Source organism: Thamnophis sirtalis, unplaced genomic scaffold, assembly GCF_051295495.1.
Source record: "Thamnophis sirtalis isolate CommonGarterSnake01/CBP01778 unplaced genomic scaffold, rThaSir2_p1.2 scaffold_6, whole genome shotgun sequence".
In the NCBI taxonomy this organism is placed as follows: domain Eukaryota; kingdom Metazoa; phylum Chordata; class Lepidosauria; order Squamata; family Natricidae; genus Thamnophis; species Thamnophis sirtalis.
Genome location: NW_028261386.1, coordinates 57,540,233 through 57,684,411, shown reverse-complemented (window position 1 = coordinate 57,684,411; position 144,179 = coordinate 57,540,233).

Genomic DNA, 144,179 nt, shown 5'->3' with positions numbered 1-144,179 from the left:
TACAATCAAGGCCATAAATACCTGGGCAATACCAGTTATAAGATACACAGCTGGCATAGTTAACTGGACACAAGCTGATTTGGACCTTTTGGACCGAAAAACCAGGAAACTAATGACAATGCACTACAGTTTACATCCACGTGGTGATACTGATAGACTGTATCTGCCCCGAAAATCAGGTGGCAGAGGATTATTACAAGTGAAGCAAACAGTTGAAGAAGAAAAACATGCACTGGCTGATTATTTAAAAGACACTCAAGAACATCTATTAATCGAAGTAAAGAACAAAAATCTACTGAAGGCCCAACAGACAAAACAAGAATACAGAAAAGATGTGATAAAATCAAGAATGGAGAGTTGGCAGAACAAAGCACTGCATGGTCAATTTCTGGAAAAAATAAAAGATAAAGTGGACAGTGAACAAACTTGGTTATGGTTAAAAACAGGTACATTAAAGAAAGAAACAGAGTCACTAATCCTGGCTGCGCAAGAACAAGCTATCCGCACAAATGCCATTAAGGCCAAAATCGAAAAATCCTCTGATGATGCCAAATGCAGACTTTGCAAAGAAGTTGATGAAACTGTTGATCACATACTCAGCTGCTGTAAAAAATATGCGCAGACTGATTATAAAATGCGGCACAATTCAGTAGCACAAATGATCCATTGGAATTTGTGCAAAAATTATAATATTAAAACAGCAACAAACTGGTGGGAACATCAGCCTGAAAAAGTCACCGAAAATCAGATGGTCAAGATCTTGTGGGATTTCCGTATACAAACCGACAAAATACTGGCGCATAATACACCAGACATCACACTGGTTGAGAAAAACAAGGTCACAATCATAGACATCGCAATACCAGGTGATAGCAGGGTCGCCGAGAAGGAACATGAAAAAATCGCAAGATACCAGGACTTAAAAATTGAAATTCAACGACTATGGCACAAACCAGCAGTGGTAATTCCAGTGGTAATTGGCACACTGGGTGCTATTCCAAAAGCACTGGAATTACATTTAAAACAGTTAAAAATTGACAAAATCACCATCAGTCAAATGCAAAAAGCCGCACTGCTTGGATCTGCACGCATATTACGAAAATACGTTACGACGTCCTAGGCCCCTGGGTGGGGCCCGACTAGTAACCAATGCCAAATCCGGCGAAACAACTGGCCGCTGTGATACAATTGCATAATAATAATAATAATAATAATAATAATAATAATAATAATAATAATAATAATAATAATAGCAGCAGCAGCAGCAACTAATTTGGACCTTTTGGACCAAAAAACCAGGAAACTAATGACAATGCACTACAGTTTACATCCACGTGGTGATACTGATAGACTATATCTGCCCCAAAAATTAGGTGGCAGAGGATTATTACAAGTGAAGCAAACAGTTGAAGAAGAAAAACATGCACTGGCTGATTATTTAAAAGAAAGTCAAGAACATCTATTAATCGAAGTAAAGAACAAAAATCTACTGAAGCCCCAACAGACGAAACAAGAATACAGAAAATAAGTGATAAAATCAAGAATGGAGAGTTGGCAGAACAAAGCACTGCATGGCCAATTTCTGGAAAAAATAAAAGATAAAGTGGACAGTGAAGAAACTTGGTTATGGTTAACAACAGGTACATTAAAGAAAGAAACAGGGTCACTAATCCTGGCTGCGCAAGAACAAGCTATCCGCACAAATGCCATTAAGGCCAAAATCGAAAAATCCTCTGATGATGCCAAATGCAGACTTTGCAAAGAAGCTGATGAAACTGTTGATCACATACTCAGCTGCTGTAAAAAAATCGCGCAGACTGATTATAAATTGCGGCACAATTCAGTAGCACAAATGATCCATTGGAATTTGTGCAAAAATTATAATATTAAAACAGCAACAAACTGGTGGGAACATCAGCCTGAAAAAGTCACCGAAAATCAGATGGTCAAGATCTTGTGGGATTTCCGTATACAAACGGACAAAATACTGGCGCATAATACACCAGACATCACACTGGTTGAGAAAAATAAGGTCACAATCATAGACATCGCAATACCAGGTGATAGCAGGGTCGCCGAGAAGGAACATGAAAAAAATCGCAAAATACCAGGACTTAAAAATCGAAATTCAACGACTATGGCACAAACCAGCAATGGTAATTCCAGTGATAATTGGCACACTGGGTGCTATACCAAAAGCACTGGAATTACATTTAAAACAGTTAAAAATTGACAAAATCACAACTGGCCGCTTTGATACAATTGAATAATAATAATAATAATAATAATAATAATAATAATAATAATAATAATAATAATAATAATGCAAAGGCTTTCAAATACTGTAGAAGTAGAATGTCTGTAGCAAAAGAAAACAAAGATAGTACCAATAATAATAGGTATCTGGGATCTAATCCCAAAACATTTGAAGCAGCACTTGAGCACTATTGGCATTGATAAAATCACCATCAATCAATTGCCAAAGGCAGCTTTATTGGGACAGCTTATTGTACATCCTGTGATGATACCTTTAACATCATCAAATGATATCTGCTTATTCCAGGTCCTTGGGACGGACAATCGGTAAACAAAATGCCAAATGCAGTCTAAAATCTGGCTGACTATGCAATCAGCCACAATAATACTATTTATACTCCTCCATGGATACCCCCCTGTGGTGCTCCGATGGCATTAAGAGCTATGTTGGCAGTAGTGTATACTATCAGAACGCTCACTGACTCGACTTAGCAGAAGAGATAGAATAAATGTATCTGTCAACCTATTTACTATGCTGAAAAAACAGAAAAATAATTCTATACTGGATTGATGGTAACCCAGGTCATGTTAGAGTTCCTTGTCAACAAGTGGGCAACTAGAATACAGCTGTGTATTATTGGAAAAACAACAACCACAGACAAGGGCAAAAGTATATTATGTTTGAAATTTGTGCCATTATGGCATAATAAATCAGAACCAACAAAGCAGGATTACATAAAGCAAATGTTTGAATTGCAAAAAGGAATTTTTTCAGAATTATTTTTTTTTTATTTTGATTTTATTAGTATTTATAGGCCGCCCTTTTCCCTGAGGGGACTCAGGGCAGCTTACATAAAATAAGGGAGGGAGGGTACAGACAATAGACACAAACAATACATAGAAGTAAAATAGTAAGCAACATTCATTCATCATTCGGGTGGGGACAAATTAGCTTTATCCCCAGGCCTGACGGGCTAGCCAGGTCTTAAGGGCTGTGCGGAAGGTCTGGACGGTGGTGAGGGTACGAATCTCCATGGGGAGATCGTTCCAAAGGGTCGGAGCTACTACTGAAAAGGCTCTCCTCCGTGTAGTTGCCAGTCAGCACTGACTGGCAGATGGAACTCGGAGGAGGCCTAATCTATGCGATCTAATTGGTCGCAGGGAGGTAATTGGCAGGAGGCGGTCTCTCAAGTACGCAGATCCACTACCATGGAGGGCTTTATGAGTGACAAGTAGCACCTTGAAGCGCACCCGGAGATCAACAGGTAGCCAGCGCAGCTCGCGGAGGATAGGTGTTATGTGGGCGAACCGAGGTGCACCCACAATCACTCGCGCGGCCGCGTTCTGGACTAGCTGAAGTCGCCGGATGCTCTTCAAGGGCAGCCCCATGTAGAGCACATTGCAGTATTCCAGCCTAGAGGTCACAAGGGCCCGAGTGACTGTTGTGAGGGCCTCCCGGTTCAGGTAGGGTCGCAACTGGCGCACCAGGCGAACCTGGGCGAATGCCCCCCTGGTCACAGCCGTCAAATGGTGGTCGAAAGTCAGCTGTGGATCCAGGAGGACTCCCAAGTTGCGAACCCTCTCTGAGGGGTATAAAATTTGACCCCCCAGCCTGAGCGATGGAACACTGATAGAATTATTGGGAGGAAAACACAACAGCCACTCGGTCTTCTCCGGGTTGAGTACAAGCTTGTTAGCCCTCATCCAGTCCATAACGGCCTCAAGACCCCGGTTCATCACGTCCACCGCTTCATTGAGTTGGCACGGGGCGGACAGATACAACTGAGTATCGTCCGCGTATTGATGGTATCTTATCCCGTGCCTCCGAATGATCTCACCCAGCGGTTTCATGTAGATGTTAAATAGTAGGGGGGATAAGACCGAACCCTGCGGCACCCCATATGTTAGGGGCCTAGGGGTCGATCTCTGCCCCCCCACTAACACCAACTGCGACCTGTCCGAGAGGTAGGAGGAGAACCACTGTAAAACAGTGCCTCCCACCCCCACCTCCCGCAGTCGTCGCAAAAGGATACCATGGTCGATGGTATCGAAAGCCGCCGAGAGGTCGAGGAGAACCAGGATGGAGGCATGGCCTCCGTCTCTGGCTCTCCAGAGATCATCGGTCGATGCGACCAAAGCGGTTTCTGTGCTGTAACCGGGTCTGAAGCCCGACTGGAAGGGGTCGAGATAACTTGAATCAGATATCACTGAACAATTAGCAAATCAAAGGAGATTTATCATCAAATTAAAATATTCAGGGAGGCAGAACTGGAAGAGATTTAGAAAAATTGTGAAAATGGAAGACTTAAAAACAATAGTAGAATAGTAGAAGAAAGTCTTCTAATAGCTAACAGTTGGAAATTTCAAAGAAACAACTAATGTGAAATACATAAACAATAACTTAAAGGAAATAATAACAATGGAACCAGTATAAGGCAGCATTGAAACAACTTATCAATTGACACTCTAACAAGGAGATGTAATAGACAAAATTATGGTGTATGTTGAATTACCAGTAGTAAGGTAAAGATTGCCAGCACTGAAAGTAATATCCCCCAAAAGATCTGGCATCTGTAATGAAAGATATGATTAAGATGCTGCAAGGATTAAAATAATATCTATCAAAAAGACTAATCAGCTTGACCAATCAGCTATAGTGCAGCAGTGGTGGTCACAGAAGAACTGAATATCCAAATTAAAAAACCAAATGCAAAATCATATTCAATCTCAAAGTGGATGATCAGACTGGAAGACCAGGTAAAGAAATTAAGATCAGATGCAAGTAATTTAAAAACATGACAGAGCAAACATTGAGGATTGTAAGGATCAAGACAAGCCTAATAAAAAATTATTGGTTTAGCACCAGAGCAAGTGAAGAAGCGACGGAAATCATAAAGCAACGAATAACAGCAATAGCTGCGAAAATTGAATTATTTGAGGCACGAATCACCCAATTTAAGAAAAACCATCTATTTTAATCAGACAAGAAGTGATTCCACCAAAATATAAAAGACAATAGAAATTTTGCAAATGAAAAACCAAATCAAAAGGAAATAATCCAGTTTGGAAAGATCAATGGGAAACTTTTTTTTAAAAGACTATAATAAAAATTCTGGATGGATAAAAGAATCTGAAGATGAAATGAGTAAAAATCATTTGGAGGAACAAACAGTAGCTGAGTCAAAACAATTAAAAACTGGACATCTCCTGGAAATAATCAATTTCATGCCTTTCGGCTCAAATATCTGACTAGCTTACATCCAATTATAGTTAAACAGCTTAATAAAGCATTGCATACTACTGGTAATTTAACATCAGCAACTTGTTAATAACCAGTTTATAACCAATTTGATTCAAAAAAGACTCAATGAAAGGAACATCAGGAAACTGTAAGCCAATAACATGTTTTCCTACAATGTTTAAATTATTCGTTAGTAAAATAGCGGACAACCTCCAAGATTATTTAGAAAAAATATATATCCTTCCCGTGGAACAGAAAGGAAATAAAATGAAAAAGCAAAGTACAAGAGTTCAACCTGGTCACCTTTGTCTCTATGCTAATTAAACCTTGAATAGATTATTATAATTTATTCTAATATGGGGATGTCCTTGAAGTAAACCTGGAAACCACATCAGCTCCAGAATGCCAGTGCCAGGTTTCTCTTAGTTCTTTCCCGACTGAGATATATATCTCCAACTTTGGCAATGCTGCACTGGCTTTCATAATTTTCTGGATTAAAGTCAAAGTGCCTATCTTGATATATTCCTTTCTAAATGGTCTGGGATTTATTGTTTGAAGGAATTGTTTGCCCTGTATTTTGCGAGCCAGGAGTTCCAGTTGTTGTTTAAGAATTTAATGCAAGTGCTGGTCCAAAAATGAGGATGGTTCAGAAATGGCTCAGAGAAAATTTCTCTTGGAGGTGGCCCTAGCTTTATGGAATTCCCTCCCATTTGATGCCTGATCTGGTTCTTCTATGGGGAATTTTAAAGAAGTCATTAACATTTTATTTTTATAATCAAGCTTTTCCCAGTAACAATTTGAGCTAATATTGCCATCTTACTATTTTATGACTTGAATAACATTTTTCTCATTGTTCTTTTGATTTGTAACAATGCCTTAGAGCATTTTAGGATGGTTAAGATTTTGCTTATGGTATTGGTCTATAACAAGTAGTATTGTTGCTGTTGTGATCTGGTCTGACCAGAAGTGAGAGGATTCAATCAATCAATCAATCAATCAATCAATCAATCAATCAATCAATCTGAGTTGGGATTTCCCCCCGTATACCAGAAATGAAGCACTTGGTTTAACTGGACAAATTAAGAAAAAATATTCTCAACCACCAAAAGTTCAACACTTTCCATTTTAAAGTTGTGCCAATAGCACTTTTCATGGTTGATGGATCCTTTAAAATAGGGAAGAAGGAAGTGACTTGAATATGCAATTTTTGCACCATATATTTTCTTCCCATATTTGGCTTTATTTATTTTCTTTAAAAAGAAAAATGTCATTAAAATATTTCCTGTATGCATGATTGCACAGTTGCACAGCTGTCTCTTCTGTTTCACAACTGGCATAAAGGTTTATTAAATTTTGGATTTCTGAGCCTTGGGCAGGAAGATATAAAGCACCGTCCTTTCTATCTTTTTTAGAGTCAGGCTAAAGGGAAAAATCCTTGGCAGAGGAATTAAGAACTCATAGCTAAATAGAAAGGAAGTGTTGGTTCAGCCTGACTGGTGGCAGCCTACCATAAATAATTTTTACTAAGAACCCTTAGAAAGAATCAACTGATGAGATTTTAAATTATCTAGGCATATAATACATGGACTGCAAGAGTTTGGAAAACCACAAGACCACAAAGATGACACAAAATTTTCTAGTTGTCTAGATTTTTACTGTTCAGGTAGGATATACCTAAAAGGACCTCCCCCTCCTCATTTTTGATACCACATATTAGTCAATATCTTCTGCTATGTACAGCGTGCATTCAAAAGCTCTTCCAAACAGATGACATTTTTAAAGAATGGGACAGGGAAATTGCCATGGGCATCTGCAGGAGGCCAAAAAAAAAAAAAAAGGCAAATGACAACAAATGGAATATCATCGCACAAATGCATACATTACTGTCAGGTGTTGGGATGCAAACATGTAAATGTGCCTCCATGAACTATCATTTTGATTGGCACTGCTGGTAACTTTGGCAAACAGTCTGTAGTCAAGAGAGGATTCATCTATGCTTCAGTAGTAGTGCTAAAACTGTCATATTAAGAAGAATTCTCCCAGTATGGAATTCCGTGCATCTGAATGTTTCTGGCATCTGCTAAAGAACAGACTTCCATATTTTCACTGGAAATATAATGTGGAGATTTGATTGAGTGCATACAAAATCTAACTTTTATTCCTGCCACTTCCAGTTTAAAATGGAGATCAAGAAACAATTTTGACTGTGATCTTTTGTGATGACCAATTGATAATATCAGGCTACCTAGCTAGCTCATTGATAATAGTATTATGTAACAACATAAAACTGGCTTCTTACATGCATCTATATTCCTGTGATAATTTTCTATCTTTCTGGCTTTTCAGGGTAAGTATTTATGTGACTGTAGGGTTATTTTTCCCCATAAATTCTGTATGATTATCAATCTCAGTAACCTTAAGAGCTATTATCTGTGGGATATGCACACAACCTTGCATACAAATCTAGATAATTATTACTATTATGTTTTCAGCCAACGTAGGTAGGACCCTAAAACAGTTTATTGCATTATTGTATTATGTTTAAGAATCTTGAAAATGGCTATCATTAACCATGAGGATTGCTTAAATATCTGAGTCCAACAATCATCTGAGTTCTCGTATGGAGATTAAATCAAATTTGAAGTGCTGCAGTTCAGAGAGTGAGAAAAACACGCAGGAACAGATAACTAGATTTCATTTAGAGCCTCCCCCAAAAGATCCCACTTTAAGGGGAAAATGGTCAGAATAGGTTCTGAGGGACAATAGGGCAGAGGGAAGTGACAGAAATTATAGTTGCTGATACTGATCACTGAAAAGTAATCTGTTTGGAGAAATTCCCATTATAGGGACCTGGACTGGCGCCCTGAGAAGATTGAACCAAGGAACTTTGTCACAGTACTTATGAAGCCACAAAAATATTTCTGTGATCCTACATTTGTACAAATCTTATTTTTGTGGCTTGTGAATATAGGTAAAGTGAATTGGATAGAAGCAAGCAATTTCATGTTGTAGGAAGACTCCATTTGTTTCATTATTTGTGTTTGTTTTGATTTTGGTTTGGTTTGCCAAACCCTTATTATATAGTGGGTATGATGTTTATGTGGTTCTTTTGATTCATTGTTTTGTTGTTGTTGTGCACTTCTCAGAGTCAAACTATTTGAGTTGGGTGATCCTATAACCCATTGAATACACACATTTTATGGAAAGTCTATGGAAAGTTGGCCTCTTTCAAATTGAGGATGGTGGTATTAAAAGTATTCTGCAAGACTGACCAGCATCTGGGTTTCTTTACTAGTTATTCTAGTATCTCCCTGGTGTTGCTTTTAAGGACATTCTGCTGCCTCCTTAGCTATGTGGCGCAGAACGTAGCAAACTTTTCTCTTGCCTCTTACAATGTAAGTAGGCTTTCATTCTTCCTAACAATCTGTTTATTTAACAATCTTTGCTCTCCTGGTGTCATTACCATCTCCAGAATCTTTCCTGTAGTGGCTACAGCCCATGACACATTGATATTAATTTTCTTTTTCTACTTATCTATTTGGCATTAGAATTTATATGGGCACCTGATTATTCATAAAGTAACAAAATAAGTTTAAGCCCAACAAAAACTAAATGTCTGTAATAAAAAAAAGTATGAATTGAATCCACTCATTCTCCAAATGCTTTCTGGAACAACTCAGTTTTTATGAACTTATGGAAGACCATCAGGGCTGATCTTAAGGGGGAAGCTCTTCCACAAGATATGGACCACAATTGTCTGCCATTGCTTCACCTCTTGCTAAGAGTCACAAATGAGTTTTGTTAGGGAACACCTTCCATATGGGACTTCAAACCAGGTTGAACTTAGAACCATGGTAATAAATGCAGGGTCCACAGAGAGGTGTAACATGACAATGGCAATCTCCACATTTGGACAAAGAATGAAGCATGTGCATAGAAGCATTGGTGGGTTCCTGCCGGTTTAACAACTGGTTCGGTGATCGTGAACTTTGCGTGCATGCACAGTTTTAAGAAAGCTTACTTTGCATGTTACTGCTGGGGAGTAACACAGCTGAGGTGTGGCAATCCACTCTGCCACACAAATCAGCTGAGAAGATATAGATCAGTAAAGGGCAGGGGTGGGCAGGGGTGGGCGGGGTGCCCCCCCAATCATCAGAGCCAACCGGTTCACCTGAACTGGTCCAAACTGGTAGAATCCGACTCCTGCACAGAAGCATCACTTGAATTTACTTTCATCAGCAATATTGTTACCTTCTCAAATTTTTCTAAATTTGTTTCAAATTATGTGATCCATGTTTCCATATTCAGTAACATTGTACCCCAGATAAAACAGAGAAACCTTTTCGGGTTTGGAAGCAGCATTCCTCTCTCCATACTGAAAACATGCCAGCAAAATTAGCATAATTGCTTTTGTCAGTTAATGTATCCTCAGCATTCAACAGTTATTGAATTGGCTTGGTACTTAATATATGCAAGCAAAGGAGGCAGGTAAAGATGATGAGAAGTTCTTGATTGCAGAGTCAAAAGGATTTAAAAAGAGACTATAAAAGTGTATGTGTGATGTCATGTACAAGTCAACTGAGTAACTCAGATACCTTTTGTGTCTTCTTAACTACAATTAAACTTTAGGGTTACAGCTGCTAAATGCTTGATTATAGCCTACTTCAACCACATTAAAACTAAGCCAGTGCAAATCATTCCTCATCTGATTGAGATAGGAGGTTTGAGAGAGGTATCAGATGCAATTCAGTTTTGCACTTCAAGATTGAGAGAGACAAAATGTGTTACCTGAAGGTTTATGTTTTTACCGGAAAAGAAACAAAAATCAATCATAGGCTATGATGGGAAATGTTGAAACACCCGCAGCTGCTTTCTCAATATGTGATGAAAATAGCAGGGATGGTAGGACTTTTAGTGGACATTAACTCAGCCATGTTACAGCTGGATACCTTCAGGGTTTTACTATGTTAAATTTTGATCTTTCTCCCTCCCTCCCTCCCTCTCTTTCCCTCCCAAGGTGGCGCAGTGGTTAAATGCAGCACTGCAGGCTACTGCTAGATCAGCAGGTCAGCGGTTCAAATCTCACCGGCTCAGGGTTGACTCAGCCTTCCATCCTTCCGAGGTGGGTAAAATGAGGACCCAGATTGTTGGGGGCAATATGCTGACTCTCTGTAAACCGCTTAGAGAGGCCTGAAAGGCCTATGAAGCGGTATATAAGTCTACTGCTATTGCTATTGCTATTGCTATTGCTCCCCCCTTCCCCATCTCTCTCCAGAGATATTTGGAATTAGACCCACATATCTGGACTCCAAAAATCCAGATGTCCAGTTTTGACCCTAGATGGCCTTAGAACTGTATAGCTCAAAACAACTTATATAGAAATTGTACTGAAAAAGTATCTAAATTCAATATAACACCCCTCACCCTTGTACATTTAAAAAATAGTTACTTTTCTTTCCATGCTTTTCCAGGTTGCTGAAGAAACACTAAAGAATTTCTTCTGAGTTTCTTTTGTAGTGTGACTTATTTTTAAACCCTATGAGCCTTAGCTTTTGTGGGAATTCCAGATAGGTTGGCCAGTAGCTTCAAGTATTGGAATATTAGCTTTTGCTTGACAAATAGCAAATTGTTGCTGCCTTAAGTTTTTTTTTTTATTTATTTATTTATTTATTTATTTATTTATTTATTTATTTATTTATTATTTATTTATTTATTTATTTATTTATTTGATTTATTTGATTTATATACTATAGCTGCTCATCTCATACAAATGATTCTGGGTGGCTAGCAAACACAGAAACCCACAACATATAGAATACTTTTCTTTTTATTGGACAAGTGTGATTGGACACACAAGGAATTTGTCTCCAATGCATAAGCACTCAGTGTACATGCAAGCACCAAGTAATAAATCATGATCAAAATCATAAAATACAATCATCATAAATCATAAGACACAACACTCAGTGATAGTCATGGGATACTAAATAATCAACATAAATCAATAGTAGTATACTAAATAAAAGCAAATGAATCGTGAAATACAAACAAGAAAGTCATATAGTCATAAGAAGCTAAGGAAATAGGTAATAAGAAAGATGAGAAAAATAAAACTGTCATAGCAATACAGCCCTACTAGGTGGTTTGACATCCCAGGGCATAAGACAGTGTTGTGTGAATTAGTTGTTTAGCAGAATGAGAAGCATGGGTGGTGGGAAACTGTCTTTGTGTCTGGTTGTGGGTTAGTCTTAGTGTAGATTGATAATTGAAGGTTGATAATTGACATTGACAATTAACTTACTGTTGTATAATACTGTAATGGTATCCTCTGTGAAAGCTACAATTTTGTGGATACTAGACAGATTGATAGGATTGGAAAGCTCTGTCTCTCCTGGGAATATACCTCAGTTCCTGGATGCCCAATGACAAGTGTCTTAGGACTGTGGTTTGCCAGCCAAGTTTGATTTAAGACATACACACCATAGAGAGTTTAATTACACTGCCAGTTGTGTTGGCAACAAAACACAACTAATTTCATTTTTAATATGACTTTGGGATTAAGTTCAAACTAAGAAAAGAAATGGCATTTTGGTCAACAATAAAAACTGAAAAGACATTAAGGCCTTTTTTTTTTTTTTTTTTACTAACTATCATGAAAAGAAAAATATTCACTTGTTGGCAACTCTCATTCATAACCTGCTCCATAATTTCCTCCAATGTGAGAGGAAAAGCCTATTGTTAGATTTGTGCACCCAAGCACTCAATGTTCAATTTAAAAGGTGCACCAAGCCAATGTGATACGTTTCAGGGACTGTGTGGTAATTGATTTATTGGTTTCCATTAACAATATTATTTTTTAAAAAAAATATTACTTCGTTCTTTGTTTCTAAGGCCACTTGTTTTCTTAGCTATCAAACTTACTTTTTTCCCTAAATGACCCCAAAAGTTAACTACTGAGAAATCTTTGTTTTATATAAAACATTTCAGGTTATGGCTGATTGATTATATTACATGCTAGTAATTTGAAGGATGCCTCATTAACCTTATTTTAAATATTTGTATCTTAGAGATGCTTGCTGGCAAGGTTTCCAATGGATTCCATTCAATTCAATGCAGAGATGTAAAGTGTCGTTCATTTGGAGTTGAGAGATTATGCCAGGCAGAGCAGGTGGGTAGGCAGGCCATGGAGCTGACAGAAGATAGAAAATTCCAATCAATCAGTTGAAAGACAGTATCCAGAAAGCATGTGGTTAGGAAGGCAGTGATAGGCAACAGAACTAGCAAAAGTCAGGACTTGGTACAAGTGCCAATTGGTATCACAAAAAGGTGCCAGGTGATGGAACTGGCAAGCATGTGGTGGCAGAAGAGGCAAGCTGGCATAGTGAACAAGAGTTAAAAGATTAAACAAAGTGAAGAATAAACAGAGGCTAGAAGGCTTGGCCAGGCAGTGGTGGAGCAAGACATGATGTCAGGCCTGCAGCCGGTTCCTTTTAGGATCTTTGGCCTGCCACACACTCTATTATTTTATCTTTATTACTGTGATTTTTCATTAGTGGGGAATTGGGAAGGGGAATAGCAAGGAGTAAAGTATGTTGTTGTCAAAATTAAAAAAAATCTTTTCTAGAAGTCCAAAGTCATCCTTTGTCTCTACACCTCTGAGCCTGACCGGAACTGGATGGGTGGAACTGCTAGCATGGCCGTGGAAGATTGGACCATGTGATGGACTTGTGGGTGTGGGGGCAAGATCATGAACTTTCAACTGGGTGGGGAAACCCAGGAAGCTTTCAGATTCGGATTTTCCACAGATGTGCCAACATGTCTCTCTTAATACATTGGAAGTTTGAGGAAAGTTCTGCTTTGGACTCTGATTTAATTTTGGGTGATATTTGGAATGTTGACACATGATTTATTTAATTTATATCCCACTTTATTTTTTAATAAATTACTTAAAGAACAAATCTAATACTTCTTCCTCCTCCTGAGAAAATAAATGAAACCTGGGGCAATTTTAGCCTGCCCACTTCACTACTACTTTCCCCACAACAACAACCTTGTCAGGTGAGTTGGGCTGAGAGAGAATGATTGGCCCAAAGTCACCCAGTTGGTTTTAATGGCTACAGTGGGATTAGAACTCACCATCTCTCCTGTTTCCTAGCCTGATGCCTTAAGATGACTCAAGCACACATATACTGGACTCTTGTGGTCAAAAGATCAGTAAGCTTGTCTTATTACTGGGAATATATAAAGATTGAGTAGCGGAGTCAGGCAGAGATAAATGTGGGCTATAGATGAAACTGATTGACTGAAGCAGGCCACATAGAATCAAGCTGGCACAAAGAAAGTAACATCTATAACCTATATCCCTCTAAATGTAAAAGAAATAAATGTTTGGGCCCACTCTTATAGATGATAGCTGGGCTATAGGTAATTCATTTATTCATGGCTGACAGATTGAAAACTTCCCAAAGCAAAGAACGTAAATTGGACTAATTAGCCTTGAACCCACATTCAGAGAGCTGAGAGCTGGGTTGAATTATAAAGCAGAACAGCACAGAAAATATAATGTTCCATTTTCATACAAAAGAAAGAAGTTAAACTTTGTTGTCAGATTAAAGAGGTTGACAACTGAGAAAATAAATGAAACCTGGGGCAATGTTAGCTTGCCCGCTTCACTTTTAGAGAGACATGATTCTGTTATGTAATTATGAAACAAAACTTTAGCAGTTTATTTGCAAATAATATTCATTAATAGGCCTGTACTCTAATCATAAAGGCCACATACTCACACATTTGTAAAGAGATCATTCATGTTAGCCTTCTGCCCTGTCACTCAGTATGCTGAGACTTAACTTAGCCTGATGGGGGTGCAATTTTTTTTAAAAAAGTTTTAACCTAACAAGAATATATTATAAATATATTGAATACATGTCTAGGTCAAGCACAATGTCAGCCTTCATTTATATTCCAGGAGAAGTACACTAGCAATTTATATCTTGTATAGATAAGTGCAGTATATGTGAAGGCATATGGTGTATTATGGAGCAATTGGCTCCATTAGACAACAAAACCATTTATGTTTCACCAGACTGAAGGGATGGTTTATAATATCAATATCCCCTGCATCTTCTGAGTCACTCCTTGTGTCTTGAAGCTTTTCCTAAGCAGCTCTCCAGTTCTGCAAAGCAGTTTGCCTCATCTTAGTAGTTTGTTCAGGAATGAGAGATGGAGGCTCTTGGTCTTTTTTTTTTTTTAGTGTAAATCATCAAATAAATTGAATATTATCAAATAAATCAAATTATGCCAGTAGCAATATTAGATCATTATGCCCCCATGCTAGAAAGAATGCTCTTGTATTCACAAAAGGATCTTTGCTTAAGCCCTCTTATCTCCAGATAGAAGTAGAAGGAATCATTTCTGAATCCCTGCAGAGTTTTTGTCAATCGGTGTAGATAATGGTGACTTAAACAGACGAAAAGTATATTTCAGTAGAAGGCATTTTTTTCTGCCTTTTTCACATCACTTCGTCCCTATGACTGTCTCCTTAAATGTGAAAGCAATTATCTGGTTGCCAAATGCCTCACAATTTTGACTTGGCTGATCCTATCCATGCAGTGATTACATATTCCTCAGAATCTGGATCATTTTCAGCTTGCTCAGAGTGATTTAATGCTTCGAGGTTCCTGTCTCCTTCTCGATACCTTCAGCTCCATTGTAAACAGAGAAAACACAAAGAAAAATGAATGATGCTGTTGCCTGCTGATGAAGGAGAACTCAAAGGGGAATAGGTGATAAGATAACTCAGTTTTGACAAAGGGATTCTTTATCCCTGGGGTGGTGAACCTATGGCATGCATGAGGGCAAAGCTATGGCTGCCCCCCTGCTTTTGGTCCCAGGAGGCTTCAGGGAGGCCTGCTAGGCCCAAAACAGGGCACAGGGGGTTGTGCACACATGTGGGGGGAGGGGAGCATGGGGGGGTCGTTTGTGCATGCACAGTGGGGCATGGCGGGCGGGGATTGTCATGCATGCATTGTATTATGGGTGTGGGCTCATGCGTGCATGTTGTCGCATGCATGCACTTGCTCTTGGCATGCAAGGACAAAAAGGTTAGCCATCACTGCTTTAAGTCCAACTGTCCTTCTGTAGAGAAAGCTCCTTGATTCTTCTGAATGTTGCAGGAGAGTAGACAAATTGTTGGCTGGTTCCTCTTCCTTATCTCCTCCACATCTGTGGCTGCTTTAAGTGCTGCCTTGTCTCACAGCCGGGGCCGCTCCGGGCCGCCGGCTGCTGGCACGCGCTCCTGCAAGAGCCTCTGCGTAGTGCCAGGAGGCCACGGAGAAGCTTCGCTCCGCTTCTCACCCAGCCTTCCCCCAGAGGCGATCCGGGACTTCCAGCGGCGGAGCTTGGAGAAGCAGCAGCCACAGGCCGGGGCAGTGGGTGGGCGGCGGCATCGGGGGCGGCAGGGCACTTTGCATCGCGGGAGCCGCCAAGCGCCTTTGCTGCAGACCTGGGCGCTTGGCTGCTCCCGCGATGCAAATCCCCCCCCCGCCGAGGCCGACCACTGCCCTGCTGAGCTGCTTCACAAAAGGATGCCCAGCTGAGCCTCACCAGGTATAAACCTCACCGCACGTCACTGATTAAAGTTCATTAAACTTAATATACTATCGAAAGTTCATGCATACTGAACAGGACACGTGATCACATAGAATAACAAATTGCTGAACATGATGAAACAAAAAGGATTACATAGATAGTTCCTTTTTCTCGGTCCTGCTCCAAATATACTGTTACCTGAAGAAGTGAATTTGAACAGAAAACAAAGAAAAAAAATACAAAGCAGAAACAAACAAAAGAAGTCAAGGCACATCCTCCTGCCAAAGAGCCTGATAGGCATTGATTTGAAAGAAGTGATAAAACTCACTGGCCAACTGGATATGTATTATCAGAGACCTCATCACACCATCTAACCAGCCCACATGGAAGGAAGAGCTCCTACATATTGTTACCCGTGTCTTCCCAAATGCTATCAAATCATCCAATTGATTCAAATCACACCAAATGGATTTGGAGGCAGACAGTTTGATATGACAATTCAATTTGGAACGTTATTTCAATTGGGGAATCACTGAATCAAATCTTTGCACAGATCCAATTAAAATATCCCCATAAATTACATCAAAACAGTCTTGCCTTCTGGTCAGGAAATGGATCCCTGCTTTCACAGCTTTTTGCCTCTAGTTTGGATTTTAAAATTGTTTGCACTCATCTCAATACACTTGAATTCCCTATTTAGCCCAGCCTGAGGATGGATGTCCCTTGCTGCACCCCAGGGCTTGCAAATGCCCCAATTTTATCTCCTGAATCAAGGACTTTGGCTCATATTTGTCATTTCACAAGCTCCTTCCCAGCCACCCTGATTTGTAACTTCTTCTTCAGGACCTCCACAAAGCACTGGTGCTGATTAATCCTCCCAACAACCTCCATCCTCAAGGAATTAAAAGTAGCTGTCATCCTCTGGTGTAAGACGATGAGGGAAGGAACCTTGAGCATCAGAGTCAGTATTAATTCTGGCATGGAAATTGCACTTACACTGCCTGTAGAATTACTTAATTTGTTTTCTAATGGATGTAAGGCTTTGCTGATAAAAGCTCTAAAGCACATTTAAAAATAAAAATAAAATAAAAATAGATTGTTCTTTCATTACCCATCAGAGAATTCTTTTATAATCTTATGCGTCTGTCTAGTTCTCTTTGAAGAGAAAGGTTGGCCAGGTAAATGGGGAAAAATGTGATTAAGCAATGTTTGCACAACTTGGCCAAATTGTTAAGTTGCGTGTATTTATTCATAGCTTATTTCTTTTTGCAGGAACTCAGCCTAATGCTTTCATTTCACAACAATATTAGAGAAGAGGTGTGCAATGATTTGTATGCTGAGGACTGCATTTTGGTCTTGGAATGGCTGCCATTCAAAAGAGAGTGGTCTAGGGCTACAAAGCAATTAGGGGCAAGATAAAAACAAATTGATTGTTTTTTAATAAAATTCAACACAGCTGAATATGTTAATATGGTTGCAGGTAGTCTTCGATTGCAACCATAATGGACATGCCCATCACAGTTGTAAGTCATGATGGTCTAAATTTGATCAACCATGTGACTGACCAACCTTCACAACCTTTTTGTAGCATTCATTAAGCAAATGCAATGGTCATTAAGCAGGCCAATGGTAAATAATGGTTTTCAACAAAACCATCATAAAATGCCGTCACATGGCTGCTTGACATTGAAAGTGGCCATACATGTAGACCAGCTGCTAATTACTCAAAGTATGGTCATGTGACTTAGTGGGAAATTGTCGGAATTTTGAAATGTTCATAAATATCCCCAGGGATATTTTGTAATTTTGTAATTTTTCCACTGTAATTTTGAATGGTCCTATGTCAAGCATTACCTGTGCATCCCATTTTTCTCAGATATTGTATCAAAATATAAAGTTTAGTGTGATGTTTCTCAAAGTTGGCAACCTTAAGATGTGAAGACTTCAACTTCTAAAATTCTGGGAATTGTATTCCAGACATCTTAAAGTTGTCAAGTTTGAGAAACAGTGGTTTAGTGCAACTCTTAAGTTTGGATCTGCAAATCTTCCAAAATGATTTGAAAGGGGTGATCTAATCATGACTGCTGCAGGCTTCCAAATGCAGGGAAAACATGAGCCAATCAGTGTTCTCCCTCCAACTAATAATGCAAAACAGTTATCCAATCACTTTTTGCCCTGCCTACTACAAGTCTTGGAGCAATAACAATGTCCTCATCCCTCATTTTATGCAAAAGGGAATAAAATTAATTTACTCTCTTCTTCCCTTTCAGAAATATACTGCAGATGTTTTGTGAGAGCTGGTTCTTAGATTGATAAAAAGTCTAGTAGCCACAGTCAGTATGTGTAATCTACTCCACTATATCATCCTATCTCCTGTGTATATCAAAAAGAGCTTGGAAAAAAGCCATAACCTTCCTTCTCTATTTGCCAATATAAATATTTATTTGAAAGTATGCTACACGCTGAACTTCATTTGTTGTTCTTTTAACCTCCGTCTTAATACATTTTACTAACTAGAGCTCTGAGAAATTTATTCTTGGGATTAATTGTCTCCAACCCAGGCTGTTACTAGAAGCTTGACACATTTGTCTGTCGATTTGCTAAAGTATCTGAGTGTTGTAAGGAAGTATTATAAGAAAGTACCTACAAAGCCACCAAGTCACCTTTCTCCTGTTAAAAACCTATCACCAGCTGTGATGATGAAAAGCTAATGTGCCAGTAATTTTACATTCAGGTACTTTGCTATAATTGCATATTGTTGCAGGGATTGGAATGGGAATGAGGGGAGACACATTGTAAAGAGTGGGAGACAGATAGACACCAAAGCTATCCTGAAGCAGCAAACATCCCTTTACCACAGTGAAAAGGAAAGATATCAAATTGCTAGCATCCTTTCCCCAACAACCATGCAAAAGAATCAGAGTGGTAGCTGTGTAGGAGAATGTGTCAAGCTTCCAAGTCACTTTTCCTTCAAGGATCTGTGAATGGGACTCTGTGTCATCTCTCTCTCTTTCTCTCTCTCCCTCTCTCTCTTTCTCTCCCTCCCTCCCTTCCCCTCCCTCCCTCTCATTTCCTTGAAATGACAAAACCAGTCTTTTCCAGACACAAGATCCTGGATTAAACAAAACACTTTCTTGGATAGAAGATGACAAATCTCCTAGAGGTCAAAGACCCTAAGCCCATGATGGCAAACCTCTGGCACGCATGCCACAGGTGGCGCGTGGAGCCATATTAGCTGGCATGCCAGCTGTCAGCTCCAGCGTGCATGCGTGCACCAGCCAGCTGATTTTTCACCCTTCCAGAGGGCCGAGGGAGGCCTTTTTCGCCCTCCCCAGGCTTCAGGGAAACCTCCGGAGGCTGGGGAGGGTGAGAAATGACCCCAATGGACCAACCGGAAGTTCAGAAACAATCCGTTTCCAGCTTCCAGGGGGCCGGAGGAGGCTGTTTTCGTCCTCCCCAGGCTTCAGGAAAGCCTCCGGAGTCTGAGGAGGGGTTGTGCATGCATGCAGGGGGGATCATGTGTGCATGCGCAGGTGGGTGGGGAGGATTCAATTGGTGTGGGTATGTGTGTGTGTGCACACACACACATACCCACACCTGGGTACTTGAGAGACCGCCTGCTGCCAATTACCTCCTCTAGACCGATTAGATCCCACAGACTAGGCCTCCTCCGAATTCCATCCGCCGGCCAGTGTCGACTGGCGACTACCCGGAGGAGAGCCTTTCTCTGTGGCCGCTCCGACCCTCTGGAACGAACTCCCCGTGGAGATTCGAACCCTCACCACCCTCCAGGCCTTCCGCAAAGCCCTTAAAACCTGGCTATTCCGACAGGCCTGGGGCTAAAAAGCTTCTACCCCCTTCTCAAATGGTATGACTCTTGTGTGTTTTAAATTATGTATTGTTGCATGTTGTTTAATTTTTGTCTGCATCCCTCTTCCTTGGTTGAGTTGTGAGCTGCCCTGAGTCCCCTTTGGGGGAAAAGGGCAGCATATAAATAAAATCAACATTCAACATTCAACATTCACAATAACATGCGCATGTGCAATTTTGGCATGCCATAAGAAAAAGGTTCGCCATCCCTGCCCTAAGTCAATACTACTTTCCTGGGGACAAGATTGCTGCTGTCTGGACTGTGGGCCATCCATGAACCTGAAAGAATTACTCCCCAAACATAGAACCACAAGTTCTATTAGATTAAATGTTCTGGGTAGCAGTCAATTTGGGTGTTGTATCTCTATGTCTACAACACATTTTGAATATGCATTTTTCAAGTGATGAATTTCTGAAGTTTTGTGCTCATCCCTAAATATTCCTCTCTAAGGTTTACAGAGCATTTTGTCTGCCTCTCCATGTTTCAAAATGCACAATTTGTTTCTTTTTTCCATCCTTTGCTTGAGTTTCAATTTATCTTGATCCTTGTAGTATAACAAAATGTGATTGAAGGTACATCTCCTTCTCAGTGGAATCATCTGCATGCTGCATAGGGAGAGCATGAGAGACAAAGGAAAATACAGGGAGAAACAAATGAGAAATGATAGTAACAAGCCCTAAGAACAGATGCAATCTTAGACCACATTAATAGATACATGGAGTTCGGATCTCTGTTCTGTACAGCTGGAGGAATTCAACTTATTCTATACTCATATTTTAAAATAAACATTGACAAACTACAACATGCTAAGAGGAGAAGAGCTATGACAGAGGGGAATTTAGAAACCAGGGCCTCTAAAGAAATATTGCTTTATATCTATTAAATGCAAGAGAAAGGGGGGAAATACAATAGCTCTAAAAGAGGTGTTCTGATTTTATTTATCAAATCTATTGGCCGCCCATCTTACCACAGGGTAACTCTGGGCAGCTTACAATATTTTGTGGAGTGATGATGAATAAATACATGTAGGGAAGTGAAAGTGTAGATTTCATTAGGAATGAAAATGCTAAAAATTATGTAAGCATACATTAGTTTTATCTCTTCTAGATTGTTAATGGTGTATATATGAATGAAGGAATGTTGATGTTGCATGCTACGGTTATAAATGGTGAAAATGAAAGAATCTGTCTGGGAAAACTTGTGCCAGATTCTGAATGAGCACAATTCAAAAGAGAAAAAATTCTGCCCGGTAGTATGAATGGATGTGTGGGAATGAGAGGGGCGAGTACAGAAATAATCACCGGGCCTTTCAAAGAGCCAAGGATGAAAGCAAAGTGGTGACTCTTATGATAAGTATGGCTTTTGAAAAAGGGCTGTTTGCTTCAAATACATGAGCTAAGCATAAGTCTATTAATACATACACATGCACAAAATGGACATAAATTTAAAAGCCTATGACTTGATGTAACAGTTTACGATCAAAGACTAAAAATTAGTGAGGAAGAAATGGGCAATGAGAGATTTTGAATGTAGGATTGTAAGTAAATCTTATGGGAAAATGAACATAGAAGAAAATGAAGAAATTGGAGTAAAAGGAGAATGCCTACAGAAAGAGAAAGTATTACTTCTGTTTGAAAAAGTATTAGAAGACACTTGAATCACCCAAAAGAATGAATGTGTAATGGGACATAATAAAAGACGATGCAAAAGTGACAAAAATTAATGTTCCCGAGTGCCACAGAAGTATTTGAAGTTATGCTAACAGGAAATATGGAAAAGGATGCTTAATGGAATAATGAAGTGAAAGAGGCTGTGGATGAGACAAATGCATATAACAGAATAATTGCTTCCAAAACTGAGGCTAAGAGAAATATATTGAATAATTAAGATAAAAAGATCCTGGCAAGATTGTAAAAAAAGAAAAAGGAAAGGAGCAAGGACAGTTAAGTTTCAAAGAGGCAAAAGAAAAGTAAAGTGATTTTGAAAAAATATAACAAATTATTCAGGAAGTGAGTATAGAGGGCTAAACCTCCAGCAGAGTGAATGCAATTAAGAATGAACGTGATGAAGTGATTGGGAATTGAACTGAAATGCAGGAATGCCGGAAGGAGCATTTTAGAGATTTGTAAGGGAATAATAATAATATGTTAAAGAGTTGAACTGAAATGAATGCAGTGAATTTTATACTCCAAAAAGGGAAATGATGAAAAGAAAATCATGGGTGATGTGAGAATAGTATGATGAGGACAGAGGTGTACTAAGAGTAAAACTGGAGAAATGAGCAAAGTTTGAGGAGTCTGACTCTATGCCAAGCGTGTTCAAATCATGATTTCACTTTATTGTAGGTCACTGAGAAATGTATGAATGTGTGAACAAACATTATTATATTACTGTTGATTTATAGGTTGCAGTAGGACAAAATGAATAGGCTTTAATAATAGTATATTTTGCATGAATATGTAGGTGAAGGTTGGTTGCTGAATGTAATGAGGGAAGTTAAGCATGCATGAGAATAAAATAAACCTTGAGGACATGGTTCAACATTGAGCAGTGGAAATGAGATGCTTAAAATTGTATGGTCTAAAAGAAGAATCAGTTGGATCAAGAGTGAAAGGGTATTGAATAAAAGTGACCTGAATACAAAAAGTGAGTGCCTAGCATGAAAAAAGAACATTGAGGTGGTCCGGTCATGAAGAAATACCATATCTGAACATTATTATAATTATTGAATATCATCATCTCTATCCAGAATCATGGTGATATATAAAAATGTCCTCAGTATAACATGATGCTTTGTAATCTCACTGAATGACAGATGATGAGGGATGGTTGATTTTGTGTTTGTGTGGTTTCCCAAAGTATCATTTAATTTTTGAGTCATCTGCATTTCTATTGTTCATTTTGCTAAGTTTGTAATGTAAACCACCTGGAACCTTTCTGATTTCAGTGTCATGAATCATATTAGTAGCATTAGCACTATAAACAACATTTATCTATGATACATCTAAACAATAATATATGTATAACAATATTACAATCACCATGGTACACTTACAAAATCTATGAACTTGTCTAAATAGTATAATCAGCTTAAATCTATGACAATTTCCAAATATACTGTATGAATATGTATGTAGGTAGATGATTGGATAGATGGATGGATGATAGATAGATACAGACAGATGCACACACAAACGCACACACACACACATACACACATACACAAATGCACACACACACACACACACACACATAGTATATATTCAAATTATTTGGAAACAGATATATGTCTGTGTCTATATGTGTAAACCACCCAGAATCAAATAGGTGAGATGTAGATGTAGAAATATAATAAATAAATAGATCATGATTATTTATAGGGAACACTAAATAACCTCACATCCTTCAAAACAATCCAGTCACTTCATTCCATCTTAATAGATGCAAGTCTGAAGGAAGAGTGAATCAATTAAGAGGAAAGGAATGATAGAAGCATTTGTGGTTGCCTGGAGCTGATGAGATCCCCAAAAAGAAAAATGGGGAAATTTCAAGAACAAAAGGCAACATATGAAGTTGTGGTTGGACCTGGTGGAAGCAAGAGAGGTCCACTACTGTTAAAAGACATGGAGTGGTGTTGGTGTAAACTTAATTTTTGACTGTGTTAAGTTTTTTTTCTTATGCCTCTATAACAACAGATCTATCTAATCAGTAAAACTCAAAATCAAAGTTTCATTTTTCCCCACCTCAAGCACAAAGTCCAGAACCAGTTTCCAAGTAGAAACAAAAGTACTTGTGTTTTTTTCCTTTTATCAAAGAGTTAATTTAGACATCTCTGCTAATTCCATCAGATTTTGCAACCATTCATCCATTTTTGGTGCTGGGTGAATCAGTTGTTACATTATGTGACGCCCACCTCTGATTAAACCCATTAGTAAAGTTTCTGGTTTTATCTTTATATTCACTTTGAGAATCTTCTGTATTAGGATATGAATCCTACTCCAATATTTCTTTGCTTTATCACACGTCCACCATAAATGATAAAAAGTCCCTTCTTTACATTTGTATTTTCAACATTCATTTGAAATACCTTTATGCATTCTTGATAACTTATTTGGTGTAAAATATCAGTGATACATCATCTTATATTTTTTTTCTTTTAAATTAGAATTTAATGTAAATTTTAAACCTTTTGTCCACATATTCTCCAATTGTTCAAGCTTTACATCATATCCAAAGTTCCTTGTCCACTGAATCATACAATGCTTTATATATTCACTTTCCAGATTCAAACTCAATAACATTTTATAGCAATAAAAAGTCCAATGGGGTTCCCAATTCATTTTTAACAGAGTAAAACCCATAGTAATTCTTTTAACACATTCCTTTCCTAAGCACTGCATAACAATCCTTTTTACTTCCTCTTTTACTCTTTCGGGTGTCCAGGGAGATACAAAGTTCTAGTTCTTGCTCTTGTGGTGGCCTCGACCATTGTTAATTGATGTTGTTGTAATGTGTCTTTAATGTTGCTTCTCCCTCTTCTTTTGGGTCTGCCTCATATTCTTTGACCTTCTCCTCTTTTTGTTTATACATAAATGTGCTTGCCTAAAAAGGAAATGATCGGATATGCCTACGTTCATATCCCTCTTTGGTTGTACTGTCCCACAAACACTACTTTGACCTGAATGTGTTGCAAAACATCAGGAGAATTTTTATATTTCCAAACCTTAGAGATTAAGGTTAAATGAGCCATATCTTTCCTTGTGTTTTATTGAGAAGATAACGGTATATCCCACTTTAAGAAGAAAAGTGCTGTATGTGAAAGAGTCATTTCTTTGAAGGCATCCTCTTTTTGAAAGAACGTCTAGAACGTCTAGGCTGTTGAAGATAACAGTCTTCCAGATGGACAGCAGGAGTGGCCTTGAAGGGGGCCATCAATAGTAGGCTATAAGTAAGTGGAAGGCACTAAATCACAGGCTCACATTGGGACAATCTGTATTATATTTTGATGTAAATGCTATAGAGATGTCTAAATCAATAGAGTAAATATGTGCCTCCCCCACACCTCTTTTGTGATGATGCATGTGCATAACCTCCTTTTCTAATGGGATTGCATAAATGGTTATGTGTTTGTGACCTTTCTACTCTCAGCCTTGCTTAGAAAGAACAGTATTTAAAAGTATTTGCCATTGCCTTTTCTTCAGATTTTTATTTTGGGGGGAGTGAGTGGTACTTTCCAGTCTGATGCATAGATCTAAAATTTACTAGTGATTTCCCATTCTGCCAAAAACCAAGTTTAGCTTTTCTACATTTAGTGGTTGTTTGTTGAGGCCAGGACAATTGTGACAACTCAAAAACCCTCATATGTTTCCTACTTCGCCCCTATGTTAGCATCAAGGCAGAGTAAAGTTCACTAGTATCAGCTGTTCTGAATCCTATAATTTTCCTATAATTAGGCAACACATGAAATTTCCTCCCCTCATCTCCCCACCCAGGATTTTGTAACACCATTTGCTAATTATTGGTAGTTTACATTGCTCTTTATCTTGATCTGATCTTTTGAGACCTATCAAAATATTCCTTTGTGTCTTCACCCTTATAGGAATTTCACTAATCAACATTGTTGATTAGATCCAGCTCAAAAAGATCATGTTCTATAATCTCGAAACCTTTCTCACAAAGCACCTTCTTTCTCAAGAACAAAACTTTCTGAAGCTAGCCTGTATCTCCCCATACATGGAAACTGGCTGAGAGGATAAACTGAAGACAGTAGCAATATACTGAATTGCATTAAACACACATGAGATCTATCTAGTTGAACTGACAGAGGTGCAGTGTTTAATGACAGAAAATTAGACCTATTAATATACTAATGAACAAGCGCACTTGCTTTCTCTGCCTTTGACATTTCATATTATTATCCCACCAGTTAATTGCCACTTCTTCTTTCTGGGTGGCTGTTAATGTACTTTTACCAGCTCACCCAACGAGGAGATTCTCCCATCATTGGCTATTAATGGCTACTAATATATTCTAACTATTAATGATCCACTAAGACAGAACAGCTCAGTAATAATCTTCCTCCTCTGGAGATATTTTTATACCTGGATTTGTACACTTTTTAATGTGTTACCTCCATGACTGCAATTGATTTATTAAGAAATGATACAAATTTATTTATTACATTTATTTATAAAAAGTCATCTATCACACAATTTCAACTCTGGGTAGCAAACATAGGAGGAATAGAACAATGTAGAACTTTCTTTGTTGAAGTTGAGCATCTGTTTTTAAAATGGCTGTGCATTTGAATAGCAGAAGAGACCTTGGAGATCTTCTAGTTCAACCACCTGCTCAAGCAGGAAACCTTATGCCATTTCAGACAAATGGTTGTCCAATCTTTTCTTAAAAGCCTCTGATGCTGAAGCAAACACAACTTCTGGAGGTAAGTCGTTCCACTGATTAATTGTTCTAACTGTCAGGAAATTTCTCCTTATTTCTGTCTGGCAATATTCATTTATTTATATACATCCTGCAGAAGAAAATCTTATACTTATGGCAGGCACTTATGTTGGCTATTAATTTCCTCCAGTGTGGCCACATCTCTCTAATAAGCATAACCTATATTTGTTTTCAGTTATTTGCGCCCCCCCCCTCTTTTCATCCTATTTGTTGGCCAGAAACCTGATAGTAGATAGTTCATGGTATTCTTAGTCCTCACATTAAAATCTTGTGAGGCAGGTCAAACTTAAGAGTAGCAATTGTTCCATGTGCATTTACTGAAAGAATGGCTGACTAAGGGATCTGAATTCAGATCTCTCTTATTTAGTTCACAATCAAATAATTGGTCATAGCATCATATTGATACTTATGTTTACATTAAAAGATAAACTGATATAGATATGCATGTATTTAGCCATATTTCTGTCCCATATTTTTTCTAGACAATTTTGACAGGTACCAAGTGGATCTACAATTATCTTCATGGTAACAATGCCATGGCCCAAAGTCATGTCAAATGACCCAGTGCTCTCCCAATCCAATCCAAATCTTTAACCACTTCACCAGCAATTGTATATGCCTATCTAGTCTAATATTGTCTGCTTATTTCCTTAGTAACAATCTTAGGACTCAGGTGAATATTTCCCCCATAATTTGTACATATTTTATGGTAGATGTGCCAAACATCAGAAATCACATATGAGATAGTGCTGAAGAAAATGTCTGGGTACTAAGCTATATCCTCTTTATCCACCTTTTTCCTATCACAGCCACTATATAAGTAACATATTGAGCATAAATGCTTCTTTTCCTGGAGAATTCTAGACTGTTGAAAGTGATCAGAAGGAATGCACAGGAATAATGTGGAGAATTAAGCAAAACTGATGAAACGTACAACTCATCTTTATGGCTGAAATAGTTTAGGATAAGATTTTATTAATTTAAGTGGGGGAAATTTATGATGGCAATTGATGGTGGGAGACCTCTGAATAACAAGCATTTAAACCTCAAAGGTAACCAAAGAAAAGGGTTGTTGGGAGCAGGAATGAAAGGCAGGCAAAAATGAAGAGTGTAAATTGGGAAAATGATAAATGAGGAAGCAGCTCTTTTGATGGTGAAAAGTGAAGGAGGGAGGAGTGAATGTTGAAGTCCTGTGATAGCAAAAAATTTCCAATGAAACTGCAACTAAGAATATGTACAGGAAGCTTCCTCCTCAGTCACGAGTCAAAAGGATATTTTTCAAACAAAGTTTAAAGTAAAAATAAGTATAGATATCCTTGAGTCCAGTACACCAACTATTTCAAAAGGAAAAACCATCACTTATATACAGCATTAAAGACATTCTCACATGTGTTATTTTTCCCATATCTAGGCTTTTTAATTATTAAAAGTTAAATATTCATTTTATGTTCTTGAATAGGTGTGTCTAACACTGACAACTTTAAGACTTGTGGATTTCAATTCCCAGTCACGCTGGCTGGGGAATTCTGACAGTTGAAGTCCACAAGTCTAAATTTGCCAAGGCTGGACACCTCTGTTCTAGAATAAATTAAATAACTGTCCCCCTTCAAATTTAGTGTTCAAACACTGAATGAAGATATGAACTGTTTTGCAAGTTAGCTGTATTCAGGAAATGACTACAGGAATCTGTAGCAAGTAATGGTGATGTCACACACATCATCACATCATGCAAATGATGAGTTATATAATTTCCATAATGACAACATGACACATGCAACATTTTTTAAACCTCTGCATATGTAAGGACTTTGATTACAAGTCAACATTTGATCCTGCAAAGATCATGACAATATCAGGCTTACCAATATTAGTGTTTTGGCTAGCAGGAGCACCTTCAGTATATTTATGCATTCAGTGTATGCTGCAGCACTTCATCAGAAAAAGCTTATGATAATAGAGATATACAGAAGCCTATTTTACACTGAACAGATCAGCCCCTGGAATACCCAAAATTTCAGCCAATTTCTTGACTGTGACATTTGTTATCCTGGAATATGAATGAAATTCATAAATACTCCTGCTACAAGATAGTTCTTCTTTAAAAAATAATTTTCTCTTTATCAGAATTTCTTTATGGATTTTCATATTCTGAATTACTGTGATGCATTTTCCAGTTTTATTCATTTGATCTTTATCTGATCTTTCCTCCAGGAACACAAGCTATCATACAGAGCACCCTTTCTTCCCTTTCCCCCACAAACTACTACTGTATATGAGGTACTTAGAATGAGAGATGGTGACTGGTTCCAAATCACTCAATGAGCTTTCACTCTTACACTTTAGACTTAAAACTGGCTCTCCCAACCTCATTCTAACACATAGAATCCTTCAAAATTCAGCTGGCCAAGGGTCCAAGCCAATTTGTGGAACAATAAAAATAAAGAATTATTTGTCCTGCCTTTCCATCCTTATTTTTAATCTGTTATATAATGGATGCAGGCCCAGGAACATGGCAATGGCATTGTGTGAGGTAGGGCTCTATTCAAATAGCTTCATGTTGAATTGGGACCTATTGAAGATTCTACTGCATAGGTGTTTGTAATACAGATTATCTGTAATCTAATGCTGCAGCTCAACAGGTGGCAAGAGCTAGCTTACTTGAGCTAAGTGGGGTCAGGCTTAGTTGTGAATGAGAGACTACAATGTAAATGTAGATACAGTTGCATATCGTCCGCATATTGATGGTATTTTATCCCGTGCCTCCGAATGATCTCGCCCAGCGGTTTCATGTATATGTTAAATAGTAGGGGGGATAAGACCGAACCCTGCGGCACCCCATATTTTAGGGGCCTCAGGGACGATCTCTGCCCCCCGACCAACACCGACTGCGACCTGTCCGAGAGGTAGGAGGAGAACCACTGCAAAACAGTGCCTCCCACCCCCACCTCCCGCAGTCGTCGCAGAAGGATACCATGGTCGATGGTATCGAAAGCCGCCGAGAGGTCAAGGAGAACCAGGATGGACGCATGGCCTCCATCTCTGGCCCTCCAGAGATCATCGGTCAATGCGACCAAAGCGGTTTCTGTGCTGTAACCGGGTCTGAAGCTGGACTGGAAGGGGTCAAGGTAGCTAGCTTCCTCCAAGGCCCGTTGAAGCTGGAAGGCCACCACCTTCTCAACAACCTTCCCAACAAAGGGAAGGTTGGAGACAGGACAGTAGTTATTTAAAATGGCTGGATCCAAGGATGGTTTCTTCAGGAGGGGTCTCACCACCGCCATTTTAAGTGCGGCGGGGAAGTGCCCCTCCCGAAGGGAGGCGGTTACGACCACCTGGATCCAGCCACGTGTCACCTCACTGCTGTTGGCAACCAGCCAGGAGGGACACGGGTCCAGAATACAGGTGGAGGCACTCACAGCTCGAATGGCCTTGTCCACTTCCCCAGAGGCAACATCCTGAAACTCAACCCAGAGATGGTTTGCCAAGTGATCCTCTTGTGTCCCGGCTGGATCTGCAGCAGTGGAGTCCAAGTCCGACCGAAACCGAGCAACTTTGTCCGCTAAGAATTGGGCATAATCCTCAGCTCTACCCTGCAAGGGTTCCCCCGTATCCCTCCTATTTAGGAGGGAACGGGTTATCCTAAACAGGGCGGCTGGGCGGGACTCAGCGGACGCAACCAAGGTGGCAATATGAGATCTTTTTGCTGCCCTAAGTGCCCTGATGTACTCCTTGGTGCAAGTTGTTAGGAGTGCTCGGTTCGACTTGGACTTATCGGACCTCCACAAGTGCTCTAGGCGTCTCCTCCGGCGCTTCTTCTCCCGGAGCTCCTCGGTGAACCAAGGAGGTCTCCTGGATCCGCTGACCTGGAGGGGCCGTAGTGGCACAATCCGGTCAAGAGACTCCGATGCCGCCGAGTACCAGGCAGCAGCCAGAGTCTCCGCCGAACTGTGGGCGAGGGTATCAGGAATAACCCCAAGCTCCGTCTGGAACCTCAAAGGGCCCATCAGTCGCCTGGGGTGGAACCACCTGGTCGGTTCCTCCTCCCTACGGTGGGGGTTTGGCTTCCGGAAGTCAAGCCTCAGTAGGCAGTGGTCTGACCACGACAGGGGTATGGTCTCATTACCCCTTAGACCAAGATCACACATCCACTGCTCCGAGAGAAATACGAGGTCGAGCATGTGACCCGCTGAGTGGGTTGGGCCCCGAATTACCTGGGTCAAGCCCATGGCTGTCATGGAAGCCATGAACTCCTGCGCCCCATCAGAGTGTTCACCGAGCGATGGCAAATTGAAGTCCCCCAGAACCATAAGCCTGGGGAACTCAATTGCCAGCTCGGCTACTGACTCGAGGAGCGAGGGGAGGGCTTCTGCAACGCAGTTGGGAGGCAGGTACGTTAGCAGCAGACCCACTTGACCCTTGAGGTCCAACTTCACCAGCAGAGTCTCACACCCGACAAGCTCTGGAGCAGGGACCCTACGAGGTACTAGAGACTCCCGGATAACAATAGCCACACCGCCACCCCTTCTCTGGGCTCTCGGCTGATGAAGCACCTGAAATCCTTCTGGGCACATCTCTACAAGGGGGACTCCTCCTTCTGTGCCCAGCCAGATTTCAGTAATACATGCCAGGTCTGCCCTCTCATCAGAAATTAAGTCCCAGACGAGGGGAGCCTTGTGAACCACAGACCTGGCATTTAGCAACAGTAGCCTGAGACCAGGGTCCTGATTACTCGCGCCATCTGGCCTTGGAGTGGGACTCATAGGGCCGGAAGGAGGGATCTCTGTAATATAGCGAACCCTCCTTCCCCGGTAATGGCCAGCCCTAAAGTCCCCGCCGTATCTGCCTCTCCCTGTAGTGACCATAATGCAGTGAGGTACCTCAAGTTTCAGCCCAGTGCTCTTCAGCATCTTCATAAATTATCTAGATGAGGGATAGAAGGGGAACTCATGAAATCTGCAGATGACAACAAACTGAGAGAAATTGTCAACACCCTGAAGTATAGAGTTCAACAACTTGACATTGGGCACTATTCAGCAAGATGCAGTTCAGCAGTGAGAAAAGCAAGGCCCTGCACTTAAATCAAATGGATAGCTATAGAATAGGTGCTACCTGGTTCAACAATAGTAACTGTGGGAGGGATCTTGGTGTCCTAGTAAACCATCACTTAAGTATGGGCTGGCAATGTACTACAGATGCCAAAAAAAACTAATCAACAGGGATAGCATCAAGATCATGAGAAGTGACGGTACTACTCTATACAGCACTAGTGAGGCCACACATGGAACACTGTGTCTAGTTCTGGTCAGCATGATATAGAAAAAGAGACAGAAACCCCAGAAAGAATGCAGAGAAGAGCAACAAAAAGGATAAGGCATCTAGAGGCTAACCTTTATGGTGAATGATTAAGGGAACTAGATATGTCTAGCCTAACCAAAGTAGGATTCGTGATGACATGATAACTGTCTCCGGATACTTTCAGGGCAGTCACAGGGAAGAGGAGGTCAACTTATTGTCTAAAGCACCTGAGGGCAGGACAAGAAGCTTGTTAATGAGTGACCCAATCTAGAACTAAGAAAAAATTTCCTGACAATAAGAACAATTAACCAATGGAAGAGAATTGTGAGTACTATATCACTGGAGGTCTTCAAGAAAAGATTGGACAGCTATTTATCTGGGATGCAATAAAGTCTGCTGTCTTGGGTAGGGAGTTGGACTAGACAATCTCCAAGGTCCCTTCCAGCTCTATGATTCCAATTTTCTTCCCTTGTTTCCTGCTCTTATACCTGTGACTTCTTTCTTTCTAAACTCATGCATATCACACCTACTGACTTGGTTTTTTACTCCAGTCCTAGAGACCATGCAAAGATTTTGGGAGGTTTTTTTTCCAAAGGAGAATGATACTAAGAATGGTGGTTTTCCTGTCCTCTCAAGGATGGAGATATAGAATTCACTATTGTCACAAGGCCACGTCCTTGCTGCTTTTCTTCTGTGCAAGCCATTGATATTGCTCTATCTTTGTCTAACATGTCGGTATCTAATGTGTCTTATTTTGGGAACAGTAGAATATATGTACACAGACATATGCAAAGGCAAGGGATATATTTAATATGGATATCCATTCATTCTCAATACTTAAACATGGTTCATTGAATAAGTCACAACTGAATAAGCTTTCTGCTGTTCCCAGAACAAGATACTTTAGATCAGTGTTTCTCAACCTTGGCAACTTGAAGATGTCCGGACTTCAACTCCCAGAATTCCCCAGCCAGCAAATGCTGGCTGGGAAATTCTGGGAGTTGAAGTCCGGACATCTTCAAGTTGCCAAGGTTGAGAAACACTGCTTTAGATATACTAGACAAAGAGTAAGACAATACCAATTTATACTACATATTACACAAGAGTTAGGATATTGGCAGTAACATAAAATCCAAGCTACCCAGCCTTGAAAGCCATAGCAATTGAGCTTCTCTGTCACATATTTTAGATGTCTTGGACATTTTCATCCAGTCTTATTGTAACAGTTAATGTTGTTACTTCATTCTCTTACATTTTTTGTAATAAACTATCCTCAATAATCTATCTTGATGAAAGGATAGTAATTTTTTTTAAAAAAAATAGATGAATAAGTGGGACTGTAGACAAAATAAAAAAATTGTTTGCCTGCAGAAGTGAAAGAATTAAAATGGCTATTGTCCCAAATGGATTACAAAGCAGCAAACAGATAATTCAGAGCCACAGAACTCTGTGAAATAATTGAATCGGGGTATTCTTGTGAAATAAGAATGTAAACATATATATATAAAGCCACGGATTTAGCAATTCCCTTTCACTTTGTCAGAAGTGGTATAGAAATCCAATGGATTACTGATAATTTAGTATCCTTCCTGCATGAGATAATCAATTTGGTGAACAGTGCAGGCAAATACAATATGTCAAGCAATTTTTTGGTTCACTCAGCTGTAACTGTTAAGATTTAAGTATTAATGGTGTTGGACCAAATGTTGATTCAATTTGGATAATTTGGGAAACTGGAAGGAGAGAAATATTTATTTTCAGGAAGAGCCAGCAATGCAAAATAGTACAGATTGAGCAGTCTTATGCTTCTGCCTGTTTGTTTTTCAGTTTTCAGTATAAACATCTTATCCATTGAGAGGATCAATTTTATGCTTATAGAATTGTAGGGAAAGTGCACACTGAAGTGACATTTGGGGAACAATGCAATGAAAGTATACAATTACCCATGGAAATATATTGGGTGATCTTGGGCTAAGCACTTTCTGTCATAATCTACCTCACAGCTACCTCAAGAAAGATACCATTTAAGCCACCTTGAGTTTTGGGGAGAAAGGTAGAATATAAATTGGAAGAAAGACAAGATTTTGTGTGTGTGTGTGTGTGTGTCTATACACATGTATGTATATATACACACACACACACGCCAGTCCTTCTCTCTCAGCCCAACCTATTTCTTGCTGAGAAGAAAATAGGAGGAGGGACAAGTATTAGGTATGTTTGCTACCTTGAGTTATTGTGGTATATATGAAAGTAAATAAAGGTAAGTAGAAATAAAAATTATGGAATTGGAATAATTTAGTATTAAAATGAAAACTATTCAAATTAGTTTTTTTAAGTACAATACAACTTACCCAAACATTCAAGAATATTGTTCCATTGATCAAAAAGTCTAAGTTTTCAAATCAAAACAGACTGCAAAAGCAATAGGATTTTATATTTGAAAAAAAAAGTGGCAGCTAAATCATTGTTTATTTAGCCATCCAAGCCTGTCAGATCATGCTAGGTCAAAACTACTCAGCATCTTATAAAGTCTAAGCAGACAACCTGTGCTCTCCAGGCGTCTTGTTTTTAACTCCTCTTGCATGGCTTAATGGCAAGGAATTGCCTTCCATTGTGATTCAATTAGCCTTACTGGGAATGATATCCATCTCTCACATTTGACCTTAAAATGCAGTTATGACTTGAACATCATCTACTTCACCTCCATCCCATCTTTTCCTTTATGATGTCTGTTGTCAAGTTTCATTAAGAATTTTGGAGAACTTAGATCCTTGAACACTATTTTGACACCTTGAATATAGATTTTAAAACACAGGTGTTGCACTGATCTGATAAAAGAGAAATGGGGAGGGGAGGGTTGGTCTTCTCTGGTTATGAAATAAATGGAAAGTAGAAGTAGTGTGCATTGGAGGCGAAAATATTGAAGACAATATAGATGGAGTTTAAAAAGAACTCCTAAGACTAAATTGTTCCATAAAGTTGATAGAAATGAAAATATCCACCTTTTCCCTCAATAATGGGAACTGTGAGAGATTTTAGGGAAAGATTTCCCTGAAATGAAGAAAGTATGAGGAGGAAAACTATAATGGGAAACTTAATCAGAGAGCAAGTATAGGTGTTTGTGTTAATCAGGATTTCAATTACTCTCATACTGATGCACCAACCAACATTCAAGTCACATTCAAACAAAATTGCAGCATCTTACAACAGCTGGTTATGAAGCTACTCAGAGGAAGTACAGATAGTCCTTGACTTACAACAGTTCACTTAGTCACCATTCAAAGTTACGATGGCATTGAAAAATGTGACTTATGACCATTTTTCACAGTTACAACCTTTGCAGCATTCCTATGATCACCTGATCAAAATTCAGATGCTTGGCACCTGACTCATATTTAAGACCCTTGCTGTGTCCCAATGTCATGTGATCACCTTTTGCGTCCTTCTGAGAAGCAAAGTCAATAGGAAAGTCAGATTCACTTAACAACTGGGTTATTAACTTATCAGCTGTTGGGATTCACTTAACAACCATGACAGGAAAGGTCGCAAAATGGCGCAAAACTCACCTAGCAAATGTCTTGCTTAACAACAGAAAATTTGAACTCAATTCTGGTTGTAAGTTGAGGACTACCTGTACTTCACACAAAAAAGTAGATAGTGCTCAGGGTGTGAGAGACAAATGGAAGAGGCAAAGAAAGCTTTTTTTACAGGGAAACTTTCAACTGTTTCTCACCTATGCATAAACTCAGTCAGAATAAAGCTGATTGAAGAAATAATTTTGAAATATCAAATCCTCCTTCAGCTCTGGCCAATGTATTTAAGATGGACTCCAGTAGCTAAAGTCCCCTGTTCTTTTCCACTCAGCCTAGACTAGGAAAATAAGTGTTTCCTCTACTGTGGACACAGTTTCTAAGGACTACAGAGAAAAGCGGAAGCCCTCAAACTATTGCTAGAAGAGGAAGTTTGGGAAATACTCGGCAATTTCACCCACTTAAAAGGGAAAAAAAGGTTACCTTCATGTACCTGTTAAAATAGAGGAAAATAGCCAATGTTATATCATTCCTCTATTGATCCCTGTTGTTGCTGATGAGGAAGAGGGTGGAATATTTTCACCATTCTGTTTCACAATCTGTTAAATTTTTGCTTCTTTGTTTTAAGTTCCACTTTTCATGAAAAGCAGCTTAGGACAAACTGGCCCTCAAGAGCAGAGAACAAGGACAAAAATTCATATGAAACACACACCACAGCTTGAGACTTCCTCGTGGTTGAACCAGGGGTGGCTCGTTGCCGGCATTACTGCTGGTTGCCAACCTGCGCGCAACATGCACGTGCACATACGCTCTTTGATGTAAATTGTTCTGTGCGCATGTGCAGAACAATTTACAGAGAACTGCGCATCCGCAGTCACAAAAACGGTGGTGGCCAAACAGCAGCGAGAGAACCAGTTCGGGGGTGTGATAGGTCTGGGTTGCTGCTGGTTCTTTGACCCAGGCCTGAATTCCACTACCAGTTTGGCTGAACCAGGCCAAACCGGCAGCAACCAACCTCTGGGTTGAACAGTAGAGTCAGAAGCTATCAAAGAAAAGAATGTTTCCTCTCAAAATGGAAATCTTGCCCACAAATCAAATGAAAAGATTCCCCCAACTTTTCTGCTAGAAAAAAAAAATGTTATTAGAATGGTAAACAAAGGGAAGAAAGCAAAAAGGTAAATTAAAATTGTAGTAGCAATAAACAAACAAATAAATACAAGTTGAAAATTACACTATCAGGATGGATAAAAACCCAAATGAAATGTGAATAGCTTCAATAAGAGATCTTCACCTGAGAGAACTGGTAACAACAATACAAATGTAACTGAATGTAGAAGAAATCAGTGCAAATTAATATAATCAGATTTATGCATGTGACAGTCATCCATAATTACTCTGGTGTGCCTTTCAGCCTTGTTCTGAAAGTTCAGTTATATCTTCAAACATTTACATTCTTTGCATGCAGAATTTCACATGGACCTGACTAGTTCTCTTGTTTTGACCCTCCGGTTTTTCCATCTGCCCCATGTCCTGTCCTGGCATATAAAACTAGGTCTGAAATCCTAAAAATACTTGTTGAGATATCCTTCAATTAGGCCTTACTTCAGAGGAAGTATGCCCAGGAGTAGGCTATTAAACAATAAAAGCTAGATAATAAATTGTAGAAATAACTTTATCTACACAAATATCTTCTGTGGTATGGATGCATTTTCTGGCAAAAGTGGAACTGATGAATTTTCTAAAATGTCTCCAAAGAAGTGACCTACTTCCATTCTCATTTAACCATTTGATATTAATTAAGTACTCTGCTGCTTATTGTCATTGCTGATTTAATGGTAGTCATTAAAAATTGGTTAATAGTAATGGTTTAGAATTCATTTGTGCTGCATTGTGCTTTGTTGTTTTATACTTCGGGGCCTCTTAGAAAGGTACAAATTCTACTTGTCCTTTAGTAAATGGAATCTGAGTAAAGAGGGAAGATTTTTCTTCATTTTTACTATATGCCAACAAAAAGAGATGTAAACAGAAAATCTTTGACATTTTCTTTTCTTTGTCTAGAAAGCAAACAAAACTGAGATTTACAAGGAGTGTGAAAAAGGAAGGTGAAATGTTCACAGTATGCTTTCATACAAAGGACAGGCAATATGGACCTGAGGATTGATTGATCATATGCCATCAAGTCATTTCTGACTCCTAGCAACCACATAGATAGATATGTGTGACATTTTTGGCAACATGTGACTTCCATATATTACAGCCTTCAAACTCCCAGCAGACCCAGTTAGCATGATCAATGATGGAGGGTAATGGGTGTGATCTAAAAGCACCCAAAGGACTGAAAATTCCCAGCCATATTTTGCTTTATAGGGTTTTGTACAAAACTCTATTAAAAAATATTTCAAATGTTGGCCAGAAAAATTGTGGGATAGTTGAGAATATTTATTCTTGGCTTACACTTCACTAGGGGTTTTGAGAGTGACAGTCAGTGGAATATGATATGATACATGAAAACGACGGGATGACAGAGTAGCAACATTTGAAAGAATATCTGAAGGACAGTGAAGAAGATGTACTGAAACTAGTTTAGCATGAAGGATTACTGAATACCAAAGAGACTAAAGTGGCTTCCAAGGAAGGCCAAATGAAGAATAGAAAAGAGACATGATCAATGATGGAAGGTAATGGGTGTGATCTAATGGCACCCATGGGCAGTAGCAGAAGCCAGAACCCACCTCTGATCCTTCCCCTGCCATGCCCACCAAGTCACGGCCATCAAGCCATGCCACGTCCACCAAGCCACTCTCACAGAAGTGATAATAAAACAATTTGAAAACCACCACTGAGCGACACTATAACAATATCTAATTGTTAGATTGTAATTATTGGATAACTAAGTATAATTTTCAATTAAAAAGTAGAACGATGGCTACAAGGACATTATTTTGTTTGCTTGACTATCCAGACTTAGCCATGCAGTGGCTGCTTCTTTCTGTCAGAAGTAGAGGAATGAACATATAAGGTGTAAAGATCCTTGGCAATTTGATGAACATTCCAAAATCTGTCCTTGAATGGAAATAAAAAGGAAGATGCTCATGATACCTTGCTCATTATCTTCTTCCCTCTCCAATTTAGTGAACATCTTCACAGACTCCATCAGCCTGGACTGTTTCCCAAATCATATTTGACTAGTGCCTAGTTTTAGCTCCCAGAACAATAAATTACCACGACAGCTTCTGGGGAAAAAAATAGCTTTTTTGTTCGCTGATCATTTCCTTTCTTTTCCTTGCCACTGATAAAAATTGCAGTTGTAGGCTTCTCAGAAAAAGGAACAAAGAGAATACCTAACCTTGTCTAATTGAGATGTGAATAACATTTGGAGGTATTTTCCATGTTTAAATCCACTATAATTAAATCTAAATCCTGATATTACAGAACATTTTGCTGCTTCCTCCTCCTCCTCTTCCTCAACATTATGATTAATGCCTGTGGTGATTTGATGCCATTTCAGCTTTGCAATACTTGAGAGCCCCCCCCCCCTCACTCTAAAACTTCAGGTTTACGTTTCTGCTTGCAAGAAGCAAGAAGGCCACAAGCTGGACGACTAATCAATGTGTAATTCAGTCAGCCTTTGGGGAGATATCAAAGACTGGCTCTCTCTAAAAATGATATCCCCATGGAATGTAATAAATATTTTTATTGCATGTGTTTTGTTGCTGAGAGCAGGGAATTTGAGCTGGAAGGAATGGGAGCTCTAAAATGATTGCTGTATTGCCTGAAGGTCATTAAGTACATTGGGTGAGGAAGAAAAAGCCAGAGTAAGCCAATGCTTTTCCAATGTTTGGATGGAGGACTCTAACAAATACTAAAAAGCTGATGCTGAAGAGAGAAAGAGTCAAGTTTCTATGCATTAAGCCCTCATCTGACTAACAATGTCAAAGAGGAGATAGATCAGGTATTGACTAGCAACTGAGATCCTTAAAGTGAACTCACTAAACTCTTTAGGTAAGCTTTAAAGACAGAAGTTCAAAGTTTTTCTCCAAAATATTAAAAACAGACTTACACTGGTTAGATATTGGCAATACCGCCACAAATTAGCAAAGGAAAACACAATGTTAAGAACTAAACAGCAGTTTCACGTCCATGCAAATGTAAAAATAAAAAACAATTGAGACCCACCAATCTGACATTATGCTCCTGTGGATCACTTCAAGCTATAGTAGCATGAGCAGTGTTTGTGTGACTTAAGTAGAAGCAGCTTCTTTCATTTATATGACCTAGCCAATAGTACAGAAAAATATATATCTTATGTTCAATTTTTGTGATATAGATACTTTGATTGCTTTCGCACAACTTTATCAGAAGAGCATGATGGGATTTTTATTTTTTTTATTTTTTGCCTGACTTAACATCAATGAAAAATAAAATACATTTTTTGCAGAAACAGTGCAGGCCCAACATACGGTACCTTAGAGCAGTTGAAGCAGAGGAGAGAGAGGGGTAGGGAGGGAGAGAGGGGGAGGGAGAGAGAGAGAGAGAGAGAGAGAGAAAGAAAATTCTTTACATATTCATTAAAAAATACAGTCCAATCCTATAATCCTATAAGGTGTTATGTATTACATAAAGAAATGTCAAATAATTACAAAAGTGAAAGGTGACTAAAACAAATTCAGAACAGAACACGATAACAATCTCAGGCACATGTAAAAAATAATAATGAAAAACAGATTTATTATTGAACCTGTTTCATTATTAAAAACATTTAGAGTAGTGCCAGTCATTTAACTATGGTAGATCTCACTTTCAATTAAACATTTAAAAGAACAATGGTTTGTTAAAAGCTTGGAAAGAGAGCAAAGGGAGCAAGTGTCCTGGCTCACACTTTCAAACTATTCGTTATTGTTTGAAATGCTACAATACTTTGTCCAATGAATATTCTGCCTCAGTTTCTGGGAAAAATGCCTATTCGAGGCACCTCTAGATCTCATGAGGCCTTTGCTCTCGAAATTTGGGGAAATGCTCTTGCACTTTCTAAAAAAAGAAGGAAAGCATGCTTCATTCTCTCATGATTTTTGGAGGTTCCAGAGGACATGAGAACCAGGGCCCTCTCAAGTGAATTTTAGAAGGTCTGGAGGTCATATGAGAACATGCTACATTCTTGTGCAACCTCTGCAGCCTCAGAAAACTGAGCAAATGCACAGAGACACAGCTGCCATTATTCTAATGCTATTCTGTGATACAATAAATACAGTCTTTCAGATATGGCCAATCAATGGCTTTATAGGTATTATTCACTGACGTTTGCATAGGTCACAACTGGTACATACAATGGGTAAACTCCTGATTCCAATTTAGCAAAACAAAACAATTATTTTGAATTCATAAACTAGAAGATATGCCCTGATTCTCTCTCTGGATACCCTACCTTTTAGGCACCAGCATATGGAAAGTAGATATTTATACCCACAGCAATTAAAATTTAGCAAGGCAAGAAGCATTCATTCATTATCATGCTTCCTCCATTTACGATACTTAAATCATTCCTTTCCAATTTTATACACTACATCCTGCCTTCCTTTTCCAGAGGTGTCAGTCAGAAAATTCAACACATATATTTACCATCAAAATAGCTCTGCTCTAATTTATTTCTGCTATGCAGCAGAGAAAAACAAGTTTGGGATCTACTGGTAAGATCCAGTAATACTGGTAAGATAATAATATACCATGATTATTATGATGTAATAACCATGGCTACTGGTAATACAATAATACACCGTGGTCAGCAAACACCACTTTCCTCCACCATGTTTATTCCTTCTAGTATAATGAGGTTGTTCACAAAATGGCTGCTCTGAGAAGCAAAATGGCAATTTTATGATTCAAATACAAAATACTTTCACTCACAGATGGATATGTTTTATGTCCCAAGCCTCTAATATATACTGACATGGACTTGGCTGTCTGCCACAACTAAGGAGGGAGATAAGCAATCCCTTGGCTAGGAGCCCAGAAAATTATCTCTATGAAAACAAGGCTTGAACTCACAAAATTCTTTCACTGCACCTGGATTAGTAAATTGTTGTTTCCTGCAAAATTCCCCTCCTGTCGCCTCACCTATAAACTCTCCGGGAGGGGCCAATCAGTAGCCACCTGTTTCTATTTCCTTCTGTGAGCCTTTTTCCAAAGCTGCTCCCTCCTCATCTCAGCCCTACGCATATGTACATCAGGGACAGCCTCCCTTTGTTTTTCCTCACTGCTCCCTGACTCAGACGCCATTTGGTGGCCAACAGGCCTCTCTAGTGCCTGCTCTGGCTCCGAACACCGCCCCCCCCCGCAAGTCTTCCTCAGCCTCCAGGGCAGTCTGATAGTGTTCATTGCTGTCAGATTCCAGCAACAGCTCAGCTGGCCACTGTTCGGCCACAACAGGAATGGTAGGTAGGCTTCCCCATCAGTATTAAATGTACAGATAGTCCTTGACTTATGACCACAATTGAGCCCAAAATGTATGTTGTTAAGTGAGACATTTGTTAAGTGAGTTTTGCCCCATTTAACAACTTTTCTTGCTGCAATTGTGAAGCAAAACATTGCAGTTGTTAAGTTAGTAGCATGGTTGTTAAGTGAATCTGGCTTCCCCATTGACATTGCTTTTGTAAAAGGTGATCACATGATCTCAACACTGCAAAGGTCATAAATATGAGTCAGTTGACAAGTGTCTTAATTTTGATCACATGACCATGGGGATACGGCAATGGTCATAAATGTGAAAAATGGTCAGATCACTTTTTTAAGTGATGTGTTCTGACTCAGGCTTCCTTAGAAAGCAAGAAGGAAAGTCTTGGTTCCTGCAAAATCTCTTTTATTTACATGAATGTGAATTTATTTCATTCACAGTCAGCAAAGCTTTAGCAAATAGTCTTTCAGAGGAATGTTTATCCACATGCACCTTATCTCATTTGGAGCGCAGCCAGATAGCTAGTTTCCAAAATACAGGGCAAAGCAAAACTTGACACAGAGTCTCTTATATCGCAAACAGAACTTTCTGGACCTAATGAACAAATTGTTTCCTGCAAAAGCGCACTCCCCGTTGGTTCCTATTTTGTTGCCAATTACCTCCAAGGTGTGGCTTTACTCTTAAGTCAACCCTGCTTTTTTAGTTGTTCTTGACTTCTGACAGCTCTATGCATGCGCACACTGGGAACAGGCTCCAGCTGTTCCTCTGCCTCGCTGCTGTCTAGCTCCCTCTCTACCTTTGACACAGAGCCCTCGTCTGAGCTTTCGTCAGCCCTCAGGACTGGCCCAACCTCCTCACTGTCTGACTGCTTCCAGCTCCACTGGCTGCCAGCAGGCCACAACATGATGCTGTAACTTTGAATGGTCACTAAATGAACTGTTGTAAGTGGAGGACTAACTCTACTGTGATGTACTAAGTTCAGACCAGAAGGCTGATTACCAATTATGGTGCCCACCACAGGTGCCAAAGTCCAAACCTAAGGCCTTTAAAAACTCAATACTGTTTTAACTGGCCTTTGGAGAATCTTTTGTGAGTTTCCATTGCATTGTATTTTGCGGTTCTGCAAGACATTGTGTTTTTTCTGATATGTGAGAAACACAAATTAATCTTTTTTTTTTTCATTTTTGGCACAATGTGAGTAGTCCCTGGACATCCTGCTGAGATCAAGTCTGAAATCTTGTCTACAAGACTGTTTGTTTCGATTTAAGTTTAAATTGCTTTTTTAAAGTTAAAAACAACAGGAAATCCATAAGTATTTTAAGACTATCAAACTAATTATGGCATGAGTTTTCAAACTTTAAATGCCATTTTAGTCAAGTATAGGATTCTAAGGCATCTTAATGAATTGACTTCTGTCAGCATTTGGGAAATCTAAACCAGCCACCACCTTTATGAAATGACTTCCTGTAGTTGTCCATCTGCCACATATCTAAGTACCAACAGGAGGTGGGGAGAGGTGTTGTTTTTAAATTAATATTGGTACCTCGGATTTTGGAGTTCTTTTCAACTCTCACAGCCTTTCTTCTATATGCCAAGCTGATTTCTTTTAAATCAAGGAAAACTGTGAGGCATAAAATTAATGGCCTTCATTGTTTATATACTAATGTTGAAAATGTGGGAAATAAAGAAGATGAGGTTGAGTTCTTATTACAGAAAGTCAAATAAGATATGAGACCAGGTTGGATTAATCTCCCGAATGAAATGCAGCAACTGAAGGATATAGTTAGTTCAATAGGAAAAGAAGTGAAAGGAAGGAAGAGCTTCATTTACAACATTCATATCTCCGTAGAAATCCAGCAGAATGAATTTGTGATGTTGAAAACATGTTTGGAGTTTTAAAAAAAATGGAAGAAGGAGTACAAGTAATATAATTGCTGTCTATATCGATTATCCAGCTGTGGAGAGGATGGGAATGAAGTTTCTTAAAATGGTAAAACTTTCAAAACAGGAATAAAATATCTGTAATGATGAAAGTCTTTAATTACTAAAAAAAAGTATTTCTAAGAAATTCTTCACCATCAGAGGTGAAAGATGGTGTATGGAAATTAGTTAACATGGCTTGCTCCTAACCAGGTTGACTAAGCTAAGTTCACTAACCATGCTGGTAATTACTTTTGTCTTCTTAATATTCAGCATGAGCATAATGAGCTCTGCTATATCCTTTTCAACTTTGGTTGACAAAGTCATATCATTGGCATGCCTAAAACTGATAGCATTTTATCTTCCTATTTTAATTCCAGCTAACACCTCTTCTACCATTGTTATACTGCATATTCTCTTGAGGCTTTAAACAATTCAATGGGTATTTCATCTACACCTGGTGCTTTTCTATCTGAGAGCTTTTACTGTCACTCACATTTTACTTTCCAGTGAAGTCAGTTGTTGAATATATGCTCTCTTTCTACAAATGTCTTTGCCATTCCATACTTCCATTTCTAAAGCTTTAGGGGATAGTCTCCCCATTTTGTAAAAATTTAGTCCCCTATTAACTAAAGAAATACCTTTTGACATGGTGATCCAAAACCTCTCTAAATGATTCAGCCATGGGCAGCTATCTTTCAAACAATACAGAAATGATTTGCTATTACTTTGGGTGATGGGAGTTCCTTCCATTAAGATTAGGGAAAATAGGGATGCCCTATATTTAACCTTGATTTTATTTTACTTTTTTTGACTCATGCTCCCACTGAAATTGCTAGTGTGCCTTCCCTCACATTGGCAGTCATCTGGCAATAGTTTCCAAATGACTGAGTATCTATTTTTCATTGGTTAGACCATACTTTGAATAGTGTATTCAGTTTTGGCATTGCATTTTAAAATTCTGAAGAGCTGGAATAAGCTACAGAGAAGGGGAGTAAGAATAGTCAGGAGATTGGAAATTAAATTTCATAAGCAGAGTATGAGTAGGTTAAGAATTTAGGAAGATAATTAAGGAGAAGATTCTTCAACATCTGCAAAGTGTCGCATAGGAGAAGATCAAAATTGTTTCTATTTTCAAACTATTTTTATCGCCCCAAAGTACAGAACACGGATGTAAAAGTTGGTGGAACAATGTACGGGCATAGGAATGTATAGTTAACATATACACAGCAAAAACAATAGCATCAACTGCTATATCCACCTCCTACATACCCAATTCAAAGAGGGAAGAATATAAGCAGAAATAGTTCAGAATAACCTGACTAAAAACAAATGAAATGAAATTGTGCTTATGTATTGACCCTTGATGAATTTATAAATTGCTACAATCCTAGTAAGATTTTCAATTCATATGTTGAGATTTCAATCTACTAAATAAACTGTTTTCAGCCTTTACCTATAGGTACAAGCCTTTCCATAACCCTGGGTTTGGACATAGACCTTGAGCCTGTAGAACACTCCAGAACCTGACCTCTTTCCTCCATTGATCAGCACCATCAAATGATGGACAGCATCACACATAATTTCTAACTGCCTGCTAAATTATTTGGATAGTGTTGTTTCATTGCTGCTCCTTTGGGAGAAGGATGGAAAAGGATTATAGATCTTTCAAGATAGTAATTTTGGAACTGTCTACAACCAACCACCTGTCTGTAGACACCTGTCTACAACCAACCAAAATGATGTTCTGGTGCGTCTTATTTTGGAAGCACACACTAATATTTCTTACTATTGAGTATGTACTTTATTGCATATGCACACTGATGTAAGATTAAACAAAGGGTTCCACCTGATGAGTTGCATAACAAAGAAAATGCTATGACACAACACATCAGCATGCAAGTAAAGTACTAGGAGATAGAAAGAAATACCTGCCTTTTGCAGAAAACAAGCTGTGGAGACTAAAGAGAGGCTGGTGCTTTGTTTGCTGGCACTTAGTACTTTTTCTTTGCCCTTTAAATTCCCTTTTTAGAAGACCAAACACTCCTTCTGGCTGGCTCCCATCCAGTGCCAGGACAGTCATGCTGTGTTGACACAGCCTGGATAAAAGCCCTGAGATCTATAATACACTTTTTCCATGACATTTACTAAATCTTTTTGAAGTTTCTGAACTAAATATCAGTTGCTTAAGATAATCTGTGAACCTGCAGCCCAGCCATTAAGCACTCCCTTGTGACAGGCTAATTCATGGCAAATTGCAGTCAATGCCAAAGAGAGTGTGGAAACAGTGGACAGCCAAGCACTGTAACATTTACGCAAAAGGGGAGAAAGAAAAATGGAACAATAATCAGGTTTTCTCTCTCAAAGGGAGAACAAAGGGCCCAGACATCCCAGGGTGACCAGAATGCGGCTATTATCAGGTTTCTGGATGTTGGATCAGCTTTTTGTGTTCATGATTGATGAGCCAGGTGTTACTGTAGCAAGAGAAAGGAAAGAGAAGCTAGAGAGATGTTTCCTGAAGAGGGGCTCCAGCACGAGTCTGAAAGCTTGAAAGACAAAACCTCAGGTCCAGGGATGGGATTCTACCGGTTCAGGCAAACCAGTAGTTCCGAAGATCAGCTTGGAGCAAACTGGTTCTCTCCCACTAGCAAGTGGGCCTGCCCGCCCGCCCCTGAGCTCTACCTACCTTTATCTTCTCAGCTGAGCCGTGCAGCAGAGTTGATTGCTGCACCTCAGCTGGTTTCCTTCCCAAGCAGCAATTTGGAAGGTAAACTGCACACATGCACAAAGTGCGGGCTCAGCAAACTGGTTGTTAAACCAGTAGGATCCCACCCCTGCTCTTGTCCCAGTGACTGACCCAGATTAGATCCCGCAACATTATCCTGGGACACCTATTATTCACCTTCATTCATAAGAGACAGCAAAGGCCTCTGCCCATTCCAACCTGAAGCCCACTTCGGAGTCTTATACTTTTCCATTCTTCTTAGGCTTTTGTTATCTTTTTTTTAATGGAGGAGCCTTAGCTGGTTCATATTTTAAGCACATCATTTGGATGGAGAATGCCTCAGGCTAGGGATCTCAACAAAACAGTGGACCAGATTCCCAGTTAATACAGGGATATTGCCAATTGGGTAGACATTATTGAAATAGCAAGGCCACTGGTCTTATTGGCAAGTGGTTACTTAGGTTGTTTCTTCTAATTGATGCTTGGAATGTTCCCAAGTCTTCTCAATACTTAACGTGGAGGAGGTCAGCAAGAAGAGAATCGCTTGTAGTTAAAAATCAGGAGAATGAATCTCGCCTCTTTTTTTTTTTGCAACTGATTGCCAAATATCAGTGGTCAATTTACAAGGGATTTCAGAAGTGGCATAATAGTATTTGGGGGCTACTTGTGGCTTGTGATTCATAGGTACTATATTTTAGGTGATAGAGAATCTGCTCTGAAATGAAGGAAGGACATAGAGCAGGATTTTTAAAGGGATAAATATTTTATTTTGCAGTCCTTCAGTCTTAACTTCTACCTATTACAAGCCTTTGGAGCTTTTAAATATACTGTGTGTGTGTGTGTGTGTGTGTGTGTGTTTGTTTGTATATAAATATAAATATAAATATAAATATAAATATAAATATAAATATAAATATAAATATAAATAATAATATAAATATAAATATAAATATAAATATAAATATAAATATAAATAATAATATAAATATAAATATAAATATAAATATAAATATAAATATAAATATAAATATAAATATAAATATAAATATAAATATAAATATAAATATAAATATAAATATAAATATAAATATAAATATAAATATAAATAAATATAAATATAAATATAAATATAAATATAAATATAAATATAAATAATATAAATATAAATATAAATATAAATATAAATATAAATATAAATATAAATATAAATATAAATATAAATATAAATATAAATATAAATATAAATATAAATATAAATATAAATATAAATATAAATATAAATATAAATATAAATATAAATATAAATATAAATATAAATATAAATAATATAAATATAAATATAAATATAAATATATATATATATATAGTGTCACAACCCCTGGTAAGCCCCAATTATGGGAGGAAGCTAACTGCTTCCATCATCTGTCAATCGGCTCGTCACAAGAGTCCATCATGACAGAAACCCAATATTTTTACTGTTGCCTTTGTTATATTTGTGTTTTATTTGTGCTGATAAATAAATAAAGGGAGACTAGTATAGATCTATTTCAAGCTATTTAGCTCTCATCAGCTAGCCATACCCTTACTGGGATTCGAACCTGTGCTGTATTGCATCTTAGGCAAACATCTTAGCCATTATGCCACAGGTCTCCTCCTTATCAGCTGAAGCCAGGGAAGAAGGTATATATTTAGTGTCACAACCCCTGGTAAGCCCCAATTATGGGAGGAAGCTAACTGCTTCCATATATATATTCCATATATATATTTTCCATTGTCCCTTGTTTATTAGAGATTTTAGAACTTGGGGTTAAAATACATTTTCCTAACATAATCTAAAATATACAAGTGCCGCAACATTAAGCTGTATAATTGGGCAAATATATGCATGTCAGTTTAACATTATTCTCCAAGGTAGGCTAAAAAGTATTGCATTTGTGTGCACGCTTGGTTTAATTGAGAATGAACATGTATTCATCATGGCTGTATTAACTGGAGAGTACGTTCTTGCCTTTGAAAAATAATTCAGGACCAAATAGAAAAGTTGATTTAAATTGATGATTTAAATCGCAGCTTCACTTAGTGATTTAAGTCACTAATTTTAAATCAATCTACTGTGATTGGGACATAAGGTATTTCAGCTGGTACGACTAATAAGTCCCTTTGTGGTGATTAAGAGGTATCTAATATGCATAAAGTCACATCTCATCCGCTCGAGATGAGAAAAACCTACGATCAAGCAACAATTTTTGCAGACAGCTTTTCACAAAAATAAATACTAAGTGGTAGAATCCACTGGGCCACTGAATATAAAAGTGTATTAATGTGAACTTTGTACAGCTCCTAAAATTTAAGCTGAAGCAAACACATATGCCTAATTTGTGTATCCTGTCTTTTTCCTGGAAATAGATTAACCTGTTGGAACATTCTTCTTTTCTGACAGGCAGTATCAACAGTCAGTCAGAATCTGTCAACATAGCAATCATATAATTTTGAGCTGTGTTAGCAAGGCAGTTGCCATGGGAATCCAAAAAGTAACTGTAGTCTTGCTGCCTTAACTACAAAACCTACTCACCCCCTGCCAAGAAAACCCACTGATACTGAAGTTGTGGCAGTAAACATCTATTCACTTTTTTTTCCTTATGAAACTAAAGGGGGGAAAAAGCTTGAGTGGTGAGATGGTAGGGTCTGAATCTAGCAAGTTCTAATCTCGCTATGCCTAGAGGGAGAAAGGAAGTAAAGTTTTTAATGCATTGAATTTGCATGTTTCTTAAATAACACATGAAAGTTATGGATGCTCATAATGTGCCGTGCACACCAAAGTTCTTTCTGCTTTCCTGCCTGATTGATGCATTTAAATGCTGTAGGACATTTCAAGCCATAAGGCAAGGAAGGAAAACCACCTTAGAATTTGGATATCACATTACCTTTGGTCAATAATATAGAAATACTTCAGATGATACAAATTCCCAAATAACTTCAAATCAGATCATAGAAAAGAGAAAAATAATCAATGTTTGCTTTATTCTCGGAACAAATGCTCCCCCCCAATAATATACTACTGCTATGATTAGGATTAGTAACAACAAAACACAACATTTGCAGATGATGTAACTGTGTCAGTGAAGAAAAAATGTCAAATCATGTTATTGACAGCAATTAACAAGAATTCTAGTTTATATTCAAAAGGTAGAACTTTGGAAAGAAATATTGACTTATAATGCATGTGAGCATTTGAACAAGTCACTTTCATTTTCCAAATCAGGAAGTTTAAGTAGTAGGGAACATTTTTAGGAAAGCTAAATTCTACATTTTCTTTGGTGAGGTTTTTTAATAAACACAATTCTCTGACTATTCAAATAAATCACACACAAACACACACACCCAACTAAAAAATAAAATATAAAAAAGAAAGGAAAACCAATAAAGAAAAAGAAAGGAAATATATTAAAAAATAACTTCCTACTTTATCACATCAAGTATAAACAATTTTAGTAACTTATTACCTTCTCTCAATATATAGCAAATTATCTCTTCTTTCCATATATCACATTTATCTATAAAATAATTATTGCAGCTTCATTGTTCAATCCTAATTAGCAAAAGTCCATTAAGGGTTACCAGAGACAACATCTATTTTAACCTTGATAAAATAAGCCAACATTACATTCCTTCCATTGCTGCCTCCTATTGTTTTGCATATCTCCAATTCTTTCCTTTAGTTGAGCTGGCATGGATAAATTCTTAAGTCTTTCTGCCTTCTCATTCCAGATGCAGTTTATATCAGGGTTCTAACTCTATCAAATCATCCAGCACAAACAATGGTAAATTTATTATTACTTTATTTATTTATTAAACTCACTATAAGGCTACTCTACTTGACTCTGATTATGGCAGGGATGATGGAATATACAGTATCATCCATTACTCTCTACTTGAAGGCACCATTTTAATGAAAGATGCTATGCCCTTGGAGAGGTTAAGGTGCATTTGGGGATTTATACTAATTCTGTGAGGAAGGTTATATTGACTGAAAGTCATCCAATGAACACTATGATAATTGTAGAATTGAAAGTAGGTCTCCCAAATAAAATCCAACAACGTAATTACTATATCATCCCAACTTTTTATTTTTCTTAAGGCATGTGCTGTTCAAAGTTCCTCTCTCTCATAATTAAAAATTGTTGAATTCAGTTATGAGTGGATAGTTTATAAAGATCCTCTTATAGAGATGAAGTAATTGAGACAATTTGTCTATGACTAGAGCTAGTAGATTGGAATCAGCTGCCTCCTCTTATGGATTGCTGTTGCAGATAAAGGCCACAAAATATGTTCTTCATTGGCCTTACTTCTGCCTGGCCTTCATTCCAAGAGGCTTTGATAGCAGTGATAAGTTACTGCAAAAGATTTCAAGCAGACTATTTTCTTGAAATTTTAACTTTCTCAGTTGGATGTAAACTAATAATCACTAGAATGCCTTCGTACAATACTATGCGGCATGGGTCATGGAATGCAGCTACACTTACCAAGAATCTAAAAGAAGAGATGCTTGCTGTGTTGCAGATGGAATTGAGAAAGGAGCAGAAGACTCTCACCAAACTACTTCCTTTACTCTCTATATCCTTCCATCCTGGGGAGTTCCAATATAGCAATCTGCTAGGTTTTTAGATTTATTTCACTGGCACCTAATTCAGATATGAAACAACATAAAAACAGTTTGCCTTGATTGTGGGTGATTTGTTTTTGTTTAAAATGCCTAAAGATTTCTTGTTTGAACCAAACCTACCACTTGTAAAGGAAAGGGGGAATGTTTTTTTTTTAACTCCCATGATTAATTGTGGTGGGAGTTAGATTCCCATGATTTTAGGAAAGCCCAGCTTCTCCACTTTCTGTTAAGATACCACCTTGTGATAAATCTAAAAAAGAAAAAAAAATAGACTAGTCCTAAACATAGCAGGAGTAAAACCCCAAAATGGGAATACTCAATATATGTGTTATGGACCAGCAGCAGCCAGCAGAGCTGGTGGCAGACTCAGACAGTGAGGAGGTTGGGGAGGAACATGGGGAAGGCTCTGATGAGTACTCTGTGTCAGAGGCAGAGAGGGGGCCAGGGCCATCTGACAGTTATCAGCTGCCTTCGGAGTCAAAGAGCAGTGGGGCAGAAGAACAGCTGGAGCCTGTTCCCAATGTACGCATGGACACAGCTGCCTGGAGAAAAGAACAGTTAAGGAACAAGGGCTGACTTGCAAGTAAAGGCACAGGTGGATGGTGAATGTCCCCTCCCAAAGAGGAGCAAAAGGGGAGTGGATTTTGCAGGATAAAATTAGTTCATTTAATTAGCATGAAGACTTGTTTGTGACTCTCAGAGACTCCTTGCCAAGTATTTTCTTGTACAGTGTTGTGTTTGGAAGATATCGGCCTGGCAGCTCTCCAAGCCTGATAAGGTCTGTGGTTGTAAATTCATCCTTGAAAGACTGTTTGCCAGGACTTTGCTGGACATGACTGAGAGGAATTTACATTAGCTTAATGAAAAGGGTTTATTGGGACAAGGAGTCTACTTCATGATTTTGTGAAGCCTAGGTCAGAACAATATGCTTTTGAGTAAAAATATGTAGGGGAGCTTTGTTTTCCTTTGCTGCTTTGTAATATCTTCATGTTCTAATTAACCATAATTCATTTTTTAAAACTTTGCTTATTTCTAAAATTGAAAAGATGAATGAAACTATTTCAAGACATACAGTAAGTCATATGAGAATTCTAAGAAATGATCTAGAGAAACAGAAGCCTTTTTACAAATTCAAGATTTGAGGCATTTTTTACAGTTAAATATCAGAAGATTGGGTAATTTGGCCACCTTGTGTCATCAACAACCCTCAAAAATCTTCAAATTTTTCTATATATTTGTAAAATAAAATATCATTTTTTAAAAAATTGAGTAGAGGTATATTTCAGAAGTAGGTAGATAAACCGAAGGAATAATTTTAATATAAATCTGACACCATTTTTAAATTATTGTTATAGCAATTGGCAAAAATAAAAATGGTGATAATGTTGAAGATCATTTAATTTTTAAGTCAACTGGTTTCCTGATGGACACATTGGCAGAAGACCTGGAAGACCAGGATAGGAACAGATCATCATAGAGAAAAATCTATCTACGTATATGATTGATAAGAGTTAACATCAACTAGATTGCACATACAAGACCGTTCAGTCAGTTAATCAACTTTCCTGAACTATTAACAAGTCATACTGTTTTATTAATGGCTTTGAACTGATTTTTTTTAATGACTTAGGTATGATTATATACATTTTATTTTGTGTTTTTCTCCCTTGAATGTTATGTTATGAAGGAAAATTACATGTAAATTTAATAAATAATATAAATTGTAAAAGTGTAGGAAAAAGTGTGCCTTTTTACTTTAAAATATACGAAGCTGAAATTTTGAAATCTCATGTTGTACCATCTGCGTGCTGTCATGCTATCCACAAGAAGACATTTCCAAAATCTTAGTTTCTTAAGGTTGGCAGGAAGAAGCTGCTTTAAGCGCCTTAATTGCTCAGAATTGTTGCTGGAAGATTTACCGTTTCAATATTATTTCCCAAGGGCCACCAGCAAAGTGGTATGGAGATACTGATTCAGATATCGTAAAAGCCTTAATGTTGTTTCAAAGCCTCCAAATAAATCTGTTTTTTAAAAAAGAGAAAAAAGACCTGTGTGAGCTGCATACTAGGTGGATTTCCTCAACTACACCGTGTGAATAATATGCATGAAAAAGCCTTCAATGCTTTTTAACATAAAGACAAAGCACAACAAAATGGAAAGGCACCAAATGCAGGAGCTAAACAGCTTCTGAAATCAGTTTATTCTACCTAAAATATTTTGAAAATCTTTTTCAGGAAGACTTACATTATAAGAATAATCAAGTTCCAGTATTGATTATGTTATAAATTATATACATCACACTAACGCTAAAGTAGCCAGATTATTATAACATAAGCAATATTAACATTTCTAAGTTTATAAAGAGATCTTAAGCAGCGATTGATAAGAAAATAATTCCAGTTTTGCTATGCTAACTGATGAGAAGAAAAGTTACGATTCATAACTACATAAATAGAAACCAACTTTTTACTATTTGTAATTTAGGTATTTAATGTTAGAGAATGCCAAATCTTAGGCTAGCATTTGAAGCTATAAATCTGATCTGTGATGGGTATTATCTTAGTTTTTTTATGTAAATATGCAATTTTTTAAAGCAAGGTGTCGATATGGACAAGGGTTTGAGTCATACAAGCATCTGCCTTTGTGATATCCCTAAATTTTGTAACCTAATTTCAAATTGTGGTTTAAGAGGCAGAAAGAAAAAGGCAAAGGGATCTGTCTCTTAACTCACTAAACAGGAGCGGCTATGACAGGTTTAAAGAATAGCCTGCAGCACAGAGCTATCAAGAAATCAATGGGCCAGGTAAAAATAGATTGGAGAAGAAATGAAGATGTAAGAAATCAGTATGTTTGGTCACACTGATTGTTCCACCCAGCCCTCCCCACAAAAGAAGGAAACCAGGTGGGTCAGTTGCAGAAGACCCAGGAAATCATAGAGCAGATGGGAGTTTCTGGTGCATCTAAGCATATGGGAAGCCAGCATATTGGCTGTGGAAGTTGTGTTAGCCAAAAGTGCAGAGTTTAGGTCAGGAAAAGCAAACTGCATTAGGAAGTGAGAACAAGTATATGAATATATGAACATGCAAAAGAATAAAAGACTGGGGAATCATTAGCAGTTGTGGTGCACAGTAGATAGTCTGCAGCTGATGAGGCTCTTGCAACCTGGAGACCCGCATCCAATCTATCCTGTTGCCTAAGTGCTCAAAATGTAGCTCACCAGAAGGAGCCAATACGGGTGACATCCAGATTTCTAGGAGAAAGTTAAATCTCCCCCCTTCAATGCTCTGACAGGGGGGAAATGGTTTTCCCAGCCATTAAAAGCATAGAAACAGTAAACTCGTCATCTGTATATGGATAACTAGAGGGAGGGAACTGTTCAGGACACTTCACTAATGATTCTGATGCAGCTGACATGACTGTTAGTAGCAGCAGAAAAATAATCATCTTAATCAGGGTTGCTGCAGGGGAAGGGGAGACACTTTTACCTCCCACTGAATGATTATGATGTCACTGTAGCCATATGTAAGTTAGTGTCAGTGAAGAGATCTGAATGTTTGGGATATGTCTCTTATTCAGCCAAATCTTGTATCAGAAGGAAACTCAGTTGTTTCAAGGCAATTCTATTTGCACCTCTTAGCTGAACTTAGATTCTCTTCAAAGTGCCACAACCTGGCCTTCCTTAATAAAGATTCAAAACACAGTTTTGTGCAACATAATAGGCCTTAGAGCCATGATAGTGAATCTATGGCACGTGTGCCACAGGTGGCGCACAGAACCCTCTCTGTGGGCATGCGAGCCATCGCCCTAGTTCAGCTCCACCGCACATGTATGCATGCCTCCTGCAGGCCAGCTGACCATCAGCGCTCTGCCGTGCATATGTGGGGGTAGGGTGCATGTGGGTGGAGCATACATGCGCTGGGATGGGGTGTGTGCATGCACAGGGGCAGGGCATGTGCAGGGGCACACACATGCATGGTGGGCAGGACGCATGTCTGTGGGCCATGTGCACATTGCATTTTGGGAGTTTGGGCTAGCCATCAGTGCCTTCCTTCCAAAAGGAAAAAGTTTATGCAATTGGACAACTTAACCTGAAGTTTTATTATTTCAGAAGAGGAAAATTTCTTCAAGAAGCAATTCAAAACCTTTTAGAGATAACTTTGATTAGCAGATGATCAACCCTTGTGGTGGAACAACAAATACATTCTTTGAATTTTTTTTAAAAAGTAAAAGTTAGGCAGGAATAAAAAGAATAGGGGAAAAAAGGAAGAGTGAAACAGGAAGTAAGATGAAAGTGCAAAAAGAAAGAGAAAATCAAAAGTAAAGAAGAAAAGATTACTTCCCATGGCACTCCCACCCAGAACCCCAGAATTACTCCTGTATTTTATTTTCCAGTGACTCAAACTGGAAAATAAGGAAGGAATATAAATCAAGGAGGAGAGAAGACAATTTTGTCTTCTCTCCTCCTTGGTTTGACAATTCAGCCTCATAATCTGAATCCAGGTGAGAAAAAAATAAGAATAGCAAAAATGCAAGGACAAAAGACTATTGAAAATTGTCAAAAGCTTTCTCTGCATTGAGAAAAATCATAGTCATGTCCTTGTTGTTTGATTTATCTTACCAATAACTTTCAAAGTAAGAGAGTTGAATGAAAAGTTATGCTTCCAGTGGTGTAAGTCACCAATTTGGCATATCTGGCACGCTGGAAACTCTTCAGCAGCTGTTCTTTTACTTCAGATGGTAAGAACTTGCTGTGAGAAAACATTGCTATTGTTATTGTCAATGGAAAAATTGTCTTCCATGACACCAGTCCCTGGTGCCAAAAAGGTTGGGTGTGGGTGGGTTGCACTACAGTTATTACACCAGTTATTAAGTTACAATAAATTCTATACAATTTGATAGTTTGTTGATTGATATGATCACATTTCTCACTGTAAGAATTGAAATTGTTCTATTTCAATGGAAGCCTATAATATATGTATACTCAGTTAAAAAAATCTGCATATGCAGGAGCTCTTAATTCTATAACTATAAGATGAGATAGCAATGAATTAGAAATCCAAAATATCTATTCTTGGGTATGTTTTATGAAATAGTATGGTAAGTGTACTATTATAAATGTATGTGTCTATTTATGTGCATCTGTATATTTGTATTTCTATCATCTCTATCTTTAGTTTTGGTATCTTCAAGTCAGCCTTGATTTTTTTTTGTGCCTGCCTAGACATGTTTCCCATGGTTTTCTTGGCAAGATTTGAAAGTGGTTTGCCATTGCTTCATTTCTAGGGCTCAGAGACAATGAGCAACAGGACTAGACCTCCCAGTCTCCCAGTTTCTAACCTGAAGCCTTAACCACTATATAAGGCTGGCTCTATGTTTACATATATGTCTACATCTCTCATGGATAAAAAGGGGTATTTTAGAGCAACATTATTGATAATCAAACTTTTAAACCATGTGAATGATTGGAAGAGGAATTTGAATTGCATAAAATTGCAAAAGAGTGGTATATTCAGAAGAATAACAGAATAACAGAGTTGGAAGGAACCTTGGAGGTCTTCTAGTGCACCCTCCTACTCAGGCAGGAAGCCCTATACCATTTCAGATAAATGGTTAACCAATCTTTTCTTAAAAACTTCCAGTGTTGGAGCATTCATAACTTCTGGAGGCAAGTTGTTCCACAGATTCATTGTTGTAATTGTCAGGATATTTCTCCTTAGTTCTACCTGGTTTCTTTCCTTGATTAGTTTCCATCCATTGCCTCTCAACTAAGGGTCAACACTAAATTGCTGCTAGATAAAATTTAACAAAATTCAAGGGGGACTGAACTTGGATTGCTTGTGGAAACATAATTACTCCAGGCTGAGTCCTCTCTTGACTCTAGCCCCAGGCTCTGCCTCTTCTACAATTTAATATTAACAAATCAAGTGCTTAAATGTCTTAAAGAAAATTAAGGGAAAATTAAAGGATGCTACTTTTGATATTAAAATAGCATTAATTCAACAAAATATTCTTGTTTGTATTTACTAGACATCCCAGAAAAGATTTAGAAAGCATTGACTATCAGACTCATTATGTAAAAAAAATAACATAAATGAGACAATGATATTTTATATTATCCCAGTATTGATACATTTTGCTTTAATATTTGTAACTCTGTTGATACAGTATTAGCAATAGCAAAAACAGTTAGACTTATATACCGCTTCATAGGGCTTTCAGCCCTCTCTAAGCGGTTTACAGAGTCAGCATATTGCCCCCAAAAGTCTTTACCCGCCTCAGAAGGATGGAAGGCTGAGTCAACCTTGAGCTGGTGAGATTTGAACCGCCGAACTGCAGATAACAGTCAGCTGAAGTAGCCTGCAGTATTGCACTCTACCCACTGCGCCACCTCGGCTCAACAAGTATTGTTGTGTAGTTATGTAATTCCACTGGCATAATTTATCTAAAACTAACAATTACTGTTTTTTTAGTTCTTGTAAACTCATGTTTATGTTATCAATGATATCAAAGCCACCTTTGTTCTGCTGCCCATTTTTCTATTGGTTTTGATTTTTTCCAAGCATCAAAGTCTTCTCCAATAACTCTTGCAATCCACAGGATGTGTCCAAACTATTGACACTTTAGCTTCATTATTATCCAGTGACTAAGTCTGATTTTACTGCATCCTGTACTGAATGATTTGTTTTTGCGGTAAGATATTCTCAACAATTTTCTCCAGCATCACAATTCAAAGGCATGTAGTTTTCTGTGCTCAGCCTTTCTGAGATCTCTTTATTTCATGGCTTCATTTACCATCCCAATGAACTTATGAGCCTTGGAAGATAAAGTCCACAACAGTATTGCTATAACTTTTTTTCCAGCTAGTTGCCTTGGGTTTGCATTGTTTGTTGACATAATGTTAGTTGTGGTGTTGGTGGTTTTTATATTGAGCAGCAGATAGCAGTTTCTTTTTTCCCTTTCAACAAGAAATTCTGAAAATGTATTTGCTTCCAGCCATCAAAGTGATAGCATTAGCATATCTGAAGTTGTTGATATTTCTCCCAGCAGTTTTAATTCCAATTTCTATTTCCCCTACCCCAGCATTTCTCATAATATATTCTGTAGATGGGTGTGTAACTTAAGAGTACTCCTTTCCCATTTTTGAAATATTTAGCTGCTTCATATTTTGTTCTGTTGCTTCCTGGCTATCATACTGTATATATTCCTCAATAGGTGATGTGGTGGTTCACCTATGTTTTTAAGGGGAATCTGTGCATTGTTGTGATCTACATAGTCAAAGGAAGAAGCAACAAAGCAGAAACAGAAAGAATTTTCTGTACTCCATTGTCTTTTCCATTATCTATTCACTTATCCGTTTTCCACATTAGCAATGTGATCTCAGATCCTTTTTCTGAATCCAATTTATTCTTCTGGCACTTCTCATTCCATGTACTATTGAAAGCATAAATTCCAAAACTTTAAATATTATTTTACTAGTACCTAAAAAAATGCAAGTATTCACTCATCTGAACATCTTTAGCCCTACTTTTTTGATATTGGAGTATAAACTGACTACAGATGTCCCTTCACTATAGCTGTGTTTTCCATACTTGCTTACCAACTGTCAGTAACACTTCGACTGCATCATCTTTGCAAGGTTTAAATAGTCTGGGTGTTATGCCATAGAATTACAGGATTATGAGTCAAGGGAGTCAAGGATCATCTAGTTCAATTCTCTGCAAAGTGCAGGGAAACTAGTGAAACTGTCCATGAGAGGCAGCTGTCCAGTGTTTTCTTAAAGACCTTCAGAGATGGAAAACCCATCAATACTTGCAGCTTTGCTAATAGCAATATTTTAGGCCCTGTGCTATTTACCTTCCAGAATGCCTGGCTCTAATTCAGTGAAAGGTTTGTATATTTCATTCATTTGGGTTTATTTTTTCTATACTTTCTCTGTATATTTGTGCCATCTCTATTTTATCCCCCCACCCCCTGGGGGACTTTTGCCATTCTTTTGTTTTTGCTAGGCCCATCATTGCAAAAAAGATCTTTTAATAATCTCCTTTCCACTTATTTTTAATCTTCTTTGCATATTAACTGCTTGTCTTCTGTGTCTTCTTTGGAGCTCAACATTTAGTTAGACAAATTTTCTTCTTTCTTTGCTGCTTTTTCCTTTCTACTTACCTTGGACTCATTTCTGAATATCAGCAGACAAGCCATTTTACCTTCTGTTGTGTTTTGTATGTCTCGATATTTTTGTTTGCTACATCTTTGATAATGTCACACATTTCAATCCAGAGGCACTATGATCTGACAAAGATCAATACAGTGAAGACATTTTTTTTCAACTATACAGTATCTTCCAAATTTGAAACTTTCCCCTATAGGAAAGATTATGGATTGAGCAAGCCTTGAAAGAGCAAGAGGGGAGGAGGGCAGCAAAAAAGATTATCTGTTCAACATAGAAAGACAAGGCAATCCCAGATTCACAATATTGGTTCACCAAGACTATGAATCTGGTTAGGAATTGGCTCTCCATCTATGGATACAATGGAAAGATTAATCAATATTATCCCGTGTAGTCAAGGTTCAATGATAAATTTAAAAATTAGTAACAATGAATTCCTATGTGTAGCATAATGCTTTTGTTGTTTCTTTTTTCTTTTTTTGTTTCCAACTTCCCCCTCTCACTCCCTCTCTCCAAATTTTCTCCTATCCTTTCTTTTTCATAAAATAAAGCTATAACATAAAAAACATGCAAGGAATATAATGGAAGAGTGTATGTAAGAAAGGCACATGACAGATACTTCAGGCCTCTGATTATTTTCCCACAGTGGAAAGTGGCACTTACCTCCACCTGAGTTGAGGAGTGCAATCACTCAAATCATATCCCAAACAAACCGAAGACAGGAAAATCACATACAGTGGACTGATTGTAAGCACTAAGTTAATACAGGGTCAACTTATTGTGGATGTAAGAGATCTTGAAAATGAGGCTGATGCTAAGCTACTTTTCATCATGTGAGAGTCACATCTGAAAAAAAAAATATGCTGTTATTAGCATCATCTGCGTTTGATTTGAAACTTTGTGCAAATTCAGCATAACCTAATACTTTATCTTTCAGTATGCAATGACCTTATTGGAGCTTCATCTCTTCTTCAGTTTCATCCTTCCCTCCATTCTTTGCTAACAGGACTGCTGTTCCTGTGTTTATCTTGCAGCCCACCACGCTCTAGGCCTCAAGCAGTCATAAGAGAGGAGTGTTTAAAGAGAGTCATGGAATAATAGAATTGGAAGAGGTTGTGCCAGCCTTCTGTCCCAATCCTTGTTCACACTGATTTGATGTTCAGTGTGACCAATTCACTACATGTTTTCTCAGAATAAACTCCCAATGAATTTCAAGAAGCTTATTCTCAGAAAAGTATGTTCAGTAATGCTGTATTTCTCTGTTTACTTTGAGATTTTTATCTAAATAAATTCAAAGGTCGCCCCTAATTCAAATTGAAAAGATGACTTTCAATTTCGTAATAATTAATCTAAGATGCATACATGATGAAAAAAATCCAAATGGGTACAGTTATTTGCCATTCACTATGTTATTAATTTCAGCCTTAATCCCCCCCTTTTTTTTGGTAATTCTGAATTATAACAAAAACTCTGGCATATTTATTGACAAATAAAGGAGTTGATAACATAGTCTTTGGACTAAGAACTAAATGTAAAATGAATTGTACTAGTAAATTGTGAATGCTAATATATCCTTTTTGAATCCTGTGTTTTCAAGAAAGTTATTCTGGTCAGTATAATGAAACAAGTGGTGACAAATCTAAGATTTTCTTGATTAGCTGCCCAAGGAGTTTATGAGGCCTGGAACAAGTGCAATGCTGCAAGATTTCTTTTTTTATATTTGTGTAGAAACCTGGAAACAGATGGACAATATCAATTCTACAGTGATATTCAAATTACATGTTGGAATTCTATGTCAGCCTCTACTTTTTTATCCTATTTTTCGTTTCAAAAAATGAAAATATCAAAGAAAATGCCAGGATTTGTGACATTCAATATGGCAGGGCACATCCAACAAATGCACATTGAACAAAGCTAGGAATTCCTGCTTTCCAGAGCACAGGGACAAATTTCTTCTGTTACTCTAATTCATTGTTTCTCAATTTGTGCAATTTGAATATGTGGACTTCAACTCCCAGAATTCCCCAGCCAGTATGAGAATTGAAATCTACACATTGTACAGTAACCAAGACTGAGAAAATTGCTTTAACATCATAGAATATTAAATCTGCTGAGAGACCAAGCCTATCTTCTAGTATTGTAGCTGGCTGTTTTTCTCTTTGGGTAAACATATGTATAACACATACAGATGATTTCATTATGTTGAAATCATTTTATATATCTGCGCTAGGAAAGCAATTTACTCCAAAAGTGCCTCTGAAGAGTTATGTTTCTGATGTCCATGTCTCCAGTTAAAAATAAGGAAACACCCTAGCAGATTTATCATTTCCTTTTCTATATCTTTTTCCCCTTGAGAAGTTGCCAGACCTGTTATAAGTTGCTGATTTTAATTATTCTTGGCCCTGGAGCCAATAATAATTTAAGTCTTTCTAATATAATATAGTTAAAAGTTAATTGGAAATTTCATTTGAAGCGCAACACTGCCACCCATTTTCTTAATAATTTTTTTATTAATAATTTTTTGAATTTTTTTTTGAAAGCCAATCAGTTATTATAAACATCAGTAGGAAATAAGGGCTAAGATTTGGAAATGTATTATTCCACTCCATATTTTTTTTTTTGCTGAAATTGCTAAGATCATACATAATGTTTTGACCTTCTTAGACTTCTATTCATCTTTACTGATGCGGCAATTCTTCACAAGGACTTAATTCATTTTCTATTAATGGCAGCAAAATTGTGATTGTCGGACAGGGGAAATCAGTAGAGAAACCATCCATAACTAACCAGTTTATCAAAAATTGGAACATTATAGTAGGGGGGAAAGTGACTTGACAACACCCAGCCATGTGATGCTGATCTGGATGGTTTTACAACCATTTTTTTTTTCTTTTATTCAGCGTAACAAAAATAATTGGCACTATCACTGTCAACACTTTTACATATCTCTTTTTGGAAAGATGTACTGAAAAGATTACAATATAAAGTACTTTTAATACTTGCAAAATTGTGTGATGACTCTAAAATCTGTTACTTATTATTATCAGAATAGCAGAATTGGAAGGGACTTTGGAGGTCTTCTATTCTATACCATTTCAGATAAATGGCTTCCAGTCTCTTCTTAAAAACCTCCAGTGTTGGAGTACTCACAACTTCTCGAGGCAAGTCGTTTCACTGCTTAATTGTTCTAACTGTCAGGAATTGTTTCCTTAGTTCTAGATTGCTTCTCTCCTTGATTAGTTTTCATCCATTTCTTCTTCTCCTGCCCTTAGGTTATGTTGCTCAATTTATCCTTATGTTCAGGATATTAACCTTTCCCCTGAATGGGAAGAAATCCTTGGAGCTTGGATACAAAGAAATCTCTGTATCATTCAGTTCAAGATTATATTCAATTAAATGAATCTTTACTCATAAGCGCTAAGAAGATCTTTTGCACATTTTTCTAAACTTTTTTCTGCAAAGATTATATTATTGCATAATATTGCCAAGGAAGAAGATTTGATAACTGTAGCTGAAGTGAACTTTTTTATTCTTGTTTTTATAAGTATTTGTAGTCAATTGCAAAAGGGTGGGCCAAAGTTGTTTTGTTACTATGGCATAACTCATGTCCTTTCTCTCCTACATCCCCCTTAAGACCAATCAATAAATAATCTGACATCAGATGACTTAGCACAGTCCGAAATTGCAGTTCTGCTGATGTTCAGATGAATCCCAGCATGTCAATGAAGGCCAGTTTGATGCAGTGGTTCAAGGTAGAAACTTGGAGATTGTGAGTTCTAGTCCTGCCTTAGGCATAACCCCAGTTTGGTGACCTTGAGCCAGTCACGTTTTCAGCCATAGAGACATGGCAAATCACTTCCAAAACACTTTGTCAAGAAAACTTCAGGGACTTGCCTAGGCAGTTGCCAGGAGTAAAACTGACATGAACGAACACACACACACACACACACACACACACACACACACACACACAGAGAGAGAGAGAACTGGAGAGAGAGGGAGGGAGAGAGAGTGTGTGTGTTGTGCAAGGAAATTTTAAGTTGACTCTGAACATCACTCACTGCTGATTCTTTCAGACTATCTAGCTTTCTGTATTCACACTCATTCTGCTTTCTGATTGGCTTAAGGTAAAACCCGAAAAATTAAAATATCATGCAAAAGTTCATTTATTTCAGTAATGCAACTTAAAAGGTGAAACTAATATATGAGATAGACTCATTACATGCAAAGCAAGATAGTTCAAGCCGTGATTTGTCATAATTGTGATGATTATGGCTACAGCTCATGAAAACCCCAAATCCACAATCTCAGAAAATTAGAATATTGTGAAAAGGTGCAATATTCTAGGCTCAAAGTGTCCCACTCTAATCAGCTAATTAAGCCATAACACCTGCAAAGGGTTCCTGAGCCTTTAAATGGCCTCTCAGTCTGGTTCAGTAGGAATCACAATCATGGGAAAGACTGCTGACCTGACAGTTGTGCAGAAAACCATCATTGACACACTCTATAAGGAGGGAAAGCCTCAAAAGGTAATTGCAAAAGAATGTTCCCAAAGTGCTGTATCAAAGCACATTAATAGAAAGTTATGTGGAAGGGAAAAGTATGGAAGAAAAAGGTGCACAAGCAGCAGGGATGACCACAGCCTGGAGAGGATTGTCAGGAAAAGGCCATTAAAAAGTGTTGGGGACTTTCACAAGGAGTGGACTGAGGCTGGAGTCAGTGCATCAAGAGCCACCACCAGGGGTGGGTTCCTGCCAGTTCTAACCTCTTCTATAGAAGAGGTTCCACAAATGTACAGTGCCGTTTAGAACCGGTTCCAGCTCCCTCCCCCCGCCCGTCTGCACGTCATCAAGATAAAGAGCGAGAGGAGGAATTCTGGGAGTTGAAGTTCACAAGTCTTAAAGATGTCAAGTTTGAACACCCCTGGGCTTTTTTTTCTAAAGGGTTAGGGGTGCAACCGTCTTGTAACATGACAGCTTTAAGACTTGCGTGCTTCAAATGCCAGAGTTTCTGAGCCAACACTTTGGTTGCTAAGCAGGAGCGTTGTTAAGTGAGTTTCACCACATTTTACAAGTTGGCCACGCCCACCCAGTCACATGACTGCCAAACCACTCCCCCTCAGTCACATGGCTGGCAAGCCACTCCCACCCAGGCACATGGCTGGCAAGCCACTCCCATAAAGCAGGCCACACCTACAGAAGAGGTTCTAAAAAATTTTGAAGCCCACCACTGGCCACCACACACAGACGGATCCTGGACATGGGCTTCAAATGTCATATTCTTCTTGTCAAGCCGCTCCTGAACAACAAACAGTGTCAGAAGCATCTTACCTGGGCTAAAAAAAAACAGACCTGGTCTGTGTTCAATGGTCCAAAGTCCTCTTTTCTGATGAGAGCAACTTTTGCATCTCATTTGGAAACCAAGGACCCAGAGTATGGAGGAAGAATGGAGAGGCACACACTGCAAGATGCTTGAAGATGCTTGTGTGAGAGGCCTGTTAGACCTACAAAGGTTGCAAGCAGTGGTGGGATTCAAATAGTTTAACAACTGGTTCTCTGCCCTAATGATTTCTTCCAACAACCAGTTCACCAAACTGCTCAGAAAGTTAACAACTGGTTCTCCTGAACCAAACTGGCTGAATCCCACCACTGTTGCAAGAATGTTTAAGAAGCGAAAGTGGGGAATGGGGAATGGAAAAATAGGAGGCAGAATTACTTTAGAAGCAGTCAAGTTAAAAAGAACAACAACAGTTAGCTATGACACTGCCATTCTTCAATTACCAATCCTTTCCTCATACATTCCCCTTCTCTTTCCCAGCTACAATATGCTACCAAAATTGTAATATTAACACATTGTACCTTTGGAAACAAATACCGTTCAGGGGGAAATGTCCACTGAGAAAAATCATGGGATGTAAAGGATTAACAGCTATGCCTTGGGTCATAGACTCAGTTTGGATTTAAACCCACATCTCTGCTACAAACGGACACATCTTGGTAAGGAGGCAGGAGCTTTGATCACATGATCAAGGTTGCCTTATTGACTTTTTTCAGACACACTCTTATCCCATGATTATATAGCAGAAGAGGGAATACAATGGAGGAAAATAATCATATTTTAGTGCTACTTGAGAATTTCACTATGGGGTCCCGTATATTTCCCTTATGAAAAAAGTTAAACATTTTCCTCATACTGTTAATGAGCTCAGTGTTGTTACACCAAGCTGCATTTTTCAAGGTTGACATATAATTACACCCCTATTCCCCTAGCCTTTCTACTGTCCCATTTTTACATCTAGTAATTTTAAAGATACAATCTGAAATAGAAATTACTTGTAGGAAAACATGCCTAAACGAATACGACTAAGGGCATTTCCACACAGTTTATGATTTCTTTCTTCAAATTCTCTTGAGTTGTCTTTGGATTATCCAATGAACGTTCTCCTCTCTGAGACCAAGATGACCAGTGCTTCTTCCACTGGTCAATGAAAATCCCAGAATTGGTGCCCTCCTTCCTACCTTTGCTGTTAGCTTGCAGTATTTGTTTTTGTGCATTGGAAAAGCAAAGTCATTCCTTGACAAGAAGATGATGGCAAAATATGATCATGCCTGACCTTCAGGAGGAAAAGAAGAAATAGGTAAAGGTAAAGGTTCCCCTTGCACATACATGTTAGTCGTTCCCAACTCAAGGGGGCAGTGCTCATCTCTATTTCAAAGCCAAAGAGCCAGTGCTGTCCAAAGATGTCTCTATGGTCATGTGGCTGGCATGACTAAATCATAGGTGAGTTGCAAATCCCAGCACTATTGGTTTGCTCATGCTCACACAATGCTTCTGTACATGCACAGAGGCATCCGGATAGGTGGATGGAGCCTCCCGCCACCGCCACTACCAGTTTGCCCGATCTGGGCCGAACTAGGACAACCCACCTCTGGACTAAATGTTGAAGGCGCACAGAACGCTGTTACCTTCCCGCGAAAGATGGTCCCTATTTTTCTACTTGCATTTTTACATGCTTTTGAACTGCTAGATTGGCAGAAGCTGGGACAAGTGATGGGAGCTCACTCCATTACGTGGTGCTAGGGATTCAAACTGCCAAACTGCCACCTTTCTGATCAACAAGCTCAGTGTCTTAGCCACTGAGGCCCCAAGTCCCTAAGAAGAAGAACCAAAACATAGAATGTAGTGAGAAGTCTCACAAATGGAGAACTATTTGAACCCCCGTTCTAGAATTTTCTATCAAAGATTTCACCAAGCATTTCCATGCAGCTGGTGGGATTCCAGTGATTTGGGGCAAAGTTTAGATTATTTTCCAAATATGTGGGAAAGAATCTAATTTGTGTCTAATTATATTTGAGATAAAATATTAATTATCAAGTTGCTCCTAGTTTATAGCACACTCCTGGAATCATGCTGCATTCATTTTATTCCTATATTTTATTTACAAAAATTTAACTCACTTTTTTATTGCTGAAAACTATCCTATACCAAGTAACATTCAGCAATGGGTCATTAGCGTGTTGTGCTTTCAGGAAGTTACAGCTAAGGCTGTTACTGATACCTGAACTTAAATGAACATTTTTTTTATTGCCAGAAGCCTATTTGATCTTTTGTAAAGCTCATTCTAATGATAACTATACAAAGTGAAATTGGAATCCAATACTCGGAAGCACCCAACTGTGCAGGCAACTATACTTGGGCATCTTTAGATGAGATTTGTGAGTGTTTGCCAGAAATTTTAAAACTCGTCAAAGGAAGAGCTGATCTTACCTGCAAATTTCTTGTGCAGACAGCATAGGATAAACTGTACAAGCCAGGTGTATCAAGTCCAGGTGAGATACAGCAGGTGTGCCCCAGTTACTTATATTCTGCATATCTAGCAATTGTTTAAGTAGAGCAGGTGTACCTATAGCATTAGGTATTTTTTTTCATATGTAAGCGCACAGATATATGAAGTGGGGAATGAAATGAGATGGCTACCAAGATTTTCAGCACTTCTGAACAAGACTAACTTAACAAATATTTATTAATATTATTTAATTTCTTTCATTATTCCCAGAGGGAATGCTAGGAGGGGGCTGGATTTTTTTTCACTGGATAGAGAGTTGGATTAAACATTCTCCAAGATCTTTACCAAATGATTTCATGAAAAAATGCTAAAATCACCTGTTAATTTAAACTGAAAAGACATATCTAGAAAGAAAGGCTCCATTTCTCAAAACAGGAGTAGAGGGTAAATTGGGATAGAAGGTTCACATCTGTAACTATCCAGCAACAGAGAAGACCTGCTTCTGAGTTTCCAAATGTGATCTGAATTTTTTATACCTGTCACATTGGAATAATTTGGCTGCTTGTATAGAACTATATCAGTAGATTTAGGAAACAGTATGGTGGATGGAAGCATTGACCTGGCAGGCTTTATACTTATAATTTTGGTTTCAGAATGCTATGAAAAATATCTATATGAAGAAGAGATGCTTCTCAGAGCTGTGATCTGATCCACATTCAGGCTGTGTCTATTTATTTCTAATATTTTTAACATGTTTTCAAGGAGCACAGGATTCCTTCAACCTTCGTGTGATTTTCAAAATAAGCTTAGGAAGTAAGTTTAATTGAAAATTTTACTAATTAAGGTCACCCAACTGAACTTGTTCAGTTATTCCACATGTGAGCTATCCAAGCTTCCAATGTACATTAATGTACTTAAATATAAAAAACATGTAACAAAATCCAAATCTTAAGAGTAAATTGAGTGATCAACTGCAGAATTAGCCGAAAACAAGAACAAGCAGATTAATTTAATGCACTTCGATAGAATGCTTATTAAAATGGGAAACATGGATACAACTATTATACAATGTGCAAATGTTGATAGAAATATAGTGTTTGTGATGTGATCTGCTGCAGAGAATGTTTGCTGAAGGAAGTGAAAATTACTGCATATAAGTGTGTGCTTCTGCTGACTTTGTTATACAGAAGTGAGAGCCGGGGAAAGAGTAAAATGATATGGAGAGGTGTAGTGAATGGTGTTGGTGTGAATTAGATTTATCTATATTGGCTTTTCTGTTATTTCATACCTCTAATTTATTCTGCTTACTGTTTCTCCATACTTTGTTCATCATTGCTTACCTTAAAAGGGAATAGCTTAATAAAATTGTATGTGTACAGTATATGTAAAAACAACCTCTAGCAAAAATGTAAACAGTGAAGAATTGCTATATCCAAGAAAAAAACCCTCACCCCACACATGATAAAAAGACAAGAGAAACTCCATACAGATAAAATAATTTGAAGATGTTATTTAATCTGCATAACAAGTTAAAAGATGTGGACAATAAAAAGGTGTTTTCTAATACTGTTTTTTTTTAATGGTGATATGCATATTTCTTTGAGAGGTTCCCCTGAAAAGGATTCATATTCAGGAATGGCCAACTTTCAGATATTTCCATGTAGGAACACTTGAAAAAAGGAGTAACAGCATGGGTAACATCAGTCATTAAGCATGCAGAACTCATTTAATTCCCTAGTCTAAATTGACTAGATTCTCCTTTCCTACAGGTATCCGTATATATTTCTCTAACCTTTTAATTTGTAAAAAAGAAGAAATAGTGCACTCTGCTTAATGTGACCAATTGTTCTAGACCAGTGATGGCTAACCTTTTTGTTTTTGTGTGTCCACACACCCCTGCGCCCTGCCCCCTACACATGGACGCATAACTGCCCTCCCCCCATCAGGGGTGGGTTCCTGCCAGTTCTAACCTCTTTTATAGAAGAGCTTCCACAAATCTACAGTGCCGTTTAGAACTGATTCCAGCTCCCTCCCGCCGCCCGTCCACACGTGATCTAGATGAAAAGCGAGAGGAGGAATTCTGGGAGTTGAAGTCCACAAGTCTTAAAGCTGTCAAGTTTGAACACTCCTGGGTTTTTTTTTCCTAAACGGTTAGGGGTGCAAGGGTCTTGTAACTTGTCAGCTTTAAGACTTGCACACTTCAATGCCAGAGTTCCTGAGGCAACATGACTGGAGGAGGAACTCTGGAAGTTGAAGTCCACAAGTCTTAAAGTTGTCAAGTTTGAACACCTCTGGAGGTTTTTTTCCTAAAGGGTTAGAGGTGCAAGGGTCTTGTAATTGACAGCTTTAAGACTTGCATGTTTCAAATGCCAGTTTCTGAGCCAACATTTTGGTTGCTAAGCAAGAGCATTGTTAAGTGAGTTTCACCACATTTTACAAGTTGGCCACTCCCATCTGGTCACATGACCAGAAAGCCACTCCCACAAAGCAGGCTACACCTACAGAAGAGGTTCTAAAAATTTTTGAAACCCACCACTGCCCCACATGTTCACGCGACCCTCCCCCTGCACCCTGTTTTGGGCCTAGCATGCCTCCCTAAGCTCCTGGGACCAAATTGGGGGGTGGGGGAGTGCAGGGAAGGGCAGCACCCATGCCCCATGCATTTGTGTGTGTCCTGCATGTCCCCTGCCCCCCATGCATTCACGGGAGAGACCCTAAAATCAGCTAGCCAGCAGAAGGTGTGCGCACATGCATGGTGGAGTGATGGCTCATGTACCTGCAGAGAGGGCTCTGCATGCCATCAGTGGCACGTGTGCCATAGATCTGCCATCACAGTTTTAGACCACTCTACTTTTGAATCTTCTCTCACTGTGATTTCTGAAGACCATAACTCTTTGGAGAAACAGATAAGCAACTCAATGAACTCTTTACTGACTTCTGAGACCTAAAACCTCAGTCCATGATGTGTTGTTTTGAGAATTCTGACCTAATTCTGGAATGAAAGCTGCATGGCTATGGGCAAGGGTTTTTACAGGGTATAATGCCCACAACTATACAATCAAAAGCCTACCATATTTTTATGTGTGTTGTGTGCCATGGCGGAGCTTTGAAAGTATGGTCATGACTGTCATCTTCCCCTTTTTGACCCGCGCTGCAGATAATCCTGGGTGTGGGGTGGGGAAGCACATTACTTTGCTCAGTATCAAGGAAAAGTGTTATATTTCTCTGTCATAATTCTAGAATAACTATGGGGGATTTTCCTGACACTTCCTAATACATGATATTTGTTAAGGACTTCTTTTACCAAAGCAGTAATCAGTCATCATTGGCCAATTCTTGAAGGAGGAAAGAACTGACTATAAAATCGACTGTACATTTTCTGAAATTCTCCTGTGCTCCTGCTTCACCCGTGGCCTTTTCTTTTGTCTTCCAATAAAGAATATGCCATGTGCACAAATATTAACTGATCCACATTCTTCATATTGACTCCTTCATCACCAGCTGAGGATCCTTGTTAATAGTTCGGTATGATCTCATCCAAGACTCTAACTCTGCTGGTTTCCCTAGCTTCTGCTGCTTAGAGGCATCTAAATTCTCTCCCGTGTCCAATATTTTATTATCAGAAGGGTGATGGGAATATGAGTCCTTTCCTCGCATCATTTCCAAGAATATGCTCCTTTCTTTAGGTGCACCTGTATCAGCCTGTTGGCTCCAGACAGCTTCTGCAATTCACGGCAACCTTTCAACATGCCTCTTGACAGAAAAATTACCAACTTTAATGCACTTGTGACTTAGCCAGTTAATTTGCACCTGTATCTAATTTCAGGCTTGCTGGAATAGCAGGGCAATTCTGCAATCAAAATATTGGGAACAATTGTCAGAGCTGCCAGTCACCAACAGCTGCAAAAAAGCAGCAGAAGAAGAAAAGCTTCTGTTTGAATTGGGGAGGGGGTTGGAGAAGCTGGAAAAAGAGTTGATTCTGCAGAGTGATAACAGAAGGCAGCAATTTATTAAAGGTGGCTGCATGGAATGCCCTGAATTGCCCCTCCTATGAGCACTTCTATTAAAAGCAATGCTCATTAAAGCACAGAAGGAATTGTGCCATCCCTGCTAGACTGCACTTTTCCAGTGAGACAAAACAGGATGGAGTGGGGGTCAGTTTTGGCTTATTGTAGAGTCCCTTGGGGTCACAAAAAATAGAAATACATTTTGTATATTTTTCATCCACATTTTGTATGTTACAAGAAAGTAGATGAAACTTCCAAAGCATATCCTTTTCATTTTTGCCAACGGAATGCTGAAAATAAATTATACAAAGGAGTTTAGGACTCTGTCAATCTACCTGTCTGTCAACAGGATAACTGTGCAAGAACTGAATAGAATGGGAACAAATTGTGAGTTGAGAGAAGCTGTCAAAAAAAAAAATCAGGTTCAAAAATGAGATCGATCTGGCAGGGTATGAAGAAAAATATTCCCAATTCAACCCTATGGGAATAGCAATAGCAGTTAGACTTATACGTACATGCGCAGAGGAGGTGGGGGGGTGCATGCATTCACATTGCATTATTGGTGTGGGCACACAACAACAAAAAGGTTAGCCAACATTGCTATATAGCCTGCTTTATTCTTCTCGGTGCACACAAGCACAAAAATGCAGTACATTACTTTGCTACATAGAAGAAAACACAGGGCCCTACAGTGGGCAATGCTTGCAAGTGGAACGCAAGGAATTCCAGAACCCATATTCTGCATGCTTTCCATACCTTGGCTTGAGAGAGACCTAAGAAATCTTTCAACCAGTCCAAAAGTATCCCTTCAAGGGAACAACAAAGCATTGTAGAGTCCCTTGAGGTTATTTTACTCTAACCCCCAAAATAAAAATAAAATTTTGTTTCTAAGATTGTATCAGGTGTAAAGGACCTGTGAAACCTTCCATTCATAGCTGAACTACAATCTCAAGCCACCTTAGTTAGACTAATTAATTGGGAAAGATACTGGGATTTGTGTTTGAGCAATGGAGGGTCTCCATTTACCTACCACACTTGAGAACCCTTTGGCAACTTAGGTGTCTAAGTTAATGTCTAATAAAATCTCTACACTCAGGAACAGCATGAGCAGCTGGTGTGGGCCTGAGCCTTCTAAAAGGGCCCATTGTTACAGCATCACCTTGTCATTGCTTTTCACCTTTCCTTCTATTTCCTTATGAAAATGGAACTGTCATCGTCACCATCACCTCCAGCAGAACTACATAAGTGGTCCATTCTTCAAGTGTTGCTGGACTCATAATTTTTCATTCTCTTAAAATATCTCAGTGCGCTGAACGGTAGCTGCAACAGCAAATTTTCAGCTGACATGTAAAGCAGCTATTTGTAGAAAGCATTCAAGAAATGACAAAAGCACTGGGGAGAATTTTTGTTTCTGGAAGTTTAAGAGAAAGAGAAGGGAGAAGGAGGTTCTGTTAATTAGGAGGCTCTCCTTAGTAATACCTCTTAGATTGATGGACAATATAATGAGGGATTCTAATTCTGGTATTAGGACTTGGTAATGGACCAATTGAATGAGTGTGGGCTCCTTGCTCTTGGTTACCTGTTAGACTTGAGTGAAGAAGGAAGGGGGTGTTACTGTATAGGTATATGTATAAGAGTTAAAAACAATGTGTTTGATATACATGGGAGTTGCTATTGTGGGGTAGGTTCTTCGATTCACAGAAATAGGAACACAGAAGCATTACTTTCTTGATATGTTAGCCAGCTCTTTTAATGAAATGGAGACTGGGCTGAGAGTAGTGAGTCTCTGCTGCTTTTCTGATCTGCTTGTAGACTTTGGAGGATTCATAGGACAAGTTTGTTTTGAAAATAGGATAGCAAACTAGCAGGTCAAGAAAGAATATTACAATCACAACTAGGATAAGTATAATCTTGGTCTGCCCTTCAAATTCCTTCATAGCATTTGAACATGCATAAAGATGTTTTAGGACCTTCAATGCTGCACAACTGCAGTTCGTTACAATGCTTTTGGGAATCTAGCTTTCCAAGATGATCATCTTTAAAGAAATTAGAAAAACAACCAGCATCCAACCTCATCAGGATCAGAAGGAATTTTATTAGTGTGAGTAGAATACGGCCTCACTCTTTCTCCCTTGGCTTGCAAAGCTTTCCTTTGGGTTCATTGTGGAAAAAGTCATTGCTATCTGGTGTACAGTGATATGATTATATCTGTATAATACTTAATATTAATACTAAAAGAATACTTAAATGCAAAAAGAATAATAGGTGCATTCATATTTTATAATACATATAATGGATATATTTTGATTCTAGCTGCTAAATTATTCCATGTGTGATTGTATATATCAGAGGCACATAAAGGGGCTCTTAACAGAATGTATTATGAGCTAATAATCTTTTTCCAGAAAAACGATTGATTTTTCCCCACCAAATGTGGTCAGAAAGACTTGCAAGGTTCCTCTGTATATAACCCACAAAGGAATCAGGTTCTTGCTTCTTCAGCTGGAGAGGGGGGAAGCAAATCATTTTGTTAATGTTATGTTGAATATTATTTCAAAGTTCTTTTGTTAAATTGGTCAGTTGAAAACTCTTAAAACAAGGTTTGCAAAGCATGAAGAGCATGGCTGTCGGAATTTTTTAAACTCCTTTAACAGCAGCAGCTATAAGCATTGTCTGGGTGTTCATTGTCGATATAATTAAACAATATATACCTGTGATAGTGAACCTGGCATGGAGAAACCTCTCTGTGGGCATCCGAGCCGCTGCCCCAGCACAGCTCCACCATGTGCAGTTCCCGCTAACCAGCTGATTTTCGGGTCTCTGCCATGCATGCATGGGGGTGGGGGCATGCGGGAAATGCACATGCCGTGAGCATACACATGTGCAGGGGGAAAGGGTGTGTGTGATACCCCTCCCTGCAGCCCATTTTTCCTCGCAGGAGGCTGCAGGGAGGCACGTTTACTAGTCCAAAACAGGGCGCGGGGAAGTCACACAGACATGCATGGGGGAAAAGGGAATGTGGGGAGGTGCATGTGCAGAGGGGGCATGGAGGGGTCAAAAGAACATTGCATTATGGGTGCAGGGGCACCCCCCATGTCACATCCGTGTGCAGGCGCTTTCGGCACGTGGTGACAAAAAAGGTAGCCATCACTGATATATACTGTACATCTCTGTATGTTTCAATTCTCCTCTTGTATTGTAACTGTTTTCTATGTATAAGCACACCAGAAAGAACAGAATGCAGATTATACCTCATTCTTGGGGTCATATCACCATGATCGAGAAAGGATGAGACTTAGAATGGATCAATCAACAACATCTTTTCAGTATCTGCCCAATTGTATCATTCATAGAATGGCACTGAATAATGAATATTATTCTGACCCATTTGAAAACTTCATCCTCCTGCATTCCTTTATATAATTTTATCCTGAAAAACTTCATTGGATAGGGAAGAATAAAAATGGCAACATAATGCGGTCACACAGTACCTGTAAAGTTTATAGTTCTGGAAAGAACTTTAAAAGTGCTGATCTTTTGCATGAAGTACTGGCTGGTTTAAAAGCTATTTTTGATTTAGGCAGAGTTGCTTCTTGTCAGCTCTACTATTAGGCAGAATCTAATAACTCAGATAGGGTAATACATGATACACGAGACAGCAAATTCTTTAATGTATTATTGTAGAATGTTTACTACCAGCAATGATGCCTCTAGACAAGATGGGCCACACAAATCGAATGAATAAATAAATAAAATAAAGAAGACATAATGGTGGGATGTTTTGCCTCAAGTGCCCAAAATAATGTAGCCAGTAGGGGTACTCTGCACTTCAACTAAGAGAAGGAAAGTGTCATTGAATACATCACCTCAAAGCAAGAAAATGGTTAGGTACAGCCTTATTAGATTCCATAACTGGAAGGATTTCAGAAGTTTATTGCCTGAGAACAAGTTCCTGCCTTCTTCTTCCTTGTTTTTCCAGATGATAGTCTTATATAGTGTCATATTCATTTGTAAGAAGTAGCTTTTTCCAAACATTCAGTGCTGGCTCCAATGAGAAATGATCACCCTGCTGGATTCCTATGAATAGAATGGAATTCAGAGAAGTGGTTTGATTCACTTATCTTCCACACTACTGTTTTTTTTTTTCAATTGTGCTCAATGGGAAATATTTATTTTAGTGTAGCTCTAAAGTTGATTTGCATTTCCTCCTGGGTGAAAAGCATGGCTGAAGATGACAACTATTTTAGGTTCCTTTAAACTTTCCCTACAATGCAGACCAGATGTTGGACACATGCTAATAATGGAAGGTACTACGGAGTCAGGGATAGGAGATCCATAATCAGATCTGCTCCAAAATTGGATCTCACCAGCTCTAACTTTTCAGAATAGAATAGAATAGAATAGAATAGCCAAATACACACAAACAATTTGTCTCTGGTGCAGAAGCTCTCACTGCACAGGCAAGACAACAGAATAATAATAATCATTATCATAACACCAATAAGAAAGGGTAGTAAATAAAATAATAATAAGAATGCTACAGCCATACAACATGGGTAAATGTACATAGATATTAGACAGAACTGTGAGAATTAGGCATTTAGCAGAGTGCTAGGATGAGAGAAGAGAGTGTACCTGGTTTAGTTGTTTTGGCATGCAATGCCCTATATCAGCATCCTGAGGGGAGGAGTTTAAACAGTTTATGTCTAGGGTATCAGGGGTATGTAGATATTTTCTCATCCCTCCTTCTGGCCCACACAAAATACAGCTCTTCTTTGCAAGAGGTTGCAATTGTTCTTTCTGCAGTCCTAACCGTCCATCGGTTCCTGTACCAAACCAGACATTTATAGAAGTAAAAATGACAGACTCAATAATTCCTCTGTAAAATGGGTCCTGGGGTAGTCAGAACTTCCTGAGTTGACGCAGGAAGAAGATTCTTTGTTGTGCTTTTAAAATGCTGGTTCTACTGTTAGGTGCCCATTTCAAATCCTGGGAGGTTATAGAACCCCAAAACCTGAAGGTTTCTATTGCTGATACTGTGCTGTCAAATATACGTAGTAAGAGGTGGTAGAATAGAAGGGCTCCTCCTAAAATTCACTCTCATCTCTATAGTTTTAAGCATGTTCAGCTCCATATTGTTCCAATTGGACCATAGAGCTAGTTGTTCAACTTCCTGTCTATATGAAAACTCATCACTGCCTTAAAAGAAGACCAATGAATGTTTTGTCATCTGCAAACTTCACTACTTTAACAGAAGGATCCCTAAAGATGCAATATTAGTATAGAGAGGAGCAATGGAGAAGGCACACAGCCCTGAGCGGCACCTGTGCTGATTGCTGGGTATTAGATGTAATTTCCCCTAGTTTCACCTGTTGCTTCTTATCTGTCAAAAAGCTAATGATCCACCTACAAGTATTGACAGGCACCTGTTCTCCCGTTTATTATTACACGTAACTAATTAAATTATTTCTGATTTGTTTTTGTTTTGTTTTTTTCAAAAAAAAAATAACATACAATTTTTTTTATTTTAAAAAAATCATGTAAAGAAACATACCAAAATCAAGAGCACAACATAGTAGATGGTGGCCCAAAATTTAAGGTATATTGAAAACAAATGGAACATAAATCTTTAATCACCTGATTTATAAGCTACACCTTCTCAGAAGGTTATATGTTATATAATGCTATATAAAGTTATATGGTGCATAAGTGTACCAGCATGCCTAACGTCCCTATCCCCATTTATTTGTACCCATTTCCTGCGTACCTATTCATATTTATTCTTATTCCTGTTATCTTGTATATATATGAGTGACAAACTAAATAAATAAATTAAATAAATAAATAAATAAATTCAGTTCACAGATCTGGGATAAGCTACAGTTTGATTAGAGTAGGGTTTGTTTTGTTTTATTTTTTAATGACTAATTCACACAAATAGAACTATCAAGTCCACCTTATTGAACTCTTTTCACAGAAATATATGGAATCCGAGCTTTGCTGCAATACTATAAACAAGTTAAAACTTTTTTTATTCCAATATGCTTCTGGCACTGGTTGATTGATTATGAAAGCCTGTCTTGGATTTTATCATGGATTTCCCTTTCTAGTTAACTTATTTCATTATTACAATTTTTTTTAATCTAATATACCCTCCAGACTTCTATTGGCCTGGGGTGGGTTATAACTACTGTAAAATGAATAGTGGTTTACAAACTCCAATAACTGGTCTTAAAAATTGAGCTAAGCTGTAAAAGCAATAGAAGACAATATAACATATGCCATAAAAGCACAACCTACATTAAGGCTTAGCATGATGTGCAACCAGTCATAGACCCAACACAACACAGAAGATCTTAATGTGTTCTAATTTCCTGGTTCATCAAGGTCACCCTTATGAACAAGAGCAGGTATTACTTTAATCCTTAGCTCATGTCACCTGCCAGGATGAAGGTGGATATGTCTGTTCAAATTTTTTATTTAAATCCCCTATGCTAGTAGCTTTGTTAATGTAGCAAATAAAACCTGCCAGATATTGATTTAGCCTGAGATTTGGATCATATTTAAAGTTGTCACAGATCTCTCTCTCTCTCTCTCTCTCTCTCTCTCTCTCTCTCTCTCTCTCTCTCTCTCTCTCTCTCTCTCTCTCTCTCTCTCTCTCTCTCCCCCTCTCTCTTCTTTCCGCCCCTTATCCAGTGTGCCAGATAACAAATGCTGCACAGCTGCACATTTTAGATGTCACCACGTGCACTTTTTAATTTAAAAATATATTGGCTTTGCCATTAGAACATTGGTATATCTGCAGTAAGTGAGCCCAGTGCTGAAGAGATAGGGCACCATTTGTTTAGTTATCTTGCAATAGATGATTTCTGTTATCGTTAGTATGTTGATTATTGTAATTATTAAAAGAGAGATGGCTGAGAGAAAAGTAGCGCAAGAGAGAAATGTGGGAATTAAGAGATAATAGAAAAAGATAATAATAGACTCCTTTGTTCCTCTTTTTCTCACTTGACAACCTTCCGTACATACTAAATTTCAGCTTAATTCTAGAGTCAATCTCATCATTTTCTAACCCCCCCACCACCAACTGAAACAATTATTTATTCCCTGTATGCTTGCAATTATGCCATACAAACATAAGCCAAAATTGTTAACAATCTATGTATTTTGTTTCTTTGCTGTAATCCCTAGACTTTTTTTCCAAATACATTTTTTTTTAAATTATGTTGCAGTTATTCACACAAGAAGCATTCTGCACAGATGAATTGAGAGTCATATCTCTTATTTTCCTGATCTCAAAAACTTAGATGCCACTCTTGTTATCCACGGATTCTCAATTCCCATAACTGGATCAGTGATGGAGTTAAAGGCATTGTGGAAAGATATAAAACTGGATTAATTGATCCAGCAAACTAAACATCAAATCCAAATCAAAAGGACTCCAGGAATGCATAGGAGTCAACTAACTCCTCTCAGTTGCCAAACTCAGTCTGTTTATTTGTTTTTTATGTAAAGTTATAAGGCTGTCATCCTATTCACAGTCATTCTGGGTGCAGGGTGATTTAATTTGCATGCCTAGTTTGGCAATAAGCAAAAAACACAGAGGAAAAGCAATGGCAAAGTAACATTTATGGTATTCACTGCCAAGACTAGGCAGCACAGAATGTAATTGCCGAAAGGGATAAACTGCAATAACAAAACTATGTCCTTTGCTGCCCGTCTGGCCAACTGGAAAAGACTATAATGTAGCAATATTTGCCAGTTTATGGGGGGAAATAAATGTTGTTAAAATGAATGTTATGCTAAGGTTGATGTATGTTATTCAAGACATAATACCTATAAAGTCAACAGATGGATAAAATATTGAGAAAGTTGTTTTATCAAATGGGCACACCCCTAAGTTTTTCTAATTAAAGTTATGATCATATAAGGATGGAGAGGGATTAATTCCCCCAGTTTTCAATTATCCCACTGAACCTATTTGTTGATCTCTATTGCTTCCTGGAATTCAAGGGCTTTATTTCAAAAATTATAATGGGTTTGACTAGAAAGCTATTATTCTGTCTCTTCAATATCATGGCAGAGTCACAGCTTCAGCTTTCATCATGATTCAGTTGTTTTTTCCCCAAATTACAAGCTGCAAAACATATTTGGAATATGGTGAACAGAAGAACTAAACATTATATGAGCTCCTATTTAAGGATGGGATTATGAGATAACCCAGTGTTTAAGACTGCTGGCAAATCATTATTCTGGAGTTCATGGATCCCCCAAAAAGGCATTAATATTAGCAATAAGACTAGCTTATTGCTAATATTTTTCCTAAATATGTGAAACAGTTTGGACTAGCAATGGCAAGGATGATGTTGATCATGTTATCCATCCCATCATGTCTTGTTAGGAATATAATCTAACAGTTGGGTTGGCAATATATAAATCATGTAAGAATGCTATACCTGTTTCTTTAAATCATACTATAAAATGTGATTGGTTGCTGTTTTCCTCAATCAGCCATAAGAGGGAGCCAGAATGACTGTTAGCTCTCTGTTCATTAGATGCTGGGCTGATCTGATCTGAGTGTTTTTGGAAACTGGCTGTAAGAAAGTGCCATGAGCTATTGTAAGTTTTGCAACTGCTAGCAAACTTTGAGTACTGAACTGATTATATGACACTGGACTATGTTATTTGGATTATCCCTTAACTGAAAGACATTGATGACTGACTGTCTTATCCATGTATGACTTGGACTGTTTGATGGACTCTGATACCTCTATTTCCACGAAAGTAAAAGCCTACTTAAACTGCACTGTCTCTGTATGCTGGTTTGTGTGTTCTCCAACACCAATTCACAATGCTTCTCTGAACGTACTTGCTCTCCCAACAGGGAGCTTACCTCACATGTCTGACTTTCTCCACATCTTCCAATCTTGCACTTTTCTTGAGTTTTTCTATGCTCTGGTTGGTGTCAGCTTTGGTGGTATCCAGTCATCTTGTTTTTTGGTGGCCTGGTTTCCTTTTACCGCTAACTCTTCCAAGCATAATTGCTTTCTCCAATGAATTCCCCTGCATGACATGGCAAAACAAGTGAGACAGTTTTGTGATTTTGCCTTCCAGTGATAAGTCAGGTGTTATGCACTCCAGTATTTGCTTGTCAGTCACCTTTGCTGTCCAAGGAATACGCAGGAGCCTTCTCCAGTACCAGAGCTCAAATGAGTCAATTTTCTTCCTGTCTTGCTTTTTTAACATCCAACTTTCACACCAATAGATAGCTATAGGGAACCCAATTGAGTAGACTAGCCTATATTTGGTTGCCAGGCCAGTGTAATCACACAATTAAAAAAAAACTTTACTTGGCCTTGATGAAATAGCCACGTCTAAAGTTCCTAAACTAGTATTAACTATTAGAAACTAATGCAATTTTGAAAAGATATGTGTATTTACAATTCAAAAAACTGAATGGATAAAGTAGTAAGTTGCGGGTAATTTGCAATAATGAAATTGAATACGTATGTTTTAAATAATCACTCAGTTAAAAAGAACTTTCATTTCTTTTTGCAACAGGAAAACATGAGACTAGATATGTGGTTTGCATTTGAGTATTTAAGATATACAAATGAGTGTTTTCCATCTCTGTGGGCTCTATATAATTTATGTAATTAATATGCAGAAGGAAAAGTACATGTTTTTGTATTTGAGATTTCTGGAAAAAGCAAAATAGTTTTAGCAAAGAAAAAAAACATGTTGAGTGAGATGTTTATATGCATGGAGCTAATGCTGTAACTAGCTAGTACTAATCTAAATGTCCCTGGGGAGATCTGACAAGTTCCTTGACAATTGTTTTATGATGGTTTTAATGTTGCTGTATTTTTCTTTCTACTATTTAAAAAAAACATTAATTGAAAGTCAAAAAGTTGTTTTGATGCCTGGCTTTGTAGAAGAATGTGAACACACTGGTTCTCTGTGCATGTAGCCTTTTTCTTAGCATCACTCTGACAGTTTAGATAAAGGAACAGCTGCTGTTCTGGAAAAGTAATTAGAGAGTGAAATTTGAATGCAGTTAGGAAGACCCTCCTGGCTGCCAAGGGGTCAAAATCCAATGGATTATACACATTTTACACAGATGAAATTAAACAAAGTTGTTCCTTAAATGGAGAGAAGTGAGGGTACCAATTAATGCCTCATTAGCTTCCATCCTAATCCACTAAGTCAGAGCATTATCTATAAATTAGCCAGTGCAGGAGTTTGGAGGAAAATATGCCATAATCATGGAGAGCGCCAACTCTATTACTTGGGTATCTTGCCTGTAGTTTTTGTTTGTTTAATGTACCTCTTTTCAAAGTTTTTCCACAGCGCTGTTAGTTTTACAGTGCCAAGGCAAGTATGTTTTAATCCAATCATACAACCAAGAAGTTTCCCAAGTTTCATCAGAGTCAGACTATTGATTCTCTTACTCTAAATGCAGTTTTAGAGCTATTGATTCCTTTGCAGCCTTTGATCTAAAGTTTGCACTTGCCCTTGAGCTTGGCCACCCAGTGTCCTTTATTTGGGAGTTCACACAGGCAGACTTGCTGTCTCACAGTGCTGAGATCAGTCCAGGTTTTGCTTGGCTTCTGCATCCATTTCATTTGAACCTTTTAAAATCCATATTTCCAGGGTCAGAATCATAATTTCCTTTATCTTTTGCCTTGTTGACTTTGAGAGGTTTGTGGCCCTTGGCCAAAGGTTCTAACTACAGGTGGCCAATATTTTACTGATAATGGTTTATACCTAATATTTTTGGGGAGCCTAATTACATAGTAGGTGAGTTGTATTTGTCCTGGGTATTTGGGTGGATTTATTTAACCTGGATTTCATTTCAGGTTAAATATTCAAAAGATTTACACTTCAGGTTTATTTTATTTCATCAGTTATTATATTCACATATCACCTCCTGTCTAAGCACTCAAGATTATTCTTCCTCCTCCTCCTCCTCCTCCTCCTCCTCCTCCTCCTCCTCCTCCTCCTCCTCCTCCTCCTCCTCCTCCTCTTCCTCCTCCTCCTTCTTTCCCCCTTCAAGTCAAGGTTCACTTTTGATGATTGCCTGGAATAGCCCCTGCAGTTTTCCTAGCAAGATATAATTTTGGGGGGTTATTACTTGCTTCCTAGGGCTGAGCGAAAGTGATTGGCCCAAGGTTACCCACCTGGCTTGGTGTTTAAGGCAGGACTAGAACTCCTAGTTTCTAGCCTACTGCCTTAACTTCTAGAACAAACTGGCTCTTCAAGGTGGCTTACAACAGTTAAAGTGAATATACAGTCTATATCAAGATGAAAGAAATGTTCTTAAATATTAAACAGCTAAAAGATTTGAAAAAGAGGCATGTTTTTCCATTTCCTAAATACTGGGATAGTAGAAATTAAATGCTTATTACTTTGGAGAGTATTATATATTCTGGGAGCCCTACAGGACAAAAAACTATCCAGTACACCAGATAGTTAAGTTTCTGGCAGTAGGAATACTATCACCAAGTCCTCTCCTGCTGACTTAATAACTGGGAACATTCATAACAGGAAAGGAGGTCCTCCAGATGATCAGGCCTTTAGCTACTTACAGCTTTAGCTGTCACTACCAACATCTTAAATCATGTAACAGGTTTCCAGGACAGATTCTTCAAGAAAGACATCCACCCAGTGATCCCTGCACCTCACACCGATTAGCAAAATTGCAATTGAAACCTCCAGATACTTTTCAGAGGTGGCTTTCATGAAAAGCACCTTGTAATTATCAAGATGGATTATAGTTATGATTGTCATCCCCGCCAGCTAGACCAAAATCAGAAAATCAAGTCTACAAAAAAATCTAGACTATACAGTATATTTTACTAGAAATATACTGTATTGAAATTGGCTATAATGACAGGAATTTGAAAGTCCGTGTTTCACTCTCCTCTTCTTCTATCCAAGCGAATTGGGGATGTGTTTTTCCTAAATCTCTTTCAAATATTATCTTGCTTCCTAGAACACAAAAAATGTTTGAGTCTTCTGTGTCTAAATACAAGTTCCTGACTATTTCTGTCAAGATCATTTCCACCACTGTTTACATGATGTGAATTTTTTGTTAAGTCTGACTGCAAAAGTTAGGCAGATTTATAGTTAGCCTCCTACCAATAATTATGCAAACATGATTTTCTTCACAACTGCCACTTATGAATCTAACAACAACTGGGAGATCAAGAAGAATGATCAAACTATATATGGGGCTGCTCTTCCTAGGGACTGCAAACCTGTCTAAAATAGGCTTCAGTTCCCAAGCATACTTTGCTTCTTACCAACTTTGCCTTTATTTTATCTGGAATTAATTTCAATGTTTTAGTCCTCATCCAACAAATTATTAAGATTAGGCAATTTTCAGTAGTACTGATTACTTCCTTGAAGTTAGTTGGCAGAGAGCAGTGAAGAGTCATTAACATATTAATATTACTTCACTCTAAAGCTCTGAATTATTTTATCCAGCAATGGTTAGATAATAATCAGCATAGGGAACAAAATAGGATCCATGGGATATCATAGGTAGATTACCTACAGGTTAAACAGTAGTCCTCTAACTAAGTTTTCTACACATGACTCAATAGAACTATTGCATAACATTGCCTCAATGTTCAATGGCTCAAAAAGATACCATAATCAATGGCATCAAAAACCATTAGTTCAAGAGAACAAGAAAAGTTGCATCTAGTTTCCAACACTGATCATCCACCGAGGTAACCCTCTCAGTACCATGCTCCAGATAAGATCCCACTTAAAGTTCTATGTAATGAGTTTCATCCAAAGGTATTCAAAACTACAAGGTTACTGATTTCTTCATTGCTGGTCTGATTGTGTTCTACCTCCTCTCCTAATACCCATGTGAATTAGAAGGTTTCTGGGCCACTTCCCTATATTTTCTGCTTGTTCTGTATTTAAGATATGCTTTACTTCTTGCTTTGGGGGTCAGATCTTATATATCTCCACCAACTTGATCTTTCTTACACTCTACATCATACTACATTTTAAAAAGGCATAGATCTCTCCTCTTAATGAATCCCAACCTTAACTAGTCAAGAGAAGCAAACTCATCACTCCTCAAAGCCATCTATAGGTTCAAGATCTATGACCTGGAAGGAGCCTGTATGTGTGGATAAGCAATTACTAAAATTCTTTCCCTATAACCTGTCTCCAAAGCAAAGACTCCAAGTCTAGGCAAATCAAATCAATGTTGCCTGCAGAGAATAATGAAAGCTGTCCACAAGGAATCACTGCTTATTCTAACTCTTGATGGAGGTAACACCAAGTACACAAGAAGATCCTTTAAAAATGAGCCCCTGGGTTTGCTCAGTGGAGTTCCAGCCTTCTGCCTGTTTGCTTCATTTTTACTACAGCTTGGTAATCCAAACGGCTGTTTTAAGTATGCTTAAAGTGATTGTGTCTAATATCTGGATCATCAATAGTATCATCAGTAGATGAAACAAGAAATTCCCCAAATGTCCCTATGAAATTTGTAGTTAAAACGGAGCAGAGAATTATATGTTGGTGTACATAATTAGTGGTTGCCCACTGTCTACATGTTGAGAATGCCACTGGCAAGGGAAACTGCAGATAATTGTTTCTGAGCAAGGAAATAGGGTATGCGTATGGAAGGGATTACAGTTTAAGAAAAAGGCACATTTGAAAGTTTTCAATTTTATTTACACTTTTGCAACCAAACTGTCTTGGGCAATGGTGAAATTCATTTTTTTTTACTACCGATTTTGTGGGTGTGGCTTGGTGGGCATGGCAGGGGAAGGATACTGCAAAATCTCCATTCCCACCTGACTCCAGGGGAAGGATACTGCAAAATCTCCATTCCCACCTGACTCCAGGGGAAGGATACTGCAAAATCTCCATTCCCACCTGATTCCAGGGGAAGGATACTGCAAAATCTGCATTCCCAACCCACTCCAGGGGAAGGATACTGCAATATCTCCATTCTCACCCGACTCTGGGGCCAGCCAGAAGTGGCATTTGCCAGTTCTCCAAACTACTCAAAATTTCTGCTACCAGTTCTCCAGAACCTGACAGAACCTGCTGGTCTTGGGACTAGGATATTCTAATGATGAGTAACCCTCAATCTATCCAGAATCTGAACTTTGGATATATCATCTTGTTTTGGTTTTTGTTTGTTTTCTTCTGGAATCATAATGTTGTAGAGGACAGGTGTTAAACTCGTGGCATCACATGACATATTGCAATGTTTTCCCGCTTCGCAGAAGTGGGGTAGGCGTGGCCTGCACATGACACAGGCCACCAGTTTGACACCCCTGAAGAGCATTTGCACTGCTTTGAATTTACAACTCCAAAGCTAGAGATCAGAGAATAGTCTGATAGCCCAGTTTTTATCATCTTTCATCAACTAAGAATGGAGGTGATTTGCATTCTTCTCAATCAATGCAATCAAACTTGTAACACTTTCTATCCTTTTCTTTGCCATGATATCCATTCTATATAGTACACTTGGAAAATTTCCTTCTGTTCCTATATTTGACTTACCATACATTTGAGTTTGAGTATGCATGTAAAAATTATGATATGTGAAAATATTCAACTTAAAAGAGGGATATAAATACTTGGAAATTAATCCATAAATTCATATCATGCTGTCATATATTTTATTACTTTCAGTTTACCATCATAAAACACAATCAGTAGGAAGGTAGTAACAGCCAAATGAATAAAAATCTTTGGGAATTTTTCTTGTATGGTTCCAGTAGTATCTCTCTGGAGAAAACTCAAATAAGGATCTATACCCATGATGGCGAACCTATGGCATGCCTGCCAAAGGTGGCATGCAGAACCCTCTCTGTGGGCACACACACCATTACCAGCTGCTCTTCTGGTTTCCAGTGTGCACACGTGCACTGGTCAGCTGGTTTTTGCAGGCACTGAAGCACCAGAACACCAAACAACGGCCTGAAAAAAGCATGAAAACAGTCTGAAAACTGGTCAAAAACAGGCCGGTTTGGGGGCCATTTTCATGCTGTTTTTAGATTGAAAAACAGCCTGAAAATGGCCTGGAAAATGACCAAAAAACAGGCATGCACACAACAGCCAGTTGGATTTTGGATTTCCGGTTCTTTGGCACATGTGAAGATCAGCTGGCCAGTGCTCTGGCACATGCAAGTGCACGCATGAATGTGCATGCATGTGCATTCCAGTTTGGGCACTTGGTGCCGAAAAGGTTCGCCATCACTATTCTATACGGTTCCATGGATACAAAAGGTAAAGTCAACACATAAACGCACATTTCTACTCCTGCTCATTGTAATGCTATTCAAATATAAAGTCTTGAAATAATGTCTGCGGATGGCAAACTTTAAACACATACACATTTTTCTTTAAATATACACAAAACACATAGACATTTTTCTCTAAAAGACAATGATGCATACATTGTTACAGGGCTTTTAAAATAAATAACGTGTGCCAATTTCTATTATAGAAATGTAAAACATGTACACAGAGCTTTCTACAGTTTCTTAATTGTCTCTGTCCCTTCATCCCTGATTCACCTTATCTCTACTTTGCTTTGCTCACTCTGTTAGCAATTACTTTAAGTACTTTCATTTCCCGGCTTGGATGAGGAAAGCGGGAGAAATTTCCTTTCCTAGGATTCTTAGAAGTCCAGCACTTTGGCCAAGCTTTTTTTGTTTTGCTAACTCCCAGTCTGTCCTTTTCAAATGTTTCCATCTGTGTACTTTTCCTTTTAAGGGACACGGTGGCTCAGTGGCTAAGACGCTGAGCTTGTCGATCAGAAAGGTCAGCAGTTCACCAGTTCAAATCACTAGTGCCATGTAACGGAGTGAGCTCCCATTACTTGTCCCAGCTTCTGCCAACCTAGCAGTTCGAAAGCATGTAAAAATGCAAGTAGAAAAATAGGAACCACCTTTGGTGGGAAGGTAACAGCGTTCTGTGTGCCTTTGGTGTTTGGTCATACTGGTCACATGACCACAGAGATGTCTTCAGACAGCACTGGCTCTTCGGCTTAGAAACGGAGATGAGCACCGCTCCTAGCACATGACTAGCACATATGTATGAAGGGAACCTGCATGCTCCTGTTGGGTCTTGAGTTGAACATTCCTGCTGCCTCCTAGAATCCTATCTCTAACTGCTCCTTGATCCACATAGCTGTGGATAGTTACACAGCATAAACACAACAGTACCCTTTGTTGTTGCCTAACAGATCTACCCCATTTATACTTTCACTGGGAGACAGATATCTTAATTACCCGGGAGGTTTCTCAGTATCTGCTAAATTGGAAACAGACCAAATTCCCTAACCTTGAGATTTGCAACACCTGTGTCCATCAGAGCATCTCTTTCTGCCACATCACCTTCCCTAATTTGCTCTCTTCCAAATGGATAACTGGGAATTATTGCTGAAAGCCATGTATCTATCTATACAGCACCAAGTTGGAAGAAGACTGTCAGAGGCACAGTTAGCTTTCTACCCAAAACCTTGAAATCTCTGCTGGAAATGAGTAAAGGCGGGAAAATGTTCCACAAACATTCATGTGATGTGTTCAGAAGTTAAATTGTGAAACAGTGGGACGCTTTTAAATCCTAAAACAAAACTAGGGACCAAAAATAAAATATGTATTTTAACCCATTTGCAGAACACTATCAAAATCAGTAGAGCTTATTCAACCTCATTTTTAATTAAATAACTTGATGGTCCTTGGCTCTTCAAAGATGTGCTATTTTATAACTTTGCTACACACTATATTTCCTTCCTATGCAGAGACACAGACAAGGGAATTTGGTGGGCTGGGGAGGAGAAGCTAATCTATCCCTGCAGGAGCTAAAACAAATCTAACCAACAGTCAGTTTTTATTTTTCTGTTCTGATTTGTTTATAGTTGCCTTTGCCATTTTAATATTCGGACTGTGATGGGTTTGGAAAAAGAAAACAAATAGGAATACAATGTAGAAAGTTTTAGATTCACTGCAGGAAACTCATATGCCATTTGTTAAGATCTCCTTCCTCTGCATGGCAGCATGGCCACTACGGGTTAAATTTGAGTCACCGCTTGACAGTTTTATTCTTGCGATTTATAGTGGTATAATTTTAATATAGCACAGTATTATGGCAGGTATTTTTAATTAATATTTTGTACCCCAAAGAATGCCACACCACCATATGGTAGAAGCAAAAAAGATAATTTATAACACACTTAGTTACTAGTCTAGCAAATGAGTTTTCAGGATGCATACCTGAAATGATTAGATGGGAATACAATGTTTCTCTTCTGTGCTGATCATTTTCTTGCGAAGCTGAGTACAATGCAAAGAAGAATAAGCTGTTACAGGTAATACAAGGAAAATGAACATTTGAGCTGACACGTTCTCAAAAAACAAAAGGAAGCAATTGGAGTTGAGTCATTTTACACAGATTTTAAGGCTCTGATTGAGCAAGATGGAAAAAAAGGCATTGTTGAATAGCAATAGTATTGCCTGTGAATTGATCATTCAAGCAGACCCTTTTTCTAAAACTGCCCAGACCAACCTAGCCCTAAGTAATTCGAGCCATTTGACATCTTTCTTTCTTTCTTTCTTTCTTTCTTTCTTTCTTTCTTCCTTCCTTCCTCCCTCCCTCCCTCCCTCTCTCTCTCTCTCTCTCTCTCTCTCTTTCTTTCTTTGCTTCATTGTATTCTTACATAAATTCCATGTGTTGCGAAGAGAATAAGGACATATCACAACAATATAAGTAGAAGCATGGAAATGTTCCCAGTTCTCTTTCTCCTCCCATTTTCTGCCAGTGGGCGAGAAATAGGTACAGTGATGCTTGTAATTTGGTCTGCTTGGGGATTTTCTGCATCCTGTTTAACCTCATAGGTTAAGCCTCCTGAATTGGAACATTAACTCAGAGGATGACATCTTTTCAGAAAATGTGATATGGGCAAATATTGACCTGAGAATGTTCCCATACAATGCCTTTTAGATTTGTAAACAGCAGATAAAAGACATGCACTTACACTCTGCCCTTCGTGAGCGCAGCACATTAAAGAAAATGCCGGGAACATGTTGCATTATGTATATAGTTGAAGGAGCCTGTAGCTAGTTGCAAGCCTAGAGGGAACACAAATCTTATTAGGAAAAAAATTGATATGGAAAATCCGTATATAGTACATTAACCTTAAATATCAAATTTATACTGGCAGCAGCAAGTTATCCTGCTCGTAATTCTTTTGAGCTGGCTGATCACAGAGGGAGCTTCTAGGTCTCCACAGTGCCTAAGTACAGAAGGGTGGCCTTTCCCGATATGTCAACTGGCTTATGAGTCTATGCAGCACTGCCCTCTGCTGGCTGTGGCCCATCAACCTGGTTCACATGTGCATTGGATGAACTTCTAACACTTGCACCTAGACTGGGTGGCAAGATTTCCCAAAGACTTGGTGGCAAAGACTTCAATAGCTCTTTCATCCTCTCACTTTCTCTTGCAATAATGAGGTTGGATGTCACTATATGGATGGTTCTGAGTAAGATCTGAATCCATAAATCAGCTGCTGTCCCCATCATTTTGGAGGCATTGAGTTATACTCCAACTTATAATGGCCTGCTAGGATCATCATGTGTTCCATGTAACCTTTCAGACTGACGTGACACTTTAAAAATGATCAAGCTTGTACTGATACAAACAAGGTCAGAATGAAGCTACATGCAAAGAGAAACCACGGAGAAAGCTTTCCATACAGTTTAAGAACTGCATGGAAGACCCAAAGGTGCTTTTTCAGGAGGCAACTGGAATTTCTTGTTTTTCTTTTGAAGATCCTACAGGCTTTTAACTGTACAGACTAATCTCTGCAGACTTTTAACTGTAGGAAGAAGCACTTACTGAACTAGTCAGGCATGGGACCAGACATGCTCCTCCTTCCTTAACAAGTAGGGGATAGTCTGTTACTGATTGAGACCCATCAGGCAATGCTGCTTGAAGCTTCCTACTCAGCTTCATTTTGAACTGCTGGATAAAAGTATATAAAATGTGCTGCCAATAAAAGAATCTCACCTTCCAGGTACTATTATATACTTTGATGATGATGAATGCCACTAGCAATGAAATTCAGTAATCTGAAACTTGTTCAGTGACAACTAAGAGAAGGATGAAAATGAAACCCACTATTTAATGTACCCAAATGTCTCCTTGTTTTGTTTGAATCGGTGCAGTTGGATTTTTTAAATATTATTTCAGATATTTGTGTTCCACACCCATCTGCCATGTCCATAAAGGACGGTTATATATATAGTCCAAGGTTATCTTGGCATTTTAATGGCCATGTGATTCATTCATTCTTGTTTCATCTATTTGTCACGGTGTGTTCTGTTGTGCTCCAACAGTGTTATAATTTGAATTCAAAGCTTTGTAAAACTTTCCGACATAAGTACTGCTTGAACAGAACATACAGGCACAAAAACTAAAACTGTTGTGTGTAACTTTCTGGGTTTTTTTCCCCTTCACATTTCTTGCCTGACACCAGTATGCGGTAGGCGATTTTCATATAAATCACCCAAAATGAGCAAGCAAACAAAGGGCTGTTGGAAGGGAATCTGAATTGCCTTTCACTCTGAAGACTCCTTTTCTACAAAAACCATCACATCTCTCTTTCTGAATTGTTTCAAGCATCTTATCTGAGAGTACCTGCATCCTATTTGTCATTTTTCTAATAGTGGCTCACAAGGGGAGGGGGGATAAATGGGGGAATAAGTGTTTTCATTCTGCAAACCGAAAAGTGGAAAAGCTGCTCTTGCATAAGACCTACTGATACACATCATGGTGGGCAGGATTCCTTCAGAAACATCAATAATATCTGAAAACTTAACCCAGTTATAAGAAATGTCTTTCCTTTTTTTGGGGAAAAAAAGACAATAATAAATATATCCAGTGCAAAACTGTAGGTCCCTATTGATCTATAATATACACTTTAACCTCCCCCAAATATACAATATTGATGTATTGATTTCCCATGTCAGCCAGTGGGAGACATAGACGTCCTGATGGCTAAATTGAGATTGTGAACTAGGCCTAGGATCAAATAGAGGATTACATATGTGATCTAAATCAATCTGAGGTGAACTGAGTCTTTTCCCCCTTGAAATGTCAGTTGGGATTAGAAGCCACTCTTGCTCTTAAAATTATATTGTCAGTGCTTATTCTGAACAAACAATAATAAAATGCTTCTGAGCAGGAGAGGATTAGATGATGCAAGAACATTTGCAAGGCTTAGGTGCACTTTTGAACTTCTCCATAATTCATTGTTTATGCCACATGTGAACCTTAGGAAGGGAGATTGCAATGAATAAGAAAAATGAAATTGCCTCATAACTAAAAAAAAAAGAAGAAGAAAAACCTTTATATTCAAGTCAGTCTGACCAAAACTCACATGTGCGTATTTCCATATGGGTATTTAGAGACAACAGTTTTCCTTTAATATCTGAAACTGTTCCAATCCCATACTGAGTTTTGTTTTGCATTTCTTTTCACTGCTTTCAATCAGAATTGAGCTGGAAGGACCTTGGAGGTCTTCTAGTCCAAACCCCTAATCAAGCAGGAGACCCTAAACCTTTTCAGATTGGTGGTTGTTCAATCTCTTCTTTAAAACCTGCAGTGATGAAGCACACACAACTTCTGATGGCAAGCTGTTCCACTGGTTAATTGTCCTCACTGTTAGGAAGTTTCTCCTTAATTCCAAGTTGCTTCTCTCCTTGATTAGTTTCCATCCATTGCCTTCTGGTGCTTTGGAAAATAAGTTGACCTCTTATATAGGAAACCCCTCAAATACTGGAATACTGCTATCATGTCATCCCTATTCCTTCTTTTTTGTAGACTGGCCACACCCAATTCCTACAACCATTCTTTGTATGTTTTTATCTCCAGGCCCTTAATCATCTTAGTTGCTCTTCTTTGCACTTTTTCCAAAGTCTCAAAGTCTTTTTTTTTTCTAATATGGTGTCCAAAACTGGATGCAGCATTCTAGGTATGGTCTTACTAAGTATTTATAAAGTGGTACTAATACTTCATGTGATTTTGATTCTATACCTCTGTTTATATGACTAAGGATTGTATTCACCTTTTTGACTGATTCAATAATACAATAATACAATAGCAGGCTTGGAAGAGACCTTGGAGGTCTTCTAGTCCAACCCCCTGCCTAGGCAGGAAACCCTATATCGTTTCAGGCAAATGGCTATCCAACATCTTCTTAAAGACTTGCAGTGTTGGGGCATTCACAACTTCTGGAGGCAAGCTGTTCCACAGATTAATTGTTCTGTCAGGAAATTTCTCCTCAGTTCTAAAGTTGCTTCTTTCCTTGATTAGTTTCCACCCATTGCTTCTTGTCCTACCCTCGGGTGCTTTGGAGAATAGCTTGACTCCCTCTTCTTTGTGGCAACCCCTGAGATATTGGAACACTGCTATCATGTCTCCCCTAGTCCTTTTTCTATTAAACTAGGCATACCCAATTCCTGCAACCGTTCTTCATATGTTTTAGTCTCCAGTCCTCTAATCATCTTTGTTGCTCTTCTCTGCACTCTTTCCATATTCTGCACATTGCTCATGTTTAAGTGATGGCCCACTAGGACTCCAAGGTCCCTCTCGCAGTTACTGTTTTTGAGCCAGGTTTAACCTAATGTGTACTTGTATCTTTGATTTTTCCTGCCTAAGTGTAAAACCTTGCTTTTATCCACATTTAATTTCATGTTGTTAGATGGGGACCAATTGGCATCACAGGTCCAAATTTAATGACAGTGATTCTTCAGCACCTCATGATCAACTGATTACAAGGGGGCAAAGAGATGTCCACAAAAAGTGAAGGACTTATTCTAGGTCCTATTTTTGTTTATTACTATATTGGCTCTTTGTACTAAAAGATTGCTAATTTGAGATCACTAATTTTCTGCCTTTTTTCTCAGGCACACACTTGCACAACAAAAATGTGAGTACCATTCTCTAGCTTGGATATAACTAAGCAGCTATAAGGCTTTGCCTGTATCTATAATGCATTTCCTTTTAATATTCTCCTGTTATAGTTATAAAAACAACTACTTCACTAATATTTTGCTCACATCAGATTCCTGCTCTCAGGTACATTCATATTTATGTAAGGAATCCCACAGCCACTAAAAATGTCAATTATACTATTCTTTCCCTGCAATTACTGGAATGTTTAATGCAAAATTTATGTTATTGCATTCATACACATATTCACCTCCTATCCCCAAATTGGTACCAATAGACTGAAGATCCCATAATTCTAAGAGACCGTACACCATGGAGGTTGTCCAGAGTGGAAGTTGTTTAAACAACTACAGAAGACATCAAGTTGGGGAACACTAATCTACTAAATTGTTTCGTGAGAAAATAACTTTACGGGAATTATTTCCCAACTATAGTTTGCTTCTCTTCATCTGCAAACTCATCCAGTTTCTGTCTCAAAAGGTACATAGTCACATGAACCTCAGTATTGACTTATTAGAAAGGGGAAATCCTTTTCCAAGAGCTCTTCTATAGGGAATGCTCATGGATTAAATGAAATGCAGCATGAATTTGGGTCCAGATTCATGCTGAAGAGAGCAATTTCTATATTTGGATAGCCATGTCAATAGCACTGCGGGCACAAAAGTCTGGATCCCTATTCTCCAAGCTTTCCATCACAAGCCTGTCTCAAATGCATCATCCCATTAGCCTTGTAAAATTCATTTGAGAAAACCAGCTTTCTGCCTTTGATAAAAATAGCCAGATCGCCATTCCCTCTTTACACAAAATTGTCCGTTGAAACCTTTTAAGAAACCATCTTGCTGTGAAATGCGCTTTTATTATTTGAAATAAAGGACCCAGGCAAACTTCAGAGCTGATAATACAAAGTGCCCATTCAATTCTATATCAACAGAGATCATTTTTACACTATAATAATAGACAACAGAGTGTGTTGGAAGCAGAAGGATTAGGAAGGTCTAAAACCTGGAAATAGCTGTTGACGAGCATCATGAATCTTGGAGACTGAAACATTAGAGAGAAGGATCTTTTCCTCTTTCTTCCCCTACCTTGTTCCTTTCCCTCTTTAGCTGCTCAATTTATAAAAAGCCCAGGGCTAGTACTGCTGAAAAACCAATATATTTTCCTTCATAGTACAGTACCAACTGGATAGTAAAAAGCTCACTTTGAACAGAGGGATCTGCTTAAGGAGAGTTGTATGTTGGAAAGCAAAGAGACTGTAAACACAATAAATTAGAATAGTATATACAATCTAAAATCCAACGTTCTCAAGAGATGGATTTTTATGTTTTGTTATAATTTTCAACACAAACCATTTATTGGATGTAACCACATGATGTTAAGGCAATGTTAAATGAAATTAAATGTTAAAGAACATGTAATATGAAAATATTCTCTCTAAACATTAATTAAACATCCCATGCTTAGTGCAGCTGCCCTTCACAGTAGCTTCTTCTAAAATGTGCACAAGAGAACCAACCGAAAACAAAGTGAAGATCATACATTGTTTGGTTAAGGAGGTAAGAGAAATTTGCCACTGATTTCAGTGCAAGACAAATATCAAGATCAGCCATAATGGAGTCCATTATGCAGTGAGGAGTAGAGTCCACTACACATTGTCCCATGGTTAAAAATGCATACAAAGAATAGATTTGGGGGGAGGGGAAAGTCTTCATAAAAAGAATCTTTGGTAGTTTTAATTCTCACCTCCTCCCAATAGCAATAGCACTTAGGCTTATATACATCTTCACAGTGCTTCCCAGCCTTTTTTAATTAGTTTACAGAGTCAACATATTTCCTCCAACAATCTAGGTCCTCATTTTACTGACCTGGGAAGGATGGAAGGCTGAGTCAACCTTGAACTGATGAGGATGGAACTTCTGGCAGTAAGCCAAATTAGATGGCAATACTGCATTTTAAGCACTGTGCCACCATGGTTCCTAATACCCTGACAGTCCAGGAAAGTTTCCTTTGATTTTCGCCAGTGCAACTTTCACAGTGTTAGGAAAACATCACAATTTGTTATAGCAGTTTGGGGGCGGAAGTGATTATAAAGCAAGAACAGAATTCCTATCAAGAGCAAACCAGAAGTTGGCTCTTGTTCTAACAGGAGACTATATTTGGCAGCTTTGATCTGCCCCAGAGAAGCACTTTGTGTAATGAAGACAACAAAATTTGCCTTGTTGGAGCAAAGAAGGAACACAATTTTGCCTGGCTTGGCTTATCTGGCATTTGCAACACTTGGAAAGAGACTGGAAGGGGAAGCAAAGTGTTGCAGAATCCCGAATTGCTGCAAGTAAAGCAGCTGAGCAGGTAAAAAAAAGTCAGTGTAGTTTTTTTCAGTAGAAATAAGGAGGCTGCATTGCTTCCTACAGGTGCTTCTTTGGAGCCTTGGTCAAAATAAAATTGGCTATTAAAGTGATACAGTTTGGCTATTTTGCATATGTATTTCAGATTCAGACTTAAAAAGATGGGATATACTTCCACAGATTGCTTAAAGTCATTTATATCAATCTACCATGATCTATTTTGCAAAAAATAGAAAAAGCTTAAAATATTTGCCTAATATCCCAAGCATTCAAGAGACTTACCAATCAAGTAAAAGAAAGTCACCTTTGAAAATGGAAATGTTTTTCTTGCCTGGCTACTCCATTCTATTGTTTCCATTAACACATCGCATTAGAACATTTAATGAAACTGACCAACAACTTGGTTAATTTGGCTCATTTTTTTATTTTACAGAACTATCCTGAATCCTTCACATTATTCTTCACTTTATATAACAGTTTTTGATGTTTATTCCAGGGTATCTCTCACTGTCTGAGATTCTTATTAAGATTCACCATGCTTCAAAAATGTTTACAACCTAGCATAAATAAACATTTTAGATATTTAGAGTGGCATCATTCTACACTCTTAAAGCACAAACTCTTCTTTGCCATTCACACTGCTAATCAGAAGGGTTTGTTGCGAGAGTCAGCATCCCAAAACTAAATCATTTCACTGATTTTTTTTGGGTCTAGAACTAGGACAGAAAATCTCATGAGAACAGCCTTACCCAGAAAATATTCATTAGTATATTCACAAATGTTGCCTAATAATTGGGTAGCATCCTCTGGGTCAGTACACTATGTTCACCAGAGACCCATTGCAAAAAGATGGAAGTGGGACAGTAAATAAGCATTCAGTGACAACAGTTAGAGCTTCTTGTTTCTATGACAGCCTGCCCCACACCAAAATAATCCACATTTGTACCTTATCCATATTTTTACTAGTTTATGAAAGAATAAATCATTGAATAGGAGATATTGAAAGTCTGATACATTCCAATTTAGCTTGGCTAATGTACCAGAATCATGCAGCAGCCTTCTGTGTCTGCAGTGTAATTGGCATGTGTGCATGTAACAGGTTTGCACACTATCCTTACAATATGTGACTCCTTGTTCAGGCCATTGCAGGAACTGTTGTTTTGAGATGTGCTATGTGCTCCTCAAAGGGTATCCATTATCCATAGAGAGACAGCAATAGTAAATACAATAGTTAGCTTTGCAAATCAGATGTGTAACTCAAAAGAATTATTCTAGTTTTTCTTAATCTAATGGTTTCCCGATGTGTTGAATCACAGTTCTCACCATCCCCAGATGGCATATACAGTGGTTGATATGGTTGACAATACATTAGGAAAGGCTGACCTATATAGAAAGTTATTTAGTCACAAGTTTACTTGAAGGCAAATATTGCCATCTGCTTTTGGGTTGCTGTAGAAGAGCCAAATGGAGAGAAAAGGAAGTCACAAATGATAATTTATAGAGAAATCATTTGTGATTATTTTACCAAGCGGCGTATCAAAGGTCATAGTTGCCAGGCAACCCTTATTTGAACACAAAGGAACAATCTTGGGCTTAAATGTTGCCATAACACGCCAACAAAACCAAAGACGGGTATGAGGAATGGGCCAAACACATTTTATAAACCAGTGCCATAGATCTGCTGCTGAATATAGAATTGAGTTCATTGTAGTATGGTAAAATTACACAGATCTACAATGCTGAAATTAGACAAAGGATAAGAGCAACGACAAACAGTGATTTTAAAAAAAAGTCACTGCAGATTCAAGATGGTTGAAATGGGTTAGAATCAAGAAACAAAGCAAGAGAAAGAGGCGGCATGGGCAAATGCAGATGCAAATGAGCAGATTAAGGAAAAGGACAATTGAAACCTATATGTCCAGCACAAGTGAGCCTGAAGGTTAGAAATGATCTTCTCATTTTGGGGATCAAAACCCTGAAACTGCAACAGAAGGTTTCTCATACAGCTAGGAAACAAATAGGAACCGAGCAAAAAGAAGTGCTAAGCCTTAACACGGTTCTCAACATTTTAAAAAATTAATGATCTATCTCAGTGGTGGGTTTCAAAAAAATTTTAGAGCCTCTTCTGTAGATGTGGCCTGCTTTGGGGCAGTGGCTTGCCAGCCATGTGACTGAGTTGGAGTGGCTTACTGGCCTTGTGACAGAGCGGGAGTGGCTTGTCTGCCGTGTGACTGGGTGGGCGGGGCCAACTTGTAAAATGGTGAAACTCGCTTAACAATGCTCTTGCTTAGCAACCAAAATGTTGGCTCAAAAACTCTGGCATTTGAAGCATGCAATTTTTAAAGCTGTCAAGTTACAAGATCCTTGCACCCCATATCTGTTAGAAACCCCCCCACAGGGATGTTCAAACTTGACAGCTTTAAGACATGTCGACTTCAACTCCCAGAATTCCTCCTCCAGTCATGTTGGCTCAGGAACTCTGGCATTGAAGTGTGCAAGTCTTAAAGCTGTCAAGTTACAAGACCCTTGCATCCCTAACCCTTTAGAAACAAAACCCCAGGGGTGTTCAAACTTGACAGCTTTAAGACTTGTGGACTTCAACTCCCAGAATTCCTCCTCTCACTCTTCATCTTGATGATGTGCAGACCAGCGGGAGGAGGGAGCTGGAACCGGTTCTAAACGGCACTGTAGATTGGTGAAACCTCTTCTATAGAAGAGGTTAGAACTGGTAGGAACCCACCCCTGATCTATCTCCAAAAAGTGATGACTATTCTGAGATAAACCAGAGCAAGAATAAATGTGGATCAGCATAATCAAAACAGCCTAAAACATATGTTGCAGTGGAGAAGAAATATTGGAAATACTGTGAAACTGCCCAGGTTAATTTGAGTTGGGAAGCCTAGAAATTTAACAATAAAAGAATAAATAAACTGTGAACGACCTTTTCAGATTGTGATAGTCATAGTTTTCTGCTCTCTGGAAGATCTAAATAGTGAAAGATTTGTTCACTTGCCATCTGGCCTGGACTTTTATCCATTACTTTTTATCCATTAAAAGGAAATGCAGCAATGCCAGGATAACTGTTCTTCTTAGTTAGAATCCTCAACTATTCTGGTCCAACCACATCACTTCTTTTGTAGTAATCAATGTGGAAATTAAGCCAGCTCAAACTGTACTGCGACTTTATTATGAGATTTCCTAGTTTTCCATTTGAAGGGCTATCAAAGCCAATTCTTATTTGAAGATACCCAATGTTTGAAGGGCTGGCCAGTCCAACTCTGACTTAAAGATGGAGGCATTAGAAGAAGAAGAAAAATAGGGACTTTGAAGTAACATTTGAAGCAGCAGCCTGAGCAGACACAGATTAACTATGTCCAATTTTCCCATCTTTGCTAGATACATTGTATGCTATTGAGCGTATAATAATAATTATTATTAAATAATAATTCATTACTAAATTTTCATATGAAAATCTGTGACATTTTGGGGGTATATCCCTGGTAACTTTGTTCTATATCTTCTCTTCCTAGTCAGTGGCCATCTGACTAATACCTTAGTTAATCAGATATGCAAGATAGTTTGCCTAAAATAAACTCATTAATGTTGCAGTGAACATCTAGAAGGAAAATAGCTGTAAATTGCAACATTTAAAAACTATATCAAAGCAAAACTAAACTTGCATGCACAGTAGATATACATTGCACAATATGTACATATGCATCTATGTAATCCAATTCAGTTGCTTCTTTGAGTAGACTCTTGTTTTCAGCACGCTTTTGCAAGTGACTATTGATAGCTCTAATTTTAGACCTTTCATTTGTTTTCAAGTAGTCAAGAGATCTCTTTGAAGAGATGATGAGCAAAGGACAAGGAGCTTTTACTGAAACCAACTGTGGATGCTCAACAGTCTAAAATTAAAGAGTCAAAGTCACAAGAATAACAAACAAACTAACACAAAAAATACAGAGATTTTCAGTCTGTCATTTCTGATAATGCTATGTTTTAAGTTGGCATCACCCAGCAATTTCAAATACATTCAGCAATACAATTTCCAACTTTCTGCCACAAAACATTGTTAAGAATTAGTAAGCATTATGTATTGTATATGTGAGGTTTATAAACGAAGTGCATGGTTTAAAAAGTATTTCAAAATGCTTCTAAAGGTTTAGAGAGAGAAAATGAAAAATTAGCAATTTAATGCAATTGCAATTGTTATTGTTAAAACAATAAGAATCAGGCTCTGGTCAACTGTTTAATATTTGTCTGAAATGGTTTAGGGTTTCCTGCTTGAACAGAGTTTGAACTAGAAGATCTCCAAGGTCCCTTCCAACTCTCCTATTCTCTTATTCTGTTGTTCTGTTAAACTTAACAACATGATTCTTCAGCTATCCCTCTGGCAATTCATCAATAATCTCCAATTCACAAGGAAATGTCTTTTGAAAAAAGAGCAGTACTTTCCATATAATATGCCATTTTTCAAATCAAAAGGCAATATTTGGGGAAACTGCTCAAGATATTCAGCATTTTTACCTAATCAATCAAAATATTTTTTATAATTTTCTTTGGTGGTAGATATTAGCTGTCTATGCAATTCTGTGTAATCTGCAAGTTTAGTAAGATTTCCCCTGACTTCCCCATCTAGTCATTAATAAAAAAAACATTTTAGTGTACTAGAGTCACAACTGAACTTTATTGCATATCTTACTTTGGTGACAAACTACTGATGAACATTTCTTGAAGTGATTTTTGAGCTGAACAACATACCATCCATTCAACACTCAAATAGTTTTCCAATAGTGCTAGCAGGATATATTATGTCTAAATTCCCACAATATATTAGTAATTGCGTAGATCAGACTTGTGTATAAGAATTGTTCTTGTCAAATCTTTTTTTTCTGAAATTCTTTTTGTAGGTCAAGATAAGAGTCTATACGCAATCTTGAAAATAAGATTGATGTTGAAGACTAGTGCTTTCTTTACAGCATACCAGCTTCCAATTAAAAATAATAATGTAACAAATGTGATGGTGCAGGGAGCCTCCAAAAGCACTAAGAAGGATATCAGTGGTCACATTGGCTATTTCAGATTCCATATTGAGGACCTCAAAAGTATTAGCATATTCCTTTTTTCACTTTAGCAAATGGAAATACTATACCCAGTGATGGAAGAAAAATAACTGACAGATGGTGCCATTGAAGTGAATGAACTTGTCATACACCAAGATCAACATCAATATCATTAACAATAGATTGCACTACACTTTCAATCTATTTTATTCCTCTTCCTTTGACATATACAAAACAGCAATAACCACTTTCTTTCTCAGAAATAGGGTGAAAATCCAATGTATCCATCTTCTGAGATTATTATTAATAATAATATTTATTTATTATTATTTCTTTTATTCATTAAGCATGAAACAGTTGAAACAAGTGAACAGTTAAAGATGTGTCATAAATTTTATTGACTGGTGCTAATGGTTGATATGTGTTGCTGCCAGCATCCTAGATATTAACCAGGTATCTTCTTAAAATATATGATGTTCCTAATAGCACAGTTTTTGCAGTTCCACTGATGTTATTGCAGGAAGCTGCAATTTTTTTATGTGTTTTATAAAATTCTTGGACATAGTACCAAGTGCCTCAATGACAATGGGTATCACTATTACATGTTTCATCCATAGCTGTGTACTTTCGATGGCCAGGTCGTGATATTTTGTGATTTTTTTCTAGTTCTTTTTCTTTGATTCTAGCATCTCCTGGTACAGTATTATCAATAAACTGTACACTTCAGCCCTCTACAACCATGATATCTGGTGTGCTGTGTTCCAAATGACGATCTGTCTGTATTTGAAAGTCCCACAAGATCTTCACTTTCTCATTTTTGGTAACTTTTTCCACTTTGTGCTCCCATGACTTTTTGGATACAGGTAAGTCGTATTTTTTACATGATGACCAGTGGATTAATTTAGCAAGTCAGTCATGTCTAGCTTTGTACTCAGTTTGTGCAATTTGGCTGCTTTCACATATTAAATGTGAAACAGTTTCGACTTTGTGTTGCAAAACCGGCAGATTGAATTTTCAGTGGATTTTTGTATCTTCGCTTTCATGAGATTAGTCTGTAGTGCTTGTTCTTGAGCAGCCAGTATTAAACCTTCCATTTCTTTCTTGATAGTTCCCATCTTAAGCCACGTCCTTGTCAAGTTGTCATCACATTTTCCTTCAATTTTTTTCAAGTGCTGTCCATGCAAAGCTTTAGTTTTCTATCTATTTATTCTGTCATACAGCTGCTTTCCTTATATTCTGCCTTTGTTTCTGTTGTTTTTATACTGTTCTCCATTTTCACAGCCTATATCATTATTATTATATACTTTATTCATTAAACATGAAACTCAGCCAACTGAACGTTCAAAAATGCATCACAAATACCATTGACTGGTGCTAATGGTTGATACGCTGCCAGCATTCTAGGTATCAACCAAGTACTTTCTTAAAATATAAGATGTTCCGAATAGCGCAGTTTTTGGCAGTTCCACTGGTGTTATTGCAAGAAGCTGCAATTTGTTGATGTATCTTATAAAATTCTTGGATATGCTGTCAAGTGGCCCAATGACAATGGGTATCACTGTTCTCCAATTTCACAGCCTACATTGAAATATCGGTGCTGAATGCTCGGACTGTGTTTGTCAGTGATTGGATTTTTATTTCTGACTTTCCATAGAGTTTCAAATCATCCATATATAATAAACACGAAATATTTTCAGCTTCTTTGGCTGTTTGGTAGCCTAATTTCATTTTTTTAAGATTACTGATAGTGGGATCATCGCGATGATGAAGAAAAGAGGTGAAAGTGAATCACCCTGGAAAAATCCTCATTTGATATTAACCATTCCGTAGTTCTCATTCCCTACTGCCAACTCAGTTCTCCATTGTTTCATCACCTTTTTAGTAAAGGATGTAATATTTTTACTAATGCCAGTTGTTTCTAAGCATTTTATGATCCAACTATGTGGCAATGAGTTGAATGTCTTTTTGTAATCAATCCAGACCATATTCAAGTTCACTTTTCTGTTCTTACAATTTTCTAATATTATTTTATCAATTAGGAGCTGATCTTTCGTGCCCCTGCTTCTTCTTTTGTTGCCTTTTTGCTCTACTGGAAAGATGTTTGTTTCCAAATAATCCATAATGTTATCTGCAATAATGCCTGTGAGTAATTTGAAGGTTGTTGGCAAACATGTTATTGCTCTGTAGTTTTCAGGTATTGTTCATTTAGTTGCATCTTTCTGAATCAAGTATGTTTTTCCAGTTATCAACCATTCATCAATTTGATCATTTTGTAAAATTTCATTCAGTTGCCTGGCCAATATTGCATGTAAACTGGTCAGATATTTGAGCCAGAAACCATGTAATTGGTCATTTCCAGGTGATGTCCAATTCTTTACTTTTTTACTCAATTTTTAACCACCTCAGTTGTTATTTCTAATATTTGCATTTGTTTGTTGCCAATGCTTTTCTCAAAGTCATGTATCTATTTTGCTTCCTTATTGTAGTCCTTTGCATTTTCCCACAGTTCTTTCCAGAATTCAACTGTGGCCTGCTTTTCTGGTTTTCCACTTTTGGTGTCACCATTCACATTAAGACTTTGATAAAAACGCCATTGGTCTGATCGAAATTGCTGATTTTGTTTGTATTGGATGATTTGTGCCTCATATCTTTCAATTTTTCTAGCTGTTGCTGTTATCTGCTGTTTTACAATCTCTATATTATTGTTGTTGTTGTTTACACAATTTCAGGGAAGACCCAGAAATTATCATTTTTCCAGACAAACTAGACTATAATCCTGTTGCCGATTAGTTTGTTATTATGTTGATTTTCTACCTCTTTTGTATTTCATTTAAATGCTTGGCATGGTTAAAAAATGAACTAAATCCATGCTTCTATGATATAGTCATAAGTTTTCATTATTGATTATACATACAACACTCTATCACCTATCACCCTTAAGAGCTGTGGTGGCACAGTGTTTAAAATGCAATATTGCTGGCTAACTCTGCTCACTGCCAGGAGTTCGATCAGGTCAGTGAAATGAAGACCCAGACTATTGTGGGCAACATGCTAACTCTGTAAACTGCTTAAAGAGTGCTGTAAAGCACTTTCAGTTCAGTTCAGTTCAGTTCAGTTTATTGTATTTGTATGCCGCCCTTTTCCCCCGAAGGGGGACTCAGGGCGGCTCACAACTCGAACCGGGGAAGGGGGATACAGACAAAATTTAAAAACAAACATAACAATATATAATTTAAAAAACTCACAACAGTCATACCATTCGAGACGGGGGCAACAGCTCTTTAGCCCCAGGCCTGTCGGAACAGCCAGGTTTTGAGGGCTTTGCGGAAGGCCTGGAGGGTGGTGAGGGTTCGAATCTCCACGGGGAGTTCGTTCCAGAGGGTCGGAGCAGCCACAGAGAAGGCTCTCCTCCGGGTAGTCGCCAGTCGACACTGGCCGGCGGATGGAATTCGGAGGAGGCCTAATCTGTGGGATCTAATCGGTCTAGTGGAGGTAATTGGCAACAAGCGGTCTCTCAAGTACCCAGGTCCAATACCCTGAAGGGCTTTATAAGTGATGACTAGCGCCTTGAAGCGTATCCGGAGACCAATAGGCAGCCAGTGCAGCTCGCGGAGGATAGGTGTTACATGGGTGAACCGAGGTACACCCACGATCGCTCGCGCGGCTGCATTCTGGATAAGCTGAAGTCTCCGAATATTCTTCAAGGGCTGCCCCATGTAGAGCACGTTGCAGTAGTCCAGTCTAGAGGTCACAAGGGCGCGAGTGACTGTTGTGAGGGCCTCCCGGTTCAGGTAGGGACGCAACTGGTGCACCAGGCGAACCTGGGCAAATGCCCCCCTGGTCACAGCCGACAAGTGGTGTTCAAAAGTCAGCTGAAGCAGTATATAAGTCTAAGTGCTATTACTATTGCTGTCCCTGTATCACACTGTAATTGAGGTTTTAAGCTTAGAATTTCACATCACCATAAACTAAGTACTAAAATTACTAATAAACCTAAGATATAACATCTAAATTAAAAGAATGCAAGGTAAATGCAATGTAGGGTTTGAATGTTTTATTTATTTACCGAGCCTTGTATGCCATTTCAATCTGCACTGTAGTCCTAAATGTCATTTCAATTAAAGTTTGTTGCACAAGTGATTAAAAATGTTCTGTATATATCCTCACTTATTAACAGAATTTGTATAACAGGATTATTCAAAACAGTCTAGACATCTTCCAATTGAAGTCAGTCTGGTCCTTCAAAGCTAGATGAAACAGTAGTAATCTTAATCCAAGCACTGATCTCCCACTTATTTACCTGCAAACATCTTCTCTGGGATAAAACATAGTAATATCTGTGGCAGATTCTTACTTTTCCTTCAATCTTAAATATTTATTTTCTGATATTTCTACCATGAAGTCACCAATTCAGGTTGTACCTGAAGGAGGAAATTGGTGACAATATCTGACTCCAAACCAGGAAGCTAAACAGAGTTGGGTCATGTTAGTACTGGGATTGGATTCCTTTAAGTCAGGGGTCAGCAACCTGTGGCTCTGGAGCCACATGCGGCTCTTTCATCCCTCTGCTGTGGCTCCCTGTCACCGGTTGGCTCCACAATTGATAGGGCTTTCAGTTAAGACAGGTAGAGGAAAAAATATGCCGTTCTAGAAGACTCTATGGTGGGGGAACCAGACTTCCGGTTGGCAGAGGACAAAAAGACGCCATGCTAGGAGACTATGGTATGGGAATCAAACTTCCAGTCGGCTCCAGAATTGAATGCAGGGCTTTTGGTTAGGTCCTTTGTGGCTCTTTGAGTGTTTATGATTCTGACACCTGCTCTGAATATCAGAGCTGTAGGCTTATCTGGGAAATTGAAAAACATTCTGCAAGATGGCAATGGCACATGACTTCTGTACTGTTGCTAAGAGACTACATGGGCATGCTCATAAATCACCAAAAAGTATGAGTAAATTTAAGGAGACTTTACCTTTACCTTTTCCTATATGTCCTGTAGGTTCTATCACCAGAGCTAACTTCCCACTGCAGTCCCATTCTTCTTTTCTTACAAGTCTAAACTAAAGTGAATACTATTTTGATTAAATATAGCTTCCATTTGGGTCTGATTCTTTGAAAAATATTTTATAACAAATACAAGTTTACATTTGAGCCAGGAATGGAGAACTGAGTTTGCACTTCATAGACAAATATTAGCACAGATTGTATTCTTCTCTGAATTTTGTGACACATTTCTCAGCCCAAAGTTTGCTTATAGGAAAACATACAGTTTGCATCAGTAAACAAGGATTAACTATTATTTCCCCTGAAATAAAGGCTTGCCAGCAGAAAGTCAATTTGCTAGGCAAATCTCTTTTGATAATGTTAACTGCCAAAATGAAAGCAAGAAACAGTTATTCAAGTAGGCCTACTTGCTATATATTAGATGATTAATTAATTGCTGTAATAAAAGGTTTTTGTTTGAACTGAGCAAATGATTTCTGCACTTCATTTGAGTAATTATAAATAATATTTATAGATGCTGTATATTATGATAACTCCTCATTTCCTAAAATGATAAAATATGCCATTTGCATTCTGTTTTGGTTTGCAGGGCTAATGAATCTGCAATCATGGTTATTAATGCATGTGATTATTATATATGAAATTATGGAACACTTTGATTACTGGCTATTTCATGAAATATATTTGCATGTGGCATGTTAGTTGTCTATCATTGGTCCAATGATTTGGAGAGAGGCAGGACGATTATCCCAAAATTATGTTTTGCCGGAGGTTACCTCCCTACCAGTCTGGATTTGCCCCTACATTCTTACACTGTACATATATGAAAAACCTACACTCCTTCTTCTAGATGATTCTCAGATACAGATGTATACTTCAAGGCAACAGATAGTTCAACCCTTATACAAAATGAAAACATATAACATCCACAAAAATTTATTCAAATTATGGGAACAAGTCTAGAATGCAGTACTGTAGGCTACTTCTGCTGACTGCCAGCTGCCTGCAGTTTCGCAGTTCGAATCTCACCAGGCTCAAGGTTGACTCAGTCTTCCATCCTTCTGAGGTCAGTAAACTGAGGACCCAGATTGTTGGGGGTAATATGCTGACTCTGTAAACCAATTAGAGAGGGCTGTAAAGGACTGTGAGGGCTGTAAAGGACTGTGATATATAAGTCTATATATCAGTGGTATATAAGCCTAAGCGCTATTGCTATTTCCCAGTCTGAATTACTTCACCTAAATCTCTTCTAGAGAAGAGATTTTCAAGACATCAGCCCTTTAGTAGTCTCTGTCCTTGTGATTCTGGTGTCTTGGAAACCATGACACATGTTCTCCTATGTTATGTTCTTTACTGGAATAAAAGTGAAGAGCTGATAAATCCATTACTTTGGAAGTTCCCAGGAATAACTATTTGATTTATGAATTTTATTGTCTTGCAGATGTGAGTCTATTAGAACAAAAACAGTTACAAATTTCCCTTATATTGCTACTAAGCTGAAAGCCCAGTCACTGTTGATATACACTGATTATATTAAGAGAATTTATTTTAAGTATAGTATTCCAGTTATGGGATTTACTGTATTTTGTGGAGTGCCCAAAAGTCATAATAAAATTCATTAATGGATTCATACAGTTAATTTTGTTGATTACCAATGTCTGTGAGGAGAAGGAAGAAGTCCTGCTGCAAGGTATTTATTGGTGCTGGGGTTGGAGGAATAAGGCAGCAAGTAACCTCATATTGACATGCACATTACATAATTTGCATACATGACTGATTTGGTATGTGGTTGATGCAGATTACCTAATTCATATCTTTTGCATGATAACATTGTGACACGTGAGACATCGTCGTGACTTGTAATGGATGCTTGTGGTAAAATCCTGTGCCCTTTAACACCGTGAAGCCTTTCATGTGATATAGGATTATTTTCTAGAGCCAAAGTGGCGCAGTGGCAGTACTTCAGATTGCTTCTACTGATTACCGGCTGCCAGCAGTTTGGCAATTTGAATCTCACCAGGCTCAAGATCGACTCAGCCTTCCATCCTTCCGTGGTTGATAAAATGAGGACCCAGATTGTTGTGGCAATATGCTGATTCTATAAACTGCTTAGAGAGGGCTATAAAGCACTATGAAGCTGTATACAAGTCTAAATAGCTATTGCTATTTCTGATCTGAACATCAAGCAGACCACATGGTTCCATCATACGGGTTCCAGAGTTAAGGAACAGTTACTCACCAGGAGTACTTATTTCATGGCAGTTCTAAGAAACTTGGTTGCTGCTTCTACTGCTTCACAGATGGCTTCACAGGAGCCCTATTAGATTGCACTTTAAGCTACTATCTTCAAACTCTTCGGAGACTTCATTTAACCTTCAAAAGAAATCAAATGCCACTAAGGGTGTCCAAAGATGGATTTTTAAGGAGGATCATTAAAAATTATCTAATTTCTACACAGGTTGAATTGGCCAGTGGGTCCTTAGCCAGAAAAAAGAAATAGCTTCCTAAATATTTGGGAGGGATAGAGGCAATGAGAAGATAGCTCAGAATTGTACTTGCCAGCTGTTAATAGATCGGTTGGAATTATACCATGAATGCTAATGAGCCTATTATGAAGAATACTTCATTGTGTGACAAAGGTGTATTTAGTGGTATTGAAAGGTTTCCCACAGTAAATTTTAAAAGACTCTAATAGTGCTATGAAGCCTCCATTAGTGTATTTATTAATTACAATGCAGCATTACAAAGGCGTCAGCCCTGCAGTTTTAGGAATGAGTTATTCAAAACTCTTCAACAAAAAGTAGAAAATCTTAGATAATAACGATGAATTATGTTTTTTCCTTCTGTCACATCATGATACCTCCTGGCATTGTTGAAAACATTCTTACCCTCTTTGATCTTCATACAAGATAATACTAACTGTTTCCTAGGGATCATGCAATAATAATCTCTTCAACTTCTAATTCCCTGGAGTCAAAGAGGCTTCTAAGAATACTTGTGGCTTGAATCAGATTGCTTCCTTTTTAGTGACAGTAAGCTTGAAACATTGAAACTTGTTTAGTATGTAGGACCAACCCTGTTCAAATTGTAAGTCACATCCCTACAAATTAACCTCTGTAATCATCCATCAGGAATGAAGGAGTAGACACTATGGTGGGTTTTTTTCTGGTAGTCTACTATAACAACTGAAGATTGCATTGCATTTGCCAGAAATTCCCTATATGCAATACTCTGGCTCATTGGTCACCTCCATTCAATATCATGAGCCAATTAGAAGCAAACTTCAGATTTTCAATGTGTTGTTGGTCCAGTGGTAGGTTTCAAATTTTTTTAGAACCTCTTCTGTAGGTGTGGCCTGCTTTGTGGGAGTGGCTTGCCGGCCATGTGACCGGGTGGGAGTGGCTTTCTGGCCATGTGGGCGGGTGGGCATGGCCAACTTGTAAAATGTGGTGAAACACATTTAACAACACTCTTGCTTAGCAACTAAAAAGTTGGCTCAGAAACTCTGGCATTTGAAACACGAAGTCTTAAAGCTGTCAAGTTACAAGACCCTTGCACCCCTAACACTTTAGGAAAAAAAACCCAGGGGTGTTCAAACTTGACAGCCTTAAGACTTGTGGACTTCAACTCCCAGAGTTCCTCCTCCAGTCATGTTGGCTCAGGAACTCTGGCACTGAAGTGTGCAAGTCTTAAAGCTGTCAAGTTACAAGACCCTTGCACCCCTAACACTTTAGAAAAAAAACCAGGGGTGTTCAAACTTGACAGCTTTAAAACTTGTGAACTTCAACTCCCAGAATTCCTCCTCTCGGTCTTCATCTTGATGATGTGTGGACGGGCAAGGGGAGGGAGCTGGAACCGGTTCTAAACGGCACTGTAGATTTGTGGAACCTCTTCTATAGAAGAGGTTAGAACTGGCAGGAACCCACCTCTGTGTTGGTCCCAACTTTGTTTGAAGTGGCATCCCTCCTAATGTGCAGTTGGCTCCTACCCTATTAGCTGTTGTGTGTGTGTGTCTGTGTGTGTGTTTTGTTTTGTTTTGGGGAAATTATTAAAATCTGGAAAAGATCAGCGAAAAGGGTATGTTTTCACTGGTGGGATGTCTCTCCCAATTTGGCCTTTGAGGATCAATGGAGCTTTAACTCTTTTTCCTAAAGTCTAATTAATCATTCATCCCCTCACTTTCTCCATGCCAACCAGCAACAGCCATGCCATGGTTAGAGGCACTGCAGAAGTATCCAGTTTTAAAAAATATTGATATGCTGTTTGAATTTCAAAGGTTTTAAATATAACAAATTAATTATGTCAAAGAAGTTAGGATTTTAATTTTATTTTGTTTCTGAAAAGAGTTTGTTATCTTGCTATCTCAGGACCCATATTAGTTCTAATTTGTGGTGTGGTACAATGATGTGTCTGTGTCTGTGTGTCTGTGTGTGCGTTCATGCACATGCGCGTGCACACACACTCCCTTATTTGTCCACTGGAGGGAGCACTGATTAGTTTCTGATTTCTGCTTTTGAAGATACAGTAGATGGGTATTTGGGTGAAGACAACACCACCAAGGTGCAAAAGAGTTTGGAAAGATTGGCAGGCAAAATGGTTCTCCTTGGAAATCCCCATGTGTTGAATTATAAAAAATAGTTTATTTTTATTTCTTGTGAAACTTTAGTTTCTGTAAAATAGACAATTTTTATTCTTATGCAGACACCACAGAATACCTCTGTGGTAACATATCCACTCTTTTGCTCTTAGTTCCATTTATAAAATAGGTAAACAATTTCTAGATTCCCTTCTTCCTTAGAAACGTCACATACTGTATGTGCATTGTTGCAAACACACTATCTAAGCGCCCTGCTGTATTTGTAACATTTGTGCTGTTATTTTGTACTCTGTGCATTGTGTTATACGGTTCTTTGCTAGATAAAGGACTCAATGGATGTATTGCTTTTTTGGGAAGAGACTTGTAAATGCAAGATCAGTCTCTATCCCTAAATTGACAGATTCTGCCTTTTGATCTGAGGCCCATTTCTGAATTGTTCAATATTCCTCTTTGGCAACTTGGAACTGTTAAATGGACCTAGGAATCAAAGGTTTATTTTTCAACAACTGGCAAGGTCCTATTAGAGCTAATCAGGCACTGATAGATGAAAACAAAGAGAATATGGCATTAGGGCAGGGGGAAGCACCTGAACATTTCAGCTATTTTTATAATACTCTGTTAGACAGACAAGCTCACAGCTATAGTGATAGAAATCCGACCCAATATACAATAGATAGTCCAAATTCTTTCGCTTTAAGCCTTAATTTTAGAAAAAGCAACAAACTCCTGGACATTTTCTTTACAGGAGCTGAATGAAGACTGCAGCTCCACAGTAAAAATTAAACTTGTTCAATTTCCCAGCAAGCAGATGAATTTGATCACTTGGATTGATTTCATAAGCTGATAGACTTTCTAAAAACATTGCATTAATAGCTCCTAATATTAACTTTATTTATTCTGTTCCAGCAACAATTTTATTCACTTTTACTTGATAGTAGGTAAACTGAATCTGGTGGGACTGCCTTCTGATTAAAAAGCTCACAATTGAGCTGCTTGGATTAACAAATACTCAAGGCTCTTGATATTCATGATTTGGCATTTTAATTCCCCTTGTTACCTTCTTCCTCTGCTTACACCTCAATTCTACTATAGGCAGGCTGGGATTCTGATGATGTCTTGATTCTAAGCCTTCAGGTGACCAAAGATCAGTAGAATGAAACAGGCACTTACAAGTCAGCCATTAAGAATAAGATAAAGGTAAAGGTTCCCCTTGCACATATGTGCTAGTTGTTCTCGACTCTAGGGAGCGGTGCTCATCTCCATTTCAAAGCCGAAGAGCCAGCGCTGTCTGAAGACATCTCCCTGGTCATGTAGCCAGCATGACTAAATGCTGAAGATGCACGGAACGCTGTTACCTTCCCACCAAAGATGGCCCCTATTTTTCTACTTGCTTTTACATGCTTTCGAACTGCTAGGTTGGCAGAAGCTGGGACAAGTAACGGAAGCTCACACTGATACGCAGCACTAGGGATTCGAACCGCAACCTTTCTGATTGACAAGCTCAGTGTCTTAGCCATTGAGCCACCACATCCCTCCTATTAAGAATATCAGCAGTCATATCGGTATCTAAACTGGTTCTGAGCCAAACAATAACAGCTACCCCAAATCTGGAAAACCATAAGAAATCCAGGCATTCTTGATACCTGTTTTACAAACCTTCCCTGGAGCAAATCCTGACAACTTTGACAGTTTCATGGGGAATTTTTTTTTTTTTTTAATTTTTAGAAAAAGATTTTATTGGTAAAAAGAAAATACAACATCCATAACTTGTAAAAAACAATACAACTACATTTCGAGATATTCCCATACTATCAAATCATTATAAACATCAAAGGTTAGGTATCTTATTCCTTCCCTCCCTCTTCTCTTCCCTCATTTCTTCTTTTCCATACCCTTTTCTTCCCTCCCCCCTTACTTCCTTCTCCCCTGCCTTCCCTCCTTTCTTATCTCCTTTCCTCCTTTCCTTCCCCCTCCTTTCCCTCCCTCGATCCCCCCCTCCTTCACACATACCTTCCCTCCTTCCCTTCCTCTTTCCCTCCTCCTTTCTTTTCTCTTAACCTCCCTCCTTTCCTCCTTCCTTCCTTCCTTTCAACACTCCTTCTCTCTTTCTTTCCCTCCCTCTTTCCCTCTTTACTACCCTCTCTTCTTCCCTCCCTCCTTCCTCCCCCAGTTTCTTCTCTTTCTTCTCTCCTTCTTTCTTCCCACCTTCTTTCCCTTCTCTTCTTTCTCTTCCTCCTCTTTATCCTTCCCCCCTTCTTCTGCCTTTCCTATCCCTCTCCTTTCTCCTCTCCATCCTGACTTCCCTACTGTCCTCCTTCCCTCCCTTCTAACCTTTGTTACATTTGCATATTTTCCTCTGCTGAGGACAACCTGGTTCTCTTTTCCTTTCCTTGCTTGAAGAGGCAAGGATTATAAGTCCTCTCGCCTCATCTAAAATGAAGTTTAATCGCTAATTTCATGCAGGTAATTATAGCGGATTTCCTATCAGCTTTTTTAAGTTTTCCCAACATTGTAGTGTAACAAAATTGCTCGACGGTGGGTTCTCGCCCCTGATACATTTCTCCTTTCGCTTATCTCTCAGTTGTTGTATATTGTTCATTTGAGTTATTGGTTTAATCGTATTAGGTTAGTCAGCTATCTCTTTTTATGACTAAGTCTTCACTGACTCATCAAGCCATTTGTACAGCTTCTCCCAGACTGTATAAAAGTCTGTATCTTCTTTGTCATTAATTCGCATCGTCAATCTGTTCATTTCTGCTAGTTCTAAAATTTTATTCATCACCATAGTGTTGGTGGGGGCATTTTCACTCTTCCAGCACTGTGCGTAAACAATCCTTGATGCTGTCAGAATATGGACTAGGAGGTATTGGTCAGATTTGCAAATTTTTTGATCTATTATCCCTAATAAGAAAGTTTCCGGCTTAAGACATAGTTTAATTGACAAGATTCCATTCAGCCATCCTAGTATTTGCTTCCAATATGCTTTGGCTACCGGACACGTCCACCACATATGGTAGTACGTGCCCAGCACTGTTTTACATTTCCAGCATATGGCCGAAACTTTTGAAGACATTTTCGCCAGTCTTGTCGGTGGAAGATGCCAGCGGTAGAACATTTTATATATATTTTCTTTATAGGCCGTCGACTTTGTCAATTTTAGGTTCCATTCCCAGACTCTTTCCCAGTCGTCTAGGTCTATTGTGTGGCCGATGTTTTGGGCCCAGGTTACCAAGTTTCATGGGGAATTGATAAGCTTCTTATTGTTTTGTCATGTGTGACCTGAGAAGCACATCAACCTACAAATAAAGTCATTTGTATCACTAAGTGAGTCTTGAGCGTGGTGGGCTTTTCTACAAAATATAAATAATAGAAATTAATTTGTCAGCCTGGGTTTAGAAGTCAGTCTGCTTCGTGCTGAAGTGCCGAGGAAAGCTGGTTGAAATAATTATTCCAGACTTAAGCAATCATTCTTTTTATTTATGAAAGCTAATGGAGTGAAAACACGGCTTTCTATACCTTTGGTAATGACAGAGGCAGAAATAATGACTGGTGACCTTTCTGTTCCTCTCATAATGAGGAAAGCAACGTGAAATGATAGGGATTTGAGTCCTGAATGTTACGGCTCATTCTTTATTTCAAAGGCAAATGGAGCATTCACACCAGTTCTTTAGGTTAATGGAGCTACAAATAAGGCTTAGAGGCAAGGATTTTTCATAGATAATATAGAAGGGCTTATAGAAGGCACCCCTTCTTTGAGCAGTGGGGGCAGCAATATTTACAAATGCCAAAGTTTCAGTGAACTGGAGATCATAGGTAACAGAAGCTGAGAAACCAGGAAAAATCCATAATACTTCACTTCCTTCAGATAACATTGGGGGAAATTTGCTGTCAAGCAGAAAATAAAATATACCAGTTTTGCTGAGCATGCACAATTCATTAATTTGATGTAATACATACATGCATTCAAGAAGGAGACAAAGCAACAGTCATCCAGAAAATAAAATGTAAGGACTGTGACTACTTTTACATAGCACAAATAGGCAGAAGGGTAACAGACCACATCCAGAAACACCAACTTGCTTTCAAACTTACAATGCAACTTCATTAATCCCTCTACAAAAATGACAACTCCAGGCTTAGCTTCAAGTAAAATAGAATGGGTGTCTTAGAACCAGAAAGATAAAAAAAAATCCAAGAGAATTCTTAACAACCTGACATTCTTACCAAGTAGCAGTCAATATAGCAATCCTAACAAGTAGCAAACATGTAGTCTTAAAGCCAGCTCTGTCTAATTTAGTGACATTGCCGTGGGACTGCATGGCCCCCTGAATTCTCAGCATCTCTATAAAAGTAAAATAAAGCATTTTATTCTAAAAATTCTTTCTTCCCCAAAAATATTCAAGAGTAAAAAAAAAAAAAATCAGACAATGCAGATTCCACCAATTTATTCAATATAAAACTGCTCGCTTTATAACAATCGCCCTGCTTGCTGGGGTCTTGCCTCCTTCGAAATGTTAGTTGGACCTTCTGGCCACCAAAAGGTTGCCTACTCATGAAATATGTTCATAAAAGGCCACAGCTCTCTTATTTGCAAGTTTTTTTTTAAATGTGGCTTATACTGCCAAGCCACCCAAGAATGGATTGATACCGACATTACTGCCAATTTGGCGCACAAAAAAAAGTCTGTGCATGTGTAGAATGTTAGAAAAGGGGGAGGGGTTACATTTCTGCAATGGAGGTTGTTCTGTGCATGCACAGAACCAAAAATCAAGATGGCGCCGCCAACAATAGTATCGGGTCGGGTACGTGGGCAGCCAAATTACTACCTACTTGGCCGAACTGGTCTGAATCGGTAGAACCCACCTCTGAAGCCACCCCATCTTTATGCCATGCACGTGGTCTGTTTCTTAGAATTAAAGAGATTACCAACAAAAATAATCGGTTAGCATTTTATAGTAGTCCAGACAAGAAGCACAACTGTGGGTCCTAGTTCTAGCTTTTTTTATAAGGATATGTTAATAGAAACTTGCAAGTCTGGAAGTATTTCTCCCTTCCTTCCCTTCCTTTGCTTCTCCTCTCCAGAAAATTAGGGAGGGTCCCTTCTAAACACTTTCCGCACCTCTTCTCCTTCTGTAGGCTGAGATACATTTTGCATGATAGTTGTCTAATCTGCAGCTCTTCTTCCTTTCTCCTAAGGTCATTCCCACATATTGTTACAGAACCGTTGGCATTTGGGGCATTGTGACTCAATTTTTTCCTTGTTTCCGCCTATGACTTTCTGGGTGTATATGGAAACAAGGATCTCCACTATCAGAAAGAGAACAACACAGGGAGGGAGAGAAGATGTTGGTTAAAAATGCAACCCAAGAATATCAAACATGGGGCAGCACTTCTGGGTTGCTGTTGTTTTTATATACATTCCTGTTCTTCAAGTATATCTATGAATCAGAAAGTATTACTACCACCACTCAACCCTACACTTTTCTAGTTCTCTTACCCTCTAGTAGCCAAACCAGTTAGCATTCCAGACTTCTGAAGCTTTTCACCATCTCATGGAAAAGCTTTTTCTATTGTGGATAGATAGTAGTTTTCTCAGGTACGAGGGAGGAAAACTTAATTAAGTTTGTCACAAAGCTGGACTGGTTTCCTTGGAAACTGTCATTTGGGAAAGCTGAGGTATATAAGAAAAGTATACTAAGTACTACACAATAGTAAACATATTTCACAATTCTATACACGCTACATTTCTCCGCCAAATCTACACTATACTCGGCCAGTGTGATGTAGCGAGGTTGTGTTGGAAGAAATGTTCTTCAGGGTTCAGTTCCAAGTGGGGGAAAAGACACTAGAAACATGGAGGCTGCTTGGAAAGATGGTTTAATGGTGGACAGGACAGGACGTGGTTTGAAGTCCTAGGGAAAAAAAGTGACCACATGCTTCAAGATGTTGGGTGAAAAAGAAAAGAGATGCTGAAATTCCCTGGTTTTATGCCCTCTGGGCTTTGATCTTGAGATTGTATTCTGATTGGTTGTCAGACTCCCATGTCTGACAGGCAACTCTGACAGGCAACTCTGTAGGCTGTGCTTTGAGTCCAAGTTTGGTTGAGCATTGCTTCTTCCCAAGTGCCCTGTGGTGAGATGGGTAATGGGCTAATACTATCATGCCTTAATCCCATCATCAAGGAGCTGAAGGGGGAGATCTTTGTCATGCAGAATAGACTGGCTCAGGCCTTTTAATGGGCCATTTATGAAGGTGGGGCTATTAAGAGTGAGTTTGTTTCCTGCCTAAAAACATGTTTCTCCATATCTTATCCAGGGAAATATAATATTCTGCCTTTTCAACATTTCCCAGGAGATTTCATTTTTCTAGGAGAGGGGTGGGTTTTAATGTCAGCATTCCAAATATAATCCAGAATTAAATCAGAGTTCAAGACATAACTTTCATCTAAGTTCCAATTTAATAAGACAGACATGTTGGTACATCTGTGGAAACCTGAATCTGAAAGTTTCCTGGCTTTCCACCCAGTTGAAAGTTCATGATCTTGTCCCCACACCCACAAGTCCATCACGTGGTCCAATCTTCTTCTGCCACGCTGGCATTTCCTCCTATCTAGTTCCGGTCAGGTGCAGAGGTGCGGAGATAATGAATGACCTTGGTCTTCTAGAAAGGAATGTTTTATTTTAACAACAACACATTATATTACTAACTATCCCCCCTCCCAACTCCCCACTAATGAAATAGCATAGTAAAGAAAGAGAGAGTGTGTGTGGCAGGCCAAAGATCCTAAAAGGAATATGACTGCAGGCCTGACATTTAACTTCCTACAGTTGGACTAGGATGGAAGAGAATCAAGGTTTGAGTCTCTTTCCAGGCAGGAAAACTCCCTGGTGACTTTGGACCAGTCATTTCTCAATCCAGCCTACCTCACATAACAGTTGCGGTTGGGCGGTGGGGAGAGTTGTGGAAGGAATGCTGTGTATGCCACTTTGATCTCCTTGAAAAAAGGGAGAAAATATTTTTAACAAACAGAAATAGAATAGACACATCAACCCAATATCTGAGCTCGTTAGTGGGGGAAAAATTGTCAAATGAAATGAACAAAAATAGTGGAAAGCCTAGTATTCTTTTGCACGCTGCATATTGCTATCGGTGAGACAATCTGAACTTTCTTTCATCTAAAAATCAAAATCCCCCAGTTAGATTCCTCTTGATTCATTCTGTTCAGCAAAGAGCAGCATCCCTTCTCCAGAGACAAATCAGAAGCAGAAATTTACTAGGGACAAGAAGCACCCACATTCTTATAAAAACAACAGACATTTTAACAATATTTCAGCATTTAGGATTCATCGTAATCCTCCAAAATGAAATGTGTTCATCTTTTTTCCAACTCAGGATTAGAGAATCTTTTTTTAAAAAGCAATTACTGAGAGTAATGGGTAAGGTAACAATAATAGTAAGTCCAGGGGCTTATTATGAAGTGGCATTGGGGTATAAGGATGCTTTGAATCTTATGAAAACAAAATAATTCCAAATACTTTATTTCAGCTTCTACTCTGAGTGAAATAACACTATAAGTGTACATCCCTGATAACAATGCTTTTTGCTAGTGCACTAGAAGTCCATTGATTATTCCAAAGTATGAGACAGAAAATAATCCATTTAGCAAACTCTGAAAGAATTAACCCAACCAAGAACTCAGTTAATATATTATACCACTCAATATCAGCTAAGGAACAAAGTAAATGAGGGGGAAATCTTTAAACAATCTGTAGTACACTCAGACCTCATGATTTCATCTCTTTTTGGCTTTTGTTGAGGGAAAGACATGGGGGTATCTCTAGCATGTTGAGGTCGCAGACATACTGCAATGTGCCTTTAGATTTTTAAACTTTTCAGGCTGTGGAATACAACAGCATTAAGATCATCTTTACTCTCATGATAAAGAAGGTCAGAACTTAATACATCATGAGAGTGAAGAAGATCTTTAAGTCTAAATTCAGTAAAGGAAATAGTACCAACAAGGCAATTAATACCTGGGCAATTCCAGTCATTAGGTACACTGCTGTAGTAATGGACTGGACTCAAGCAGAAGTAGAAGCCCTTGATAGGGAGACCAGAAGAATAATGGCAATCAATCATGGTCTTCATCCATGCAGCAATGTTGACAGACTCTACTTACCAAGGAAAATAGGAGGTGTAGAATGCTGCAAGTACATCAGAACAGCTGAAGAGAAAAAAATGGCACAGGAAGAATAATGGGCATGCCTTAACGTTCCCATTTAACATCTCGGGTTCAAAAACTGTTGTGGTTGCCAGTTTGCTTTCTGGGTGTCATTTGGTATTCTTGTTATCACCTATGCAACTGTACATGGCAAAGGGCCTGGTTACTTGAGGGACTACCTGTCTCCCACAGTATCTGTAGGCTACTTCAATCCTGCAGGGTTGGAGCATTCTGTAATGTGGAATGGCCTTGAGAGATAGGAGGGAGGCCCATAAATGGAACAACAAGCATGTAAAAGATGTGTCAGCCCACCGAAGGAGGGATAGTTTGGGAAATGTTTCAGAAGGGACCCTCCTCCCTAGTTTTCTAGAGAGTAGAAATAAAGGAGGGGGAAATACTTTCAGACTTGCAATATTCTATGGCTAACCTTTTTTGGCTTGCATGCCAAAAGCGAGGTGAGCGCAGGGGGGTTGTGCACGGGTGTGCCACACATGCACATGCTTCCCCCCTTTGTGTGCATGAGCATGCGACCAGTGCTCCCACTCTCACCCCCACTTTTTTTTCTTTTTTCGCCCTTCCCAGGCTCCAGATTCTTTCCAGGAGCCTGGGGAGGGCGAAATCAGCCCCCCCCCCCCCCCGGGGACTTCAGGAGTTTCCCTGAAGGCTCTGGAGCACAAAAAACTGGCTGTACGGGCAAACCAAAAGTTGAGGAACAGACTTCCGGTTTGCTCATAGGGCCGTTTTTTGCTCTCCGGGGTCTCCTGAAGGCTCCTGAAGGCTCCGGAGGGTGAAAAATGGCCTTACAGCCAAACCTTTGCTCATAGGGCCATTTTTTGCCCTCTGGGGCCTTCAGGGAAGCCTCCTGAAGGCTCCTGAGGGCTATGGAGGGCAAAAAACGGACCTGCAAGCAAACCAGAAGTCCGTTTCCTGAACTTCCGGTTTGGCCATAGGGCTGATTTTTCATGCTCCGGAGGGCAAAAAATGGCCTCAAAAGAAGGCCGAAGTCAGCTGCCCAGCACGCACATGCATGTTGGAGCTGACAGGGCAACATCTCCCGTGCCCCGACAAATGGCTGGCACACGTGTCATAGATTCGCCGTTACAGTTCTATAGCCTTACAATAGAATAGTGCTAGTATTCCTGATTGTGCTAGCACTCCTCATTGACTACTTTGCAGGGCCAACATACCCCAAGTTCATTCAATTAAACTGGATCATCTATCAGGACTCCAGAATGAACCTTTTCTGTAGCAATGTTTATCCTCTGGAACAGGGTTTCCCCAAAATCTAGATGACTCCCCACTTTAGAAGAACCTTGAGAATGAGACCTCTTTGCACTCTCAGGGAGCCCTGAGCAGCATTATTAATGTTCAGGGTGATAAGAGTTGTGGACTATCACTTTTTCCCATACCCCAACCCACTTAAGTCTGCAAATCCAAAAATCAGTGACAGTTCTGACAACAAAAAGCCTATAAAGGTTTATAAATATACTTAGCATTCTTATCCCTTTTCAAATAGGTGAGTTTCTATCAAAACTGCTTGAATGCTTGTACTTGCTATAAAAAGAATCAGAAATCACTTCTTGAAATATATTTTTCTTTTTCTTTTCTTCACTTATTTTTCTTTATATTTCTGTTTGCTCTATTTCTCTTTAATTTCATTTTGTATTAGTTTTTATTACTGCTAAAATATTTGATAAAATAAAATAAGAAAAATAGTTGGGATAATTTCATATTTTACATAGAAAGTTGAATTCACGTAAGTGACAATAAACCAGCAAAAAAAAAAAAAGCAATGTTCACTTCTCCCCACCTAAAATGGATAATTGGTGACTTTCATGCATAATTCATTTATAATTAGGGTGACAGATGTTTAAGTTAATGAGATGCTGCTGATTTAAAAATTCTGAAATATATTTACTTAGAGGATTCTTTCTACGTCATACCGACACAATTGCTAAAGGTTTTAGAAAAGGTCCCCTTTTTAATTTTAACCTAATTGTTTTATCTCCTTTACATTATGTTGGTCATTGAACAGTTTTCCATGTGCAATTTATCTATGCCCTAGTGCTAATCAGGCTTTTCCAGGGAGGCCAATACAGATATCTCTTGCTAGATATCAATATACTGGAGAAGAAGCAGATCTCTATGGGGGTTTTATTGCTGGGGTTGGCTGGAATCTACAACAATCAAAAGATTGACACTACTTTTAGTTTTTCAGCGCCCTGTTTATAAGGGGGAGGGGACTTAGGAATGATGGCCAAATCCAGTGTTCTTAGCTCTGCTAAAGGCCATCACCGTGCAGCTTTGGCTCAATTTTAAAATAGTTATGTCTTAATTGGAACACATAGACACAGAGATACATACACCTGTATTTTGAAATCCATTAAAAAACCTGGCAAGAAACAGCATGTCAACAGATAAACTAACTTTTCCTTTTGAAAAGGGATCTGAATTGTAAATTAGCTTGGCCTTAGAGGAGATCTTGATTCTCAGCAGGTTTAATTATGAGACAGTGACAGCTAAGGATGGGCAAGGACATTTTTCCATAGACAGGTTGCCACTCGTCCTTTGTGATGATGCACATGGCCTGTGCCCAGGAATCTTGTTAGGTCCCACCATTGGCATCATGTGGCTTTTCATCATTCCACTTTTTGCAGGACTATTGTTACTTCCAGCAACCTTTTAAAAAGATTTTTGATTGCCAGTCAACTCAATCAATTGTCCTCAGAAAGCACTGCTTTCTGATTAATTATATTCCATCAAGTCATTGTCCATTCTTAGTGACACTTAAATATATTTTCTCCATGACAACCTGTCCCTGACTTGGTCTTTCAGATCTTCCAAGGGGCCATTTATCACTACTGAAACTGACTGCATCCATATTGCTGCTGGTCATTGTCTTATTTTTCTTTCCTTCCACTTTTCTCACCATTAAAGAGAAAGAGAGAGAGCTAGATCTTCACATAATGTGTCTGAAGTGGATAATTTGAGCCTGATCATTTGTGACTTAAGTGAAAAAACTGAGTTGATTTGTTCAATGATCCATTGGTTTGTTTGTCTGGCTGGCTGGCTGTTCACAGAATTTGCAGCAGTCTTTTTCAACACTAAAGTTCAAAGCATCGATATTCTTCCTATACTGTTTCTTCAAAGTCCAACAAATGCTCAGATCACTTTAAACCATGAGATGAATGGCAAATAAATTTGATAACAATAATTGGAGCACCACTTGAACAAGACCAGCACTGACAAAGTCACATCAGTCAATTGGAAAAAGCAGCTTTACTTGGAACACCTTACATCCTGTAATGATGTCTTTAACACCATCAAACATCAATATCTGCCTATCCCAGGTTCTTGGGAAGGACTCAATAAGTGGAGAACACCCCCCCCCCCACAATTCTCACTTCCATATAGTGTCACCAAGATTTTTTGTAGATACAGAGATATAACCACATTTGAATATATTTCCCAAGACCTTTGTGGCTGTTCTACCATGTGTGCATTAATTGTCTACTTCTTCTTTTACTCTGCTTCTTCTTTTACTTTTCAGGGGTCTATTCCCTCCCTTTGTCAACTTCTACATGAAACTGCTGGGTGTAGTCATCTGATGGCATGGATATGGTATCATCAATACCCTGATGATACCCAGTTATACATCTCTACCCCGGCAGGACAGGTGCTACCCAAGAGCCTGGAGGCTGGAAGAGTATGGATGGGGATGAACCAACTTTGACTCAACCTTGGCAAGACAGAATAGTCGTGGATTTTTGCCTCCCCCACACCCAAAGTCTGGTGAATTGTTATCTTGGACTTTGGATGGTGACCAAACTGATGCAACATTTGGGGGTTCTCCTGGACTCATGGCTTCTGCTTGATAAGAATATGGTAGCCGTAACTTGGGGGCCTTTGTCCAGATCCATCTTGAACACCAATTGTTCCCTTTCCTTCACCTGTAGGCCTTACTCACAATCACTCATCCCTTAATCACCTCCCGGTTGGATTATTGCAAAGTGCTTATATTGGGCTGCCCTTGAAGACCACTCAGAAGTTACAACTGATCTAGAATGCAGCACCACAACAGCATTGGGTGCCCATAAGTTTGAAATAAAGGTTTGTTATGTCTTTATTGTGTGGGCTACATTGGCTCCCACTTTTCTTCTGGGTGCAATTGAAGTTATCAACTTTCAAGCCCTATATGGAACAGGACCTGGTTACTTGGGGGATTGCCTCTCCTAAGAATATTTGCCCATCCCACTAGCTCAGCTAGGGTGGGCATGTTCCAGTCCCTCCCTGAAATTTTGCCATTTAGTTGGACCTCGGGAGGTGCCATTTCCCTAGCTGTGTCTAGCTTGTGTAATAATCTCCCATTGATTATTAGACAAGCACCCACCCTTCTAACTTTCAGAGACCTATTTTTCTCCCCTTAAAGTACTGGAATACCATTGTATAAGTAAATAGTATGGAAGGAGCACAACTGAGCCTACTGAATCCTAAGTGGCAATTAAAGCATGGATTTTTTGTTTTACTGTTTTTACTGTTTTATTGTTTATTGGTTTTATTGTTGTTGTGAGCCTTCCAGAGTGGCTTAATATGGGTGGCCATATAAACCCTATAAAAAAAATAACAACATGTATTTAAAAGAGAAAATCAGGGCAAAAAATCCCCCTTTGAAATGAAGGGATATGCCTTTTGAATGTGATCATTTAAAAAAAGAGCAAATAAGCTTTAAGAAATTAGTAGCTGATCATAATTTCATGTTTGAGCTGTGTGTCCATTAATGAACTTTTACTATTCAGGCAGTTACTGAAACCTCTTTGCCCATATTCAAAGAACACAGAACTGTTACTACACTTGTATAGTTATCTTCCCGAATCTGGCATTTCACAAATACGTTGATCTCTGATCTTCCGAATTAATGGACATTTTGGCTGGGAAATGATGAAAGCTGAAAGTTGACCACATCTGAAGCACACTAGTTTAATCATCAAAGGGTGGAAATGCCATTAATCTGAAGGGATAGTCAAAGCTTAGAGGGGGGATTGGGCTGTGCAAAATGCTGCCAATTACACCATTAGCCACAATGGCTCTTCTGAGGCTCTGGGGACTGGGGGAGGGTCTTGGAGCTGCTGTCACAATATGCTTCTAAAAAAGTAACTGTGCATTCCAGCAACAAGGGCTGGACACCCATTTTGATAGCTTCGAAACATTATTAGACAAATTTGTAGAGGATAAGACTACTAGAGACTGTCAGGATAACTACTTACTACCTTCAGGATCAAAAGCACTATGTCAAATATTTGGAGTGAACATGTATACTATTCTGCTTTTGTCCTGCTTCAAGATTTCTAGACTTCTTATTTCAGAGATAGCACAATAAGTATCCATCTCGCCTAGGTTCTGGCAGCTGCGCCAGTCTGCCAACCGCAGGATTTGGTCCTCACCTTCAAGACAGTAATTTGTCACCGGAAGGGTGTATCTAATGGAGTACCCTGGGTTAATGCAGAACTAGGAGATCAAATGGAAAATCAGTTCAGACAAGATAGGATTGACATGCTCTCCCTGAAGAGAAATCAGAAAATCCCCAGAGCAGCAAGAGAGGCTCTGTGTGCCATGCTGTCTCATTTCTCAGAAAGTCTTTCTTGAAAAGCTGAAAGGAGACTTGGAAAATGGAAACTCAAAGGAGCAATATCCAGATCCTATGCTATTCATCACCACAGAAAAGTACGAATATACGTTCTGTAATTTTACTAAAACATGCATTCTTGTAAACTACTGTGTACCTTTTAATAAAATTTACATTTGCCATTTTTAGCTCACATTTGGTGTGTGGTTGCTTCTGATGTATATATCACACATATTACATTATGTAGTTTTCCAATATCAGATCACTAACATTTCTTCTAAAGCAGAGTGGAATCTGAAATCAGTTTTGATTTGCATTTAAAAGTCAGGAAAAGAGGAACCAGTAGATTATTCCTATATATATTATACATTTCTACTCTGACATCAGGGGTATCAAACTCAAGGCCCAGGGACTGGATCCAGCCCACAAGATATTTAGATCTGGTCTGTGGGGCCACCCTAGAAATAGCAAAGGTCTGTCCCGAGGTGCTTCTGCCAGAGAAAATGGACTCCCAAGCTCTGTTTTTGGCTGACATGGTGTCCTGCAACCCTCTGCCAGTGAAAACAGACCTCGAGAGGGCTGTCTGAAAATGGAACTCATGGGGCTGCACTCTGCCAACTAAAACAGAGCCCGTTTTGTCTGGCAGAGCACTTGGACCACCACAGGTGCCCCCAACATGAGTGACACAGGGGTGGATTTCTGCCAGCATTACTGCCAGTTCAGTGTGCATGCAATTTTGTGCATGTACACTCACTTTGCTCGCATGCACATCTGCCCATAAAAGCAATAATAATTGCTCCATGTATGCGCAAAAGCAAAAAATACAAAAACTAAGATGGCACCGCCTATGGTGCTGCTGGGATAACCGGTTGAGGGCGTGGCAGACCTGGGTTGCTGCCTGTTCCAGCGACCCAAGCCACTAAACTACTACCAGTTCAGCCGAACTGGTTCAAACCAGTAGGAATTCACCACTGAAGTGACGCCAATCTGGCCATATCCACTCTTGCCACGCCCACCACAGCCCCCTGAGGTCAAACACAAGCCCTCAATGAAATTGGGTTTCACACCCCTGTCTTACATAATGTCCTGCTTGGAATGAGGTCCCAGCCAATGTTATGATCAAGGACATGACTTCAACCAATGATAAGGCAATGAGGCTAAAAGGGAGAAATAAAAAATTGAAGATTTTAAGCCTGAGCTTACCAGGCTTTATACCAAGAATGTTATACTTTTGTCTCTTTCTTCATACAGGGTTGATTCCTTTTTAAAGGAAGATCTAGATGAAGAGAACAATAAGTGGCAAGTTACTTCTGGAAAGTGAAATGGAGGAGGGAGCTCTGGTGTTGTTATGCAAGAACCCAACCCTCTCCCTCAGGTGTAGATTGATGATCTACTAATCTTACTGCCTCCTAACCCTAATGAGTACTGGCTGCAAGCTAATGTCCTGTTGAGGAACAGAACATCCTTGACTACGAACTACAGATAAGAAATGTCCTTGTAGGATCAAGGAAGGCCATCTCTGTCTAAAAGCTGCTTCTCCAGAACATCTGTTTGCTGCTAAAGCTCTGAATCAATCCAGTTTTACTGTATATACATTCTGCATAATATCAGAGTTGTCAGCTCCTAATTTGCATTGGCTAGGAGGAAAACATGAAAACATGCATAAACATAATTTGTATTTTCATTTGTCTTACTGTTAGTTTTCTTTCAGACGTAGTCCTAATTGTCACTTAGGCATTTGTAATCACAAACACCTGTCAGTTACTACTGATATTTTCTCCCCCTTTTTAATTTTAACAACTATGCAAAATGACCAGAGGCTGATACCATGAAATTTGTCAACTTTATGAGCATAATTAGCAATTCTTTCAAGTGCATGATAAGAAAGACAGCCCCAGAATCTAGAGAACTTTCTTTGACCTTGATTTTTTTTTATTCCAGGCTTCCTTACAAATTCAGGTCACTTTTTATGTGAAAAACTCTTCAATACTGAGGACCAAACAGATGTTAGGTAAAAGGGCTTATTACAGTAATCACATATTCACTGCACATTTTCTCCACCCTATAACTCAAGGCACAGATAGAAATCGTCTTCACCCCTCCCTCTCCCCCCCAAAAGAAAGTGTGTGGAAATATCAAAAGGAATAATGAAAATGTTCAATAAAATCATCTGCAGAAAATAGAGGAATGAAAACTATTACTTGACCTTTAAATTCCATAAATATATCCACAAAGCCTAAAGCACCATTGTATCTCAGAGTTTCCTGGATAAATGCCTGCTTCCCACCATCGCCATCTCTCATAAAGAATATTTTATCTGTACACCTCTGATATCCAGCTGTACTCACAGAAGATTTTATGGGCGACTCTGCTAAATTGCTACAGTCACAATTCAATGTATTGGGAGTATGTATTTGCTTTTCACGTGCATAGAATTGAACTGAGACTCCAGGGAAGGCATGCACACTTTCTGCTTCTTTTATGTTACCTGATAACATGGAAAATCAGCCCAGGTGCTTAACGGCAAACTATTTCATGTCTGTGTGTTGCTTTCCTTAATTGCTTGAGATGTTTCTTATTTATTCACGTAGTAAACCTGATCAAAGAGTGGTTGTATGTTCTCCTTTATAGCACTGACAAGGAACAGTCTTCTATTTGAAGGCACAGGTCTGCATACAGTAATATACTGAATGTACCAACAGTCAGGCCTCATAAACAATTTATTATACAAATTAGATTAAGTGTTTGCCATTTTCTTCTAAACACTCTGACACATGATCTTTGAATATTGCTAAATATGATAATATTTACTCTGAAAAAAGAAACAATTAATAAAACATTATTGTGATTCTCCTATGGAGCCTGACTTTTGGTACACCTTTAATTGATTAGTCAGTTATTTGAAGGATTACCTCCCCTCAATTGCTCCTGCCTGTCCCATCAGAACTGACAGGAGAGACATGTCCTAATCCTGTATGGAAGAGTATAATTGATGGACCCAGGAATACAGTGTTTACTGCCATGGTACCCATCCATGGAACATTATTTACCTGAACTGTAGATTGGCCCTGACCCTTTCCTCCCCTGGCCTTTAGGAAGGCCCTGAAGACATAGCTCTGTCACTATGCCTGGGTTCTGCCAATGGTGACGGGCTTTTACAATGACTGTGTTTAGCTGATGGGAAAAAAATGGATTCTGCCCCTTACCTTTTGCTTTAAATGGATTACGGATATGTTTATATGTTTGTTTTTAAATGTTTTTATTGGATTGTTTTGATCTATTGTGAGCTGCCCAGAGTCACTTAGATGAGATGGACAGCCCTGCAAATTGAGTTAGTAATAATGATACGTTTATGTAGAGAGTTACCGACAACTGCAATATATGTGCTACATTGTTCACCGCAACAAACAATGCTGCAAACAGATGACCTGGGCTCCTTCTCAGTCTGCTGCCCAAATAATCCATGGGAGATGGACAGTTACTGGGCTCTCCCTAAATGTAGTTCTTAATCATTAAATTAGATTTGCATTGGACAGTCCTTCAGCTGTTTATCAACCTGTGTAGACTTTCAACTCTCAGAATCCCCCAGCCAGCCTCCCTTCCTTGGTATGACATTGGGTTTCCCTCCAACCTCCAGAGTCCTCTGAACCAGGGGTAGGTTCTGGCTTCTTTTACTGCCGGTTTGCTCACAGATGTGCTTTGTGGGTGCTTGATGTGTGCTACGCGCACATGCATGGTAGTGAAAAAATTGCTTCTGCGCATGCACAGAAGCAAAAAACAAGATGGTGGCACATACGGCACCACCGATAGAACTGGTTTGGGGGCATGTCCGGCCAAGTTACTACCTACTCCTCCGAACTGGTCTGAACCAATAGGAATCCACCTCTACTCTGAACCCACTCCTGATGCACCTTTTGTTTTCAGCACTTGGTCTCCTGACCTTTTCAAGCAGATGAGCATTGTTCAAAGACAGGAGAATGAGAACTAAGTCTGTGTCATTATGTATCCATTCTGCAAAACGGGTTCAGAGGTGGAAAGTGAATGAGCTGCATTGAAGGTAGTAAAGCTGTTTTAAGTATAAGCTGATGAACAGCGCTAGAAAGTTTGCACAGGAGACAGCCCCTTGCTGAAGCTAAATAGACTTCGCTTGGGTGAGTATCCAGATAGGTATTTGGGATAAGAGACATTTCAGCATCTTCCATCCAGGCAACCACGTTAATTCCATCATGGTAAATATAAATGCAGGTTGGTTTTTTTTTTAAAAAAAAAGGAAATGAAAGGGTTACATTCAAGATGCCTAGGTACCTAAGCTCCATTCAGAATTCTCACTGTTCCTTCTTACTGATGTCTCTCCTGCTTCCAGTATCGTTTGTCAAAACATTATGTCTGGCTGGGTATCCAGAGAGATGCTTAGTTGGGCTGACTTCTCAGTTATGGCACTTGTGAGGTGTTCATGGAAGAAGTCAGTTTAGTTCAGTTCAGGCCCATGGACTTTTGGGCTTTTGATTTTGAACAATTATCAGGCAAATTGAGAATCTGTATAAACAGCCTAGGGAAAGAAGCTTACCTGAAGGTGTAAATAAATACCAAAAGCCTGGTGCAAATTCTACTGTTTTCAGATCCAGCCAATTCAAAGATTTGATTATGTTGTTGTTTTTGTTTCCAGGCCTGTATCTGAAAGATAAAAGAATTAGCAGATGGTGTTAAGCTTTGTGCTCATCCAGATAAAACATGTTGTAGGAATGTTATAGGCTGTGGGAATCATTAGTTTGTGCTAGAATTAAAGTCGCATCGTATTGTGCAGTGCTATACAAAGGTCTTTACTTATTCAGTCATTATTTAGTTCTAGACCAAGAATAAGAAAAAGAAATCACTTAACGTTTCTTAAACACAGGCGAAGGCTTACAAAATTGATTTGTGTGGTCACCAGGAATTGAAAATGATTTATCGTGCATAATCCATCATTCAATCTTTTAAAAAACATAACTTTATTGAAAGTTTTAAAAAGAAGAGTAAAAGTAAATAGAAATAAATAGAAACTAAAATAAGTGAGAAGGGGGGGGGGAGAAATAAAAGAGAAAGCTACAGTGTAAAAAAGAAAAAAGGTAGAAGAAAAGCAATTAATAGCAACAGCACTGAGACTTTTATATATCGTTCCATAGTGCTTTACCCTACTCTCTGGGCAGTTTATAATGTCAGCATATTGCCCCCAATAATCTTGGTCCACCTTTTACCAATCTTGGAAGGATGGAAGGCTGCGTTTACCTTGAACCCATCAGGCACAAACTCCAGGCTGTGGACAGTGTTTGCCTGCAATATTTCATTCTAACCACTGCATCACCATGGCTCAGTGAAATGAAAGAAAGAAAGAAAGAAAGAAAGAAAGAAAGAAAGAAAGAAAGAAAGAAAGAAAGAAAGAAAGAAAGAGATAGAAAAAGTGGCTTCCAATCTTTACAGTGATACATATAATTATAGGCTTACCTCTTTCTCTATAGTTACATTGTAACTCTCAATCTATCAATCAAAGGCTTACAATATAACATTTTATTTTAAATAAAGTAAAGCTAAAGGTTTCCTGTGTTCAGTTGTGTCCATCTCCATTTGTTAGGCAAGGAAGGCATTGTCTGAAGACATTTTTGTGGTTGCGTGGCCATCATGACTGCCTGGGCCCATGAAACACTATTACCTTCCCACCAAAGTGATATCTATTTATCTACTTGCATTTGAATATTTTTGAACTGCTAGGTGGGCAGGATCTGGGACAGGAAAAGGAGCTCACTCCATTGTATAGTGCTCAGGTCTCAAAATGGGCTGTCAGCTTTCTAGCTGACTGCGTATGTATTTTCTATTGGTAATTGAAAAAAATTAATATTGCATATACAGTGAAATATACACACATACTCTAGAGTAAGTTCTCTTGAGCTTAGATCATCACTCAGGATTTCAGAAATTCTAACTGATCTCCTACTAAAAGATTCAGCCTTCTCGAAAAAGGCTAGAAGAAAGTGTTCTCAGGTTCTGAGACTATTATTACAAGCACTGCTACCATCTCTCTGAAGCTGGTAACAGATACAACTAGGATTTTTAAATAATATATATTGCTTGTAGTACTGGTTGATTGTCTTATGTGCCATCACATTATTCTTAATTTAGTGGCCACATAGGTAGACTTCCATCATAATGAGCTGCCCTTCAATGGTGCACCTATTGCTACTATAACTGAATTCATCCACTTTAAAGCTGTTCGTCTTCTTCTTCTCTTTTCTGCTACCTTTCCTAGCATTAGAGCTCTTTCCAGAGAGTGGGTTTTTGCATAATGTGTCTGAAGAAGAATTGAGCCTGACCATTTGTGTCTCAAATGAAAACTCTGGATTGATTTGTTCAATTATATTGCTTATATTATACAGAAAGGAAAAAAAAGAAAGTGGAAGTATAACAAGGATTAAATAAACTAGGAAAAAGAACTAAAGTATATGCATAATCAGAAAGTTAGAGAAGGAAAAATAAGCCTTTTTTTTTAAACAGCACCCAGAAAAATATTGGTTAGATTTTCCTCTATACCAATCGGAAACAAGTTCATATGCAGAAATATGGATGGATTCTTTTTATCCATCTCAGATTTCAAATTGGGTCTTATAGAGTTTTTCCACTTAAGTAAAATATTTTTTCAATGCACAATAAATCCAGGTCATTACATTCCACATTTTTGGTATATAGTTCACTAGATTAACATTTTGAACCCATTTTAACAGTGCCGTGTTAACAAATTCCTGAATATTAACACAAAATGGAAAATCCTGCAGCAGGCATATGTATTACTGTTCCTTTAACTATTTTATATTTCCAGCAAATTGGATATTCAGCTCTTACTAAACATTCTTTGCTGTGTCTAGTATACTAAAAAAAGAATCATTTATGGAATTAACTGCATCTTAAGGTCAAAATATACATATTTAATATTCTTTAAAACTAACCCATTGAGCTTTCAAAAAGGGTATTCTGAGCTTTTATTCTCCTTCCCCCTTTTATTTTCCAAATTACCAACATCTATTTTCATCTTCCTTGCTCTAAAAAGAAACTATGCTTACTAAAATTAAATAGATGTAGGATATTAATACTATTTTTTACTGAACAACCTTAGAACAAAATATTTATCTGAAATTCTCAAACTGAGGTTATTCTAAAGTGTCAGTTTCTTATGGAGACCAATTTTATCTTTCCTTGCAACAACATTGAAAACCATCTTTCTGCCTGTAATGCAGGAAAAACAACTGATTTGGAAAGCAACTGATTTGGATTTATTATTTTGACATAATAAGAAAAGAAAGGACAAATAGCTTTCTAGCTCCGTTTATAAAGGGTTTTTTAAAAATCATTTGAATTTCATAAAAATATGGAGGTTATCAGACCTGCCAGTACTTAAACCTCTAAATAGAAATGATCCTTGGCTCCATTTGTTGAGAAGGGTATAGTTTTATTACAAGTCAAGCGTATTGCAGTAGTGCATAATTAGAACTGAGATTCGTGTACCAAATCAATGAGCTCAACTTTTCTCTCCCATAACTGCCTCCCATTGCTGACCCTCCCTCCATGACCAATCAGGTTCAAACAAGATGTTTCCAGAATGGTCACTTCAAGAGTAAGTTAGTATATAGCTGCCTTCTTCTCCCAGCTGGGTGACCTTGAAACAGCACCTTCATTCATAAACTAGTACTAATTTAAATAAATTCCAGGGGGGGTGTCTCTCTGTTGCACAAAAATGTTCCCCTCTTAGTATTTTATTAATCTGTTTTAAGAATTTTAACTAACAAGAGTTTCTAAGGGTGGAATAAAAACAAACAATATGGCAGCCATGATTATGTGATATGTGCCCTACCTGATATCCTTTCAGTCATATCTCATTCATATCATCAGGGGTGGGCTGCTGGGGGTTCACAGGGGTTCAGGAGAACCCCTAGCTAAGATTCTGTGCAGTTAAGAGGACCCCAAATTCCACTCCTGTCTGATCCCACCTCTCCCCTCCAAGGGGTCCCCACGTGGCCCGTTTTGGATGCAGGTAAGTGCAGGGCATGCCCGGAGGCTCAGGGAGGGTAAAAAAAACATCCCTACGGGAAGTTTGGAAGGCTGGAAATAGGCCTGTTTCTAGCCTCCAGAGGTCCTCCAGAGCCCGGGGAGGGCACAAATGCTTGCCCTGACCCCTGCCAGGGTGCAGGAGGCTGACAAGGCCACACCCACCATGGCCACATCCACCCAACAAACAACCAGGCAGAAAACCCCTTGCTAAAATTTTTGAAACCCACCCCTGCATATCATCATACCTTTTTTAATTCTTCCCCAAAGATGCTCTTGTAAAATGATGTTAATATAAAGATAGTAGCTAAATATTTATTCTTTTATATTCAGTGTAACAATATTTATTCTTTCCCCAAATTTACAGCATGCTGAATACGGAAGAAGGATTCTAACATGACACAGGCTACTGAAGGCTGGTAAATAGCAAGTGAAGACATGATTTACCCAACTTACCCCGATGAAGTTCAGAAAAAAGGAAATTCAGTACCTGTCCCCAGGCCAGGGGTTGGTTCCAGCTGCTGCTACTGCCAGGTCGCTCAGGAATGTGCTATGCATGCATGCATGCATGCGCAGTACTAAAAAATGCTTCTGCATATGCACAGAAGCAAAAAACAAGATGACAGAACCCGTTCGGGGGCATGGCATCTTGAGTTACTACCTATTCGCCAAACCGGTCCATACCGGTAGGAATCCACCTCTGCCCCAGATCTTCACAACAAACCAAATGAGTCTTCCTGAATTATGGTTGACTTCCTACCCTCCATTTTCTTTGTAAATTAGCCTCACCTTTTCACAATCAATTCCAAATTTGAGGATTTTTGATAATCCTAGTCAGGCTGCATTTCTTTTACTGATCTTTTTATACACAGGTGTTCTCATAACAGATTGGCAATGTTTCATTTTTTTTCAACCTATTTTCATGCTTTTTATACAAATTGATTTAAAAACTTATAAAACTGGAAGCTGTTCAGTCCAAATGCCAACTGTTCCTGGCATTTTAAAATAGCAGCTTTAATACCTCTCCGAAGACATCCCTCAACAGTGATACAAATGAGAGGGCTGCTTGAGAATGTAAGCAGTGAAGATGTGATAAAGAAATTAATGATTTATCATTCACCCATTTTGTAAAAGGCATTGGTAAGGCAATGATATTTTCTATTAAATATCCCTTTCCTTTTCCACTCCTCCTAATATGCAGCCCTCTCAAGCAAATTTAGCCTGATATGGTAAAATACTTCAAGTATTATTGAATCGAATATAAGCCTGTTGCTAGAAAACCCAGTGAAAGTTGTTATGATCTCTGAGCAATAGAGAATGTGGACTATCTGCTTCAGGGGTGGGTTCCTGCCGGTTCCACAAATCTACCGTGCTGTTTAGAACCGGTTCCAACTCCCTCCCCCCGCCCATCCGCACCACGCTTGCCCACCTGCCACTCACTGATTGGCTGGCTCACCAATCCCACCGCTTGCCTCTAAGAGTCCTATCTAAACCTTAAAGTCTTAAAGCTGTCAAGTTTGAACACCCGGGGGGGGGCGTTTCTAAAGGGCTAGGGGTGCAAGGGCGTAACTTGACAGCTTTAAGACTTGCATGCTTCAAATGTCAGAATTTCTGAGCCAACATTTTGGTTGCTAAGCAAAAGCATTGTTAAGTGAGTTTCACCACATTTTACAAGTTGGCCACTCCCACCCAGTCACATGACTGCCAAGCCACTCCCACCTGGTCACATGGCCAGCAAGCCACTCCCACAAAGCAGGCCATACCCACAAAAGAGGTTCTAAAAACTTTGAAACACTGATCTGCTTGAAAAGTAGAATTTCATAGCGTCAATTTTAAAAGATGGAAAGTAGGTCTACTAGCGCCATCTGATTATTTTGTTAATTCTTTCTACTTTACATTTGAAATCCTAGATAGAACGTTCACTTATGTATTAAAAAGGAAGAGGACAAAAGAGGGCACAATTTTGCATAAATATAGATGTTAATTTATTAGATGCAAACTTTGAAATAGTTGCTATAATTTACATAGAAATGCAATCTGTCTCACAGTTATGGAAAATACTTTATTTTGACTTGAATTCTGATGAATAGAAAATATGTAACTACATTATTCTGGAAATGAGTCAGAAGTATGTATATCTGTATATGTTTATTTATTTATTCACTTGTTTATCACATTTGTATCCCACTGTAATTTCCAAGGATTTCTTAGCAGTTTACAACAATGTATAACAGCAATAAATAATTCAAACATTAAAATGACAACAATAAAATCTCATATTAAAATAATTTACTGGTAACTCCTTTTAAAATGGAGCAACAAACTTAATCAATAACCATGGATAGCTTCATCCTAACCTTGTCCCAAAATACCCTCCAGAAGAGCTGCAACTTCGGAATGCTACTAAGGAAAGGATAGTTTAAACTTCTAATGGAAGTTTAAACATCTGGAAAATCTCTTGATGAAAAAAAAAACCTGAAAAAAGTCAGGAAAAGTATTGCAACAAATTTGATTAATTCCAGAACCTTTTTCTGCCCTTCCTTTTGTCTCAAAGATTTGTACAAGAGTTCTAAAACCTCAACCACTTAGTGCAGCTAATCTGGTTAACCAAAACTTCTTGCAAAAACAAGAAGAAAAAAAGGAACCATGGGTAGAATTGAGTCAAATTCTGGAACTGTTTAACCCCTTGTTTTTGGAGAAAGAAAAAAAGATGTGATTTTAACGGCTTCTTTCCTTTAAATATGCGTAATTTTAGAAGCTGCAAATTTGAGCCCTTAGGTGGATGCTACTAATAATGATCAAGTCACAATAGGCCAGGAGGAATACCACACTACTAAAGTCATGAAGAGATTACACGTTTGAAGATGTTATTTGCATTGGAAGAAAATTCCCCGTAGCTATCTGCAGCCTTTAAAAAATGTGCATATTAAATATAAATATGCATTTTTAACATCACATCTACTTTTGATCTCTATACTCATGGGAATATCTTTAAAGAAAGGAGCAAATGTATGGAATTCTTTTTCAAGAGGGGTGGCACACTCCAAGTCCTAAATTATGTCCTCAGATAAAAATTATACAGAGCAAAAAAACATTTATACAAAAATAGACTGTTCCATTTTTTTCCCCAAGCATAATTCTTTCAACCATACTCTGAGAAAATTATTTGAGCTATTTTACAACATGAAGGAAGGGCTATTGTTCAATGGTTAGATTTTTCATCCTCAGTGAAAAGTCAGCACATCCCAACCAGGTAAATTGGAGTTAGGCAAGTTCAAATTTTAAGTCAGATCCATCCATTTAGTGTTAGATTTTTTTTTATACTTCCACCATATCTGGAGAATGCCAGATTGAGGAAAGCTAGTTTAACAACTTCATTATTTGGTATTGTCCTATTGTTTTCACTTGTGGTTTACCACTTTAATTCTTGGACTAAGGCAGCATTAAACTTTTGCAAATAAAATCAATGTATCTTTTAATGTGAAATACTTTTTATCCTGACAGGAATACAGGAGGACATAGTGCATTAAAGAGAAATAGGCTAACAATTAGGTGAGCAACAGAAAGGAGCAATAAATGTCCTTTCACATTCGTGGCAGATATTGATGGAAGCTAAACTCCCAAAATCTGGGAAAAGCTAAAACTCTAGTCTTGGCTTAAATTATACAATCTACTTTTTATCATGAACTCTGCCACACCACTGTCCTTTCGATCTGCAAATAAATTTAATTGCACCACAAGTAGTTACCATAGTATATCTTATCTCTAAGGCTATTTATCCATGTAATATGGCTATATTACTATTATTCTTCTAATCTTTTCTACTACCTTTTCCTATTGGTATCTTATATTACTTTGTTGTTTGTATGTACACTGAGATCTTATGCACTAAAGGCAAATTCCTTGTATGTTCAATCATACTTGGTCAATAGTTCTACTCTACTCTACTCTACTCTACTCCTTTGTACCCAAGAATGTTAGTGCTTCAATGAAGCAAAATAAAAAGAACATTCAATGGCTCTATTCTGGCACATTTTGTTCAGTGTGTTAACTGAACATATTGTGATAGGTATAGAAGCCATCAAAGCTGGACTCAAGGCCTTGTTTATAAGTCAGATTGATGAAATTGAAAAGGGGAAGAAAGACACACGTCAGGCAGCCTGTCTCATGAGAACAAGAACATCTATGAACACAGAGTGACCTCACTGTTAAGTGGGTTTCCTTTATGCAGAAATACAGAGATAAAACATTACCACTACTACCCTACAAAACCTGCTTGCAGCAATTGCTGAGGAAATTCAGTTTTCAGGATTTTTGTAGCACACTACTGTTGGGCTGCTGTCATCATGCAATAAGCAAGAGTGCATAGCAACTGAAGGGCATAAAATTTGTTAAGTGGCAGGATTCCTTAACACATCACTGGAAACAACAGATTAGCTCCCCTTTAATGCCACAAAATAACAGGCCTCTAAACGGTTTGATATCAGTTAATCTAATACAAGTTTCTGCTTTTATATTGACTTGCCTTTTGATATAAAGCAAAAACCTAATTTGTTATTTGTGGATCTCAATATTTATCTGCTTCATTGGATTTTGTTACATTTATTCATGCTTCTGCCACAATTAGATATCTGACAGAGAACAGTTACAGAACAGTCTCATGTTCTGAGGTCACAAACCCTGTAGTGTACTGGCTTAAGCCTTCAGTAATCGTTTATTGCAGCACAAAAAGCTATTAAATCAAAACTTACCATACAAATGAGTTTAGTTCCTCTGATAACTGCAATTTTGCCAATCTCAAGAACCATTTCTTTTTTAGAAAAAAATATCCATCATATGAAGTCAAATACCATGCTTCAGAGGACTTGTTGATTAGTTGAGATAGTCAGAATAAGATTCCTGCTATCCTATCGCCCCTTTATATTGCAGCTGAGTTTAATTTTCAGTTTTGGCAAACTGTCTCTTGAAAGCAAAGGGCTAAAGTAGAAGGAATCAATGGCCTAATCCAGCAAAGCAACTTTCCCAAACTATAATCTGGGTAGATGTGACCTATCAAAGGCAAGTGCTTTTAGCTCCATTGATTTTGGCAAGAGAGGTTTAACCAAATGTTTAATTCTCATACTTCAATTAACGTTATCTGGATTATGACCAATAGATGAAGTAACAAGACAAACTCAATCATGTCTACTAGGCTGTATTTCAAATATAGGTAGCATGGATCTTAATGTGTATACATTCACTCCCTTGTGTATGCTATGTTTTTCTCATTCTGGGCCTGTAAATGTACCCAGATCTGATTGTTTTAATACAAAGTGATAAATAGGAGGAAGCCAAAGCTGAAGATGACTGCTAGCCCAACAATGAATACTTTCGCTCATGGCACAGTGGAGATGGGCTTGGTGGATGCTGAAAGCTTTTGCTTCCAGATGAATAGAGAACAACTGGCATTCACAATCTTCAATGACAGCTGAATGGCCTTTACAGCTTTTCCAACCAGGTGGGAAAGGGGAGCAACTGGCATTCATAAGCTTCAGTGACTTCAATTTTCTTTAAAATGCATACTACCCAACTGCCTAAAAAACACAATTGACATGATGATGCCATAGTACCGTATATTTTTTCTACTGTTAACACATCTAATCCCCTAACAGTGTAGTTTGGAGAAAGCAAGCCATCATAGATTTGCTCCAGTGTGGTTGTCGCTGGAAGTTGTGATTAATGCAAACTGCGGTGGACCACATGATCATGGGTGAGGACTACTACAATCATGTAACAGGGAGGGAGGTGCTTTGGCTGCCAATGTGTTTTGGGGTTCAGTTCTAGGTATTGGTTATTACATCTCATGATCTGTACTGCTTGGAGGAGGCTGGGTTTTTCAGGACCATCTATTCCAGCTAGAATTTGCCCATCTGATACAGGGTGGAAAAGAGGACAGGCTGTGAGTTTTTATCTGCCAGGAGAGAAGATAGGTATAATGGTGTGTGGAGATGGATCCACATCAGAGATCAGAGCCCTATAAATAAGAGATAAAAACAAAATACCCATTCCCTTTTAGATGCCATTATAATCTGGTACCAAATACACATGTGGTGGGTTCAACTTCCATCATTTTAGAGGTATCTCTGTAACATGTTAAGAACATCCTTTTTCCTATATTATTTATTACAGATCTTAAATATTGTACATAACCTATGTTGTTTACAGAGTATTCTTCCAACTACTTTATTGGAATCATTTTAAAGATGGCAAGCAACATTGGGTCCATGTGATTTTACTTTCTAGCTCATAGGTTACATTTTGGAGGTTATTGCTCAACAGTTTAGGCTGGTTATAATGTGGTAACTGCTTTGAAAACTATTATGAAAATGGAATAGTTGAAGGAGCAAAAATGCTAGCTTGAATATTGCTTACAAAATCAGATTAATAGGTTATTGAAGTCAGAGTGTTGTTATCAAAGTTAATTAAACCAATGGTATAATCCTATATAAAGGATTTTGTTTGGGAGTAAATCCTTTGGAATTCAGTGAATTTCTGAACTCATTGGAAAGAAATATGTACAGGGCTGTCAGATAAATCTATTTTATCCTAACTTAACCAAAGCAAATATCGCAGAAGAAATCAGAAACTTAGTTTGCCTTAAGGTACAGATGAAGCACAGATTTCCCACTAAGTGATTCATCCATCCTCATTTCCAACCTGTAACTAAGTTTGGATCTCAAGTGTCCCAAATTGGAGAAGGCTGTGTTAGGTTGCCAAACTGTGTTTCCAAGTTATACCTTAAGTACTGAATCCATGCCAAGCTTTGCATAAACCTAATCCCAATGAAAATGAAATGTATTTTTTGGTAAGCAATAAATTCTAACGCCTGGGAGAAAATTAAGCAAGAGTGAATTATATTTACACCAAATGTTCAGCCTTTACAGCATATAAGTAACACAGTGTGCTTACCAAGTAAATGACAATTGGTTTCAAAAGAATTCCCCAGAGAACTGATAAACCGAAATGGCAAATAGGTGGGATGGAGAAGTCTGTCTGAATAAGACTAGAGATAGATGGTCATTTTCTGGAAGAATTGGGGAGATTTGGAAAGGAATTGCATGGCCCATGGCATGTTTTTGTATCTGACAAACTAACTGTGTTTTCCAAAACCCTTCAGAACCACTTTGGCCTGAAGCAAGAATGTAGTAAAAAAAATTGGATGTGTGCACAGGAACTGACTCATCACACTATTGATGCCATAGATTGTTTCCAGTCTATTCCAGAGGGATCTCCTCCATCCACCCACATACCCTCTGGTGGTGAATGTCATTAAATTCCCAAACTCTCTTAAAATTTGGATTCTCTTACATACTTATTTTCTCCCTTCGCCAAACAAGACCCAAGGCATGCAGATAAGGAACATTTCTCAAGATGATGGTGCTAAATGCCTACTGTTTGATGGAACCAATTAGCAACAGAGTCAAGGATGGGGGAATATGGTGAAACAGCCATGCATTGGTCAAGAGAGTGTACAAAGAGAGAATGTGGAATGAAAACTGGCTTTGTTATCAAAGATTGTCCTAGGACCTTTCAATAGCTCTAAGAAACCAGCATTTTCTCAGGAAGTTAAAGATGCTGCTGGGGTAGATACTTTATTGCAGATACAGACTACCTTACAGTAAACAATAACTTCTACAAAAGTCAAGAATTTGGTTCCATACACATGGATGCCCCAAGATCAAGAATTTCTTTCTCCTTCCCTTCTGTTGAAATGGACTGCTTCCAGATGTTTTCTCATCTGGCAAATTGGTTGTCCCTGAGTTGTGTTTATAAACAACTTTTCAGTTCACATGTTGCATAAGCAGCCTTTCCACAAATCAGTGTTGTGAAATGGCTCATGCCACGATAGTAGGCACACAGGAAAACATAACTGTATGCTTTTGACTTGCATAAAAGTACTTGGTTCAAGTCATAGTTTCTGCAAGTTTAAAGGAAGTAGTTAAATTCTAGTTAGGTTCTTCGTGTTATTTGAGTTTGGTTGCTTTCTTAAGCTCTTTTGTTAACCAGGTTCATACCTACTTGGAGTATGAGGCTGAGACATGCTGATAGTAGCTTGTTATGTTTGTTGCTAGGTTCAGACCCTGAAAATGTTAAAGGACATGGACTCCCTTCAAGGCTGGTTGGAACAAAATAAGGCTGCAATGCCCAGGAATCTAGTGAATTGGGCTTATAAACTAGGATCAGTTAAGTAGACTACACAGAAGAGAGTGTGTTTTATTTCATGGGTTGAGATCATGTATACAATGTGTTCTGCTGTGCGTGTAAGATCTGGGAACAGAGGAAACAGTCCCTGAGCTGAGAGACACTGAGATCAAACTCTTCAGAGAACAATAATGTGTTTCTTCTCTTTTCAATTTTATTCAAGGTCTCTGACTTTGCCATGTAAATAAAGATTTTGAATTTGTATGAATCAGTGGTGTTAATCATGGGGAAAAGAGCTAGCTTTTAGCCTGACTGGTCCTCAAATCAAGCAGCAGAACAAGAGATTTGCCTCTTCCCTGGTAAATCAGGGGCAGAGATTATTTATCTGGAGTAAAATAGATAATGGCAACATATCTACTCAGCTTTCCCCAAGAGTTGTGGAGTACAGTAGTGTTGTGGGAATCAGGGCCTAAGAAACCAAGACCAAAGCATGTATCTGTTCCAAAACAGTGCTTGAGGTCATGTAGAAATATGACTTTTTTTCTTTTTTTAACCTTCTCTGAAAGGATAAATATACATGTAATTTGCCTGAGTTAAAATATAATACTAAACCAGCCGCCTTGTTCAGGATAACCCGTTCCCTCCTAAATAGGAGGGATACGAGCGATTCTTTGCAAGGCAGAGCTGAGGATTATGTCCAATTCCTCGCGGATAAAGTTGCTCGGCTTCGGACGGACCTGGACTCCAATTGCGCAGAGCCAGCTGAGGCACCAGGGGAGAATCTGGCAGGACATCACTGGATTGAATTTCAAGCTGTTACCCCTGAGGACGTGGACAAGGCCATGGGAGCCGCAAGTGCCTCCACATGTGTACTGGACCCGTGCCCCTCCTGGCTCGTCGCTAACAGCAGGGAGGTGACACGGGGCTGGATCCAGGCGGTTGTTACCGCCGCCCTTCGGGAGGGGTTCTTTCCCCCCGCTCTAAAGGCAGTGGTGGTGAGACCCCTTCTGAAGAAGCCATCTCTGGATCCAGCCGTTTTAAACAACTATCGTCCAGTCTCCAACCTCCCCTTTGTGGGGAAGGTTGTTGAGAAGGTGGTAGCCTTTCAGCTCCGGCGGTCCTTGGAGGAAACCGATTATCTAGATCCCTTCCAGTCAGGATTTAGGCCGGGCTACAGCACGGAAACCGCTTTGGTCGCATTGATCAATGAACTCTGGAGAGCCAGGGATGGAGGTTATGCCTCCGTCCTAGTGCTCCTTGACCTCTCAGCGGCTTTCGATACCATCGACCATGGTATCCTTCTGTGACAACTGCGGGAGGTGGGGGTGGGAGGCACTGTCCTACGATGGTTCTCCTCTTACCTCTCGGACAGGTCGCAGTCGGTGTTAGTCGGAGGGCAGAGATCGACCCCTAGGCCCCTGAATTATGGGGTGCCGCAGGGTTCGGTCCTGTTCCCCCTCCTGTTTAATATCTACATGAAGCCGCTGGGTGAGATCATTCGACGGCACGGGATAAAATACCATCAGTATGCGGACGATACGCAGCTGTATCTGCCCTGTGCCAACTCAGTGAAGCGGTTGACGTGATGTGCCAGGGCCTCGAGGCTGTTAGGGACTGGATGGGGGTTAACAAGCTTGTTCTCAATCCAGATAAGACCGAGTGGCTGGTGTGTTTCCCTCCTACTAATTGGCCAAGTGTTCCATCTCTCAGGCTGGGGGGTCAAACAGTACGCCCCTCAGACAGGGTTCGCAATTTGGGAGTCCTCCTGGACCCACAGCTGACTTTTGAACACCACTTGTCGGCTGTGACCAGGGGGGCATTTGCCCAGGTTCGCCTGGTGCACCAGTTGCGTCCCTACCTGAACCGGGAGGCCCTCACAACAGTCACTAGCGCCCTTGTGACTTCTAGACTGGACTACTGCAACGTGCTCTACATGGGGCAGCCCTTGAAGAGCATTCGGCGACTTCAGGTTGTCCAGAATGCAGCCGCACGAGCGATCGTGGGTGCACCTCGGTTCACCCACGTAACACCTATCCTCCGCAAGCTGCACTGGCTGCCTATTGGTCTCCGGATACGCTTCAAGGCACTAGTCGTCACTTATAAAGCCCTTCATGGTATTGGACCTGGGTACTTGAGAGACCGCCTGCTGCCAATTACCTCCACTAGACCGATTAGATCCCACAGATTAGGCCTCCTCCGAATTCCATCCGCCGGCCAGTGTCGACTGGCGACTACCCGGAGGAGAGCCTTCTCTGTGGCTGCTCCGACCCTCTGGAATGAACTCCCCGTGGAGATTCGAACCCTCACCACCCTCCAGGCCTTCCGCAAAGCCCTTAAAACCTGGCTGTTCAGACAGGCCTGGGGCTAAGAACTATTGCCCCTGTCTCGAATTGGTATGACTGTTGTGTATTTTAAATTATGTATTGTTTCTGTGTCATTTTAATTTTCTGTTTGTATCCCCCTTCCCTGGTTGAGTTGTGAGCCGCCCTGAGTCCCCTTCGGGGGAAAAGGGCGGCATATAAATAAAATCAACATTAAAATAAACATTTAAAAAAATGGAAAAAGTTTTCTTTTCATAAAGCAAAGTCATATATTATGGCAGTCTAAACATGGTTTGTTAACATACTATATCACAGTTTGGATAAATACTAGATTTGTTGGTGTTTTTTCTGCTGCCACAAAGTGAGGGGGGGGGGTCCAACCTATTTTCCAAAGCACCAGAAGGCAAGGCAAGAAACAATGGATGGAAACTAATGAAGGAGAAAAGAAACCTTGAACTAAGGAGAAATTTCCTAACAGTGAGAACAATTAAGCAGTGGAACAGCTTGCCTTCAGAAGTTGTAGGTGCTTCATCACTAGAGGCTTTTAAGAAGTAACTGGACATCCACTTGTCTAGACTGGCATAGGGTCTCCTGTTTGTGTAGGGGGTTGGACTAGAAGACCTCCAAAGTCCCTTCAAACTCTGTTACTCTGTTGTGTTGTATATTTCTTTCTTGCTATGCAGTGGTTGAATGTTGTTGTTGTTAATCATGAAGTCGCATCCAATCCATGGACATCGTTCCTCCAGGCCTTCCTGTCTTCTACCATCCCCCAGTGTCTATTTAAGCTCACACCGACTGCTTCAGTGACTCCATCCAGCCACCTCATTCTCTGTCATCCTCTTCTTTTTTTGCCCTCAATCGTTCCCAGCATTAGGCTCTTCTCCAGTGAATCCTTCCTTCTCATCAGGTGGCCAAAATATTTCAGTTTCATCTTCAGTATCTGGTCTTCTAAAGAGAAGTCAGGGTTGATCTCCTCTAGGACTGGCCGGTTTGATCACCTTGCAGCCCAAGGGACTTGCAGGAATCTTCTCCAGCACCATAGTTCAAATGCCTTAATTCTTTGGCATTCAGCTTCTTTTATAGCCTCGACTATACACACATTTGTTAGCAGGGTGATGTCTCTGCTTTTTAGTATGCAGTTTAGATTTGCCATAGCTTTCCACCCAAGGAGCAAGCATCTTTTAATTTCTTGGCTACAGTCCACATCTTGGACACCAGGAAAATAACATCTGTCATTGTCTTCCCCATCTATTTGCCAAGACTTGAGAGGGCCGAATGCCATGATCTTAGTTTTCTTAATGTTGAGTTTCAAGCCAACTTTTGCACTCTCCTTCTTCATCCCCATCAAGAGGCTCTTTAGTTCCTCTTCACTTTCTGCCATTAGAGTGGTATCATCTGCATATCTGCAGTGGTTGAATACATTATGGCAAATATCAAACCTATGTAGCTGGCAATACGAAGGAAGCAAAAATGATGCAGATTTCAATAAAATATCTTTAATGCTAATATGGGAGTAAAAATAATCTTAGAAGCTATAATGGGAGTTTCCCAGATTCTTTTGTAGTTGAATTAATTGAGGCGGAATCTCTTTGAAATGCTTTTTCCTAGATGTCTTCTCACCCGGGTCAAATATATCACCGGACTTGCCCCCAGCTTTCCCACAATCTCACATGGGGCAAAAGTTGGTTGCCCTAGTTTATATAGGCTTCTGTTTCTGACAGACAACACTAAAATGATTAATCATGCACCATGATGCCACAATGTGGACTCTGCCCTTCTGTATTTGGATTTCATTCAGA